At 40.3% G+C, this 144179-nt stretch overlaps 2 protein-coding genes and 1 pseudogene across 2 annotated transcripts; 1 reads left to right on the top strand and 2 right to left on the bottom strand.

Annotated features, from left to right (window-relative positions):
* LOC136678373 (NACHT, LRR and PYD domains-containing protein 12-like) overlaps window positions 1–46703 on the bottom strand; it is a 62502-nt pseudogene extending 15799 nt beyond the window's left edge.
* A 5912-nt stretch (window positions 46704–52615) lies between these two features.
* LOC136678367 (uncharacterized) lies at window positions 52616–57853 on the top strand. Its single transcript, XM_066656408.1, has 16 exons — window positions 52616–52694; window positions 52778–52899; window positions 52991–53050; window positions 53375–53485; window positions 53593–53691; window positions 53806–53850; window positions 53965–54045; window positions 54332–54463; window positions 54553–54599; window positions 54705–54774; window positions 54889–54975; window positions 55068–55166; window positions 55258–55341; window positions 55475–55579; window positions 55708–56796; window positions 56876–57853. The coding sequence occupies exons 1-15, from the start codon at window positions 52616–52618 to the stop codon at window positions 55846–55848; spliced, it is 1362 nt and encodes a 453-aa protein (XP_066512505.1). The 3' UTR covers window positions 55849–56796; window positions 56876–57853.
* A 1833-nt stretch (window positions 57854–59686) lies between these two features.
* Window positions 59687–132001, bottom strand: LOC136687332 (NACHT, LRR and PYD domains-containing protein 3-like). Its single transcript, XM_066661713.1, has 11 exons — window positions 131403–132001; window positions 124728–124841; window positions 123954–124067; window positions 120816–122861; window positions 96559–96732; window positions 88028–88201; window positions 83720–83893; window positions 69448–69621; window positions 62932–63105; window positions 60756–60802; window positions 59687–60264 (listed from the first exon to the last, which is right to left on the bottom strand). The coding sequence occupies exons 1-11, from the start codon at window positions 131453–131455 to the stop codon at window positions 59726–59728; spliced, it is 3783 nt and encodes a 1260-aa protein (XP_066517810.1). The 5' UTR covers window positions 131456–132001; the 3' UTR covers window positions 59687–59725.
* Between the last annotated feature and the right edge of the window lie 12178 nt (window positions 132002–144179).

The raw sequence follows: 144179 nt of genomic DNA, 5'->3' as shown, positions 1-144179 counted from the left end.
TTGGTTATTCACTGCTCTGCCCCCTCGACTTTATTCCTTACGTCTCTCAGGTCTGCAACAATGTCGTTGAGCCTTTTACCCATTTCTCTTCTAAACTCAGACATTTCCTTTGTTATGAGTCCAGTCTGGTCTGTAATTTCTTTTTTAAGAGTCGTCTGAATGTCTTTCAGCTCTGTGAGGATATTAGCTTCCATAGCTTTGTCTACTGTTAGCTTGCTATCCTCCGGGGTCTTTATCAGTGAAACAGCGGTGTCTTTCATGTTTTCTTGTTGGATTCCTCTGGTCTTTCTCTTGCTACCCCCTAACATACTATTATGAATGTTAAGAACAAAGTTTTACTAAGTAAATTGTCGAGGGTTAGCTAGACCGTCTGCAAGCTCAGAACTTATGCTGTCGCTTGCTTCTCCACCATCTGTTCATTTGAATATTGAGAGATGAGGTGGAGCTAACACACAAAACTGAATTTTCTGTTTATAAAATGTTATAAAACATAAACATAAAACATTTGTTCACATTATTTTTCACAACATATATCGTATATCACTATTCAACTAAAATATATCGATACGATTTTAAGTCCATTTCGCCCAGCCTTACTGATGACTGAAGGATGGATTTATTTTTATTTCATTCAGTCTGTTTACATGATTGTTATTTACACAAAGTACTAGACGTACAGGAGCACACACAGGAGGAAGCACTTTGGTGAAGTCTGCTTCACAGGAAACTCACTTTTAAAGAACAAATGAACTTTCTGCTATTGTTGCTCTGTATGTTTTCTGTTTACAGTTTAACAGCACAGCTATGAGTCTTTTGTTATGCAGGAAAATAACATAATTTTATTTAAGGAGCATTATTATTTAATATGTGCCAATAGTTTATTTTTGAGCAATGTCTCATGGACATCTACAGCTGAATGTTAATAAAAGTTCCTGTGTGACATTTGGGACCTGGAGCTTTGACTCAGAAGTGCCTTTTTGTTATTATCTCATGAGAAGAAATATATCGAGATATATATCGTATATCGCCACTCAGCTAAAAAATATAGAGATATTATTTTTGGTCCATATCGCCCAGCTCTATTAAATATATATTATTTAATATAATTCATATTAATATAACATTTATTTAAGTATTTTCAGTGTTTTATTCATATCACCAAGAATATTGTTATTGTCAAAATTAGGGCCATATCCCGCACCCCTAGTTGTGTTAATAATCCCAGTGGGGTGTTTATTATAATCTAGTAACACAGTCTTTTCCTTTATATTTAATACAAGAGCTAAAGAGATAAATGTCTTTTTTTATGTGAAAAGTCATGTTTGTGAAATATAGAAAATGAAGAATAAAATCCCAGAAATCTGACCTGAGTGTCTCCAGTTTACAGAGTGAACTCTTCAGTGCAGCAGAGAGCTTCTCCACTCCTGAATCCTGCAGGTCATTGTTACTGAGGTCCAGTTCTTTCAGGGAGGAGTTCACCAGTAAAACTGAGCCCAGATCTTCACAAGACTTTTCCCCAAGTTTACACACAGTTAGTCTGTAAAGAGAGAGGACATTACTCACTGAATAGTTACAGGAACATTTCATGAACAGGTTCTCCTTCATATATTGACCTGGCTAGGAAAATCACGCTCAGTGACAGAAGGAGAAACGTCACTGTGTTTCCTTTTCTCAAACTGCCTCATTTCTCTAACGTCAATCAGAAAAGTGAGGTCAGAATCAGCTACAGTTTGTGACGGTGTGTGAATGTGGTACAGAACCTGAACGACTCACTAATCTTTACTGAACCTGTGTGAGTTCTGAATGTGTCAGTTCTGAGTTGTGTGCGGTGTTTGATTTCAGTAAAACACTCCCCTGAGAAAAATCAGCTGATGATGTGTAGGTGCAGACATCAACATTTACAGTGCCCCCTCCAGGGTGTGTTTCTGCCTTGTGCCCAGTGATTTCATGTAGGTTCTGGACCCACCATGACCCTGTACTGGATGAGCGCTTGCAGAGAATGAACGAATGAAAGAATGAATAAAACACCAGTCTCTCTCTCTCTCTCTCTCTCTCTCTCTCTCGTTGTCATGGTAATTGAAGTTATCTAATAAAATAATTGTCCGAGTCATTTCTGTGTCGGACAAACTTGCTCCCACCTCCACCCTGTCTCCACCCTTTTCTTTTGTGTGTGTGTGTGTGTGTGTGTGTGTGGGGGGTCCAGTTTCACACCCAGTCATAAGCCACCCTCAACTCCTCCCCAAAGACTTGAGTTTACCTCCTGTTTCAGTCTTTGTGGGCGTGGTCTGGATTAACAAACGTGTACTAAGTGCTACTTTGTGCATGTTTTGAGAATTTGATCAGACTGGAGATTAGACTGAACAGATAAACACCTCCGTCTGGGTCCATGTACCTTCTGTTCATTCTTTTTTATTTTAAATCAGATATTAAAAAATGAAAAAACAGATGGTTATTTGATTTTCATCTCATTCTACAAATCCATAAAATGTAAAAACGAATAACAATTATTTTTTATTTTAAATCAAAACAAATTCTCAAAGAATAATAAACAGAAAAATGGTCAGTCTTTTTATTTTTATCAAACCGTCGTCAAGGCAACTCAAGACATGTAAATACAAAGTGCTCACTCTGATGTTTTTACACTTGCTCTTGTAAGGTCACTGTTGTCAGAGCTGTTAGTTTCAGAGCAGGACGGGTTTAGAACCACACTCTGAAACAATTGTACACACGGAAAGAAGGGGACTATCTTCTACAGCCGTCTCTGAGGCTATTCCTCATTGTTATGGAGGAGAAAAGGGTTTTCCCTGAGGTGATTCACTGGGATCAAGCTATTTGCGCTTTGGAAATTGATGGTAAATCCATCCCCGCTTCAAATCCGAATGCACGTTTAGGCACAACATTGTTTTTATTACGGAGAAATGAAGTAATATATTGGACTAAAATTAACAAGTTATTATGATAATGTTTCATTTCAGATCACTTTAATGAGGCAAAACACACACTGCTTATCTTATATATTTACGTATATTTACAATTATTTATACACATTTTAGCAAAATGATACAGTTAATAGCCAAGGGGTTCTTCTGTTTAATGACAGTGGAATGATTCTGGCATCAAACTCATCAAAGTATTAATTGGGTATTAATTTGTTTATAATTGTACAGTACAATTTCACCTGTATCTCTACATCAGTCTCACCATTCAAAGACAGATAAGTGTTAATAAAATAAATGATTATAGTCAGAAACACACACACACACAGAGTAATACCTTGATTTACCAGTTTAATTCATTCTGTGACCAAAACTCAATTTGCTCGTAAATCAAACTAAAATTCCCCACTGAAATTAATGTAAATGTTATTAATCTGTTCCAGTCCCGCCCAAAACCACAGAACAGTTTTATGTGTTTTTACATAAGAAAATTTACTTTATAAATTAAAAATTGTTAATACATAATAAAAGATAATGTAAAGAAATAAACTGGTTCTATTAAGTGTGTTTACCGTGAAGATTAGATGAAGACGCTGGGAGAGGTGGAGGAGGTTGGGGGAGTTTTTCTTTTTGTGTTCTATCTCTTAATTTGCTCGCTACACCGTTAATGCTACAATGCTATAAAAACAGTGATACGACTGAGATGTTTGCACGACAAGACAGGGCCGTCACTAGAGATGAATGATGAGGGGCTAAGCTTTAACCAGGGGGTCTGGGGTAAGTGCCTCATAGCAGAACATTTCTTTGACGAGGTACAGATTAAGCAAAGCAATAAGGCAGAAGCCTCTCGCTGCAGCCTGTAGGAAGGCGGAGTTGGACATCCAACCCCGCCCACATCCAACCCCGCCCTCTCACCACGTCAGAAGCCACGCCCGTGCCCTAGTGACTTTTCTGTGTCCCAAATGGTGCTCTAGTCACTATATACCACACTATTTTAAGGTAGTGTCCGAAATTGTTCCCTACCCTCGTGAATTCGAACACAGGTCATGCTCGCGCCCTAAAAACTCTCAAACAGAACGTTTTTATGGAAAAAGTAACAGCGCACGTTATGTCGGTGAGTAAAAACATTTAGTTTGTAAGTATAATTACAAAGCTCATTGTTGTCAGTGTTTTTGCTAGATACACGAACACGTTATAAATACGTTATTTCAGTATGTACTAGTAGGGTCATAGATAAATACACGAATATTCAACTGTGGCATGCGTGTTGTATGTGGTTGATTTCGCCAAATAAGTAACAGAGTTACTGATATTTAATTACACACAGAAAAAACTTGCTTATAATATTGCCTCCGTGTAAGTAACAAGACTTTTGACTTAAAGAAAAGCTCACAAATGTAGTTACAATGAACATGAATATCACAGATAAACTGTAATCTCCTTTCATGTTTTATTGTTTTATTTTTTTCAGCATCCAGCCCACGTTCAGGCCACTTTTGACCCTTCAATGTTCAATGTTCTCAGCTGTATCTATGGTATGTTTCAGTATGCACTCTACATGGCCCTTGGTTGGCCTTTTGACTTCAGTCAGGTGATTACTTCAGATTATGACTTTTTTGAGGATACTTTTCCAGTAAGGCTTTAAACTGCATTCTAAACTTTGTCATTTGTCTGTGAGAGTGACATCCCACAGCTCCGTAGGTGGTGGTGCCGGTTAATTTTAGGGAGCATTTCACCTGCAAGGTATATACACCTGTTACTCAAACAAAAATATTTATACACACATGCAGCTTTCTCTTCAGACACATTGTACATTGTACTGTGATGTTTTGCGTTTTGGAGAGACCACTTGTTAAAGTCGTGTTATTTAAATTGGTTTTGTTTGATTGGTTTATTGCAAACAACATAATGTTTGTAAATGTAGCTGATAAACCTAATTTTCAATTAGCTTACATCATTTATATTCCAACTGTATTTTAGAATGGTGAGCTCTAATGTACAAGGAAAGGCCAGTAAGCACAAGAAGGGAAAGACTGAGGAGCTTTCAGGGTCTGATGGTTTATTTGAATTTATAAAGGCACGTCAGTGTGTAACTAGTCTGACTTAAAAGCAGTTATTTATAGCATCTGATAAGCTCAAATTAGACATGGTCCATTGTTAAATAGTATTTATATTAATTTCAATCTGGATTTCACCTTGTTTTTTTCTGTTAACAGTAAAGGAGATAGAATGTTTACCCATTGAGCCCATTGATTCTCCATTGAGCAGGTGTTTATGTGTCTGTTCTTGAAGCTGAACTGAGCATTTCAACTTTCATTTTGCTTAATGTGCAATAGCCTTCACAAATGAGAAAACTGGGGTTTGTTTTAATAAATTAATTGGAATGTAGGTTCTGTGGTAAATTTATATTTAGCATTTTTGTTTCACTAAATTTAAATAAACTGTAAAACAATATCTGCACTCTTCTATAACGTCTTTAACAGATGCCCCTCATGGTCCTGGAGTAGATTCTATTAGAGGTTGTCCTGGAAGAGGGTGACCAAGCTTTTTTAAAGCTCTCGCTGGTGTGTTGCCTCTTCCAAGACACTGTTGGAAGACAGTCATTCTGGGCCCAAGCACATTTTCAGAGGCTTGACAGTGAGTATAAAGTGCATTATTGTATTTCAGTAAACTTAATTTTAAGATGTTTGTATTCCTTATAAGAAGAGGTGGTAATCTGATAATTAATTCTCAAATTCGACACATGCAGCTGTTGTGACTTGGAAACTCTACAGCACAGAATATAAACAACAGTTTCACACAGTGTATGGACTGGAGCGCTGCCTGTGCTGTAGAGGGACATATAAAGACTGTTTACCGGGTTTGTTTACGGCGTATGAAATTTGAGAATTGTTTCTTTTGCCAGTGGTTGCAAAAACGTTGACAAATAAATGTTTTATGATCAGAAGATTTTGTTGGAATCCATCCATCCATCCATTTTCTGTAACCGCTTATCCAATTTAGGGTCGCGGGGGGTCCAGAGCCTACCTGGAATCATCGGGCGCAAGGCGGGAATACACCCTGGAGGGGACGCCAGTCCTTCACAGACACACACACATTCACTCACACACTCACACCTACGGATACTTTCGAGTCGCCAATCCACCTGCAACGTGTGTTTTTGGACTGTGGGAGGAAACTGGAGCATTTTGTTGGAATTTTGCAGTCAAATGCAGTGTTGCTGGCTTTAATAATAATAATAATAATAATATTTTAATACATTTTAATTATACAGCATTTTTCAAGGCCTCAAATCACTGTGCATGCGTTACGATACAGAGTACAAAGAACATCAAAAGACAGACAAGATAAGGAAGTAAAATAAGAGAACTGTTTATTATTTGTTGACCACAGGCTGCTTTGGGCATGGGAGACATGGGGAACTTGTGGGGTATCACAGCGAGGACATGCATCCTGGATTCTGCAGCCCATTCTGCCAACAAGTTTATGAAGATTTGGGCGTGTGAGTGAGCCAATGTTTGTGTGGGGTGTGAGTGTGTGTGTGTGTGTGTGTGTATATAGATATATATATAAAATGTTGTAAAGACTTGAAAATAAAATAATAAAACTACTGTGCCAGTTTTTCCTTGTCTTTAATACAGACTGCACACTTGTGACTTAACCACATTTTAGAGTTCTACATGCCAATGCCAATAAGGATATTCTATTAGACTATATTTCAAGCGACCGCGATGGTAGGGTTGTAAATGGAGTGCTAAGTTGTGTAATGTGTTTCTCTTTCTTCTTATTGAAACCAATCCTGCACAACTGGACATCTGAACATGTGTTATATATTTTACTGGAGCATTTTCTTCACTTGGACATTTGCAATATTGTCATTAGCATCATTATCTCTTTAGTCTTTACTTTGATTTCACAACCTGGCTAATTACCTTTAGAAATCTCTAACCACTCACAGGTAGTAATTATTAGTCATTATGAAATAAGTGGTACCTCTAATATTTGTGAACTTATTTTTCTGAACCTCTAAACACAGACGTTTAAATACATATGAAAATGGGATAAGCTTCTAATTAATTGTATGCAGACAAATAGCATCACCTATGGAAATCTGTATGTTCTTAAAATGAGAAGATGTTCATGACCAGCAGGGATGCTTATATTTTCAAGGCACTGTACACTTAATAGCACTGGATTTTATTATTGTTTTGCAGTCAGCTGTGCACTACATACACTACATAACAATCCATCATGTCATAGTTGGCATAACATTACCACTCGTTGTGGCTGAGAATGACCATTACAAATAATAAAATTAACGATTTTTGGGACAAGATATTAACTGAATGGAGAACAATATTTTAATGAATCCTGAACGATATCCTCCGTTCACCCTACCATTCACAATAATAGTCAACAACAACAACGACAAAAGTTAAATCAAATCAGGTATAAACCAGGTAATCTTTTTAACAGATGCCCTCAGCGGAAAAACAAAAAAGCACCTGAACAGTGTAATAATTAATAAAAGACGTATATGCGTATTTAATGTGCTACTCAGTGTCGCTAAACATGTCTGCGTTCAAGTGCCACACAGTGCTTATTGAACACGTCAGAATTAGAAGGCGTGGCTGGATGTGGGCGGAGTTGGATGTGGGAGGAGTTGGATGTACAACCCCGCCTTCCTACAGGCTGCAGCGAGACATACTTGCAATAAGGAGCTAACATAACACTAGTGTACACGTAGGGGTTCGATAAAGGGTGGTTGGATTACTCTTCATTCAAAAAGAAACCGCCAGAAGCCACACACTCACTCTCTACTCTACTCACTTCCCCGTTTTCCTTACATCACGTGACTTCTTCAACCAATCATAAATCAGGATGAATATTTGTGATAATAAACAAAGAACAATTATTCCCTTAAATATTTGGACTAAACTTCTGCCAGAATAAAATTTTAAAATATAAAAGATAAAACAATTTAAAACTATAACATTTATTCAGTCTATTGAGAGGAACTGCAGACACAGAAGAAGAACCTGAGTAAGTGCATGCTTGTGCATTCTGTATTTATTTACCAACTCAACTGATCTTGTGGACTTCCTGTGCTGTGGCTCCAGTCACCTGACTGCAAGTATCAACTGAAACCCATTCTAAAGGTGTTAAGTATCACTACTGATTCAATTAGGGAAACAATCAGCTCGAGGGAGTTTCCGCTGTGACCACTCCCTCAGGCCTTTTGTTCTCTACCAAACTGTCAGTGGGCGGTCTCAGCTGGGACAATCAATCACCAACACAGGACAGCTGTGTGAGATCTCCATTACAAAAAATGAATGATCCCTCTGAAGCATCAGCGAAGCGTCAGCCTTTCTGGGGTGAAGACATAACGTGTATCCCAATCGTGTCCCCCAAGCGAGGCCACCAAACAAACAAACTAAATCTAATTTTCCTCTTTCCACAATGTGTCCCTACCCCATCTCTCCTCTCTCTGGAACTCGCAGGCGCTTCTACTTCCACAGACGGAAACGAAACCTTGATAACCTTCGCTCTCTATATCACACATCCACACCCATAACCAATTCCTTCTCAATAGGTCTATGGAACTGTCAGTCTGCAGTAAACAAAGCAGACTTCATCTCCGCCTATGCAAACCATCTTTCACTAGACATCCTAGCCCTCACTGAGACTTGGATCAAACCGGAAAACAGCGTTACCCCCACTGCTCTCTCCATCAACTACAGATTCTCCCATACGCCACGGCCTGGTAAACGAGGTGGTGGTACGGGGCTGTTGATTTCCAACACATGGAAATATACCCAGTTCGAATCATCAGTCTCATACAGCTCCTTCGAATTCCATGCCATCCTGATGACTGCACCAGTAAAAATGTATGTGGTCGTTGTATACCGTCCCCCAGGGCAACTGGGTGATTTCCTAGAAGAACTAGACACCCTGCTTTCATCCATCCCTGAACATGACTGTCCCATCTTCATTCTTGGGGACATGAACATCCACCTTGACACTCCGGCTGCTGCTGACTTCTTCTCTCTGACCCACTCCTTTGAGCTACAGCAAGTATGTACCCCCTCAACTCACAAAGCAGGTAATGCACTTGATCTCATTCTCACCAAACACTGCCTAATTAACTCTGTAAATGTTACTCCTCTACATCTCTCTGACCATTACTTTATTCAGCTCAATGCTTGTCTCCCTCAGCAACCCACTGTGTCCGCTCCCCCTGTCCCCTTCCGGCGCAATCTCCGCAACCTATCTCCCACCCACTTCTCTGCCCTTGTGACTTCTGCTCTCCCACCCCCCAGCACCTTCTCATCTCTTGAGGTCAATGACGCCACAGAGTCACTCTGCACAACACTGAGCTCCTGCTTAGATCGCCTGTGCCCTCTGACTACCAGACCCACAAGACCCATGCAGCCCCACCCGTGGCTTACTGACTCCCTTCGATCAATGCGCACTAACCTCAGAGCTGCTGAGAGGAGATGGCGAAAAACAAAAGACCCACCACACCTGACACAACTACAATCCCTGCTCTCAGCCTTCTCAACAAATGTCACCATTGCAAAAAAGAAATTCTACCAAGACAAAATCAACAATGCTACTGACACCCGGAAGCTGTTTTCAACCTTCAAGTCTCTGCTGAACCCTCCACCTCCACCTCCTGCAACCAACCTCACCGCTGACGCATTTGCTGACTTCTTCACCAGCAAAGTTGCTGCAATCAGCAGCCGGTTTTCTGACCCCTCTACACAGCCTTCGGCTCCCCCTTCAAATCCTCCTAAACCTACTGCTTCCTTCCCTTCTTTCACTCCTCTCACAGAAGACGAGGTATCAAATCTTCTTAGAGGTGGCCATCCCACATCCTGTCCACTGGATCCCATTCCTACCACCCTACTGCAAACAATAGCCTCGTCCATTGTGTCCGCAGCCACTCATGTAATCAATTCCTCACTAACCTCTGGAACATTTCCAAACACCTTCAAGCAAGCTCAAGTAAGACCTCTACTCAAAAAACCTGCTCTTGCTCCTTCTATAGTAGAGAACTACCGACCAGTCTCTCTCCTCCCCTTCCTGTCTAAAATCATTGAAAGAGCTGTCTTTAAGCAGGCAACAAAATTCCTCTCCCAACATAACCTTCTTGACTCGAACCAATCCGGCTTCAAAAGCGGCCACTCGACGGAAACTGCACTTCTGTCAGTAATGGAAGCTCTTAAAGATGCAAAAGCAACAGGTCAATCCTCAGTTCTCATTCTGCTCGACCTATCAGCAGAGTTTGATACGGTCAACCACCACATCTTACTAAACAAACTCACTGACATGGGCTTCAAGAACAATGCACTCTCCTGGTTTGAGTCTTATCTCACTGGAAGATCCTTCAGTGTGTCATGGCTTGGACAAACATCAGCGCGACACCACCTCACCACAGGTGTGCCCCAAGGCTCGGTGCTGGGACCCCTCCTCTTTGCCTTGTACACTACCTCTCTAGGCCCAATCATACATTCGCACGGCTTCTCCTATCACTGCTATGCAGATGACACACAGCTCTATTTATCCTTTCCTCCAGGAGACACTTCAGTGGCAACTCGAATCTCTGACTGTCTCTCTGACATATCTACATGGATGAAGGAACATCACCTCCAATTGAATTTATCCAAAACTGAACTACTGGTCCTCCCAGCCAAGCAAGCTATTCTCCACAACATCAGCATCAAGCTAGGGTCCCTATCAGTGGCTCCCACCAAGGTTGTAAGAAACCTAGGTGTCATGGTCGATGACCAGCTGACCTTCGCAGATCATGTTACCGCTGTAGCTCGATCGTGCCGCTTCTCCCTATTCAACATAAGGAAGATTAGGCCATACCTAACTCAACATACAACACAGCTCCTCGTTCAGATGTTAGTAATCTCCCGTCTAGACTATTGCAACGCCCTCCTGACAGGTCTTCCGACCTGTGCTGTGAGACCGCTACAGATGATCCAGAATGCGGCAGCACGCCTGGTCTTCAACCAACCAAAAAGTGCACATGTCACGCCCCTATTAGTTGAGCTGCATTGGCTACCCTTAGCTGCTCGCATCAAATTCAAATCACTAATGATGGCCTTCAGAGTATTCACTGGTTCTGCTCCCATCTACCTCAATAGACTCTTAAAACCATACGTTAGCGCCTGCCCTCTCCGTTCCTCAAAGGAGCGCCTACTAACACGACCAACCCCCCGTACAGGTCAGTCGAGGCTATTCTCATCTCTGGTACCACGCTGGTGGAACGAGCTTCCAAGCACCATCAGAGCAACAGAAACCCTCTCTGCATTCAAGAAATCATTGAAAACCCAGCTCTTCCGAGAGTATCTTTTGCACTGAATGTCTTTCTTTAATGCACTTATTACTTCCTGGCATATTGCACTTAATGTAAGGTATTTTGTATAATTTGTGCTGTAGTTCGAATGTTAGCTCCTCTTTTGTAAGTCGCTTTGGATAAAAGCGTCTGCCAAATGCATAAATGTAAATGTAAATGTATTGGCCCAATTTAACCCTTACACTAGTGACTATGGAGTGAGATCACTGTCTTTTATGCGAGAGCGCAAAAACCACACTAAATCGAGCAAGTCAGACTCAATGAGTGCACAGAATCATGAAAACCAAGCGAAAACAGCGACAGCGATGTAGTTGTTTTCAGTGCGCGCTCCCGTTTTTTCCTCGCTTCAAAAATTTGAGCTGGCTCTCTTCTCAAAAATCTGCTCGCTTCTCGGTTTTAACAGGAAATACGTCACAGATTCAGAACCTGTAACCGATTCCTAGTGATGGCACTCTTGAATCTGAAGCTTGAAGCACGCACACAAAATTCTCTCATGTTAAATATCTTATAAAGCAAGCCCACATGAGCCTCGCCTATGGAAAAAAAAAAGGCAATGGATTATGGAGAGAGATTAGTCTCAAAATACTTTACAAATGCGTAAATGTTAATCCACAAATTAAACACAAGTCACAGATATGTTCCACTGTTCACAAATGAACACATCTCACGGTCTGCAGTTTGTACAAATACAGTTGTATTCTTAAACACATGGGTTTGGTTTTCATAGATATATCATCATTTTATGCGAAAATAAATATATTTGTTTAAATTTACATTGTATATATTTGTAAAGTCGAAGTCTCGAATTTAAAATGTATTTGTAAATTGTAGAATCTGCGTTTGTGAATCGAGTTTTCTGTGACGTGCATTTGTTCATTTCCTCTCGTATATCCTCTTTGTATATATATATACAAAATATTATAATTATATTAAACTGTACTGTTATTTAATAAACCAAATGAAAATATGAATAAATAAAGTTTTACACACAATAATCTATTTTTGGATTTAGCCAAAAATGATAAAATACAGAACTGATACTTTACATGGGCCGTGAATCTATAATTGGAATGAATTTAATCGCACTGGAGAAAATCTTAGCCATTCCCTCGCCATCAACATTTTACTACACACAACACACTAGAAGGAGAGATACACATATAAAGTATTTGTGATTAGGGCTGTTCCATATCGTATTGTTCGTGATAATATCATCAATTTTTAAAACTATAAAAACTCAATTTATCGTGACTTGTTTACGTAACGACGTCATGCTTTACATGAGTCTTTACATGAGTCACTTAGACACAGTGAAGTAAGGTGGAAAGTGGCTCTGAGGCGGAGGAATCTGCTCCAAAAAGGTAGAGTGACTTCAGTCGTGTGGAGGTGGATTGTTACAAAATATCAGATGAACAATAAACCGTGGTGTTATGTAAGAAATGAAAGAAGCCTGTAACAACAGAAGAAGGAAACACAACTAATCTGTTTCACCTCCTCGAGCAGAAGCACCAGGTGGAGGACGAGGAAAGTTCAACAGCCAATGAGCTCTAACCAAAGCAGATAAACTACACTGACTCTGCACAGACACTATTGTGTGTTTTTTATTTATTGTTTTATTATTTACCGTAAAGCTTTAATGCTACTCTTCATATACTTCCTTACGTTTGCTGTTTAAATTCACACACTACACTTTCTGCTACATTATTAATTTCATACAAAATCAGAATCTTGGAAAGTTACTGTTGTTTCCAAAAAGCAAATGTTTACAGATTTTTTGTCGCTTCTTCTGAATGTTGTCACTGTTACATTTGTAGTAAAATAAATCTTTTTAATAAATAAAAGCGTTTAAGATCATTAATATGTAGTAAATATCAGGGCTGGGCGATAGAACAGAGATATGGAGTGAGGCTACATCACTTATATCAATATTTTAAGTTTTTAAAAGTCTAAATATTGTACAGGGCCATTCTGTGCTCTGCTCACAGCCCCACTCCCACCCGGGTTCTCTCTCTCTCACACACACACAAACACACACACACACACAAACAAACACAAACACACACACACAAACAAACACACACAAACCCACACAAACAATGGAGCAGAGTAACAAAGGGTCGCAGTTGCACGAGAAGCACTGCCTTTCAATGTACAATTATAGGGAAGAGTTAATGAAAACTTTTGTCTTAAACACACATGGACATTTGATTTTCATTTGAATATTGAGAGACGAGGTGGAGCTAACACACAAAACTGAATGTTCTGTTTATAAAATGTTCATAAAACATTTGTTCACATTATTTTTCACAACATATATCGTATATCACTATTCAACTAAAATATATCGAGATATGATTTTCTGTCCATTTCGCTCAGCCCTACTGATGACTGAAGGATGGATTTATTTTTATTTCATTCAGTCTGTTTACATGATTTGTTATTTACACAAAGTACTAGACGTACAGGAGCACACACAGGAGGAAGCACTTTGGTGAAGTCTGCTTCACAGGAAACTCACTTTTAAAGAACAAATAAACTTTCTGCTATTGTTGCTCTGTATGTTTTCTGTTTACAGTTTAACAGCACAGCTATGAGTCTTTTGTTGCGCAGGAAAATAACAGTATTTTATTTAAGGAGCATTATTATTTAATATGTGCCAATAGTTTATTTTTGAGCAATGTCTCATGGACATCTACAGCTGAATGTTAATAAAAGTTCCTGTGTGACATTTGGGACCTGTAGCATTGATTCAGAAGTGTTTTTTTGTTATTATCTCATGAGAAGAAAAATATCGAGATATATATCGTATATCGCCACTCAGCTAAAAATATCTTATCTTATGATCGATATGGATCATATAATGGTCCATATCACCCAGCTCTTTTAAATATATATTATTGAATATAATTCATATTAATATAACAATTTTTAAAGTATTTTCAGTGTTTTATTCATATCACCAAGAATATTGTTATTGTCAAAATTAGGGCCATATCCCCCACCCCTAGTTGTGTTAATAATCCCAGTGGAGTGTTTATTATAATCTAGTAACACAGTCTTTTCCTTTATATTGTATACAAGAACTTAGAAAAAAAATGCCTTTTTTAATTTATAAAATCATGTTTGTGAAGAGTAGAAAATGAATAAAATCCCAGAACTCTGACCTGAGTGTCTCCAGTTTACAGAGTGAACTCTTCAGTGCAGCAGAGAGCTTCTCCACTCCTGAATCCTGCAGGTCATTGTTACTGAGGTCCAGTTCTTTCAGGGAGGAGTTCACCAGTAAAACTGAGCCCAGATCTTCACAAGACTTTTCCCCAAGTTTACACACAGTTAGTCTGTAAAGAGAGAGGACATTACTCACTGAATAGATACAGGAACATTTCTGAAAGGATTAAGAAAGACATGTTGATTTCATTTAAAGGAGAAACAAACAAACAACAACAAAAACAAACAAACAAACAAAAAATACCACTGCAACTCAACTTTCCTCCAGTGGGGGGAGAAAATACTTCATTTAAACATTAAAACACACAGTTTAACAGAATAGAACTGAAGCTTCACAGAAACCTCTTAGAGCAGCTAAAGAGAAATGCCTCAAATAACAAGATAACTTTAGGAATAACAGAGTTCAGTCTGATCTTTTACATTACACTGATCAGACTCTGTGTAGAACACATTATAAGATAAAAAACAAGGAGTCAGTGTCTGTATATCACTATAATAATAAACCTCTGCTCTGGTTCATAGCCTGTATGACTGATAATATCACCATGGGGAGAGTCTGCTGTTGACTGTTACTCCAGCAGTGGAAACACTTTACAGAAGTCCTGAAGTGTTCAGAGAGCAGAGATAATGTAGGAGAAGATGATCTGATTTTTGTGAGTAGTGAATTATAATCTAGGAATCCAGCCCCTGACTTCATCTTAATATTTCATATTGTATGTTACGTGCCAGAGAGGCACTGTTTGTTTTGTTTTCTCCCTCTCCTTTCTTTCACTTCCTCTCTCTCTAGTTTATTACCTGTTCAGCCAATGGGGGAGCTGCTGCCCAAGACTGATGTCCTAATCCTCCTATAGGACGAGCTGTTCACCTGGAAGAGGCTGGACCTCTTGGATATAAAGCCCACCAAGTGGAACAATGAGGGAGAGGAGCTTTTTACCTGTGTAATAATTGAATGCTGCTAACTTATGGTTTGAGGCTTGTTGCTGCTAACTTATGTTTACAGATGTTGCTGCTATTTTGTTTGATGATCTTTGCTGCTAGCTCAAATTGAGATTGTTGTTGCTGTCATTAGCTAGAGTTTGAGGTTTAGTTGTGGTGCTGCTAACTTTACTTTAGCCTAGCTTCACTTTAGCCATTTTAAATCTGTGGATTGCTCTTCCCTTGTTAAATCTCTCTACCACCACTACTGGTGTGGACAGGCAAGTACAGGCACCTATACATTCCATGGTAGGACAAACCCTGTATATACACACACTAGGTAAGGGGTGAGTGCCACAGAAGTATTTTTGGGGCAGGTTAGTTTTATTTGTTACAGAACTTTTGTTTATTTCTTTTCTTTGGCACCATCCACAGTCCACCCAGTAGTAGTCGGTTGGTTTTAGCATTTGAGATTTTTCATAGTCTTCTACTTCTCACATCACTGCTACAACTACATTTGCATTGTTGTATTCTTAAACCATTATCACACCACTACTGCTGCTTTATTGTACCTTGTACTTCACTTTAGATAAAAGCTGAAAAGAGCATTCTGTTGTTCCCTCACTTCCACATTACACCACACATTCCATGTTACACCCATCCCTTGATACCTCTAGATACATCTTACAAAAGAGTGTGGGTGCAACATTGTGTCCTCTAAATAAAATGATAAAGATGTATAAATTTATTGTTGGTGAAGCATAAAAAAATCAAGACTGAACTGACAGAACTGACCTGAGTATCTCCAGTGTACAGTGTGAACTCCTCCATCCCTCAGAGTCCAGCTTCACTCCTGAATCCTGCAGGTCAGTGTGACTGAGGTCCAGCTCTTTCAGGGGTGAGTTTGGTGAGTTCAGAGCAGAGCAGAGACTTTCATAGGAATTCAGGGTGAATTTACAGTCTGTGAGTCTGCAAGGTAAAGTAAATACAGGAGAAAGTGAAGTTAAAATAGAGAATGTGAAATTCAGACTCATGTGAATCAGGAATTATGAGATTTTCATACAGCAGTATTTCTCCAATATTAATTATTCAGGGGTGTGTACATTATGAGCTCAATCTGAACATTTGTTCTGAACGTTATTCTGAATATTTTAGTGCTATTTACATTCTATTTCCTCATGGAATTTCACTCCAAACTAAACTTTGTGAGGGTAACTACAGCCAACTGGAGCAGGACACACACATTATCCACATGGACATTCAACTCACAATCACACAACTCTCACCTGAGTGTCTCCAGTTTACAGTGTGAACTCTTTAGTGTCTCAGAGATAAGCTTCACTCCTGAATCCTGCAGGTCAGTGTGACTGAGGTCCAGCTCTTTCAGGGGTGAGTTTGGTGATTTCAGAACAGAGCAGAGACTTTTATAGGAATTCAAGGACCAATTAAAGCGAGACAATCTGTAAGGAGAAGTAAACACAGTGTAGAGTTAAAACAGAGAATGTGAAACTCACCCTCACAGGAATCAAGAATTATGACGTGTGGAAAACACTACTGTTTTAAATTTGGGGTCTGTGTGTTATAAACGTTATTAAGAGACACAAACAATGAGCTCAATCTGAACATTCATTCATTTTCTGTAAGTGCTTCGTCCTGTTCAGGGTCACGTGGGTCTGAATCCTCCCCAGAATCACTGGCTGCAAGAGGAACACTCCCTGGACAGGGCCCCAGTGCATCACAGGTCTTCACTCACTCACCCATTTGACATTTATGAGGTCTTTTATGATTTAGGATTCACACTGACATTTATGATCACACTTAGAGGAATACTATGTAAAAATGGGCTTTTTTGTCTCCCGAGCGCCCCCTACCTGTTGCTGAGTGTAATTCACACGTATAGTACCGTAATCAAAAGAAGTTTTACACACACCTCTCTCTCTCTCTCTCTCTCTCTCTCTCTCACACACACACACACACACACACACACACAACTTCTGAGCTGACGAATATAATACAAGTGGCACGACCCTCTCTCTGTCTCTATCTATAATGTCTGTATCAGGAGAACCGAGATAAATACTACTTGTAGTGAACTAAACACTCGTGAGCCGTAAAGCGTTACTCAATTCTCCACCCCTTGATTTTGAAGCTGCAATTGAATTAAATTGAAGAACAATTTAAAGTCACCTGCTTGTATTAATGACTGTAACTGGTTTGTATGTGTATTAACAATCACTTCAGGGGGCGGGTCAGGACAACAATTATATACGTTCAGGTGAGTTGAGATAAAAGGAGATAATATTCAGGTCCAGGATTTAAACTGAAATTTTCTTTAATTTGTCTTGTCCATTAATATTAATCTGGTACAGGTCTCCACATGTAAGTAGAAGTGGGTGTGGTGTTCTACACAGAGATAATAAACAAATACAATTAGAAACACTGGTCTATGAGTAATCCCCTTATTACAAACACAACTTAAAACGTCCATAATAAATAAACATCATTAAAGGCTTGTCACGAGGCTAAGACCTGACTATAAATGAACTGAAGATGTACAACATAAATGCACATACATTACTTATCACAGCTAAAAGTAATCTACTCAATACAAGGTACACATCACACAAACATTTAATGGATGCATTTAATTAGGAAAAACATAAACTACGGACATGTACTGCATCATGCACAGGCTTACACACCTCCACTAGGTAAAGCTAGTAGCTAGCAGCTGACTTCCCCAAATTACTTACAAACACTCGACAAAACAAAACACAGTGAAAATATATATATTTCGGTCTTATACAACCAAAGATAAAGCACAAATAAGGTTACTCATGTTCAGTGGACGCACACAGATAATAAGACCGATTAAATGAAGACATGCCAATACCTCTCTGAACCACGTGTGTTAGCAGGATTATGCATCGGTGCATTCGGGTAGCCGCCTAGTGGCGGAAATTAGAACTACATACAAAACACTGAACTACAGGCATACTAGACTTGAAGGATGAAAACAGGTAAATGAACAGTCTCTTGTACATGCTGCAGTGAAGGGCAATGAAACTCCGCCACTGAACTGATTTAGTCTGGAGAAATTCTTATGAAAAGACTTTTCAGGCACTAAATTAACTCCCAGATCCATGTGGAAGACCTCAGTAAATTGTGTTGATGAGAACATTCAGTAAAATGCCCCATTTGATAAAAATAATATAAGAACATAGTGAACATGTGCTGTGTGTAAAATATGAAGTGAATCATGAAGCTGAAGCAGCAGAGCCACGCCGTCAAACCTCCACAATCTGATATTTCAAACACTTTCACACATTTCTGTCAGAAATTAAAAGATAAAAAGCGTGTCTTACCTGAGTATCTCCACTTTACTGTTTGAACTCTTCAGTCCGTCAGAGATCAGCTTCACTTCTGATTCCTGCAGCTCAGTGTGACTGAGGTCCAGCTCTTTCAGGGAGGAGTTTGGTGATTTCAGAGCAGAGAAGTGAACTTCACAGGAATTCATGGTGAGTTTATACACATTCCGTCTGCAAAGCAAAGTAAATACAGCACAGTTCAAACAGAATGTGGATTTCAGACTCAGAATCAGTTTAATGAGATTAATGAGTAAAATAATACTTTCCATTATTTACATTATTCAGAGGGGCATTAATAACAGACTCAGTCTGAACATTTTTTCTGAATATTGTTCTGAATATTTTCAGCACTGTTTGCATTCTCTTCTCCACATGAACTTTCACCCCCAAAATTAAACTCTCTTTAAACTCCCTCTCACTTCAGGAGGCAGAAACGGGGGAAGAGAGAGTTACAGTCAGATGAAGACAGTGTTGAGGACTAGTCTCAATGGAAAACAACTACAATCTGCTCTAAATGTCACCAAAATAACCAATAAATTCATTTGTTAAATGTCAGTTACAGCTTCATCCTGATCAGGGTCACGGTCGGATCGGAGTCTTATTAAAAAATCACTAGGAGCAAGGCAGGAATATCACATTCTCTCTCATTCACTTACACACACACATCTTCTTAAACACGTGTCAACACACACACACACACACACACACACACACACACACACTAGTGCACTAGGGGCAGTCATCCTCGGAGCCTGAGGAGCAGTTGGGGGTTGGTGCCTTGCTCAAGGGCCCCTCAGCCGTGGACTGAAGGAGGACAGTGCTTTTCCTTCACTCCCCCCACCCCCAATTATTCCTGCGGGTCGTGGGGATTAAATCAGAGACCTTCCAGCCCCAAACCCTCTTTTCTGACCACTACACCACAGCTGTCCATTTATAACACCTGAAATATTAAAACTAAGACTTTACCTCAAAGATGAACCACCAAATGTTCCTAATAAACACACTGAGGTGACTGGTTTAAAACCTTGTAACGTAAACAATCTCAGAGCCATCCTCTGCACCATTAAATGGAAAACTATGTGAGCTTTGAATGTTGAATATCAGAAACATTTAGATCACTTCTGTCCAAATCACAGACCAACCTTTATTAAATGTTCTGTGTAAAACTAGAGCAAATCTTACTGTTTCTACAAACCTTTTCAATTCAGTAACACACAGAAATCTCACCTGATTATCTCCAGTGTACAGTGTGAACTCCTCCATCCCTCAGAGACCAGCTTCACTCCTGAATCCTGCAGGTCAGTCTGACTGAGGCCCGGCTCTTTCAGGGGTGAGTTTGGTGAGTTCAGAGCAGAGCAGAGACTTTCATAGGAATTCAGGGTGAATTTACAGTCTGTGAGTCTGCAAGGTAAAGTAAATACAGGAGAAAGTGAAGTTAAAATAGAGAATGTGAAATTCAGACTCATGTGAATCAGGAATTATGAGATTTTCATACATCAGTATTTCTCCAATATTAATTATTCAGGGGTGTGTACATTATGAGCTCAATCTGAACATTTGTTCTGAATGTTATTCTGAATATTTTAGTGCTATTTACATTCTATTTCCTCATGGAATTTCACTCCAAACTAAACTTTGTGAGGGTAACTGCAGCCAACTGGAGCAGGACACACACATTATCCACATGGACATTCAACTCACAATCACACAACTCTCACCTGAGTGTCTCCAGTTTACAGTGTGAACTCTTTAGTGTCTCAGAGATAAGCTTCACTCCTGAATCCTGCAGCTCAGTGTGACTGAGGTCCAGCTCTTTCAGGGGTGAGTTTGGTGATTTCAGAACAGAGCAGAGACTTTTATAGGAATTCAAGGACCAATTAAAGCGAGACAATCTGTAAGGAGAAGTAAACACAGTGTAGAGTTAAAACAGAGAATGTGAAACTCACCCTCACAGGAATTAAGAATTATGACGTGTGGAAAACACTACTGTTATAAACTTGGGGTCTGTGTGTTATAAACGTTATTAAGAGACACAAACAATGAGCTCAATCTGAACATTCATTCATTTTCTGTAAGTGCTTCGTCCTGTTCAGGGTCACGTGGGTCTGAATCCTCCCCAGAATCACTGGCTGCAAGAGGAACACTCCCTGGACAGGGCCCCAGTGCATCACAGGTCTTCACTCACTCACCCATTTGACATTTATGAGGTCTTTTATGATTTAGGATTCACTAAATTAAAAACACTCGACAAAACAAAACACAGTGAAAATATATATATTTCGGTCTTATACAACCAAAGATAAAGCACAAATAAGGTTCCTCACGTTCAATGGACGCACACTGTTAATGAGACCGATTCAATGAAGACCGTTTCATGCCAATACCTCTCTGAACCACGTGTGTTAGCAGGATTATGCATCGGTGCATTCGGGTAGTCGCCTAGTGGCGGAAATTAGAACTACATACAAAACACTAAACTACAGGCATACTAGACTTGAAGGATGAAAACAGGTAAATGAACAGTCTTTTGTACATGCTGCAGTGAAGGGCCATGAAACTCCGCCACTGAACTGATTTAGTCTGGAGAAATTCTTATGAAAAGACTTTTCTTTCCTAACATTTACTTCTGTAAAACTTGTTTATCTTCGTGTAATGTTTCAGAAAACAGCTCTGATTTTTTTTGACAGAAATGTACAGCATTTGAAAAACACTGCGTTTCTGAGTTTTCATTATGTTTCTGTAAACAATGGGAGAGCATTTACACAACACTTCATTTATTTACTATTTTCAGGCACTAAATTAACTCCCAGATCCATGTGGAAGACCTCAGTAAATTGTGTTGATGAGAACATTCAGTAAAATGCCCCATTTGATAAAAATAAGAATAAGAACATAGTGAACATGTGCTGTGTGTAAAATATAAAGTGAATCATGAAGCTGAAGCAGCAGAGCCACGCCGTCAGACCTCCACAATCTGATATTTCAAACACTTTCAAACATTTCTGTCAGAAATTAAAAGATAAAAAGCGTGTCTTACCTGAGTATCTCCACTTTACTGTTTGAACTCTTCAGTCCGTCAGAGATCAGCTTCACTTCTGATTCCTGCAGCTCAGTGTGACTGAGGTCCAGCTCTTTCAGGGAGGAGTTTGGTGATTTCAGAGCAGAGAAGTGAACTTCACAGGAATTCATGGTGAGTTTATACACATTCAGTCTGCAAAGCAAAGTAAATACAGCACAGTTCAAACAGAATGTGGATTTCAGACTCAGAATCAGTTTAATGAGATTAATGAGTAAAATAATACTTTCCATTATTTACATTATTCAGAGGGGCATTAATAACAGACTCAGTCTGAACATTTTTTCTGAATATTGTTCTGAATATTTTCAGCACTGTTTGTATTCTCTGTTCCACATGAACTTTCACCCCCAAAATTAAACTCTCTTTAAACTCCCTCTCACTTCAGGAGGCAGAAACGGGTGAAGAGAGAGTTACAGTCAGATGAAGACAGTGTTGAGGACTAGTCTCAATGGAAAACAACTACAATCTGCTCTAAATGTCACCAAAATAACCAATAATTTGTTAAATGTCAGTTACAGCTTCATCCTGATCAGGGTCACGGTCGGATCGGAGTCTTATTAAAAAATCACTAGGAGCAAGGCAGGAACATCACACTCTCTCATTCACTTACACACACACATCTTCTTAAACACATGTCAACACACACACACACACACACACACACACACACACACTAGTGCACTAGGGGCAGTCATCCTCGGAGCCTGAGGAGCAGTTGGGGGTTGGTGCCTTGCTCAAGGGCCCCTCAGCCGTGGACTGAAGGAGGACAGTGCTTTTCCTTCACTCCCCACACCCCCAATTATTCCTGCGGGTCGTGGGGATTGAATCAGAGACCTTCCAGCCCCAAACCCTCTTCTCTGACCACTACACCACAGCTGTCCATTTATAACACCTGAAATATTAAAACTAAGACTTTACCTCAAAGATGAACCACCAAATGTTCCTAATAAACACACTGAGGTGACTGGTTTAAAACCTTGTAACGTAAACAATCTCAGAGCCATCCTCTGCACCATTAAATGGAAAACTATGTGAGCTTTGAATGTTGAATATCAGAAACATTTAGATCACTTCTGTCCAAATCACAGACCAACCTTTATTAAATGTTCTGTGTAAAACTAGAGCAAATCTTACTGTTTCTACAAACCTTTTCTATTCAGGAACACACAGAACTCTCACCTGATTATCTCCAGTGTACAGTGTGAACTCCTCCATCCCTCAGAGACCAGCTTCACTCCTGAATCCTGCAGGTCAGTCTGACTGAGGTCCGGCTCTTTCAGGGGTGAGTTTGGTGAGTTCAGAGCAGAGCAGAGACTTTCATAGGAATTCAGGGTGAATTTACAGTCTGTGAGTCTGCAAGGTAAAGTAAATACAGGAGAAAGTGAAGTTAAAATAGAGAATGTGAAATTCAGACTCATGTGAATCAGGAATTATGAGATTTTCATACATCAGTATTTCTCCAATATTAATTATTCAGGGGTGTGTACATTATGAGCTCAATCTGAACATTTGTTCTGAATGTTATTCTGAATATTTTAGTGCTATTTACGTTCTATTTCCACATGGAATTTCACTCCAAACTAAACACTCTTCACTCTTCTTTCACAAACAGAAACAGAGTGAGAGTAAACTACAGTCGGCTGGAGCAGGAGAATACACACATAAGAGCAGGGGAGTGAGTGACTGGTCTTAGTCTCACTTTAGCCCAGGGTCTAGTCTCTAGTCCTTTCTTGAACTGATCGTCTTCTGTCGTGTCTTATGTAGTCGTAGTAGTCCCTCTGTTCACAACAGCATTAATATCATTACTTTACTAACTCTATTAATGTGTTCAGTACAACATATTAAGTATTATTATTATTATTATTCATTCATTCATTGTCTGTAACCCTTATCCAGTTCAGGGTTGCAGTTGGTCTGGAGCCTTCCCGGAATCACTGGGTGAAAGGCAGGAACACACCCTGGAGGGGGCGCCAGTCCTTCACAGAGTGACACACACTCAAACCAATCCACCTACTAATGTATGTTCTTGGACTGTAGACACAGGGAGAACACACCACACTCCTCACAGACAGTCACTAGGAGCAGGCCTAGAACCCACATCTTCCAGGTCCCTGGAGCTGTGCGACTGCGACACTAACCTGCTGCGGTACAATGCTGTAAATTATTATTATTATTATTATTATTATTATAATTATGATAACTGGTAAAATGCTGTTTCTCTGATTTCTGCTCTGCAGGAATGGTTCTCTGTCTCTGTGCCTGAGAATAATGTTTTCTTTTGGGAATAAATGTCAGTTTACAAATAGAATATAGTACAAACACAAATAGTAAAATCACTGAATGCTTTTTGAGGGCAAACTACAGCCAATCAGAGCAGGAGAATACACTCATTATCCACATGGACATTCATCCAAAATCTCACCTGAGAGTCTCCAGTTTACAGTTTGAACTCTTCAGTGTCTCAGAGATCAGCTTCACTCCTGAATCCTGCAGCTGAGTCTCAATGAACTCCAGCTCTTTCAGGGGTGAGTTTGGTGATTTCAGAACAGAGCAGAGAGTTTCACAGGAATTCATGGTCAGCTTACAGCCAGACAATCTGCAAAACAATGTAAACCCAGTGCATAATACAGTAAAATATGTGAAGGTGAGGAACTGTCTGTTAGTTTGGTTTGTTAGAGCAAATGTGAACGCTTCCTTTTGACACTGGTGCTCACCAAACAAGCAGCAACTCCTTTTTTATTCTGTGCAGTGGAGGAATTTCAGGTGCTGTTTTGACTCCTTTATCCATTTGACCACGTCTTGTTGTGTTTCCAGTTGGAAAAAACACCACCAGGTACACAGCCCCGAGAAGTGCATTAAGCTCAGTGCGGGGCATTGTTCAGACGACAAAACTAATGTCATACATGCGTCGCTTACATACGTCACACATTTATTCATTCATTATCTGTAACCGCTTCAGTTCAGTTCCAGTTCAGGGTCGCTGTGGGTCCAGAGCCTACCTGGAATCATTGGGCGCAAGGCAGGAATACACACTGGAGGGGGCGCCAGTCCTTTACAGGGCATTCGTCATACATCATCGCTTTTTTTTTAAAATACATATTTGGTTCAGGACCAAACCTGGACTAAAATATATCAATGTATGAATTTACATATTTGGTCCAACCCAAGGAAACTGAACTACAATCTGAACACTCCTTGAAATTCAGCCTCACAGGAATCAAAATGATCAGATTTGAGGAAAATACTGCTTTTATAAACTTGGGGGATTTGTGTGAGATACAGTGTGAGTGAGAAAACAAGAGATAGACATCAGTCTTATCCATGTTCATCAAACTCCACCTGTTCTGTAATGTCTCATTCATTTTATTTATCACGTCCTAATTATACACACAGTGAGGAACTTCTACTGTCAGTAAAACAATCTGGAAACATGTCTCAGCCAACAACAACACTGGAATATATGAAAAAAAAAAAACATGTAGAAACAACACTCACACAGCCTTTCTGCAGTTGCTCACAGCTGGGATCAGTCTCCAATAACCCTTCTCAGTGGTGTTGTACTTCCTCAAGTCCAGTTCATCCAGCACCTCGTCTGAGTTCACGAGCATGTAGGCTAACGCTAAACACTCATCAGCAGACAGTCTCTTATCTGAGTGTTTCTCTGATTTGAGATTCTCCTGGATTTTACTGGATAAAGAGGAGTCGTTCATTTCAGTGAGACAGAGGAACAGGTTGATAGATCTGTCAGAAGGAAAATCCTCTGATTGTATTACACGTTTGATGTACTGAACTGTTTCCTTGATGCTCTCAGAGCTGCTCACTGTGTGTGTCAGTAGGTCCTGCAGGAGTTGTTGATTGGACTCCAGTGAGATGCCCAACAGAAAACGAAGAAACAGATCCAGGTGTCCAGTCTTACTCTCTAAAGCTGTACGCACAGCTCCCTTCAGCAGCTCGCCCAGTGAAACTCTATGAGACCACTTCATGCTTTTCAGCTTCAGAAGCTTCAGTTTCTTCCTCTTGTTGTTCACACAGCAGTGAAACACATAGAAAGCAGCCAGGAACTCCTGAAAGCTCAGATGCACAAAGCAGTAAACCTTCCTCTGGTAAAGCACAGACTCCTCTCTAAAGATCTCAGTGCAAATTCCAGAGTACACTGAGGCCTCAGTGACATCAATCCCACACTCTCTCAGGTCGTCTTCATAGAACATCACATTGCCCTTCATCAGCTGTTTGAAAGCCAGTTCAGACAGTTTCAGAAACATGTTCCTGTTGGATCTCAGGAGTTCCTGTAGAGTTCCTCTCTCATCTTCCTCCTCATACTTCTCCTTCCTCATGATTGTCTGAGTGCACAGGAAGTGTGAGTACATTGCAGTCAGAGTTTTAGGGATTTCTGTGCTCCCTTGTTCCATGATTCGCTGAAGCACAGTTGCTGAGATCCAGCAGAAGACTGGAATGTGGCACATGATGTGGAGACTCCTCGTCGTCTTAATGTGGGAGATGACAATGTCGGCTTGGTGTTGGTCACTAATCCTCTTCCTGAAGTACTCCTCCTTCTGTGGATCATTGAAACCCTGAATTTCTGTCACACGGCTGATGTACTGAGAGGGGATCTGATTGACTGCTGCTGGTCTGGAGGTTATCCAGATGTGAGCAGAGGGAAGCAGGTCACCTTTGATGAGGTTTGTCATCAACACGTCCACTGAAGACACCTTGGTCACGTGTGACACTTTCTCACACTCTGAGAACTTCAGTGGAATTCTGCTTTCATCGAGGCCGTCAAATATGAACACAGTTTTACACACGTCATATTCCTTTGTGTCCAGACCTCGGAGCTCAGGATGGAGGTCACACAGAAGTCCATGAAGACTGTACTGTTTGTCTTTAATCAGGTTCAGCTCTCGGAATGGAAGCACAAACATGAACTCTATATCCTGATTGGCTTTTCCTTCAGCCCAGTCCAGAATGAACTTCTGCACAGAGACAGTTTTTCCAATGCCAGCAATGCCTTTAGTCAGAACGCTTTTAAGTTTTTCCACTTGTGGATCTTTATCTTCTTCTCCTTCTTCACGTCTCACATCTTCATCCATCACAGCTCTGGTGTTGTCTTCTTCCATTTCTCCCATCGTACACTGTACAGGGTTAAATATGTCTAAACAGTTTATTGGTGTATCTGGCAGGTTTTGTTTCCAGGGTTTGTTTTCAATCTGTAAAACTTCATGTTCCTCATTCACTCCTTCCCTCTCTCCCTCGATGATGTAGAGCTGAGTGTAAACCCTGTTCAGGAGGATTTTATTCTCTTGTGTTTTGAATCCCTCAAATAAGCTCTCGTACTTGTTCTTCAGGCTGATTTTGTTTCTCTCTGAGACACTGAGCAGGACGTCATCCACTGGTTTGTATTCATCCAGCTCCATGGACTCCTCCGTGTGTGGAAACTGAACAGAGCCTGTTTTAAACCCCCTTCTGCAGCAGGGACAGGTCAAGTCTCCTGAGTGGACAGACTGGTCCCTAAGGCTCCTGATGCACTGTCTACAAAAAGAGTGTCCACAGGTGATAGAGACTGGATCTGTCTGAATCTGCTCACACACTCCACACCTGGAACCATCCTGGAGTCGCACATCCCTGAGAGAGAGAGAGAGAGAGAGAGAGAGAGAGAGAGAGAGAGAGAGAGAATGTAAGAGTGTAAATGAATGTCAGATGAATGTCAGAATCATAAATGAAATCTAACTGCAACAAAAAAAGTGGAAGTATTAGTTTCACTTTTAAACAGACTGATGGTAAATGTCTATTCAAAGTGCCACTTTTGTAATGTTCAGTTCACTAGTACCATTTTTACACTCAAAACCCTGAACATTTATTATTAATTTCAATAACAAATATTTAATTAATAATGCAATGGGCAAATCTATAATCACACACCATACAAATGTCTCATGGATAAACACACTCTGAAAACCTATAATGGGAAAATGTCACTGATACAATGAAGGTGACCTGTATGTATCTGTAGTCCTCCCACCAGTGGGTATCTGGAGAATTTAATTTAATTCCTCATTCATAATGCACATTTAGTTTTTTCAAAATACATTTCTTAGACAAAATATTAGATTTATACTGGTAAAGTAAAAGCATATTTTATAAGTAAATCAACATTTCAGAATTTGAGTGGAACATATCTATTAGAATCTTCTAAACATTCTAAACACTGTCAAGCATTTGATAAAACCATGAGTTCAGGGACTGGGAATTAGTGGAAAAATTACAAAATGAAATTTGACATGTAAATATTGTATATGTAATGAACCAGTCATTCACATGAATGGTAAAAAAAACCCTCTTATATATGATTAATACATCCATCCTATGCAAATGAGCAGTGACTAGGGCAGCAACTACAAATCAGAAATGAGGTAGTTCTTCATTCATATTATTTAAATGGAAAACCAATCACAGTAAAACCTACGATGACTGAGCTGTACAGTGTGGAAAGAGATTAGTCTCAAAATACTTTACAAATGCGTAAATGTTAATCCACAAATTAAACACAAGTCACAGATATGTTTCACTGTTCACAAATGAACACATCACACTCTGTGTCTCACGGTCTGCAGTTTATTTTTATTTTAAAATAGGTATATCATAACTTTATGTGAAAATAAAATAAAGGTGCATCTCAATAAATTAGAATATCATCAGAAAGTTTAATTTCTATTCATTACAAACAGAGTGATATATTTCAAGCATTTATTTCTTTGAATGTTGATGATTATGGCTTACAGCCAATGAAAACCCAAAAGTTATTATCTCAGAAAATTAGAACAATCCACACAAAACACCTGCAAAAGTTTCCTAAGCCTTTAAAACAGTCCCTTAGTCTGGTTCAGTATGGTACACAATCATGGGGAGGACTGACCTGACAGATGTCCAGAACACTGGACATCCTCTGACACCCTCCTGCTGCATCCAAGCATATTAATGGAAAGTTGAGTGGAAGGAACAGGGATGCACAAGTAGCAGGGATAAAAACAAACCTGAAAGGATTTTCAAGGAAAGGCCATTCAAAAATTTGGGGGACAGGAGTGGGCTGCTGCCTGAGTCAGTGCTTCAAGAGCCACCACACACAGACGTATCCAGGACATGGACCACAACTGTCACAGTCCTTGTGTCAAGCCACTCATGACCCTGAGACAAGGCCAGAAGTGTCTCACCTGGGCCAAGGAGAAAAATACTGGACTGTTGCTCAGTGTCAAAAGTCTTGTTTTCAGATGAAAGTAACTTCTGCATTTAATTTGGAAATCAAGGTCCCAGATTCTGGAGGAAGACAGGAGAGGCACAGAATCCAGGTTTCTTCAGGTCCCGTGTAAAGTTTCCACAGTCAGTGATGGTTGGGGTGATGTCATCTGCTGGTGTTGGTCCACTGCGTTTTCTGAGGTCCAAGGTCAAAGCAGCTGTCTACCAGAAAGTTTTAGCACACTTCCTGCTCCTGACTGACTTTATGGAGATGCAGATTTCATTTTCCAACAGGACTTGTCACCTGCACACAGTGCCAAAGCTACCAGTACCTGGTTTAAGGACCATGGTGTCCCTGTTCTTAAATGGCCAGCAAACTCACCTGACCTTAACCCCACTGAAAATCTATGTGGTTCTGTGAAGAGGAAGATGCAATACGCCAGACCCAACAATGCAGAAGAGCTGAAGGCCCCTATCAGAGCAACCTGGGCTCTCATATAACACCTGAGCAGTGTCACAGACTGATCGACGCCACATTTCTGCAGTAATTCAGGCAAAAGTAGCACCAACTAAGTATTGAGTGCTGTACATGCTCATACTTTTCAGTTGGCCAGCGTTTCTAAAAATCCTTTTATTGTATTGGATTCAAGTAATATTCTAATTTTCTGAGTTACTGAATGTGGGGTTTTCATTAGTTGTCAGTTATAATCATCACATTAAAAGAAATAAACACTTGAGATATATCAGTCTGTGTGTAATGAATGAGTACAATATACAAGTTTCACTTTTTGAATGAAATTATTGAAATAAAATTAGAATATCATGAAAAGGTAGATTTATGACCAGCACCGGTATTTGTGACTTGTGTTTAATTTGTGGATTAACATTTACGCATTTGTAAAGTATTTTGAGACTAATCTCTCTCCATAAAAAAGTGTCTATATTTATCAATGAGACATTCATTAATAAAAACAAACATGAGTGGTAAATAAACCCTCTTAACTAGAATGTACACATACATTTCTATGCAAGTCACATGGACTAATTTTACACAATATCTGAGATAACCACATACTGCACCACAGGGTGTCACTGAGTATTGAGTTCCAAACGTGTTCAACACAACATCTAGTCCTTCTCCCAGTCGAACCAAATGTGCTTCTCTCCTTCACTCTACTCTGAACTTTGTAATTCATCTTTTTTTTTTTTTTTAAGGTCCGCATCATTCTGTTTCTTTTGGACTGTCTACACTGCTACTTAAAGGAATACAATGTAAGAAATTGAATTTCCCCTGGGGATCAATAAAGTGTCTATCTATCTATCTATCTATCTATCTATCTAAATGGCTATATGAGTGAGACACATTAAAGAATAAGATCAACACAGTATTTCCACCACATTCCTTTTGAAGCAGCCGCCCACCACTGCAAACTGGCTGCTGTCGCTGCTTCCACAGTTAAATGTCAAGAAATCCCAATAACAAATGTGTGCAGGGGGTTTTTAATTTCAAAACAATGGATACAGAGGAGAAAATGGTAAAGTAGCTCAAGTTAAATTCAAAGGGATTCACACTTGTAAAGTATATTAGCAAAGTAATGTAAAGCCCTTCAAACACAACCTGCGATTCAGAGCTCTGATTGGAGGAATGTTGCTTCATTTCACTATGTACTGGTATATAACTGAAATGACAATAAAGCCTGTTGAACTTGAAAAGTACTTTCTATCAGAATGTGCACACACAAGATTTCAGTTGATTTCCCTGTCTCTACAAATACTACGAATGTGATGACTCTTTTCAATAACAACCACTATATGGAGTTTGTGTTTCATAAAGCATCAGCGCAGACCACAGTCAGAGGTGAAGATGTGCTGCTGGTTTTATGTCTCACCTCACATCAGTACAGTGTCTTTCATTACTGAATCTAGGAGGTTCATGCATTGAGAAGTTGCTCTTCATTGACACACAGCTGGGCTCTGGAGGTTCTGCTCTGAACATCTGCTCTCTGAAATAGAAAGTGGAGAAATGAAGTCCAGTGTGGATATTTATTGAAAGGTACAACTGACATTTGAGGATTTTTCTATGAATCAACATCACTGGTGGATATTAGCAGACACCATTAACAAGCCTGAGATTATACCAAGGTTTGGTGTTTTAGATTTGGGTAAATTAATCTAAGGAGACTGCAGTTCTGAGATCAGTGTTTTTTCTGATGCAATTGTTGAAGATTTTTTGACATCCACAGAGAGATTTCTGTCACACAGCTGTTAAGCCTGATAACACATCTTAGTCACTGATCTTCAGAAAGACTGAGAATGTATAGCAGGTAGTGTCGCTGTCACACAGTTCCAGGGTCCTGGGGTTGTGGGTTCAAGTCTCACCTCAGGTCACTGTGAGGAGTGTGAAGTGTTATCTAAGTGTCTGCGAAGGTTTCCTCCAGTTGCTCCGGTGCTGTATAAAAATGTCTGTGAGTGTGAATGTGCGAGTGTGTGATGCACTATCATGGACAGGCCCTCTGATCAGGGTGTGTTCCTGCTCTGCGCCCAGTGATTCTGGGTAGGCTCCTGACCCACTGCAACCCTGAACTGGATGAAGCCATTACAGAAAATGAAGGAATGAATGAAAGGAAACTTCTTCAGCATAGATTTCCAAACTGATATTACCATTTGTCATGACGTTAACTAGGGGTAACATACAATTAGGAAAAACAAAGGCCCTACCCTAGTGTGTGTGTGTAAATGCCTGTTTCACTGCACAGATTGGGTTAAATGTGGAGAATGAATGATCTGTGTGCATGCACAGTGGCCAATAGAATGAATCTAATTCTAAACCTAAAGCTTGTGGGACATGAAAATAAATGAATAAATAAATAATTTTCTCTGTCAATATGAGTGAGACACATTAAGCAATAAGACCAACACAGTATTTCCACCACATTCATTTGAAGCAGCGGCCCACCACTGCAAATTAGCTGCTGCCACTGCTTCCAAAGTTAAATGCCAAGATATCCCAATTACAAATGTCTGCAGGGGGCTTTTAATTTCAAAACAATGGAAACAGAAGAGAAAATGGTAAAGTAGCTCAAGTTAAATTCAATGGGATTTACATTTGTAAAGTATATTAACAAAGTAATGCTCTGATTGGAGGAATGTTGCTTCATTTCACTATGTACTGGTATATAACTGAAATGACAATAAAGCCTGTTGAACTTGAAAAGTACTTTCTATCAGAATGTGCACACACAAGATTTCAGTTGATTTCCCCGTCCCTAAAAATACTATGAACGTGATGACACTTTTCAGTAACAACCACTGTATGGAGTAAGTTTATGTTTCATAAAGCATCAGCGCAGACCACAGTCAGAGGTGAAGATGTGCTGCTGGTTTTGTGTCTCACCTCACATCAGTACAGTGTCTTTCATTACTGAATCTAGGAGGTTCATGCATTGAGAAGTTGCTCTTCATTGACACACAGCTGGGCTCTGGAGGTTCTGCTCTGAACATGTGCTCTCTGAAATAGAAAGTGGAGAAATGAGAAAGAGTTCAGTGTGGATATTTGGTGAAGTTTGTTTTGTGTTTTAGCTTTAGTAAATTAATCTAAAGGAGCAGTTCTGAGATCAGTATTTTCCTGATAATGTTTTTGATGATTTTGTGACATCCAAAGAGAGATTTCTGACACAAGCCAGATACTGATTATTGATTTTCGGAACAAATAGAAATGTGCAGGTAGTGTCGCAGTCACACAGCTCCAGGGGCCTGGAGGTTGTGGGTTCTATTCCCGCTCCGGGTGACTGTCTGTTAGGAGTGTGGTCTGTTCTCCCTGTGTCTGTGTGGGTTTCCTCTGGGAGCTCCGGTTTCCTCCCACAGTCCAAAAACACACGTTGGTACGTGGATTGGCGACTCAAAAGTGTCCGTAGGTGTGAGTGTGTGAGTGAATGTATGTGTGTGTGTGTGTCTGTATTGCCCTGTGAAGGACTGGCGCCCCCTCCAGGGTGTATTCCCGCCCAATGATTCCAGGAAGGCTCTGGACCCCCGCGACCCTGAACTGGATAAGCGGTTACAGATAATGAATGAATGAATAAATGAAGAAATAGAAATGTATAATGTACATTGTAAATGTTTTTTACTGATGCAGGGACAAAGCCACTGAAAGTCATTAACTGTGTATGAGAGTGAGTGACACTAAGTGGTAAGACAAACATGACGGAGTTTAGCTCAGCTCAACTTCATGTGAATGAGCAGTGACAGTGACTCCAATTCAGAAATGAGGTTCTCACATCACATGGAACACATGCACGGAACTTGGTTCTTAAATATTTGTTCTATTTCATTTACATGATACAGGAGTGAGAACTGATGATAGAGTCTAAGCTGACTGAGCTGTACATAGTCTGTGTTTATATTCTGCTGTTTAAAATACTTTAATATTGGTAGATTAAAGTGATTATATGATGACCATAATGTTATTTTATCCTTGTGAAGTTAGAGCAAAGACCACTGTGTACTTTGTCTAGGTCTATGTCTTTGTAAGACACAAAATATTATATATGTGTAGAATCTTCTCAGGCTGCTGCAGGTCGCTCATTCTAACAGATTGAATAGTGAGTGAAAGTAATCAGTCTGCTAAGTGTTTCAGGTCATAAGCCCTATTTGTATCTGTGCATTTGCTTTAAAAATGTAGTCTATATGATCACACAGGCCAGTCTTACTCACAGTACCTAGTGGTCTGGATATTTTAGAGATCCTATCAGAGATACAGAGATCTATTTTACACATGGCTGTCCCTGTAAGGTGGGATGGCTCTGTGAATAATAACCTGGTTCATCTGGTGACTGCAAAGAAATGTGGTTCTTCACTTCATGTGATTGCCACGTTATAGTAAATGTAAAAGTAATTATAGCTTTTATAGATAAAGTTTGCTACTATTTGTGATAAAATAACTTGACCCTCATTTAAATTATCATTAGATGGTAACTAACTTGGAGTCAGGTGTTCCACCGCTGACGTCTGTTTTACAATGCAGCTCCATCATGAGGTTTTCCCCCTTCACAGACACCGCTGGACCCTGAACACACTGCTTTCTGCTCTATGGGACTATGACTCTGAAACACAAGTTATATTAAACTTGAAGACAACAATAATATCAATCTATAAGGCTTAATACATAAGTAAATACAAAATTGTATTTTTAAAATAATACATAAATAAAAAACAGGGCGGCAGGTAATGTCTCTGTCACAGCTCCAGGGACCTCGAGGTTGTGAGTTCGAGTCCCACTCCGGGTGACTGTCTGTGAGGAGTGTGGTGTGTTCTCCCTGTGTCTGCGTGGGTTTCCTCCGGGTGACTGTCTGTGAGGAGTGTGGTGTGTTCTCCCTGTGTCTGCCTGGGTTTCCTCCGGGTGACTGTCTGTGAGGAGTTTGGTGTGTTCTCCCTTTGTCTGCATGGGTTTCCTCCGGGTGACTGTCTGTGAGGAGTGTGGTGTGTTCTCCCTGTTTCCGCGTGGGTTTCCTCCGGGTGACTGTCTGTGAGGAGTGTGGTGTGTTCTCCCTGTGTCTGTGTGGGTTTCCTCCGGGTGACTGTCTGTGAGGAGTGTGGTGTGTTCTCCCTGTGTCTGCGTGGGTTTCCTCCGGGTGACTGTCTGTGAGGAGTGTGGTGTGTTCTCCCTGTGTCCGCGTGGGTTTCCTCCGGGTGCTCCGGTTTCCTCCCATGGTCCAAAAACACATGTTCGTAGGTGGATTGGTGACTCAAAAGTGTCCATAGGTGTGAGTGTGTGTGTGTGAATGTGTGAGTGTGTGTTGCCCTGTGAAGGACGGGCACCCCCTGCAGGGTGTGTTCCTGCCTTGCGCCCAGTGATTCCGGGTAGGCTTCAGACCCACCGCGACCCTGAATTGGATGAGCGGTTTTAAACAATGAATGAATGAATGAATGAAAATATAAAAAAACAAAAATACAAGTAACACTTAAAAATCTGTAAAAATGTATTTCCCCAGTAAAATCATCATTAATAAATGTTATACACATAATCATAATCAGCATTAATTTTCCATCAAATTCTGCTAATATCCTGAGAAAGGGGTTATGAGTGGTATATTTCCACATGTGGCATGTGAAACATCATTTACTTTCAAGACAGTGGCAGAAAAACGTAACATATGTCAGTCCAGTGAATGCTGCTACTGCTACATAACAATTATAAACAGAGCTAATGAAATCATTTCTCCCAGAGAGACACAGTGGAGGAGGAAGACACAGATGATGATTATAGTGTGTAACGTTATGTGTGTGTAAAGCGAGTGAGACACAAAGAGGGTGTTTATTTATTTGGTATGTTATAAACCGATCAACCATAACATTAAAACCACTCCCAGCTGAGGTAAAAACACTGATTATCATCTTTTAATAATTGCACAAGTAAATCTGATCCACCACATAATGTAACAGTGCTGTAAACGGGTGGGAAAGTGATCAAGGGCCAGAGTCCAGTACAGTTTGTTGAACATGGTTCAGCACACACGGTTAGCACAAAGCGCTACAAAACTAAACAACCCCAGTTACAAAATAAAGGTTGTAGTATGTGGTCAGATATATCTCTGTGCACTACAAATGATTTTGTATGCACTAGATGTATGAATTTCCAATATCTACAAATCTAAATTAAAAATACTGATGTTAAAATCGAGGAGGTTAATGTTAGTTGAATTTTAAATAAATCTCCACAATGAAGTACATTTTTTAAACCTCCATTTTCAGTGATCTATAACACCATGCTCGTGTGGATGGAAGGCCAAAATGCAGACAAATACCTCAGCTTTTAAAAATAACATTATACACACATTTGTTTGGGCAGAAGTCACAGGTGTTGCAGCTGACAGAGATGCAGTGGAGTGCACTGAGAGAAATGTGGTGCAGGAGTACGGCTAGTAAGCCTGAAGAACACTGTTTTTTTTTTTGTTTGTTTGTTTGTTTTGTTTTGTTTTTCTTACTAAATAAAAGTCATCTATATTGAAAGCTAGTGTTACAATATTCACTCTCATGTTTGGGAGTTGTAGGGTGTCTACATTCCTTTGGGGGGGTTGTCTTTCCTTTGGGATAGAGAGATAAATCCTATTTCTGAGTTATGTTAGTGTTTAGGTAAAATATATATTGAACATTATTCAATAAATTACAAGATTTAATCCATTGTCAGCACTTCACAGTTCCTCCTTCTTCACTGAAGATACAAAATAAAATAAATATAATGAACTTGTGTCAGTCAAACTGATTGAAAGTGTAAGCCTTAGGAGCTTGTGTCTGTTAAAAGTTCATTTGAGCATCTATCTACTGCTCTACCATAGTAGGAATATTACACTTGTAACAACTATGTAGTTTAACTGCTCTTTAATCCATCATAATAGAAATTATTATAAGAGGAGGCATTTTTTTTCTTTAGTTTTGAAAGTGTTTGTCTGTGTGTTAGGAGTAATGTTACTGTGTACTTGTGTTTTATATTATTAAAACTAAGTTGTGGTAGTTGTTGATTTAATCCTAGACTCCATTTATTATTTGACTTTGTTCATCTTAAATGCAAAACATGGAGTTAATGAGAGATTTAACAGCAGTTAACCTTTTAAAATCCCAGGTGTATCTATATTCAGGACGAACCTGTTTGTTGCCAGATATTTGGTCGTGTTTAGGTATTTGTAAACAAATGTCAAAATAGCGTCACTCCGGTTTCCTCGCCTGAAGCACAGACAAAAGTAGCGAAATAAAAAACAATAAAAAATATTTAAACAAAACATTTAAATGATTAATATTTTGGTCAAATATCTGGTTGTGTTTTCCAACATTTAAAACCAGAACTTTACTCCACCGTTTCCCTGAGTACGCGCCCTCCCGCTACTGTAATCCAAGGCCATTATGACGTGACTGGGGCCTTGTCCCTGAGTAGAAGTCTGATTTTAGTCCAGGGCTAATACTAAACCGAACAGCTGTTTTATTAGTTTCAGTCAGATATGAGTACTCCAAACAAAACGATAACGTACACGGCTCCTGTTTATAATGCTTTTAAAAAATATATCTTACCTGAAAGACATAATTAAGAGAAGGAATGGCAGATAAACACACATTTCTAATGTAAACAATGAGACAATTTTTCACAGAAAAATTATCTTAACGATTAAATACCTACCGAGTGAAATCTTCCTCTGAAATCTTCTTCAGCTCAGAGTTACTTTCGATTTAGATTGTTTCCTCGTTCTTGTTTTTCACCTGTGGAAACACCTGATCATCACCCAGTGATTAGCGCCATCTAGTGGACAGAAGAGCGTAAAATCCCAAAGTGTTCGGACTCTGTTTTAACTCATTGTGGTAAATCCAGTAAATAAACAGTGGTGGCTCATTAAAGTTCACAGAAAGGTATTCTCTGTGGAGGATGTCTTCACTTTTTGTTTAATAAGGAAATGATCGACACACAATATATTGTGGCGTGCAAGCAGGAGCAAGAGTATCACACAAACCTTGCATTGTTTCTTGAAACATTTATTGCTCTCTTAGTGCAAAAGAATACAAGCATCAGGCTGTTTTTCCGCCCCTTTGATGCTCACAGAACCGCTTGGGTCTATACATCTCCCACACCCCACAAAAACGGTAACACACTCAATAAACACAAGTAACTACATAGAACAAGACCTACCTTACCACTAAACCAGACCCACCAAATGACATGAAATAAAACAGCACACATTAACAAATATTAGCAATTATAGTCAACTATCTATACGCAAGCAGTTCTGGGTATTCCGGGTAATGACGTACCCATACACCCCCCTCACAAACACAGTGGCGGATGCCACAATATGAATGCATTGGACTGTAACATAATCCTGTTACACAGCTCTGGATATACATTGTGAGAGAGAGAGAGACAGAGAGAGAGAGAGTGAGAGAGAGACACTCTTCTATACCTAACCTGTGGGACAGTGCCCAAGTGCATAGTGTAAAGTAGTGTAACTGAGTGTTCTGTCTTTCTCAAACAAACAAACTAAATAATTTAAAGTGCTTTTTATATAGAATCCCCTCATTTATTAATGGTTTATTGCTGAGCTTTGTTACATGTGTGTAATCTCCTGTGTGATTGTGTAGTGGACACACCTCAGGTCATTGTGCTGATGAAAGTGGATGAAGCCTGTGAACTGGTGAAAAACGACTCGAGGAGAATTTACTGCAGCAGAAAGATCAAAGAGAAGGTGATATTATATGCGTTCATAATGTAAATATATATGTGTGGATCACTCTTCCTCTGAGCCAGTGTTCTGCATAAATACCTCATAAAGTGAGTGATATTCTTCAGATTCAACTCGACTGAAAACTGTGGGATTTCTCTGAAAATTAAAAATCAATTGAAGTACTTTACGTAAAATTAATACACAATTAAATATTCAGCGTGTAACAGCTTCTAGATCAAATACATTTCAGAGCAATGTTCATTTAATGCTGCATTGTGTTTAAATAATTACTCGTGTCCTGCTCGTGTTTAACACTCGCCCCGTGATAAAAACCTTGACCATGTGCTAAAATTAGCATTTGTTTATTATTTTAGGAAGAATGATTGTGTCCACACACTTTTGCCCAGGGTCTGTTTCTGGCTCCAACACTGATTTAAACTAAACGTTACTTTAATGATCTCAAGAATTTAGGGATTCTACGTCATCAGAACGACAAGGAACTTTACTCAGTGGAAATTGTTGGGTTTTTTAAATAAGGCTTTGTTCTTCAAGGTGAACCAGGCACAGAGCTTTTTACTCGACAGCCTCTTCCTCCTCAGAAGCGCGATTATTTTTTATGGTTTAATCTCATTTTTTTAACATTCATTCTTGAGAAATATGACAGTAGCAGGTCAACTGTTGAGAATTGTTGAGAATGCAGCTTCAACAATAAAATTTCGTCATATTTTTATTTATTCTAAAAATATTCACTTTATTCTTGAATTATTACAAATTCATTTTGAAAAAATATATGTATTATAAAATGTATTATTTTTTTTAAAAAACATTAACATTATTAAATAATTTTAAATAGACTTTATTCTCGTAATATAACTTTATTATTAATGATTTTATTCTTGAAATATTCTTGAAAACTTAAACTCAAAATATTACAAGTTTATTATTGAGTATTTACTGTGTTCTAGAAATAATAAAAAAGAATTCACAAAAAGTTGACTTTCATTTTGAAAAATCATAACTTCATTATAATTATATTTTCTAAATATTTCAAATTGCCCTGTGAAGGACTGGCGCCCCCTCCAGGGTGTATTCCCACCTTGCGGCCAATGATTCCAGGTAGGCTCTGGACCCACTGCGACCCTGAACTGGATAAGCGGTTACAGATAATGAATGAATGAATGAAAAAATATTTCAAATTAATTACGGAAATGTTGATATTTTTCTCAAAAAATGGCAGATTCATGTTCAAAATATTGACTTGAGATCTTGAAACATTATTGAAATATTACTTTATTCTCAAAATCTTGCAGCGTTATCTCTCATAATTGAGACATTTACACCGCGGTGACGCCGTCTACACTAGGATTTCCTGTGCGCGTCTACATCGCGGTTTACGGTAGAACGTGTGAGAGCGAGAGGGGGGACTCGCAGAAAAGAGCAGATACTGAAAATTCATAAGAAATGGAATTTAAAACATAATTCCACATAATTCACTACAGTTAATATTAAAAACAGACCTGAGTGGCTAAAAGAACGGTTTACAACCCTCAAAAAATCCAGAAAGGTCCATAAAATGGAGGGAATTCAGTTTCCCTGAGATTAAAATTAAAATCAAACTGTTACCAGAAAATCCCACTGTTGTATTGAAAACATGTCCTCAGGTTCACAGGGTGTAATATTTATGTGTATTTACTGTAAGAATTAGGAGTAATAGGCTTGAAAAAACTCAGATATTAAATTCCATAAAATGGTTAAATCAAACTGTTACCAGACCACTCCACTGCAGTCTTGAAGAACATGTTCTCAGGTACTCAGGGTATAATTTACATTCACTTTTACTGTAGGAATGTGGAGTAATATTATTTCAAATCTCATAAAAATGATGTTTAATTTACATATATGGCCAATTATGAGTGCTATTAAAGGGTTAAATCAAACTGTTACCAGACCACTCCACTGCAGCCTTGAAGAACATGTTCTAGAGCACCCAGATTATAATGTTCATACATTTTTACTGTGTGAATGTGGAGTAATAGCATTACAAACGTCATAAGAATAACAACACAATTCCATAAATTGAAGAATGCTGAAGGCCATGAAATGGTTAAATCAAACTGAATAGTAATATTTCAAATTTGCCAAAACATTATGGTTAAAGACAACTGTGGTGTTACCAGGGAGACAAGTGCAGTCTTGTCCCTTTTTTCTCAGGTACAATGTTCATAAGGTTTCATTATGGTGTAGTTGTGGTGTTTGTGGGTAACAGCAGTTAATAATTAACTCCTGTTAGTGATTCACATTTCCTGAAAATGACAGTTATATTAGAACCTTAAACACTGTAAAAAACGTTCAATTCAAAAGACACTAGAGATCATGACTGTAGTCTGGAAAACAGTGTTTAAAGTTTGAAAATGATTGTCTTTGGTTTTCACGCTATGATATTTGAGTCATAGAGCGGCACATTTATGAATAATTCTTTTTGAAAAAAACTAATCAATTTAAAGATATAAAAAAGAATAAATGAACATTAATCAGTTTTGTATTTTTATGTTTTAAATTCAGTAAAATGGTTAAATCAGTTTATTACCAGAAAAAATACTGTAGTTTTTAGACCATATCCTGAGATACAGGGGGTGATTTTGGCTGGTGTCTTTAAGATTGTGTCGCTAAGAAGAACGTGCCATAACCAACATACTTACACAGAAATGTGTTCATCATTTCTCTAAAACATTTACCTACTTAAAAAAGTGAACATGCGGCCTCCATTTCCCTGCATTCACAAGCCTTTACTGTCCAAATCCACCTGAAATTTAGACTAGACAAGGCTGTGTTACTTATCGATTTTCCCTTCCATCATAAATGTCGTTGAGGAAGCAGATCTTATTCACACTTTTCATAGTCAAACATTAGCTATTCCACCTTACAAGTGTCCGTTTATGAGTTTTATTGGCGTTATACGCCAATTCTCTGTTCCACCTTAAGAGCTGAAGCTAGCATTATAGCTTTTGAAACTTTTTGGAGTAACTGTTATCCACTTTATCCATTTAAAACACACAAACCAATTGTATTATACAACCAATTATTCACAATATTCGTGTTCAAGCATTAAGTTCCACCTTATGTGAGTCTTGTTTGTTTTGTTCTCTATCTTATTGAATACTCATTTCCACCTTAAACAGCTATGCGAAGCTAAAGCTAGTGCTATGTTTATAAACAAAACTCATTTTGAAACATTTATTTCCCATTTTATCCATTTAAAACACACAAACACAGGGTTCACATCATGTCACTAAAACATGTAGCGATAGCTACCTACTAGAGAAACACATTTGTTGTGCACTACCAAGCTTGATTTCTCCATTCCACCTTAAATAGGTGAAAATGCGAGGCTTTTCAAGCATAATTTTTACTCAATTTGTTTAAACACACACACATCATGAAGAAACACACATTAATCTGCCTCAAATCCTTTAAAACAATCAATAGTATTTACACGTTTCAATCCTGTTGTTATTCACCTTCGTATAAAACACAAAAAACACCGTCCTGTTTTTAAACCTTTCAAACGTCGCCTTACCTCACTTTCTTTGGATAAAACACAAAAACAGTCTTTACTCTTTTTAATCTTTACAGAGGCGTCTGTACTTCTACATTTTTTCAGAAATGATCTGCTGTTACATGTAAACGCCCTCCACTTTTCAAACACAGGGTCAGTATTTCCTCTCATTTTTCTCTGTCTCTGGTCATGGAGACTTTTAGAAGAGCAGTGGGGCTTTTTGGGTCCGGTAAAATATAACATTAACTCTGTTCACTTGGTCATTTCATGGCTGTGAGACACTGTTTGTAGACCTGGCCACACGGTGGACTGTAAAATGATTGGACAGAGGGCGAGATCATAGGAGCTCTGCTCCGGACTGGGCACTTCTCAAAGAGAATATACTGCAGTGCTGTGAGAGGCAGCAGTGTTTGAGCTTTGACTGTTTCCTTAATCTATGATCACACCCTGGACATTTAATGACTAAATACAGTTAATATCCTACATTGCTCCTTTAAGAGCTCATGTCTGTTAAAGTTAATATGAACATCTATATACTGCACTACCACAGTAGGAATATCAAGCTTGTAACAACTATGTAGTTTTACTGCAGGTTTACTCCATTTTTAAAGAACTTACTGTAAAAGGAGACAAAATTCTCTTTTTATTTAACGGTTTGTCTCTGTGTTAATAATAATGTTAGTTTCTATAAAACACAAATAAATGTTTGTAGTCATTGTTGTTGTTTCTATTTAATTCTATTGTTGTTGTCTGGACTCCATTTATTATTTGACTTTGTTCAACAGCAGTTAACATTTTAAAATCCCAGGTGAATAAACTCTCCATTCCTCTGCAGTAAACCGGATGAACCTGTTTATTGTCACAGACACTTGGCCGTGTTCAGTTTATTCACAGACGTCAAAATTACGTCTTTTTAAACAACACCTTAAATATAACTTAGGCCTGAAAAACATAACTAAGAGAAGGAATGGCAGATAAACACACAGCTGTAAACAATGAGCCAATTTTCCACAGAAAAATAATGTTAACGATTAAACACCTACTGAGTGAAATCCAGACCGTCTTCCTCTGAAATCTTCTTCAGCTCAGAGTCACTTTTGGTTCAGTTTGTTTCCTCATTCTTGTTTTTCACCTGTGGATAGAAACCTACTGATCATCACCCAGTGCTTCATACCCAGCCATTACCGTGTCTTGGGATGTCTTAAGACATGTCTAAAGACACATTATGAAGACATCTTAAGTCATCTTGTGGCATGTCTTAAGATCTGAGTACAATGTCTTTAAGATGTGTCTATAGACATGGATCTTAAGATGTCTTGACTATAATCACAACAGGTTAAATATCTTTAAGGGAATATTAAAACATTATGCATTATTTATAGCAACGACTCTTATATATATATAAGTAAGTATCTTAAGTATCTTTATTTTTTTTATTCTATGTAGGATGAATAACAGTACTATTTACATTCATACATATTTTATAAACATTTAAACATTTAATATATATATATATATATATATATATATATATATATAATAAAAATTATTAATAATAACACCAAGGTAGCTAGGAAGACTGCACAATAGATATAAATCAGTGTAAGTCAATTTTATACAAATTATCAGTAACTTAAGTAAGTTCTTGAAGAAGTAAAATAAAATAAGGTGACAAAAAGATGATTTAAAGATTCATTTTAAATACACAACAGTACCACAAAAAAGTGAAAAAGCTAAGTCACTGCATTGTAACAGAGAGAAGAAGAGGGTTAAGGACAGAGATGGATGAAACAGAGTGGACAAAAAAACATTTTAAAGAATAACGTTACTCTACGTGAGCATGAAGATATCTGTTTTTTATGTAGCACCTGTTGTTGACATTGTGGCGAATCAGGGTCCCTGTGTTTTCACAGTAGCTACCACAGCTACGTGATTTTGTCCCTATCCCAAGATGGTGTTGAGGCTGATAAGTTATCATAACATTCTCTACGGGAAAGTTTAACAGACTGGAAAAAGGTATACTCTGGCCACAATTAATAGTTTATATTTTTGGACTGTAACATAATCCTGTTCCACAGTTCGGGATACACACTGGGAATGAGAGAGAGAGAGAGAGAGAGAGAGAGAGAAAGAGAGAGCAAGAGAGAGAGAGAGCAAGACTTTTTTTTTTACGTTTTAGGGTCCTTTATTAACAACAATTGGACTCAATATTCGTCCGAGTTCTATTTAGAAACATAAAAACTACTTGGAAACAACACTCACACTATAAAACCTGGGTATAAAAAAGTGCATTTAAATGAAAACTGGATTAAAAATTAGTTCTCCATCACATACAGAACACACCCCTCCCCCACAGCACCACACCTCCTCAAACACCTACAGATTCCTCATGCACATATTAAAATCAATAAAAATCCTTGATCTCACCAGTCTGATAAAAACCGTTACAACCTTGCTGTCAGTGTTGTTTTTCCGACCTTGTTTTTCCGACTGGTGTGAACGGCCAGTTTCGCTTGACCAAGGATAAAATTCAACAATTGGCACTTGGCCCGATCCTTCTTTTTGTATTTAAAACCCAGGATAAAAGTGTGATCAGTAAAAATCACATTAAAAGCCATAAAAACGGTTTGTAAAAACTCAAAAAGGGGACCTAGCCTAAAACATTGCATAAAATCATGATAAACAGTTTCCCTCTGAGTGCAAAAAGGACAAATTGGTGCTACCTCAGGGTTTAAAACAGAGATAGAAGTGTTAACAGGTAAAATCCCATGTAAAAACCCTCCACTGGAGGTCAGCAGCTCTTTTAGTTAACAGTGGTTTGTACAAGGCTCTCCACTCAGGCTTCACATCATTGCTAAGAGACAGAACCACCCTCCCATCCAGTCTGTTTTTGTTCAGAGCTTTCACACATGCTCTGTACAGCAGCTTCCCGGAGGCACTGACCAACTTCATGCAGGACTCCCCCTTACACTCCAGCTGGGGTCCCTCGCAGTCCTCCAGGTCAGGTGCCAGGATGAGAGCAGGATAGGGGTTGTCCTATGCAGGTCTAGTCACCCCTGCACTGTAGTCTTTCAACATCCAGAGTTCCTTAGGGGCCAGCGCTGTCCTCCACTTGCAAAGAAATTGAGATACAATGCACAGAGACCTCAGGCCTAACCGTGCAGCCAGGCTCTCTGTACCGGAAAGGTCAGGTCCCGCAATGTCCACCAGTTGACGAAGTGTGATGACCCCCGAAGGAAACAGGACTCTGGTCAGTGCAGGAGTCGACACGTCTGATATGTCCATCCGGGCGCCGTGAAGCAGAGGTTCCTCCAGCAGCCAGTGCAGCAGTGTACTCTCTGGTCCTTTAACCTTAAAAAAACTCCATATTTTAAAAAGGCCACGATAAAATGCAGGTAAACCAGCAGTGTCCAGTGACTTTGGGTTCATTAAAAACAGGGTCCTGTCCATCCCCAGGCCTCCCACTGTGTGCGGGATCTTGTAGGCTACCTCCCTCCAAACCAGTTCCTTGGGGCCAGTAAGCAGTCTTTGTATGAACTGGAGGCGGAAGGCAGCCACCCTGCTGGCTAAATGAATGAGCACCTGCCCTCCCTCATCCTTGGGAAGATGAAGAACCCCCTGAGGAACCCAAAAAAAATCCACCAGCAGAGCTTGGAGATTGGCCAGCAGGCCTGGTGGGGGATCGACACACGCCAGTTTATGCCACAGGGAGGACGCAGCCAGGTTGTTGATGATGAGAACCCTACCTCGGTATGACATTTGAGGGACCAGCCACAACCATCGGTTGAGTCTGTCCTTAACCTTCTTCAGCACACCGTCCCAGTTCCTCTCTCCAATAACACTGTCCCCCAAATGCACACCAAGTTATTTAAACCTGCCCGTCCCCCAGGCCAGTCCGTCTGTGATTCTGGGTTCTTCACCTTCCCAGTCCCCGAGTAAAACCGCTTTGCTCTTGGCCTTTAAAATGTAAGAAATCAACTAAAACATTTACATCATCTTGAGCACTGATAAGTACAACAAGCATCTGCATAAGCTGAGACACGTATTGGGGCAGTACAGTTTGGAACATAAAAACCCACAAGTCCCTCCCTCAGCTTACAGAGCAGGGGCTCAATGGAGAGTGAGTACAACATACCTGATAGTGAACAGCCCTGTCGGATCCCTCTAAAAACTTTAAAAGGAGCACATAAACCACCGTTAACCTTCAGCACACTCTCAATGTCACCGTACAGAAACTTGATCAAGGCAATAAAACCAGGGTTGAACCCAAAGCTCTCCAGTACCTTCCAGAGATACCCGTGTTCAACCCTGTCAAAAGCCTTTTCCTGGTCTAGAAATACGAGACTAGTCTTTAACCCCAATAATCTGGAGACGTCCAAAACATCACAAATTAAAAATACATTGTCAAAGACAGACCTACCAGGCTCACAGCACGACTGGTCAATGTGAACCACCTGCTCCATCACCTTCGCCAGTCTCGAGGCCAATGCTTTCGAGAGCAGTTTACAGTCACCGCACAGCAGAGACACGGGGCGCCAGTTCTTCAGTTCGGACAGGTCCCCCTTTTTCGCCAGCAGTGTCAGCACAGCCCTCCTGCAACTCAATGGAAGCTTTCCTTCCCGTATGATGCACCTGAGGACCTCCAGTACATCGTGGCCAATGACCGACCAGAAATTCTTGTAAAACTCTACTGGTAGGCCATCAATGCTAGGAGTGCGGCCATTCTCCATTCCTTGGAGGGCCTCATGCAGCTCCCCCAAAAAGAGTTCAGCATCCAGCTGCGCAAGTCTGGTCACATTCCTAAGGAACCTGTCCTCCACCTCCTGCATCGCTGTGCGCTCACTCTCATACAGCTTTGAGAAAAAGCTGACTGTTCGCTAGCGAATGTCAGCAGGATCATTAAGGAGATCCCCTGATTCTGATCGCACAACGTGCATGTACCGCTTCTGTCCATTTCTACGCTCGAGACCAAAGAAGAACTTAGAAGGAGCATCCAGTTCATTCATGCACTGAAAGTGTGAGCGGACCAGCGCCCCCTGTGCTGTTATACCCAGTAAATCAGCCAGAGCAGCCTTCTTTTTGTTTAGAGCTCTAATATGCTCTAGATCTCCTGTGGTCTCCACAAGACCCTGGAGCCCCACTATTCCAATCTCCAGAGCTTTAAGTGACCTAGTAATGTCCCTCGTGACATTGAGAGTGTACTGTTGACAGAATAATTTAACATTAGCTTTGGCTACGTCCCACCATTGCTGAACAGAGGTAAAATCATTTCTCTTTGCTCTAAAAACACCCCAGAAAAAGGTAAAAGACTCTTTAAAATTGGCATCTTCTAAAAGTGTGGTATTAAAATGCCAGTACGCACTCCGCGTTTTTTTTTTTTCAACAGTCATGTTTTTTTTTGAGATAGCTCCCTGGACCATAGAGTGGTCAGAGATTCCTACCGGGGGAATAAAACACTGTGTAAAAAGAGATCGTTGGTGTCTAAAACAATAAAAGCGGTCCAGTCTGGCCAGCGAGAGCATGTTATCTTTACTGTGGGCCCATGTGTACTGTCTTTGTTCATCATGGAAACGTCTCCAGACATCACATAACTCATGGGCCTCCAGCATCTCGCAAAGACGCTTCCGTGAAGCCGCGTGAGGTTCGCCATGATTCCGGTCTGTTCTGTGTGCTGTACAGTTAACATCACCACCCAATACTAAAAGCTCTGTGGAATTACAACTTGTTAAAAGAGAGCTCAGTGCGTCTAAAAACATTAACCTCTCAGCTCCTAGTGTTGGAGCATAGACGCAGATAAAAACAAAAGTGTCTTCTTCAAAAACAGCCCTCACTTTTAAAAGTCTCTGTATAAGAGACTGGAATAAAAGACTGTGAGAAAAGGAGTGCCACCCCACCGCTAAGGGATGAGTTGTGGCTGAGAATAGTGAGCCCACTCCACTCCTTCGCCCACTCAGCAGCATTTTCCACATCACTGTGGGTTTCCTGCACAAAGACAACATCGATACGTTTGTGCTTAACCAGCTCATAAAACTTTGCCCTTTTCTCACAGTCCCTTGCCCCATTAATATTTAAGGTGGCGATTTGAAAACCTTCCATTAAAAAAGGTAAAAAAGAGGGGACAAAAACAATCAAAGATAAAAATCCGTTCAGGAGTCGTCTTCACACTGCACTTTGTTCAGTTTGATCAGTAACTTTTTCAGTCTAAACGTCTCCTGCTCCGTAAAAACCCCCTCCCTCGGCAAGTGTTTGACGTCCCGTATGAACTGTACACTGTCTGGGATGTGTTCCTCCACCCTCACACCCTTCTGTCCTTTAGTAACACGTACAAACTTCCTGATCTCATCAACAGTGTACAGTTGAGGCCTGTTCTCCTCCTGGGAGCACACAGACCATCCCGAGTCAGAGAGAGAGCCCTCACTGTCCGAGTCTCTGTCCTCCACTGCCGTCACATCCTGTTTTGCCTGTTTTTTCCCCTTCCCCTGGCCCCTCTTCTTCCTCTTATGAGGAATTTTAAAAACAGACATAAGATTTACCCCTCCAGCCTTCTTTTCTGCTTCTCGGGCTGGAGCCAGTTCAGAACAGCTGTGCTGCACCCCTCCGTCCCTCTCCTCCACGTAAACACCACCAGAGCCTCCCCCCACAAGGCCCTGCTGAAAAGGATCCCACCTCGGCCGACGCGGCCCCAGCAGCCACCCCAACAGTAGGCCCCGCCGAAGAGGGCTCCACTGCGACCGACGCGGCCCCGGCATCTATCCCAACAGCAGGCTTTTCTGAAATGAAGGGCATTAACAGTGGGTTTGTTGATACTTTGCTGCAGTAACAGTCTTCTATGTTCTAGGAAGGCTTTAAACTCTGTGCTGCAACATTGCTCTGAGGGTTTGATTGTATTCAGCGACGTTAGTGAGGGTCGGTGCTGAGATGAATCTCCAGCTCATCACAGAGGTATCATCAGACGGAGCTTCATCACTCCAGAGAGCACAGTTCCACTGATTCACCGCCCAGTGCTGGGAGATTTTACACTCTGCTCGGCACTGGACATGGTGACCTTAGGCTCATGTGTGGGTGCTTTATACCAGTGCTTCTCCAACTGTGCCTTATGCCCCCCACCTGCCCCCGGAGCAGAGGGAGAATCAGGGGGCACATGTTTCTGAGTCAGAAACAGAGACGAAACTGAACACAGTCAGCCACTGCATCAAGAAACGCACCCTGAAACATTTCTGAAAGGAGAGAGCCATATAACATTTCTGTTCATAAACAGCACCAGGTTCTGAGCCCAGATTCATCTCAGATGCTGAAAGACTGAAAGTGCCGTGGTGAAACGAGTCCAGGTTTCAACTGTTTTTCCTGAAAAAAGGTAACATTTGTAAAGTTTTAGATTGAAATTTAAAGTGTTATTTATATAGAATCCCCTCATTTATTAATGATTTATTGCGGAGCTTTGTTACATGTGTGTAATCTCCTGTGTGATTGTGTAGTGGACACACCTCAGGTCATTGTGCTGATGAAAGTGGATGAAGCCTGTGAACTGGTGAAAAACGACTCGAGGAGAATTTACTGCAGCAGAAAGATCAAAGAGAAGGTGATATTATATGCGTTCATAATGTAAATATATATGTGTGAATCACTCTTTCTCTGAGCCAGTGTTCTGCATAAATACCTCATAAAGTGAGTGATATTCTTCAGATTCAACTCGACTGAAAACTGTGGGATTTCTCTGAAAATTAAAAATCAAGTGAAGTACTTTACGTCAAATTAATACACAATTAAATATTCAGCGTGTAACAGCTTCTAGATCAAATACATTTCAGAGCAATGTTCATTTAATGCTGCATTGTGTTTAAATAATTACTCGTGTCCTGCTCGTGTTAAACACTCGCCCCGTGATAAAAACCTTGACCATGTGCTAAAATTAGCATTTGTTTATTATTTTAGGAAGAATGATTGTGTCCACACACTTTTGCCCAGGGTCTGTTTCTGGCTCCAACACTGATTTAAACTAAACGTTACTTTAATGATCTCAAGAATTGAGGGATTCTACGTCATCAGAACGACAAGGAACTTTACTCAGTGGAAATTGTTGGGTTTTTTAAATAAGGCTTTGTTCTTCAAGGTGAACCAGGCACAGAGCTTTTTACTCGACAGCCTCTTCCTCCTCACCCTCTACTTCTGGAGTCATAGCCACTACAGCTGTAGAAACACCCCCTGTGTCACGTTTAGCTTCAGGCTCATGGTTTTAATCCCAACAATAAAAAATATTAATAAAAGTCTGTAATTACAGCAAGAATTAAACTGAAGAATTATTAAACACTGCTGCTGTTAACAGTGAGACACTGATTTCTTTTCTGAGTTTGTGGTAAAACGATTAATATTTATTTACACTGTGGTTTATCAAGTGACTAATTTCATAGATTAAAACAGCATTAAAATCACATGAAGACAAACAATAGAAAAGAATATTCTTCTCTTAAAACACTGTTGGTACATGATTATATAAACTGATTATATAAATAAAGCTCTTAATAGCTGTGGAGTTAGTCATGGGAACATTGGGTCTTTTTCTTTCTTTTTTACCAGAGAAATCACTGAGGATCTTTTGTGTTTACATTCTCTTATAGTCTTTACTCTCATACATTCAGCTTGTTGTTGCAGTGAAACACAACAGAATATTCTTCTTCAGTAACAGGGTGTGACCGCCACATCTGTGGATTAACATTTACGCATTTGTAAAGTATTTTGAGACTAATCTCTCTCCATAAAACTACCAGCAAAATCATTAAAGGAGGGAGAGGAGGTAAAGCGCTGCGGGCTCACACCGCCCCCCTGTGGCCCTCGTTGGAAATACCGCTCTTATTTTAAAACACTCATTCTTACACAGATGCAGTTTTCGGTATTTTCTGAAAATAGACAATATGTACCTCAAAGTGACCAAACGTTTAAAACAGTCTGTCACCAAACATAAAGGTTTTATTTGGTTGTTCTGCGATAAGACAAGTCAATTTAAGTTTATTCTAAAATATGTTCCCAGGCGCTCCCTCTCTCTCCCAGACCCAGAGAGAGTGAGTGATCTCGGCACATCGACTCTCTTTGTCTTCATCTGAGTCCCTGCTATTGGTTCACAGAGGTGTCAATCACTTCTGACCCGCCCCCTCAGAGCTGTGAGCGAATCCCTGTGGAGAGCGGCGTCCAGCAGCGCACCCCTCCCCCGGGGAATAGGACCCCGCTCACAGCCGGCAGCCGCTCATTGGTCCACAGCTGCACTGAATCTAAGAAGGAACGCCCTCAACTTTGAATTCACGAAGACTTTACGTCAAAACTTACCATTGCCTGGGCGCTAGGAGCTCCAGAACAGTGCGTTACCGTTACTCAGGAAATAAAGGCACGTTTACTGTGGCGTGGTGAGTAAGAGATTATCTTTTGGAGCATAAAATTGTGCACTAATGTGACAAATGTTGTCTTCGACAAACGCCTAAATAAAATAAACGATATTTTTTAACGATTCCTAATGAAAACAAGTGTAGTACAATAGGAAACAAACACGTCAGTTTAAGTTTATTCTAAAATATGTTCCCAGTCGCTCCCGAAAGTCTTATGGTGGAAAAATATCGTTTAGAGACTTAATCCGTTCCCTCAGTTTAACAATCATTTTCAGACAGACATGACTCAGGCTGTGCATTAGGACACTAGTCTGATCTCTCCATTCCTTATTTACACACTACACCCACTGTTTACCACTGAAACACTAACAGTTGGTGTCGAGGAGGGAGTGAATCTGGTGGGACTCCATTTCGTTGTGAACTGAGCGAGTTTGTCGCGGCACATTCAGCTGGAGGTGGGACAGTGGGCTCCTGTTGTGCGGCACAGAGCCGCGGCCAAAATCACACCTCATTCTCAAAGTATTCAGTAAAATCCAACTGACCTGCTGTTGTCTTTATTTATCAATTACCACATTAAACAATAAATAAAACCTAACGGGGCTTTTGTGGACAGAATGAAGCCTGAACCGATGAAAATGAGATCAGACAATACCTCATATCGTCCACAAGAGGGCGCCCTAAGGTTTAATTTGACTCCTCATTCAATGTAATGGGGCACTGCGTGATGATGCGACACTGAGGGGATTTGTGACCCCGAGTTTTGTAAAAAGGACACAGTTACACACCTAGTGAGTCCATTAAAGCTGCTCAGAACCTAATGTTGCCCAATTTGTCATCGTCCACAACACAGTCCCTGCTCCTCCAGTGGAAAAAGGACAGTTCCAGCTCCATGTGTCTCCTTCATCTTGTGTCTGTTTATTAAAGTGTTGTACCTTTATTTCGTAGACTACGCTTTTGCTGAAGACAACACAGAATGAAGAAAATAGTTATCAGCAAACACCTCTGCAACAGTCTAAATTAATCAAATAATTACAAATAAGCAGCTTTACAGTGGCACTGACGGTGTAATCCTCTACACAGCGCTCATTCTTTATGGTTTTATTCATTTTTTAACGTTCATTCTTGAGAAATATGACAGTAGCAGGTCGACTGTTGAGAATTGTTGAGAACGCAGCTTCAACAATAAAACTTCCTCATATTTTTATTTATTCTAAAAATGTTCACTTTATTCTTGAACATTAACGTTATTAAATCATTTTAAATAGACTTTATTCTCGTAATATAACTTTATTATAAATATATTATTTTACAGGGGTCTTGTTTTTGTTTAAGTGTTTAAATGTAAACATGTTTACCGTGTGGTCTCCATGGCAACGTTAATGCTGTCGGAAAGCTTCAAAATGGCCGCAGTGAGGGTCTATGGCTGGAGACGCTGGTCATGTTCAGGTCTGGGTCAAAGTGAAAAAGAGAGTGTCCATGTGCTTTAGAGAGGTTCTCAGACTCAGAGGAACTGCTCCAGCTTCAGTGAGGTGTGGAACATGTCTCAGACCTGGAGCAGAGGCTGCGAGATGCTGTCCAGCTGGTGGAGCCCGACGTCTTCTGTCATCTGTACGACGGCTTCATCGGACGGGTCACCGGAGACCAGCCTGAGGTCACTATCCACACACACTACCACTGCTGGGAGTAACTCCACTCAATATAACGAACACACTGATCTCTACCTCACTCTCTGTTTACTGCAGGTCCGCACAGAGGAGGGTGGGACCCTTGTGGTCCCCTCGGGCCCTGTGATCACATACAGTGTGAGTGAAGCTGCTGGGTTCATTGTGAATTATTTATACTTAAGTGAGCCCTGTTCTCATTGGTTTCCTCATTTAACTTCAGTGTGAATGGGCGGGGCTTAACTGCTGTAGGCTGAATAGGTGGATGTATGGTAATGTGTTGGTGTATGACGCCACAAAAAGGAGTGAATACTAACTGTTCATATTTGGACGGTGCGTATCTGGACCACTAGAGGGCGCTAACAGTGGTCACCGATGGAGAGAATGAGACTCATATGAGCTCTTTAACTTCTGAGCCTGTTTGTAGTGGTTCATTCTAATGTGCACCACCCCCCACCCCCACAGTGTTCCAGGCTCTTTCTGGAGCGGCCGGTCGTTCGGCTTCATGGAGGAATGCAGAGGACTTTCTGGACTCAGCGTTTCTCCAGCACAGAGTGGCACCGTGCAGACAAGAAGGTATGCACCTTTATCTGTTCAAGACCTCCTGTCTGGTGTTGTTAATCACATCTGTGACTTTGTAGGGTCTTATTTGCCTGTGTGTGTGTGTTCTGTGTGTCTTCCAGAGGGTCCATGTCAGGCTCCACTACGTTGAGCTCACGCAGGGGGCACTTGCATATCACTGGTGGATTCACACCAAGGGTTTTTTCATTCCATCGGCTAAGGTCCACACCTCCTCCCACTGCACTCATCTCCAGCACCATTCTTTCATTTTCTCTCATTCATTTCACTAGTCGTAGTTTATATCATCCATATGACGACCAGAACTTCTCTTACAGTGCCCCGTTTGGACCGCATCCACCGCGAGGGTCACCCTTGCCCAGGTGAGATCTCTCAGACGTGTCTATGTTCACTTCAGCCTGGTCTTTTGATGGAGCTTGACTCACACTGTGAAGCTGGTGTAAGGAGCTGAGCTGTTGCTGTTGATTCTTTTTTAGCGAGTTGACGGTCTCCTGACGCGAGTGGCATCCTGCGCGTTCACCGAGGAACACAGCTGTAAAACATCTGGAGGTGTTGAGGTGGGTTCAGCGTGTTCTAGTAAACACTAACACACCTGCTCTTGTACAAACCTCACTTCCAAAAGAGTCGGGGACAGTTTAAAAGTTGTAAATAAACCGAGAAAGCAGCTATTCATTCTGTTTGTAACAATATACTCAGTGTTTTATCTTAAGAACTTATTAATAATCAGTGTTTATTTGTTTCATATTAGGGCCCTCTTTCCTGGACCTGATCTTTGTAGAATGCCTTTTGAAAAACCACTGCACTGCGCTGTTCCCAAGTACTGAGTGTGTTGTTGTTGTCCAGGTGACGGAGGTGCTCCGCACGTGTCAGTCCCTCTTCATCGGACAGGAGGCGTGGTCCTTCAGAACCAGCTCGGGCACAGAGGTGACCCGCCCCGACCCAGACCCTCAGCCTCAGCCTGAGCTCACTCCTGAGGTAAAGCAGATGTGCAGCTGTTATTACGGTAATTAGAACTCCCTGAATGATATAAGACTGGAACAGGAGGTGAATGTGTGGTGTTACAGACGTCTGGAGATGCAGAGGCTGTGGCTCGGGAGGTGCCCTCTTTGCAGTGAGTACAGGGGCAGCTTTAACCCTTTTACGTCCCACACTGAATAAAAGTGCTGGCATCTATTAACAGAACTGACCTCATGCAAAACCTGCTCCTTCTCCACAGCATCTACTCAGAGATTAAGAGGATGACCAGCTTCCCTCTTAAACTGCGGGCCCTGCGCCAGGCCTTCACTGTAAGAGAACCACATGAAACCACTGTATTTCTACCTCATCTGAAGGCCGCTGTCTTTAAGCAGTGATGAGTCTCCAGTCCGTTTTCACTGAAACTCCTTCCATTGCTTGTGTAGACCACACTCAGTGAAGCAGGCTGTCGCTACAGTCTCCGTGAAGCTGGCTGTATGATGTTGGAGGACCTGGCCGCCCTCAACGACAGGGTAAGAAAATGATCGCTGCGTCATATTAAATGATGTGATGTAATATAACTGCTTCACTAATGTGATTCTGTGCATCTCTTTACATCCTGCAGGACGTGAGACTCTTCCAGCAGCTCTACCATCGTCTGCTGGTGACGGCCGAGTCTCCCTCCTGTGGTGAAGGGGTTGTAGAGGAGCTGGCGGAGATCGGAGTGAGTCTGAATAACCAGACGTGATGGAAAGCATCGGCACTACTTATGAAACCGGACCGTGTGTGTCACTAACGCTTCCTCTCACTCTCAGATCCAGCTCTTCAACTTCATGGACGTCATCTTTGAGGTTGTGCTGCTGAGAATCCAGGCGGGGGCGGAGCCTCAGATCTGTCCAGTAAGATGTCCTTCTGTTTCTCCAGTGGAGCGTGTGTGTGTGGTGTCCATCACTGCTTCTAGAATGGATGTGACCCCTAGGGGCCTAGAATAACTAAATGGCAGCGCTCATGTCGTTTGAACTTCATTTTCAGAGGCCAGGAGGATTCCTCCACCACCTGATGGCCGTGATCTCCTCGGTCTCTGCAGTCACCAGGCAGAGCAGACCCAGAGCTGACCAGTGCCTGCTCCTTGTCCGGGTAACACTGACCATCCATCGCCACACGACACACCTGTGCAGCAGCAGCTCAGTGTAGAAATGATGTGCTTTTCTTTTGAAGGGGTTTGTTGGCCTCATTTGAGCAGAATCTCTACTTCTGTCTTTCAGAACGCGATGCTGCTCTTTTTGGAGAGCGTCTTTACGCTGGAGGAGTCAGAGTACAGCTCTCCTGGGTCTTTGTTCAGAGCGGTGTGGGAGATCTTCCAGAGCCACGCTGAAGATCTCTTGGACAGGCTCGAGGACATCTGACCATCTACGCCTCCTTCAGCTCCTCACTTTATTCTTCTCATTCATTTTTAATCACTAGTTTTAATAATAATAATAATAATGTAGTGTAATGCGTGTATATTATTAGAGTAGAGTGAGTATTATTTGTGTCTGTATTGATTTAGCTGTGTTTGTACAGTTCAAGGGAAGTCAAGGTCAGTTTCTGTAGATGGTAGGAGTAGGATCTGTAGATATGTGCATGGTTCATTTTAACACTGTCTCTGTTTGCAGTCTCTCTCTTCTCTTGCTGTCTCTATTTGCAGGGTTCCCACTGGATCTGAGGAGTTAGTTTGTGGTGTTAGACGAGCTGTAGATGCGCGTTTATACTTCGTGTCTGTAGATGCTAGAGGAAGTGTGTGTTGTGATTGTGTGTGTGATGTCATTCCTCGCCTTTGTGGACTGTATTTCCAGGGAATGCCAGGTGCCGTGTGATCACAGCCTCTATAAGCAAACACCAGTCAGTCCAGTAGTGCACCATCTCTGCTGGACTGACTGCTCACCACCACAACCCCCTGTAAGTAAACCATCCTGGTGTTTGTCTACTGTCCATTTGTAATGATCCTGTGTAGAGATGAGAAACACAAACACAGTGAATCTGAGCCCATGTTTCTGTCTGTCCTCCCTCTGTCTGAGGGGTGGAGCCTCACCACACAGACATGTACAGACCCAATAGAGCCTGACAGACCACAGGAAACCTCTGTGACTGACTTCAGAGTGAAGAGGGAGCACAATACGACAAGAACAGCACCTCGTTTTTCCTTTTATGGCCTGAATATCTCATTATTCGTTCTTTATAAACTCCATAAGCGAGTCTCCAAACGTCCACAGCACGCGTCTGAATGGAGGCTCTTTACAGGGTTCTTCTCCAGTCTCAGAAACAACCTCAAAAGCAGAAAGAGTGACTCCTCTAACGTCAGCGCTGAAGACAAGGTGAGACAGCCGTCTACAAGACTAGATGTGGTATATTTAACACATGAGCACTGGCACAATCACTGCACTCTTCTCTTAGGGGCGCTGTCGAGGGCGATGTTGAAGCTCTTATTAAAACAGAAGTACCTGCTTGTATCTGGCCAGCTCTGAGTCCTCAGTCTACAGTAGACTGCAGTTCTCATGAATGTCCAGCTGCTGCAAGGGACGTGAAGAGCCAGACGCAGATGTGAAATCCTGCGTTTCATAAGGACTGAGTAGGAGAGGACACTGAGCCTCAGAGACAGCAAACACATTTAAATACATCGCTGCAGATGAGAGTCCCCCCCCTTGCTCTTTAAACAGTGTTTCTGGACGAAGTGTGGGACAGTTTCTGAACGTCCGGACTCAAGACGCTGAAGCAGAAGTCGGAGAACAAAGAATTATGATTATATTAATAGAGTTTACAACATTCATCACCTGTGTTTGAAGCATAAAGCATTTCAATGTGTTCACTACAGATCTCAATCAGCTGCTGCTGAGTAGCACAGTGTTCATATTAATATTCACTCATTCATTCATTGTCTGTAACCCTCATCCAGTTCAGGGTCGCTGTGGGTCCGGAGTCTACCTGGAGTCACTGGGCCCAAGATGGGAACACACCCTGGAGGCGGCGCCAGTCCTTCACAGGGCGACACACACTCACACATTCATTCAAAATATAAACTGGGCTCAACGCTGACAGGGGATTCACTCAGTGGAGAACTGTAGGACGGTGCTGGACCCTGGTGTAACTGTGGGGGACCAAACCAGTCGCATCATTTCCCTTGAGGAAGGGTCTTGTGTTTTTGAACACTGTTTAAAACCGGGCACTCTTCAGATTTAAGAGGCTGGAGGTGAGTGAGGGGTTAAGCCACAGACCGTCTTCAAGCGCAGCCTGAAGTGCTCTCAGTCCATGTTTCTGTAAGATATCGGTGTGGACTGGAATCAGAGGGGTTTCTTTTGAGTGGATCACATTACAGCTGCAGTATGAAGAGGAGCACTGACTCTTGCTTGTGACACTTGGAGTGTGCTTCATTGTTGAGGTGATGATGTGAGCAGTGTGACTTTCTGCATTGCTCCAAGTCGAAGTCTCAGATTTAAAATGTATTTGTAAATTACTGAATGTTCAGATTCAACACTTTACAAATACATTTTAAATTCGAGACAGTGATTTTACAAATATATTCAATGTAAATTTAAACAAATGTATTTATTTTCGCATAAAATGATGATATATCTATGAAAACCAAACACGTGTTTATGAATGTAACTGTATTTGTACAAACTGCAGACCGTGAGACACAGAGTGTGATGTGTTCATTTGTGAACAGTGAAACATATCTGTGACTTGTGTTTAATTTGTGGATTAACATTTACGCATTTGTAAAGTATTTTGAGACTAATCTCTCTCCATAAAACTACCAGCAAAATCATTAAAGAAGGGAGAGGAGGTAAAGCGCTGCGGGCTCACACTGCCCCCCTGTGGCCCTCGTTGGAAATACCGCTCTTGTGTGGCTACCGCTCTCTCCCAGACCCAGAGAGAGTGAGTGATCTCGGCACATCGACTCTCTTTGTCTTCATATGAGTCCCTGCTATTGGTTTACAGAGGTGTCAATCACTTCTGACCCGCCCCCTCAGAGCTGTGAGCGAATCCCTGTGGAGAGCGGCGTCCAGCAGCGCACCCCTCCCCCGGGGAATAGGACCCCGCTCACAGCCGGCAGCCGCTCATTGGTCCACAGCTGCACTGAATCTAAGAAGGAACGCCCTCAACTTTGAATTCACGAAGACTTTACGTCAAAACGTACCATTGCCTGGGCGCTAGGAGCTCCAGAACAGTGCGTTACCGTTACTCAGGAAATAAAGGCACGTTTACTGTGGCGTGGTGAGTAAGGGATTGTCTTTTGGAGCTTTTCACCGGTGCGGCGCCTCTCTCCTGAGACTGTGTTTTTTTAAAGACAGAATCTGAAGAGATTTTACAGTCTGTTATGGTTTAAATGTCCGAGTTTAAATGTCGTCCTGCTCCAGGTGTAAACAGTCAGTACCGAGCAGGGGGCTGAAAGTCAGTGTGTGTGTAGTGGTGTTACTACTGAGACATATGAGGTGGTGTTGAGGGCTTTTTGATCAAATAATTTGACGCTATGAACTAATTAATGTTGATTAACAATAGAGGGCGTTTCTGTACAAAGGGTTTAATGGAAACTTTTACATCTGAACATAAAATTGTGCACTAATGTGACAAATGTTGTCTTCGAAAAAAAACCCTAAATAAAATAAAGAGCAGTTTTTAACGATTCCTAATGAAAACAAGTGCACAAGTGTAGTACAATAGGAAACAGTGCTCAAACAGTGAGTGTGTGGCTGTGTTTGCGCTGCTGCTGCTGCCCTCGTGTGGTGCACATGTGTAAATGCGACCGGCACAAATCTGTGTGGAGACACTGACCGGTCGATCACGATAAAAACCGGCCTTTTCCGGTCACGGACTATCAGTCTGTGCATCTCTACTGTTGGTACATGATTATATAAACTGATTATATAAATAAAGCTCTTAATAGCTGTGGAGTTAGTCATGGGAACATTGGGTCTTTTTCTTTCTTTTTTACCAGAGAAATCACTGAGGATATTTTGTGTTTACATTCTCTTATAGTCTTTACTCTCATACATTCAGCTTGTTGTTGCAGTGAAACACAACAGAATATTCTTCTTCAGTAACAGGGTGTGACCGCCACATTCTCACTGCTTTAAAATGTGAGAAAATGTTGAATTTTATTCAGAATCCGTTACTAGACCCTGAATAGAGGGCTTCAGAGTGTGTGTGTGTGTGTGTGTGTGGAGATGCAGTAGAAAGACAGACTTCTGTTTTTTAAGAGATTTATTACAGATTCAGTTTAAAAAAAATAGATCACACTCAGCACTATTTTATCTGACACAAACTCACTGAGGAGTCTGAATAAAGATAAAACCCAGCACAAATGGGTTCAGTGAATGTGGTGGTGAATGTGTGTAAGTGTGTGAGTGTGTGTGTGTCAGTGGAGACGCTGTAGAAGGACAGAGTGCCTGCCGGACAGTCCACATACACTCCTACTCTGTTAGAGCTGGAGGGAGGAGGAGGGAGATCAGTTCTGTTCTCATTGTGAAGGACATAGTAACTGTTATTAGAGCAGACCAGACTCCAGGACTTCTCATTCATTCCAAACACACTGTCACTGCCTCCTTTTCTCCTGATTGATTTATATGCCACTGAAATTTCAACCCCTCCCCCACTCCACTCAGTTTCCCAGTAACAGCGTCCAGTCAGACTCTCTCTGCACAGAACCTGCCCCCAGTCACTGAATCTCTCTGGATGATCAGGATACGACTGTTTCTCCTTCACAAACTCCACCTTCCTGTTCCCCTCAGACAGAGAGAGGAGTGTATTCACTGTGTTTGGGTCCAGTGTGAGCTCACAGGCATCTGCACACAACAAGATACACAACACACAATCAGACACACAACACACAATCAGACACACAACGCACAACCAGACACACAATGGTACCAAATTAAAATAAGAATACACTAATAAAGGTTTATAAATGGTTTAAAAGCTGAAGGGGTTATTGTCGACTGATGGAGGAAACACAGTGAGGTCAGTATTCGGCAAGATCAGAGGTTTAACTGTAGATGGATGTGTGTTCACTATTTGGCAAACAACAGGTCACTGTTGCCCTTTATATCTGTGTTATAACTGATTATTAATGTGTTAACAACATAACTATTAATAAACAGACTTTAAACCATTTATAAACCTTTATAAGTGAAGTCTTATTCTGAAGTGGTACCTACACAACACAAAATGAGACACAACGAACGTAAAGAGAAAGAGAAGGAGAGAAAAGTAAAAGTGAAAGTGAAACAGAAAAAGAGCATGAAGGAGAGAGAGAGAGAGAGAAAATAGAGCCTACATTTTCTTGGTCCTGGTTTTATCCTGATCTCTCCTCCATGCTCCAACCTACAACACACACACGCACACAGTTGTGAGTTGATGGTTGTGTTTGAGTGGTGTGTGTTCTCATTGTTCTCTCTGAGCCCCACATTCAGCTTCATTACAGCATCATTCATTGATGTCATTTTTGGAAACAGAGGAAAGATCATCATCTGTGGTGTTTCATCCTCTCTGTCAGAGAAATATTCTGTTTCTCTTTCTCTGTGTTTCATTTCCTCCATTTCCCTCTATTCCTCTCAGCCTTCAACACAGAATAATGCAGCAGAGTCGCTCTTCTACAACTGCTCCATTAAACCCTTTCTAGATCCTACACTCAGCTGCTCATTTATTAGGTTCTTCTGCCTTGTACCTGCTCTCACTGACCATTTCATCACAGACCCCTATACTGCCCGACCAACACAACTCACACACTCACAGATATTTCACTGGACCACCTTTAGCTTTAATTATGCTACACATTCACCACAGCTCTGTTTCTACAAACTTCTACAACACTACAACCTTTATTTCCTCCAGAGCTGCCTTAGTTTTTAGTGGAGATCTTGTATTGACGACGGGAGTATCGGACCACTCCGTAAAGTCTTCTCCAGCACGTCCCAAAGACTCTCAGGGGGTTCAGGTCAGGACTCTGGGGTGGTCAGTTCATGTGTGAAAATGATTCCTCACCCTTTCACAATCTGAGCCTGATGAATCTTGGTGTCGTCCTGGAACAATCCACTGCTGGGACGACCTGGTCATTCAGTCCATTCAGGTCCTCAGTGGACTTCATTTTACTGCCACACACCACAGTCTAGACCTGACCCACTGGAGACCCCCAGATCACACCACTGCTGAGTCTAGACCTGACCCACCGAAGACCCCCAGATCACACCACTGCTCAGTCTGACCCACTGAAGACCCCCAGATCACACCACTGCTCAGTCTGACCCACTGAAGACCCCCAGATCAGAACACTGCTGAGTCTAGACCTGACCCACTAAAGACCTCCAGATCATAACACTGCCTCCAGAGGCTTGTACAGGGGGCACTGTGCATGACAGGGGCATCACTTCATCCACTTCCCTTCTGAACCTGACACACCCATCGCTCTGGAATAGGGGCAGTCTGGACTCATCAGATCACATGACCTATCTCCACTGCTCCAGAGTCCAGTCTTTGTGCTCCATAGCGAAGTGAAGCCTTATTTTCTGATTAATCTCTATCACTGAGCAGTGGTTTTCTAAAGACCACACAGCTGTGTAGTCCCACTCCTGTGAGAAATGCTCTTACTTTCACTGTTAAACACAGTAGTGAGTTCTACTGTCCATTTTATACCATTCTACTTCACCAAGTGTTTGTGTGATCTCTGATCAGGATCATTCAGGAAAAACAAAACAGACAGTTGAACAGAACTGATGGTCTGCAGCTTCACAGATAAACACAAAAACTCTTAGAGAATCTAAACTGAAACGCCCCGAATAAAAGAATAACTTTACGAAGAACAAAGACTCGACTAAACTTTTACATTACACTCCCCAGATTCTCTGTAGATGACATTAAAATATTATTAACCAAAGAGTCAATGGCTGTATATCACTATAATAAATAAAGCTCTGCTCTGGTTTGTAGCCTGTATGACTGATAACACCACTCTGGGTATTAAAGTCTGCCCTTCAATCTGTTGACCATTGATCCCGACCCATTTAGACGCCCATAAATTATAGGAATACAGAGTTAATGATGGACTAGTCGACTCAGTTTCAGTATGCAGCAGTAGTGTAGGATCTTTCAGTCTGAATTGTTTCAGCATTGTGGTTGTAGAACTGTTGTACCAGAGTACTCCTGTACTTCTCTAAACACTCATTGTACATTTCTGAAGACTGTTCTAGAAACAGTGTGCAATCCACATAAAGAGACTGTTATATGGGGCTTAGTTTTACTTCAGTGTCTCACAAGCCTTCAGCCACTGACAACAGTTACTCACTGAACAGTGGAGACAGAGCGGTGAAGGGTGATACTCTAGCCATTACATACTACTAGAGCAGAACAGAGGCTAAATGAAGAAGGAACAATGAGCTGTAGAGTTTTATAGAAATACAGTAACAGCAGATGACATCAGTAACTGAATACACACAAATACAGAAAGCTGTCCGTACCCGAGTGTGTCCAGTCTGCAATGTGGATCCTCCAGTTTAACAGAGAGCAGCTTCACTCCTGTGTCTCCTGGGTGATTGTAACTCAGATCCAGTTCTTTCAGGTGTGAGGGGTTTGAGCTCAGAGCTGAAGCCAGAAAAGCACAGCCTTCCTTTGTAACTAAACAACCAGACAATCTACAGAGAGAGAGAGAGTGAAAGTGAGAGATGTGGTATTGACTCAGAGCAAAACAGCTGCTGTTTAGAATCAAACCAAAAAGCACCAAATTCTGTTTAATTTACAAAAACACTTAAAATATCAAAAAGGTTAAAATCTAAAGGTAAAAGTTGTAAAAAATAAAAGTTTAAAAACCTTAACATAATTAATAAAAAAGACCTGGATGTTCGTTTTCATAAATCTATGAAATTTTAGAGTCTGTTCAAAACCTCACACAATAGAAATGAGTGAAGTTAAAATAAATAGAAATCAAATCACAACATTATCACAACACAGTTGTCCCACAGAGTCATAATTACTAGAAGTAAATATACAGACATTAATCCAGTAAAGATTTCTATACTATGACCTTTTTCGTAGGTTATTATCCTAATTTTATTCTTTTATAAAGGTTTTAAAAATGGGAGGGATTTTGACAGTTTGGGGGTGGGGTCAGGTCAGTTTCTCTCAGTCAATGCTATTGGCTGATGTCTCCTGGTTCTGTGACTACCTCATACACTGTATATGTGCCTCCTGCTGGGAGAAGCAGAGCTGCTGTTTTCCCCAGGACAGCACCATGGATAAGGTCATATTCCATTGTCTACAGTGAGTTCAGATCATGGTAATATGTGATAAAAATGTGGAAATTATGTTCACTGCAGGAAAGCGTTAGAAAACTGAGACTGAGTCAACAGTAAGGTTGATACTATGAATAATTTGCCAAGAGTCGATGCTCGAGTCATACTTCCAGATGCTCAAAGAATTGATTTGTTCGTGAGTCAACTCCTGTTCACTAGCTACATTTACTTTGTAATCCATCCACTCTCACTGCACAGAGACACTGTGGGACGGCATTGGAACCATACTCTCAAAATTATTTTGGATACAGAGTAGTCTCCTATTTTACATTTTCCCCGTTTCACAACGAAACACAAATAACCATGGTACACATCCTCCATTTTTGTTTTTCTGTAAAAGGCAGTCACAGAATCAGGAGACATCAGCCAATAGCTTTCACTGAGAAGAACGGCCCTGACCTCGTACCCAAACCTCCCATTTCAAAACATTTAAAATGAAGAGGGTAAAAACCATTTGAGAATTAAAAAACAGACAGTTTGAGAGTCAGATTATGATGTGTGTGTGAGCGCAATTCCTTACTCTCTCTGTGTGTGTGCTCATGGGTTTCACATTGATTAACTAATACAATTTTAAAAAGGTACAGATTTAAATGTTCCACCTGGTGTTACTGCATAATCTATTTTTGACATTGATGTGACGCCATATGTTTCCTTTCACAGACACAGATACACATTAAAAAGTACTTGTGTTGTGTTTTAATCCCAATGGAGTGTAGCCTTGGCTAATGGTTAGAGACCGGGCTTGGTAGGTTGCTCGTTCAATCCACAGGTCCAGCAGGAACATTCACGGCTGAAGTGTCCTTGAGCAAGTGCACTAGAGTGTGTGTGTGTGTGTGTGCCACAGATGGGTTAAATGCAGAGGACACATTTCACTGTACGTTATAAAATGACAAATAATTGTACATCATAAATTATATATTACATTATGTAAATTATAATCTAGTAATCCAGTCTTTCCCTTAAAATTTTATACTAGAAAAAATAATTTTCATTTTTTAATGTCTAATGTCTTTTTCTTAATATATTATACTAGAGTTTTTTTTACATTTTTTTTTACATATACATTTTTTTTAATGTATAAAGTCATGTTGGTAAAGTATAGAAAATGAAGAATAAAATCCCAGAACTCTGACCTGAGTGTCTCCAGTTTACAGAGTGAACTCTTCAGTCCAGCAGAGAGCTTCTCCACTCCTGAATCCTGCAGGTCATTGTTACTGAGATCCAGTTTTTTCAGGGAGGAGTTCACCAGTAAAACTGAGCCCAGATCTTCACAAGACTTTTCCCCAAGTTTACACACAGTTAGACTGTAAAGAGAAAGGTCATTACTCACTGAATAGTTACAGGAACATTTCTGAAAGGATTAAGAAAGACATGTTGATTTCATTTAGAGGAGAAAAAACAAACAACAAAAAAAACAAACAAACAAAAAACTCCCACTGCGACTCATCTTTCCTCCAGTGTGGGGAGGAAATGCTTCATTTAAACATTAAAACACACAGATTAACAGAACAGAACTGAAGCTTCACAGAAACCTCTTAGAGCAGCTAAAGAGAAATGCATCAAATAACAAGATGACTTTAGGGATAACAGAGTTCAGTCTGATCTTTTACATTACACGGATCAGACTCTGTGTAGAACACATTAAAAGATAAAAACCAAAGAGTCAGTGTCTGTATATCACTATAATAATAAACCTCTGCTCTGGTTCATAGCCTGTATGACTGATAATATCACCATGGGGAGAATCTGCTGTTGACTGTTACTCCAGCAGTGGAAACACTTTACAGAAGTCCTGAAGTGTTCAGAGAGCAGAGATAATGTAGGAGAAGGTGATCTGATTTTTGTGAGTAGTGAATTATAATCTAGGAATCCAGCACCTGACTTCATCTTAATATTTCATATTGTATGTTACGTGCCAGAGAGGCACTGTTTGTTTTGTTTTCTCCCTCTACTTTCTTTCACTTCCTCTCTCTCTAGCTTATTACCTCTTCAGCCAATGGGGGAGCTGTTGCCCAAGACTGATGTCCTAATCTTGCTATAGGACGAGCTGTTCACCTGGAAGAGGCAGGACCGCTTGGATATAAAGCCCACCAAGTGGAACAGTGAGGGGGAGGAGCTTTTTACCGGTGTGATACTTGAATGCTGCTAACTTATGGTTTGAGGCTTGTTGCTGCTAGTTTGTGTTTACAGATGTTGCTATTTTGTTTGATGATCTTTGCTGTTAGCTCAAATTGAGATTGTGGTTGCCATCACTTTACTTTAGCCTAACTTCACTTTAGCCATTTTAAATCTGTGGATTGCTCTTCCCTTGTTAAATCTCTCTACCACCACTACTGGTGTGGACAGGCAATTACAGGCACCTAAACATTCCATGGTAGGACAAACCCTGTATATACACACACTAGGTAAGGGGTGAGTGCCACATCTGTATTTTTGGGGCAGGTTAGTTTTATTTGTTAGGGAACTTTTGTTTATTTCTTTTCTTTGGCACCATCCACAGTCCACCCAGTAGTAGTCGGTTGGTATTAGCATTTGAGATTTTTCATTGTCTTCTACTTCTCATATCACTGCTACAACTACATTTGCATTGTTGTATTCTTAAACCATTATCATACCACTACTGCTGCTTTATTGTACCTTGTCCTTTGCTTTAGATAAAGGCTGAAAAGAGCATTCTGTTGTTCCCTCACTTTCACATTACACCACACATTCCATGTTACACCCATCCCTTGATACCTCTAGATGCATCTTACAAAAGAATGTAAAAAAGAGGCGCAACATTGCATCCTCTGAAATGTTAACGATGTATAAATTTAATGTTCAAGTCTGAACTGACAGAACTGACCTGAGTGTCTCCAGTTTACAGTGTGAACTCCTTAGTGCAGCAGAGAGCTTCTTCACTCCTGAATCCTGCAGGTCATTGTTACTGAGGTCCAGTTCTTTCAGGGGTGAATTTGGTGATTTAAGAGCAGAGCAGAGACTTTCATAAGAATTCAAAGACTGATTAAAGTGAGACAATCTGTAAGGAGAAGTAAACACAGTGTAGAGTTAAAACAGAGAATGTGAAACTCACCCTCACAGGAATCAAGATTTATGACCTCTGGAAAACACTACTGTTATAAACTTGGGGTCTGTGTGTTATAAAAGTTATTAAGAGACACAAACCATGAGCTCAATATGAACATTCATTCATTTTCTGTAAGTGCTTCGTCCTGTTCAGGGTCACGTGGGTCTGAATCCTCCCCAGAATCACTGGCTGCAAGAGGAACACTCCCTGGACAGGGCCCCAGTGCATCACAGGTCTTCACTCACTCACCCATTTGACATTTATGAGGTCTTTTATCATTTAGGATTCACACTGACCTTTATGATCACACTTAAAGGAATACTATGCAAGAATGGGCATTTTTTGTCTGCTGAGCTCCCCCTACCTGTTGCTGAGTTTAAATCACGTTTAAACTCAACTGAACTGAACTGAACTGATTTAGTCTGGAGAAATTCTTATGAAAATACTTTTCTTTCCTAACATTTACTTCTGTGAAACTTGTTTATCTTCGTGTAATGTTTCAGAAAACAGCTCTGAATATTTTTTGAAAGAAATGTACAGCATTTGAAAAACACAGTGTTTCTGAGTTTTCATTATGTTTCTGTAAACAATGGGAGAGCATTTACACATCATTTCATTTATTTACTATTTTTAGGCACTAAATTAACTCCCAGATTTATGTGGAAGACCTCAGTAAATTGTGTTGATGAGAACATTCAGTAAAATGCACCATTTGATAAAAATAATATGAGAACATAGTGAACATGTGCTGTGTGTAAAATATAAAGTGAATCATGAAGCTGAAGCAGCAGAGCCACACCGTCAGACCTCCACAATCTGATATTTCAAACACTTTCAAACATTTCTGTCAGAAATTAAAAGATAAAAAGCTTGTCTCACCTGAGTATCTCCACTTTACTGTTTGAACTCTTCAGTCGGTCAGACATCAGCTTCACTCCTGAATCCTGCAGCTCAGTGTGACTGAGGTCCAGCTCTTTCAGGGAGGAGTTTGGTGATTTCAGAGCAGAGAAGTGAACTTCACAGGAATTCATGGTGAGTTTATACACATTCAGTCTGCAAAGCAAAGTAAATACAGCACGGTTCAAACAGAATGTGGATTTCAGACTCAGAATCAGTTTAATGAGATTAATGAGTAAAATAATACTTTCCATTATTTACATTATTCAGAGGGGCATTAATAACAGACTCAGTCTGAACATTTTTTCTGAATATTGTTCTGAATATTTTCAGCACTGTTTGTATTCTCTTCTCCACATGAACTTTCACCCCCAAAATTAAACTCTCTTTGAACTCCCTCTCACTTCAGGAGGCAGAAACGGGGGAAGAGGGAGTTACAGTAAGATGAAGACAGTGTTGAGGACTAGTCTCAATGGAAAATATCTACAGTCTGCTCTAAATGTCACCAAAATAACTAGTGAATAAATGAATAGATTCATTTGTTAAATGTCAGTTACAGCTTCATCCTGATCAGGGTCACGGTGGGACTGGAGTCTTACTAAAAATCACTCGGAGCAAGGCATGAATATCACACTCTCTCTCTCATTCACTTACACACACACACACACATACATCTTCTTAAACACATCCCAACACACACTCACTCTCACACACACACTAGTGCACTAGGGGCAGTTATACTCGGAGCCTGAGGAGCAGTTGGGGGTTGGTGCCTTGCTCAAGGGCCCCTCAGCCGTGGACTGAAGGAGGAGGACAGTGCTTTTCCTTCACTCCCACCACCCCCAACTATTCCTGCCGGTCGTGGGGATTAAATCAGAGACCTTCCAGCCCCCAAACCCTCTTCTCTAACGACTACACCACAGCTGTCCATTTATAACACCTGAAATATTAAAACTAAGACTTTACCTCAAAGAGGAACCACCAAATGTTCCTAATAAACACACTGAGGTGACTGGTTTAAAACCTTGTAACGTAAACAATCTCAGAGCCATCCTCTGCACCATTAAATGGAAAACTATATGAGCTTTTAATGTTGAATATCAAAAACATTTAGATCACTTCTATCCAAATCACAGACCAACCTTTATTAAATGTTCTGTGTAAAACTAGAGCACATCTTACTGTTTCTACAAACCTTTTCTATTCAGGAACACACAGAAATATCACCTGATTATCTCCAGTGTACAGTCTGAACTCCTCCATCCCTCAGAGAACAGCTTCACTCCTGAATCCTGCAGGTCAGTGTGACTGGGGTCCGGCTCTTTCAGGGGTGAGTTTGGTGAGTTCAGAGCAGAGCAGAGACTTTCATATGAATTCAGGGTGAATTTACAGTTTGTGAGTCTGCAAGGTAAAATAAATACAGGAGAAAGTGAAGGTAAAATAGAGAATGTGAAATTCAGACTTATGTGAATCAGGAATTATGAAATTTTCATACATCAGTATTTCTCCAATATTAATTATTCAGGGGTGTGTACATTATGATCTCAATCTGAACATTTTTTCTGAATGTTATTCTGAATATTTTAGTGCTATTTACATTTTATTTCAACATGGAATTTCACTCCAAACTGAACTTTGTGAGGGTAACTACAGCCAACTGGAGCAGGAGAACACACACATTATACACATGGACATTCAACTCACAATAACACAGCTCTCACCTGAGTGTCTCCAGTTTACAGTGTGAACTCTTTAGTGTCTCAGAGATCAGCTTCACTCCTGAATCCTGCAGGTCAGTGTGACTGAGGTCCAGCTCTTTCAGGGGTGAGTTTGGTGAGTTCAGAGCAGAGCAGAGACTTTCATAGGAATTCAAGGACTGATTAAAGTGAGATAATCTGTAAGGAGATGTAAACACAGTGTAGAGTTAAAACAGAGAATGCGAAACTCACCCTCACAGGAATCAAGAATTATGACGTGTGGAAAACACTACTGTTATAAACTTGGGGTCTGTGTGTTATAAACGTTATTAAGAGACTCAAACAATGAGCTCAATCTGAACATTCATTCATTTTCTGTAAGTGCTTCATCCTATTCAGGGTCACGTGTGTCTGAATCCTCCCCAGAATCACTGGCTGCAAGAGGAACACTCCCTGGACAGGGCCCCAGTGCATCACAAGTCTTCACTCACTCACCCATTTGACATTTATGAGGTCTTTTATGATTTAAGACTGACACTGACATTTATGGTCACACTTAGAGGAATACTATGTAGGAATGGGCTTTTTAGTCTCCTGCGCTCCCCCTACCTGTTGCTGAGTGTAATTCACATTTATAGGACCTTAATGAATTTAAGTTTTACACACATCTCTTTCTCTCTCTCTCTCTCTCTCTCTCTCTCTCTCTCACACACACACACACACACCTTCAGAGCTGAAGAATATTCATGTGTCAAGACCATCTCTCTGTCTCTCTCTAACAGACAAACACACATCTCACTCTTTCTCTCTCTCTCTCTCTCTCTCTCTCTCATGTCTGTATGAGGAAAACCGAGCTAGATTCTACTTGTAGTGAACTAAACACTCGTGAGCTGTAAAGTGTTACTCAGCTCTCACCAGAGTTCTCCGTCCCTTGGTTCTGAAGTTGCATATCCAGGTTTTAGGGGACCAGCCCAGCACAGCAGTGAGAGAGGCGCTATTCCCCCTCTTACATGTCGGAGGAGCGTCACAAACATTTTGAAACTGTAATTTTAAGGTAGCGGCACAGTGGTGCAGCAGGTAGGGTCTCAGTTACACAGCTCTAGGGACCTGGAGGTTGTGGGTTCGATTCCCGCTCCGGGTGACTGTCTGTGAGGAGTGTGGTGTGTTCTCCCTGTGTTTGCATGGGTTTCCTCAGGGTGACTGTCTGTGAGGAGTGTGGTGTGTTCTCCCCATGTCTGCATGGGTTTCCTCTGGTGAATGTCTGAGTGTGGTGTGTTTTCCCTGTGTCTGTGTAGGTTTCCTCTGAGTGACTGTCTGTGAGGAGTGTGGTGTGTTCTCCCCGTGTCTGCGTGGGTCTCCTCCAGGTGACTGTGTGTGAGGAGTGTGGTGTGTTCTCCCTGTGTCTGCATGGGTTCCGCCGGGTGACTGTGAGGAGTGTGGTGTGTTCTCCCCGTGTTTGCATGGGTTTCCTCCGGTGACTCTCGGAGTGTGGTGTGTTCTCCCTGTGTCTGTGTGGGTTTCCTCTGAGTGACTGTCTGTGAGGAGTGTGGTGTGTTCTCCCCGTGTCTGCGTGGGTTTCCTCCAGTGACTGTCTGTGAGGAGTGTGGTGTGTTCTCCCCATGTCTGCGTGGGTTTCCTCCGGGTGACTGTCTGTGAGGAGTGTGGTGTGTTCTCCCTGTGTCTGCATGGGTTTCCTCCGGTGACTGTCTGAGTGTGGTGTGTTCTCCCTGTGTCTGCGTGGATTTCCTCCAGGTGACTGTCTCTGAGGAGTGTGGTGTGTTCTCTCCGTGTCCGCATGGGTTTCCTCCAGGTGCTCCGGTTTCCTCCCACGGTCCAAAAACACACGCTGGTAGGTGTATTGGCGACTCAAAAGTGTCAGTAAGTGTGAGTGTGTGAGTGAATGAGTGAGTGTGTGTGTTGCCCTGTGAAGGACTGGCGCCCCCTCCAGGGTGTATACCTGCCTTGGGCCCAATGATTCCAGGTAGGCTCTGGATCCACAGCGACCCTGAACTGGATAAGCGCTTACAGATAATGAATGAATTTTAAGGTAAAAATACTACATAGAGTTGCTTTAATGATGAGACTTTTTTAACTTATAAGAAACAAAGAAGCAAAAAAAAAACTTTATTCACACTTATTGTCTAGAAGATCAATCACCTGCTTGTATTAATGACTGTAACTGGTTTGTATGTGTATTAACAATCACTTCAGGGGGCGGGTCAGGACAACAATTATATACGTTCAGGTGAGTTGAGATAAAAGGAGATAATATGCAGGTCCAGGATTTAAATTGAAATTGTCTTTAATTTGTCTTGTCCATTAATATTAATCTGGTACAGGTCTCCACATGTAAGTAGAAGTGGGTGTGGTGTTCTACACAGAGATAATAAACAAATACAATTAGAAATACTGGCCTATGAGCAATCCCCTTATTACAAATACAACTTAAAATGTCCATAATAAATAAACATCATTAAAGGCTTGTCACGAGGCTAAGACCTGACTATAAACGAACTGAAGATGTACGACATAAATGCACATACATTACTTATCACAGCTAAAAGTAATCTACTCAACACAAGGTATACATCACACAAACATTTTATAGATGCATTTAATTAGGAAAAACATAAACAACGGACATGTACTGCGTCACACACAGGCTTACACACCTCAATAAGGTAAAGCTAGTAGCTAGCAGCTGACTTCCCCAAATTACTTAAAAACACTCGACAAAACAAAACACAGTTAATATATATATATATATATATTTCGGTCTTTTACAACCAAAGATAAAGCACAAATAAGGTTCCTCACGTTCAATGGACGCACACTGTTAATGAGAACGATTAAATGAAGACCGTTTCATGCCAATACCTCTCTGAACCACGTGTGTTAGCAGGACTATGCATCGTGCATTCGGGTAGTCGCCTAGTGGCGGAAATTATAACTACATACAAAACACTAAACTACAGGCATACTAGACTTGAAGGATGAAAACAGGTAAATGAACAGTCTTTTGTACATGCTGCAGTGAAGGGCCATGAAACTCCGCCACTGAACCGATTTAGTCTGGAGAAATTCTTATGAAAATACTTTTCATTCCTAACATTTACTTCTGTAAAACTTGTTTATCTTCGTGTAATGTTTCAGAAAACAGCTCTGAATTTTTTTGACAGAAATGTACAGCATTTGAAAAACACTGTGTTTCTGAGTTTTCATTATGTTTCTGTAAACAATGGGAGAGCATTTACACAACACTTAATTTAGTGCCTGAAAATAGTAAATAAATGAACTCCCAGATCCATGTGGAAGACCTCAGTAAATTGTGTTGATGAGAACATTCAGTAAAATGCCCCATTTGATGTAAATAATATAAGAACATAGTGAACGTGTGCTGTGTGTAAAATATAAAGTGAATCATGAAGCTGAAGCAGCAGAGCCATGTCGTCAGACCTCCACAATCTGATATTTCAAACACTTCCACACATTTCTGTCAGAAATTAAAAGATAAAAAGCATGTCTTACCTGAGTATCTCCACTTTACTGTTTGAACTCTTCAGTCCGTCAGAGATCAGCTTCACTTCTGATTCCTGCAGCTCAGTGTGACTGAGGTCCAGCTCTTTCAGGGAGGAGTTTAGTGATTTCAGAGCAGAGAAGTGAACTTCACAGGAATTCATGGTGAGTTTATACACATTCAGTCTGCAAAGCAAAGTAAATACAGCACAGTTCAAACAGAATGTGGATTTCAGACTCAGAATCAGTTTAATGAGATTAATGAGTAAAATAATACTTTCCATTATTTACATTATTCAGAGGGGCATTAATAACAGACTCAGTCTGAACATTTTTTCTGAATATTGTTCTGAATATTTTCAGCACTGTTTGTATTCTCTTCTCCACATGAACTTTCACCCCCAAAATTAAACTCTCTTTAAACTCCCTCTCACTTCAGGAGGCAGAAACGGGGGAAGAGAGAGTTACAGTCAGATGAAGACAGTGTTGAGGACTAGTCTCAATGGAAAATAGATACAGTCTGCTCTAAATGTCACCAAAATAACCAGTGAATGAATGAATAAATTAATTTGTTAAATGTCAGTTACAGCTTCATCCTGATCAGAGTCACGGTGGGACCGGAGTATTACTAATAATCACTCTGAGCCAAGCGGGAACATCACACACACACACACACACACACACCAACATGTGTGTCTGGACTGTGCGATGAAACCCGAGTCACTGGAGGAAACCCACACAGAAACCGAGAGAACACACCACACTCCTCACAGTCAGTGACCCCAGGTGTGGACTGACTCTAGGACCCAGAGACGCTGGAGCTATGTGGCAGCAACGCTAAATGTGTCTCACCACTGCTGAAGTAGTGCTTTCACTTTGTAGATCAGTGCTCTAGAAAGATCCTCAGGTCTAAAATAATTTCAATGTACAATGAAACGTGTCTTCATTCAACACACGTGGCAGTAAACACACACACTCACACTAGAGCACTAGTTCACACTGGCCCCTCAACCGTGGACTGAAGAGGAAGACTGTTTTTCCTTCACTCCCACCACCCCCAATTATTCCTGTAGGTCATGGGGATTGAATCAGAGACCTTCCAGCCCCAAACCCTCTTCTCTAACCACTACACCACAGCTGTCCATTTATAACACCTGAAATATTAAAACTAAGACTTTATCTCAAAGATGAACCACCAAATGTTCCTAATAAACACACTGAGGTGACTGGTTTAAAACCTTGTAACGTAAACAATCTCAGAGACATCCTCTGCACCATTAAATGGAAAACTATGCGAGCTTTGAATGTTGAATATCAGAAACATTTAGATCACTTCTGTCCAAATCACAGACCAACCTTTATTAAATGTCCTGTGTAAAACTAGAGCACATCTTAATGTTTCTACAAACCTTTTCTATTCAGGAACACACAGAACACTCACCTGATTATCTCCAGTGTACAGTATGAACACTTCCATCCCTCAGAGACCAGCTTCACTCCTGAATCCTGCAGGTCAGTCTGACTGAGGTCCGGCTCTTTTAGGGGTGAATTTGGTGAGTTCAGAGCAGAGCAGAGACTTTCATAGGAATTCAGGGTGAATTTACAGTCTGTGAGTCTACAAGGTAAAGTAAATACAGGAGAAAGTGAAGGTAAAATAGAGAATGTGAAATTCAGACTCAGGAATTATGAGATTTTCATACATCAGTATTTCTCCAATATTAATTATTCAGGGGTCTGTACATTATGAGCTCAATCTGAACACTTGTTTTGAATGTTACTATGAATATTTTATTGCTATTAACATTCTATTTCCACATGGAATTTCACTCTAAATTAAACTTTGTGAGGGTAACTACAGCCAACTGGAGCAGGAGAACACACACATTATCCACATGGACATTCAACTCACAATCACACAACTCTCACCTGAGTGTCTCCAGTTTACAGTGTGAACTCTTTAGTGCCTCAGAGATCAGCTTCACTCCTGAATCATGCAGGCCAGTGTGACTGAGGTCCAGCTCTTTCAGGGGTGAGTTTGGTGATTTCAGAGCAGAGCAGAGACTTTCATAGGGATTCAAGGACTGATTAAAGTGAGACAATCTGTAAGGAGAAGTAAACACAGTGTAGAGTTTAAACAGAGAATGTGAAACTCACCCTCACAGGAATCAAGAATTATGACATGTGGAAAACACTACTGTTATAAACTTGGGGTCTGTGTGTTAAAAACTTTATTAAGAGACACAAACAATGAGCTCAATCTGAACATTCATTCATTTTCTGTAAGTGCTTCGTCCTGTTCAGGGTCACGTGGGCCTGAATCCTCTCCAGAATCACTGGCTGCAAGAGGAACACTCCCTGGACAGGGCCCCAGTGCATCACAGGTCTTCACTCACTCACCCATTTGACATTTATGAGGTCTTTTATGATTTAGGATTGACACTGACATTTATGATCACACTTAATTATGACTTTCTTAAATGGACGAGAAAAACAAAGCATAAACCTTTATTCCAACTTATTGTAGAGAAGAACAAACTATAGACACCTGCTGCTGTGAAGAGCAGAGAAACTCCACTGAACTGATTTAATCTGGAGAAATTCTTCAGGAAATACATCAGTTATTTACTAACATTTATATTTGTATTTGTAAAACCTGTTTATTCTCAAGTGAAATGATTCAGAAAACAGCTCCATATCATTTTGAAAGAAATGTTTATCATTTAAAAAACACACTCTTTCTAAAGGTTTGTTTTTGTAAACAGTGGGAGAACATTTACACAACACCTCATTCATTTATTCTTTTCAGGCACTAAATGAGCTCCTGTTATTGTAGTGGAAATAGTTATGCACACGTTGCGGTGGCATTAGCACTACATAGCGGAGTCAATGATAATTAATTATTAATCTCCATGTTTGAGAGCCATAATAAATAATATGTAGTGTCTTTACCTGTCTATCTTAGACAAGAAGGCCATCTTCACATATTATACAGCAGAATTAGCTAGAATTAACTATTATTAATGAATTATGCTCATTGACCCGCCATGGGTTCTTGACTCTGAAATTTAATCTGAGCTAGAAATTATAATTCCATACAAGAAAGGTGCACACACAGAAACAAATAACCAATGATTGGTTTCATCACAACTTTGTTTTATTAATTGTAAAATAGAATAATGAATATTGATTATACATTCATATAATGAAATGGATTACAGTGATACATGAGGCAACAGGGAGATTAATATATGAGGGAATTTTTCTATGATAATTACCCTAGATTCTAGAAAAGGCTATGTTTATCCCAGCAAGCTTTCAGTACCAACCCTGAGCCATGAGAGACATGAGACCATGTGGCCTTAAGTATCCGGAGATGGACAGGGATTATGTCGCTGACGGTGCTTTCCAGCACGAATTCCTGGAGATTTGCAGATGTGGGCCTTGTAGGTTGCAGCTGCGGGCGAACCTTTTCTCTCCCTGTTCAGACACTGCGATGGACTGGATAGCTGGGAGCATGTCGCTTATGTATGGTGCTTTTCCAGCGTGGGCATTGTAGTGTTGAAGACGCGGACGTTCCTTTTCTCTCGAGACTTTCAGACACAGCGGCTGGTGGCGTTTTGAATGTCTCGGTGAGGATTCTCCATCATCGCTGATCTGCCGCCTTGTAAGAGAGAGACACGCCCATGCAGGTCTCTACTGGGCCTTTGCTCAGAAGGTCACTGGTAAGGAAGTTTTGGTCACCATTTTGGGTGTCAGAGGTCTGGTCTCCTCCAATGCTCTGGGTGTGGCATTGAATTTTTTTGCTGGATTTAAACTATAGCTCTTCTTAATCTATAGTTTCTATCTGGACCACGCTTTAGGGGCCCAAGACTGTTTAAGAAAGCCAAGAGTCTGACGCCTGCAGAGTCATTGCAAACCCAGAGTCATTTTACTCTTTAGCCTTGAAAAAGGCTAAAAGAGAAAACGTCCCAAGTGTCTGGAGCCTTGAAGTGAAGAGTCGAGCCGCGGAATGGTCAGAGAAAGGGAGAAGAAGGGGAGAGCATTTGGAGCCACATTTTAACCAGAGTTTAGAAGACCCGCCTTTTATACCGACTGGATAAGATTGGAGCCTCTCTTGCTCCTGATTGGCTGCTTCCTGTACCTTGGTAGTGACATCACATACAATTTATGACCCTTGACAAGACAAAAGCTTGAAGACCATCTCCTTTGAATGAATCTCCAAGATTTTGAATCATAATTTTGCAATATAAAAGTTTAGATGTTAACGCAAAGTAATATCATTAAGAAAGCCATGTTCTATATAATTATTAACCAAATAACACACAGTATGTGGCTACCTTGGTTCTACATAAATTCATATAAACAAAAATGACTTTAAACACATGTAAATTAATCCCACCCATTTTGATTGTCCAAATGGAATTAATTTCAAACAGTGGTGCACATTTGTAACTTCAAATTATTTTAAACCAATGAGAATTAAGGTTTGTGATTAATTTCTTTCAAAATGTGTGAGAAGACATGGTGTGAGTTTCAATCAAGATTGAGTCTGTGTGTCTTTCTGCATTCTTTTCTTGCCCCGTGGGTCCTTAAGTCATAAAAAAGGGTTCTTGGAGAGGGGTTTATGAGCCTGCTCTCTGTTAGCTGAAACTCCATCTGGCTTGTGTGGAGATGTCTCTGAAACGAGCTAAAGTTTGGGTATTTAAAAAAATAAAACTCTCAGAAAGTCACAGTTTCTTATTAGGAATTAATACACATTCATCATATCCTACTACATTATAATCTGTGACTGTTCTCCTGTGTTTATGTACTTTGTCATGTTTTGATCACGTGTTCAGTTCTGTTTTTCTTGCCATGTGTCTTTTCCACTCGTTTCCTAGCCACACCCTGCACCTGTGAGTCCTGAGCGTTCACAGGTGTTTCCTATCGTGTTTTCCTTCATAAGCTCCTCTCTGTGTCCCTGGTTTGTCTTTCATTTTGTGTCCGTATCATTTGTGCTCCCTTTGTTTATTTCTTGTTCCTGTTAATAAAAATATGAAATAAGCAGAAGAAGGTATCGATCCATGATGGCAGCACGTGCACACGCAGTGGCTTCTCTCTCTCCCGAGTATACAATTTACAGCGTTTAAAATGTGCTTGTCTTGTAAGTTGCAGTGTTTTTGTACGTCTCCATCATGCGTTCACTTCCCGGAACACTCATACAGCTGTGAATCCCTGCTTGATCTCGGCAGAAGCTCGCATTTGGAACGTAACCCCGAACTCCGCGAGAAGCTGCTAATCCGCAGCTTGCTCAGGATACCGGCTCAATCACCGACCCCCAACGCTGCGCTTCGCCCACAATGAAAGCGCCACAAGTGGAGCGAGAGGCTGCAGAAAAGGGGGAAATGCGGAGGTATCAGAGCGGGGCTAGCGGCTAGCCCACACAAGCCAGCCATCCCCACCATGATACTGGACAATGTACGTTCGCTGGATAATAAACTGGACTATATCCGCTTACTTCAGTCAACTCAGAAGACCGTGAGAGACTGTTGTGTTTAAGTGTTCACAGAAACTTGGCTCAACAACAGCATCCTGGACCAAGCCGTTCAGCTCGAGCGGCTAACTTGCTACCGGGCAGACCGAGTTCTGAGGTAAAACACGTGGCGGTGGGCTCTCCACAGATATTCAGGAGTACACAGAAACTGTCTCTGCTTACATCACCAAGTGGGTTGATGATGTAACTGTCCTCAAGACCATCACCATTCGTGCCAATCAGAAACCATGGCTGACAGGTGAGGTCCAAAAGCTGCTGAAGGTTAGAAATGCTGCCTTCAATGCTGGAGACCAGGCAGGCCTGAAGACAGCTAGGGCCAACCTGTCCCCTGGCATCAGAAAGGCTAAAAGGCAGCACTCCAAGAGGATAGGGACACTTTAGGGACAGCAGAGACACTTGGAGCTTGTGCCAGGTAATTCAGTCCATTACGGATTACAAACCCCCGCCACAGACATATGACAGCACCTCCTCTCTGCTGACAGACCTGAATGGGTTCTTTGCTCGGTTTGAGGCACTAAACCACACCCCGGCACATAAATCCACCCCCTCCTGGAGACCAGGTGCTCACACTGTCCTCAGACAAGGTGAGGATTGTATTCAGCAGGATCAACGCTCGGAAAGCTCCTGGACCTGACAACATACCTGGCTACTGTGCTGGCAAACTTGCAGAGGTGTATTTTGACATCTTCAACACCTCACTGAGTCAGGCTGTGGTCCCTGTATGCTTCAAAGCCACCACTATAATCCCTGTCCCAAAGAAGTCATCACCCTCCTGTTTAAGCGACTACCGCCCGGTTGCACTTACCTCCATCCTCATGAAGTGCTTCGAGCAGCTAGTCAAGCAAAACATCAGGTCCCCCCCCCCCCTTGGACCCCTACCAGTTTGCATATTGATCAAATCGTTCGACTGATGATGCTGTCTCCACTGCTCTCCATTCAGCCCTGACCTATCTGGACAAAAAAGGCACCTATGTCAGAATGCTTTTTATTGATTTCAGTTCTGCATTCAACACAATCATCCCCCAACAACTCATTCAGAAACTGGACAGAATGGGACTGAACACATCACTGTGCAACTGGATGCTTGACTTCCTGACTGGAAGACCACAGGCAGTAACTCGTCTTGCGCCATCACTCTGAACACGGGGGGTTCCCCAAGAATGTGTGCTGAGCCCCCTTCTGTTCACTCTGCTAACCCACGAGTGCTCTCCATCACACACCTCCAACCTCTTCATCAAGTTTGCGGATGACATGACTGTGTTAGGCCACATCAGCAACAATGATGAGTCACACTACAGGAGCAAGGTGAGTCAGCTGGCCTCTTTGGTGCAAACACAACAATCTCTCTCTGAACACTGAGAAGACCAAGGAGATTGTTGTGGACTTAAAGAGAACTCGCAAACAACATGCCCCTCTATCCATCAACAGGGCTGCAGTGGAGAGGGTGAGCAGCACAAAGTTCCTGGGTGTGCACGTCACAGAGGACCTCTCCTAGACCATCAACACAGCATCACTGGCCAAGAAGGCTCAACAACGGCTCTACTTTCTCCACAAGCTAAGAAGAGCAAGAGCTCCCACCCCCATCATGAACACCTTCTACAAGGAGGCCATCGAGAGTATTCTGACTAGCTGTTTTACTGCGTGGTATGGGACCTGCACAGCATCCTGCCGCAGAACCCTCCAGCGCATTGTGAGAACTGCTGAGAAGATCATTGGTACCTCTCTCCCCTGCCTTCAGGACTTATACAGCTCCCGCCTCCTACGAAAAGCCCTCTGCTTGGAAGGTGATCCCACCCACCCGCTACACAGCTTCTTCAGCCAGCTGCCATCAGGGCGGAGACTGCTTGGTCTCAGGGCTAGGACCAGCAGACTAAGGGATAGCTCCATCCATCAGGCTGTGAGAATGCTGAACTCTCTCCCTGCTCTGCCCCCCCTCCCACTTCAGTCCCCCTCACACACTACTCAGCAACCTCAGCAATTACCACCAATACCCAGCTGTGACTTTGAAAATCAGGCAGCCACTCAACCACTTTAATCAGCCTCCAGGCTTCAAATCCCTGTATTTGCACTACTGTTGACACCGGTTCTCTTTATATTGGTATTGTCACCTTAAGCTCCTCATCAGACCTAACTGTGACTTTTTCAATAGAACCGGTATGCACTTGTTCACTTTATTCAGTTGTTATACTATTATCTCGCACTATTGTCTACTCTGCCTTGTACATCCAATATCCTACCTCCTCCTATTACGATCATCTTGCACTACTGTTTACTCTGCACTGTACATCCAGTATCCTACCTCCTTCTATTACAATTATTTTGCATTATTTTTTACACTGCCTTTTACATCCATTATCCTACCTCCAAATCAGGTTATTGTCTTCAGTCAGTGTCCCATTGTCTCATGTCTCTATCAATGAGCTGCTGGTATTGTATGTCCTGCACTTGTCTTCTGTTTGTTCACTTTCATATATTTATATACTTAGCATAGTTGAATTTAGTCTATTTTTTGTTACAAATCTGATTCCAAAAAAGTTGGGACACTAAACAAATTGTGAATAAAAACTGAATGCAATGATGTTGAGATGGCAAATGTCAATATTATATTCGTAATAGAACATAGATGACAGATCAAAAGTTTAATCTGAGTAAATATAACATTTTAAAGGAAAAATAAGCTGATTCAAAATTTCACAGTGTCAACAAATCCCCAAAAATTTGGGACAAGTAGCAATAAGTGGCTGAAAAAAGCAAATTGAGCATATAATGAACATCTGGAAGACCAATTAACATTAATTAGGTCAATTGACAACATGAGTGGGTATAAAAAGAGCTTCTCAGAGTGTCTCTCTGAAGCCAAGATGGTAAGTGGATCACCAATTCCACCATTGTGGCGCTGAAAGATGCAGCAATACCAGAATGGTGTTACCCAGCGTAAAATAGCAAAGGCTTTTAAGTTATCATCATCAACCGAGCATAACATCATCAAAAGATTCAGAGAATCTGGAACAATTGCTGTGCGTAAGGGTCAAGGCCGTAAAACTCTACTGGATGCTCGTGATCTCTGGGCCCTTAAACGTCACTGCACCTCAAACAGGAATGCCACTCTCAAGGAAATAACAGAATGTGCTCAGGAATACTTCCAGAAAGCATTGTCAGTGAACACAATCCACCGTGCCATCTGCCGTTGCCAGCTGAAACTCTACAGTGCAAAAGGAAGCCATTTCTAAGCAAACTCCACAAGCTCAGATGTTTGCTCAGACATTGCTACGTAGGAGAAGGATCCGGGTACTGAAATGGCCAGCCTGCAGTCCAGATCTTTCACCTATAGGGAACATTTGGCGTATCATAAAGAGGAAGGTGCGACAAAGAAGGCCCAAGACGATTGAACAGTTAGAGGCCTGTATTAGACATGAATGGGAGAGCATTCCTATTTCTAAACTTGAGAAACTGGTCTCCTCTGTCCCCAGACATTTGTTGAGTGTTGTACGAAGAAGGGGGGATGCCACACAGTGGTAAAAAATGGCCTTGTCCCAACTTTTTTTGGGATGCCATTAAATTTTTAAACGACATATTTTTTCCTTAAAATGATACATTCTCTCAGTTTAAACTTTTGATCTGTAATTTGTTTTCTATTCTGAATATAATATTAGATGTTGGCACCTCCACATCATTGCATTCAATTTTTATTCACAATTTGTCAATTCCCAACTTTTTAGGAATCCGGTTTGTAAATTTTACTGCATCTTGGAGAGGAGAGTAACGTGATTTCAATCCTTTGTATGTCCTGTACATATGCAGAATTGACAATAAAACCTCTCTTACCTGAGTATCTCCACTTTACTGTTTGAACTCTTCAGTCCGTCAGAGATCAGCTTCACTTCTGATTCCTGCAGCTCAGTGTGACTGAGGTCCAGCTCTTTCAGGGAGGAGTTTGGTGATTTCAGAGCAGAGAAGTGAACTTCACAGGAATTCATGGTGAGTTTATACACATTCAGTCTGCAAAGCAAAGTAAATACAGCAAAGTTCAAACAGAATGTGGATTTCAGAAAATAATACTTTCCATTATTTACATTATTCAGAGGGGCATTAAAAACAGACTCAGTCTGAACATTGTTTCTGAGTATTGTTCTGAATATTTTCAGCACTGTTTGTATTCTCTTCTCCACATGAACTTTCACCCCCAAAATTAAACTCTCTTTAAACTCCCTCTCACTTCAGGAGGCAGAAACGGGGGAAGAGAGAGTTACAGTCAGATGAAGACAGTGTTGAGGACTAGTCTCAATGGAAAATAGATACAGTCTGCTCTAAATGTCACCAAAATAACCAGTGAATGAAGGAATAAATTAATTTGTTAAATGTCAGTTACAGCTTCATCCTGATCAGGGTCTCAGTGGGGCTAGTGTCTTACTAAAAATCACTGGGAGCAAAGCAGGAACATCACACACACACACACACCCCCCAACATGTGTGTCTTTTCCTTCACTCCCACCACCCCCAATTATTCCTGCAGGTCATGGGGATTAAATCAGAGACCTTCCAGCCCCCAAACCCTCTTCTCTGATCACTACACCACAGCTGTCCATTTATAACACCTGAAATATTAAAATTAAGACTTTACCTCAAAGATGAACCACCAAATGTTCCTAATAAACACACTGAGGTGACTGGGTTAAAACCTTGTAACGTAAACAATCTCAGAGCCATCCTCTGCACCATTAAATGGAAAACTATATGAGCTTTTAATGTTGAATATCAAAAACATTTAGATCACTTCTGTCCAAATCACAGACCAACCTTTATTACAAGTTCTGTGTAAAACTAGAGCAAATCTTACTGTTTCTACAAATCTTTTATATTCAGGAACACACAGAAATCTCACCTGATTATCTCCAGTGTACAGTGTGAACTCCTCCATCCCTCAGAGACCAGCTTCACTTCTGAATCCTGCAGGTCAGTCTGACTGAGGACTGGCTCTTTCAGGGGTGAGTTTGGTGAGTTCAGAGCAGAGCAGAGACTTTCATAGGACTTCAGGGTGAATTTACAGTCTGTGAGTCTGCAAGGTAAAGTAAATACGGGATAAAATGAGATTTACTTACATCAGTATTTCTCCAATATTAATTATTCAGGGGTGTGTACATTATGAGCTCACTCTGAACATTTGTGAGTGTAACTACAGCCAACTGGAGCATGAGAACACACACATTATCCACATGGACATTCAACTCACAATCACACAACTCTCACCTGAGCGTCTCCAGTTTACAGTGTGAACTCTTTAGTGTCTCAGAGATCAGCTTCACTCCTGAATCCTGCAGGTCAATGTTACTGAGGTCCAGCTCTTTCAGGGGTGAGTTTGGTGAGTTCAGAGCCATGTTGATAACTTTACAGTAATTCATGGACAGGTCACAGCCAGAGAATCTGCAGGATGAGGTCAACACAGAGCAGAGTGCAGTTAAAGCAGAGAATGTGAAATTGGGGATTTGTGTTATATTAGGTGATGCAGACCTGATGAGCTCAGTCCGTTCATTCATTCATTCATTCATTCTTTCTCTGTTACTGCTTCATCCTGTTCAGAGTTGTGGTGGGCTTCACACACTCACACACTGTCAGAAAAACCGTCACTATGGTGGTACCCTCAGAGTTACATATTCAGTACCTTTAAGTAGAGAGCTTGACTGTACTTTATTCTATTATATTATAGATTTTAAAACCGGGTTCATTTCATGCACCGAGTTTCATTTCCAGGACAGGATATTACAAGAGAATGTAATATACCTTTAAGAAACAAAACTGGACTTTAAAACCACTGTTGTACCTTTCAAAGATACATTTACACTCATTGTACCTTTAGTGATCATAATGTACTTCTTACTGTACCCTTTGTTAACACGAGAAAAGATGAACTTTTAAAAGACAAAAAACTTCCTTTTATTTCTCTCCTTCTACCTCTCCACTCCTGTCCTTCACAATGAAAGTCTTTCTTTTGTACTGCAGTTCAAGTATATACACAGTCTTAACTAATTATGTAACTAAACACATATGAACATTATCAAACTCCCTTATTTCTTTAAAAAAATGATTACCGTTAACATCAGAATATACTGAACATAACTAAACATAAAGAGAGGCACGGTGGCGCAGCAGGTAGTGTCCCAGTCACACAGCTCCACGGAGCTCCAAAAACACATGTTGGTAGGTAGATTGGCGACTCAAAAAAAAAAAAAGCGTCCGTAGTGAGTGCGTGAGTGAATGTGTGTGTGTGTCTGTGTTGCCCTGTGAAGGACTGGCGCCCCCTCCAGGGTGTATTCCCACCTTGCGCCCAATGATTGCAGGTAGGCTCTGGACCCACCGTGACCCTGAACTGGATAAGGGTTACAGACAATGAATGAATGAACTAAACATAACCTGGTATGTCTTAATAGCACTCTGATATTAAGTTCTTTTAATCAATTAAGCACAGAGTGTCAAGTAACTTGTAATATGGTGCCCCCGTTTTTGTAAGACAGTCTTCAAGTTGTTCACTTGTGCTGTATCTTAGCAGCCGCTCAACCTTCTTTGTTTGTAAAAGTTTTTTAATGCTGCTTATTTCCAGACCCAAATCTGATGTGAAAAAGTCAATGTGATTTGTCTTGTTCACAAAGCCACATGAACAACACGTCTGTGTCACGTCTGTGTCACTGGGCCTCTTTAGCTGCTGCGTGAACATAGCCTTAGTATTCCTTGCCCAGAATATGCCAAGCCAGTAAACAACGGATGTTTAAGACATAGTACATTTGTTTTGCTTATTTTGAGAATTTGTAAATATTGTTTTCAAACATAAAATTTTAATTAAAAACAGGACAAGGGGCAAATATCTTTACATATATTTATGAATAAACTGTTCAATAAACTGACGTTCTTTACCATAATAGAGTGTGTATATTATTATGTTATCATTAAGCATACAGGCCTATTAAAATACTGGGGGTGTAAAAAACAAACAAACAGACAATTAAATCTTACATTTTAAAATAAAGTAATTAAATCGCAATTACTTGTATGACAAATAATCGTCAGTTAAAATTTCATGATCGTGACAGCCCTACAAATGATAAATCATTTGTTGCCCATACATCCCCACGGATTTCTTTAGTGTTGATATCAGTAACAATAGGTTCTCTCTGAAGGTCCACTAAATTGGATATGACAAGTGAATATGTAGTGCCCGCAACATTGGTGGGCTCTAAGAACTGCAAGTTGTACCCGTTTCTGTATTTCCCCATAGCTTTGCTGCTAAAATCCCACTGGTTCTATCTCTGTATTTCAGAACATGTCCTGTTTTTAGCCGGACTTCAGTTCTCTGCTTTGTACTACCACGTGTCTTTATGTTGTCATTTGTGTGCTGTGCTGCTTCATTCTGTACTATTTGCTCCTGTGTCCAATTTGCATCACACTCTGCTGCATCTCTGTTACAGTTTCTGTTTTGTCTATGTTATTGTCAGTACTGTTTGTCATCTCCTGTCTGTGCACAATTTGTGTCCTTTTCTGCATATGACATGTTGATCCTCGTACTTCATATTTGCTTTTCATAGTCTGAGGTGATGTACCCTACTACAGGTACCTCCGTGTCTAACAAACAGCAATGCACCATCCTGACCAATGACAACTCATTGGTCCATTTAAAGATTTAAAAACAAATAAGAGAATTTTAAAATGTACTTTAAAATGCACAGACAACCAAAGGAGAGAGGCCAGAATGGGAGTTATATGCTCCCTCTTACGAGTCCCTTTAAGAGTCGGGCAGCAGCATTTTGAACTAATTGGAGACATCTGAGGGAGGATTGGCTGACTACAAAATAGAGTGCATTGCAGTAATCCAGCCGGGACGTGATTATTATTCATGGATTACTGTTTGAAAGTGCTCATGTGCAAGAATTGGCTTCACCTTTGCCAGCTGCCTTAGGTGGAAAAAGCTGGACTTAACTACTGTACCAATTTGGCGGTCAAAATTAAAATCACTGTCCATCTTAAAACCCAAATTTAAGATTGTTGGCTTCACGTACAAAATCAAGGGGCCCAAATCAACTGGAGGGGCTTCACAGGGACCACTGGGACCAAACACCATCACTTCTGTTTTGTTTTCATTAAAATGTAAAAAAAAAAAAAAATAAAGCCATCCAGTCTTTAATGTCATTGAGACATAACAAAAGTGGTTTAATCGAGAAGGCATCTTTCTTCTTCAAAGGGACATATATCTGGCTGTCGTCAGCATAACATTGGAATGCAATGCCATGTTTTCTAAAGATAGAGCCCAATAGGAGAAGATAAAGTGAGAAAAGGAAGCTGAGGAGGATTCTGAGCCAGCAAAACTCAGACACAAAGTTGTGTCCGTCAGATAGGACCTAAACTATTTCAAAGCGCTACCACAAATGCCAACTAGATGCTGCAAGCGGGAAACTAAAATATTGTGATCCACTGTGTATTCTCTTCTCCACATGAACTTTCACCCCCAAAATTAAACTCTCTTTAAACTCCCTCTCACTTCAGGAGGCAGAAACGGGGGAAGAGAGAGTTACAGTCAGATGAAGACAGTGTTGAGGACTAGTCTCAATGGAAAATAGATACAGTCTGCTCTAAATGTCACCAAAATAACCAGTGAATGAAGGAATAAATTAATTTGTTAAATGTCAGTTACAGCTTCATCCTGATCAGGGTCTCAGTGGGGCTAGTGTCTTACTAAAAATCACTGGGAGCAAAGCAGGAACATCACACACACACACACACCCCCCAACATGTGTGTCTTTTCCTTCACTCCCACCACCCCCAATTATTCCTGCAGGTCATGGGGATTAAATCAGAGACCTTCCAGCCCCCAAACCCTCTTCTCTGATCACTACACCACAGCTGTCCATTTATAACACCTGAAATATTAAAATTAAGACTTTACCTCAAAGATGAACCACCAAATGTTCCTAATAAACACACTGAGGTGACTGGGTTAAAACCTTGTAACGTAAACAATCTCAGAGCCATCCTCTGCACCATTAAATGGAAAACTATATGAGCTTTTAATGTTGAATATCAAAAACATTTAGATCACTTCTGTCCAAATCACAGACCAACCTTTATTACAAGTTCTGTGTAAAACTAGAGCAAATCTTACTGTTTCTACAAATCTTTTATATTCAGGAACACACAGAAATCTCACCTGATTATCTCCAGTGTACAGTGTGAACTCCTCCATCCCTCAGAGACCAGCTTCACTTCTGAATCCTGCAGGTCAGTCTGACTGAGGACTGGCTCTTTCAGGGGTGAGTTTGGTGAGTTCAGAGCAGAGCAGAGACTTTCATAGGACTTCAGGGTGAATTTACAGTCTGTGAGTCTGCAAGGTAAAGTAAATACGGGATAAAATGAGATTTACTTACATCAGTATTTCTCCAATATTAATTATTCAGGGGTGTGTACATTATGAGCTCACTCTGAACATTTGTGAGTGTAACTACAGCCAACTGGAGCATGAGAACACACACATTATCCACATGGACATTCAACTCACAATCACACAACTCTCACCTGAGCGTCTCCAGTTTACAGTGTGAACTCTTTAGTGTCTCAGAGATCAGCTTCACTCCTGAATCCTGCAGGTCAATGTTACTGAGGTCCAGCTCTTTCAGGGGTGAGTTTGGTGAGTTCAGAGCCATGTTGATAACTTTACAGTAATTCATGGACAGGTCACAGCCAGAGAATCTGCAGGATGAGGTCAACACAGAGCAGAGTGCAGTTAAAGCAGAGAATGTGAAATTGGGGATTTGTGTTATATTAGGTGATGCAGACCTGATGAGCTCAGTCCGTTCATTCATTCATTCATTCATTCTTTCTCTGTTACTGCTTCATCCTGTTCAGAGTTGTGGTGGGCTTCACACACTCACACACTGTCAGAAAAACCGTCACTATGGTGGTACCCTCAGAGTTACATATTCAGTACCTTTAAGTAGAGAGCTTGACTGTACTTTATTCTATTATATTATAGATTTTAAAACCGGGTTCATTTCATGCACCGAGTTTCATTTCCAGGACAGGATATTACAAGAGAATGTAATATACCTTTAAGAAACAAAACTGGACTTTAAAACCACTGTTGTACCTTTCAAAGATACATTTACACTCATTGTACCTTTAGTGATCATAATGTACTTCTTACTGTACCCTTTGTTAACACGAGAAAAGATGAACTTTTAAAAGACAAAAAACTTCCTTTTATTTCTCTCCTTCTACCTCTCCACTCCTGTCCTTCACAATGAAAGTCTTTCTTTTGTACTGCAGTTCAAGTATATACACAGTCTTAACTAATTATGTAACTAAACACATATGAACATTATCAAACTCCCTTATTTCTTTAAAAAAATGATTACCGTTAACATCAGAATATACTGAACATAACTAAACATAAAGAGAGGCACGGTGGCGCAGCAGGTAGTGTCCCAGTCACACAGCTCCACGGAGCTCCAAAAACACATGTTGGTAGGTAGATTGGCGACTCAAAAAAAAAAAAAGCGTCCGTAGTGAGTGCGTGAGTGAATGTGTGTGTGTGTCTGTGTTGCCCTGTGAAGGACTGGCGCCCCCTCCAGGGTGTATTCCCACCTTGCGCCCAATGATTGCAGGTAGGCTCTGGACCCACCGTGACCCTGAACTGGATAAGGGTTACAGACAATGAATGAATGAACTAAACATAACCTGGTATGTCTTAATAGCACTCTGATATTAAGTTCTTTTAATCAATTAAGCACAGAGTGTCAAGTAACTTGTAATATGGTGCCCCCGTTTTTGTAAGACAGTCTTCAAGTTGTTCACTTGTGCTGTATCTTAGCAGCCGCTCAACCTTCTTTGTTTGTAAAAGTTTTTTAATGCTGCTTATTTCCAGACCCAAATCTGATGTGAAAAAGTCAATGTGATTTGTCTTGTTCACAAAGCCACATGAACAACACGTCTGTGTCACGTCTGTGTCACTGGGCCTCTTTAGCTGCTGCGTGAACATAGCCTTAGTATTCCTTGCCCAGAATATGCCAAGCCAGTAAACAACGGATGTTTAAGACATAGTACATTTGTTTTGCTTATTTTGAGAATTTGTAAATATTGTTTTCAAACATAAAATTTTAATTAAAAACAGGACAAGGGGCAAATATCTTTACATATATTTATGAATAAACTGTTCAATAAACTGACGTTCTTTACCATAATAGAGTGTGTATATTATTATGTTATCATTAAGCATACAGGCCTATTAAAATACTGGGGGTGTAAAAAACAAACAAACAGACAATTAAATCTTACATTTTAAAATAAAGTAATTAAATCGCAATTACTTGTATGACAAATAATCGTCAGTTAAAATTTCATGATCGTGACAGCCCTACAAATGATAAATCATTTGTTGCCCATACATCCCCACGGATTTCTTTAGTGTTGATATCAGTAACAATAGGTTCTCTCTGAAGGTCCACTAAATTGGATATGACAAGTGAATATGTAGTGCCCGCAACATTGGTGGGCTCTAAGAACTGCAAGTTGTACCCGTTTCTGTATTTCCCCATAGCTTTGCTGCTAAAATCCCACTGGTTCTATCTCTGTATTTCAGAACATGTCCTGTTTTTAGCCGGACTTCAGTTCTCTGCTTTGTACTACCACGTGTCTTTATGTTGTCATTTGTGTGCTGTGCTGCTTCATTCTGTACTATTTGCTCCTGTGTCCAATTTGCATCACACTCTGCTGCATCTCTGTTACAGTTTCTGTTTTGTCTATGTTATTGTCAGTACTGTTTGTCATCTCCTGTCTGTGCACAATTTGTGTCCTTTTCTGCATATGACATGTTGATCCTCGTACTTCATATTTGCTTTTCATAGTCTGAGGTGATGTACCCTACTACAGGTACCTCCGTGTCTAACAAACAGCAATGCACCATCCTGACCAATGACAACTCATTGGTCCATTTAAAGATTTAAAAACAAATAAGAGAATTTTAAAATGTACTTTAAAATGCACAGACAACCAAAGGAGAGAGGCCAGAATGGGAGTTATATGCTCCCTCTTACGCGATCCCTTTAAGAGTCGGGCAGCAGCATTTTGAACTAATTGGAGACATCTGAGGGAGGATTGGCTGACTACAAAATAGAGTGCATTGCAGTAATCCAGCCGGGACGTGATTATTATTCATGGATTACTGTTTGAAAGTGCTCATGTGCAAGAATTGGCTTCACCTTTGCCAGCTGCCTTAGGTGGAAAAAGCTGGACTTAACTACTGTACCAATTTGGCGGTCAAAATTAAAATCACTGTCCATCTTAAAACCCAAATTTAAGATTGTTGGCTTCACGTACAAAATCAAGGGGCCCAAATCAACTGGAGGGGCTTCACAGGGACCACTGGGACCAAACACCATCACTTCTGTTTTGTTTTCATTAAAATGTAAAAAAAAAAAAAAATAAAGCCATCCAGTCTTTAATGTCATTGAGACATAACAAAAGTGGTTTAATCGAGAAGGCATCTTTCTTCTTCAAAGGGACATATATCTGGCTGTCGTCAGCATAACATTGGAATGCAATGCCATGTTTTCTAAAGATAGAGCCCAATAGGAGAAGATAAAGTGAGAAAAGGAAGCTGAGGAGGATTCTGAGCCAGCAAAACTCAGACACAAAGTTGTGTCCGTCAGATAGGACCTAAACTATTTCAAAGCGCTACCACAAATGCCAACTAGATGCTGCAAGCGGGAAACTAAAATATTGTGATCCACTGTGTCAAATGCCGCAGTTAGATCCAGCAGGACAAGAATTACATGGTCCCCAGAATCATTGGCCAGGAGTATGTCATTGAAAACCCTGAGCAACGCTGACTCCAGAAAAATCTCCAGGATATTATGCTCATCCAAAAATAATTTCAGTTGAGCATAAACAACTTTCTCCAAGATAAAAGGCAGCTTGGAAATAGGCCTATAATTAGCCAATACCGTATGGTCGAGGCCAGGTTTCTTGAGGAGGGTTTGTACTACAGCATGTTTAAAACTCACAGGAACAACACTAGAAGACAGACTGCTATTAATAATGGCCAGAACCTGCTGCCCAATACTATGAAAAATCTCTTTTAGAAAGTGAGGAGGCAAAATATCACAAGGAGAACCTGAGGGCTTTAAATGGCCCACCACATCCTCCAAGTGCGAAAGAGTCACCGGCTCAAACCTATCAAACACAGCCAAGCAAGGGGCAGAGTCAGAGGGGTCAACAGCAGGAGCTGTGATAAGAGCTCTTGCAGTAACAATCTTATCAATAAAAAAGTGCAGATGATGCAAATGCTTCAAAACAGACAGGTTTTAAATAACACACGTGGCTTATGACAATTTGCCATAATAATATTTGACAAGTGTTCTCTCTTAACCTCTTTGATAGTGCTCTGGTAAGAACGCAAGCAGTCTTTTAACATTTGAAATGAAACCTGCAGCTTATCATTTTTCCATCTGCGTTCAGCTCTGCGATACTTCTGCTTTGCTGCATGCGCTCGGTCATTGAACCAGGGCTCAGGTTTTACTTTGGGCTGTATAGTTCTTAATGGAGCAACTGAGTCTAGTATGGTTTGACAGGAGGAGTGAAACCAGGAGCTGAGCTCCTCCGTATTAACAGAGGCTGAGTCAGGAAGAGAACAAAGCTAGTCGAAAGCGCAGGTGAACTGACTGGCAGTGAAAGAGTTAAAACTCCGACCAAGCCGAGCAGGAGCCCAAGATATAACAGCAGCACAGGATAAAGCAACATCAAATAAATCAGGTGTGTGATCAGAAAACCCACTATCATGGATCTCTAAATTTAACACAGACAACCCATAAGAAAGAACAAGGTCTAAGGTATGTCCATGTTCATGTGTACAGAACAGAAGAAGTCCCCCAGGATAAAAGTTTTATTTGCCAGTGATCTGGCGTCCACAAGGCCGATCCTGGCAGGAGCTGAGGCCTGTGCTTCAGCAAATTTAGGCGCACAAAGCGCCTAACCTTAGGTTGCAGGTATTCACCCCACACTGGCAGAGCCAGGATAAGCAGGGACGGCAGTGCCAGAATCCCTCATCCAGGACGATGACAGGTACCAGAGAGATGCCGATGGGCCCCAGAAAACGCCAGGACACAACAAATTGAAAGAATAATCCATGTCCTGTCCGGGAAATGGATGAAGAATGTGCCAGGAAGACCTTTAGTTTCACTAACCGACCACCACGTTTACCGTCTGCCGAAGAGTGAGTCGGGATACCCGATAGGTGCGGGGGCAAAGGATTCTGTCCACTGTGATTAAACACATCTACATCACAGACATTGTATCTAAGATCAAGGAGAAATTGGCGATCATACACCAGTGGAGACTTACTATGTGAAGTGCCAAAGCTTAGCAACACTAACGACACAAGCCAAAGTGAGAGTAACAGACGGCCAGCCACACACACCGGTGCCATCTTCACTGGCAACTCCTGGTCCTTTCCACTCTGGAAAATTCACTCTTTTGTAGTACACTTTATCACCCATTTCATACTTCTCAGCTGTTTGACATAGTTGTTTCTGCAGTGCTCTCCTTATTCTTTCTGAACATTCCGTTTCTGTAAAAGCCTTTGGTGATGCATGTAAAGCAGAAATGTGTTTTGCCACCCATTCACTTTTTGTAGTGCCCTCTAAAGCTGGGGTCTTGTCTGTTAGTACAGAAGGCAGGTTAGGATTTTAATGATCTTCTTATTTACAGAGAGAGCACTATGGTGTTGTGGAGGGTGAGGAGCTGGATTCTGCCGTGAACACAATCATTTATCAAACTGGGTCTTTTCTGTAATTTCTAGTTCATCTGGAATTGTTATTCTCAGATTTATCAAATTTAACTCTCACTGATTAAACACTGAGGTCGTTACATTAGAACTTCCTTTTGCTCAAATCAGCCACGTTTACATACGGCCTGATAATCCACTAATAATCAGACTAACAGCTCAGTCTGAACAGAACAGGTCCATGTATAAACCTCAATCAGAACAGAGTAGTCCAGCTGAGGTCAGTCAGATTACAGTTTCTATACGATTAAAGGAGCTGAGTAATCCTTTAAATAACTGTAGAAGGTAACAGCAGCACACATTATCACTGGAACAGGGTCTAACAGTGTGTTCTGTGAGGAAGAGAGAATCTTTCATCCACTCACAGAAAATCATGAATAACTGATGTGTCGTACAGAAATGTATCTTCCGCTCAGAGTCTGAGAATTCCTTCAGTCCGACTCTCTCCAAGAGAGACCATTCTCTCTCTCGCTAATAGGACTCACATAAAACAAACACAGACAGAAAACTCTACTAATGCTTCTGCTCCTCTCACTCAGACTGGACTCCTGCACAGGGTTGTTGTCATGGAAACGTGGACTAAGTGCTACTCTGTGTATATTATGAGAATTTTATCAGACTGGAGATTAGCCTGAACAATTAAACATCTGAACGGTCCGTGTAATATTAATCAGTTCAGTTTTCTGACTGTTTGATGTTAAAAAACAAAATAGAAAATTGGTTGTAAAACTTTAATTATTAACTAAAACAATTTATTCTATCTCATTTTAGAAAATAACAAACTACAGACACCTGCTGTTGGTTTATGATTGTATTTGTAAACTTTGTTGTTTTTGTTCAAGTTTGATGTTTTAGAAAATACTTACATAATTTTCTGAAGGGAATGTACAGCATTGGAGAAACACACACGGTGTCTAATGGTTCATTTTGTATTTGTAAACAATGGAAGAGGATCTACACCATCTATTTATTTCTTTGCTATTTCAGTCACTAACTTTGCTCCATACACCAATATCTGTGTGGAGCAGGATGAAGTCTGAATGTTTAAGAAAAGCCTATTATCATTTTGTTGCTGTCCCATTGCTGCTGTATCTCTTCAAAGGAATCAATCAATAAATCAATCAGTCAATCCAACCATTCATGAAAACTCTCAGTAAATAATGTTGGAGAGTGTGGTTTGACACACACATTCATTAAAAATGCCCCAGAAAAAATAACATAAAAACTAAAACATAGTAAATATGTGTTGTGAGTAAAATATAAGGTGAATCATGAAGCTAAAGCAGCAGACCTTCAGAGTCAGAAATTAAAAGATAAAAAGCTTGTCTTACCTGAGTATCTCCACTTTACTGTTTGAACTCTTCAGTCCGTCAGAGATCAGCTTCACTTCTGATTCCTGCAGCTCAGTGTGACTGAGGTCCAGCTCTTTCAGGGAGGGGTTTAGTGATTTCAGAGCAGAGAAGTGAACTTCACAGGAATTCATGGTGAATTTATATCCATTCCGTCTGCAAAGCAAAGTAAATACAGCACAGTTCAAACAGAATGTGGATTTCAGACTCAGAATCAGTTTAATGAGATTAATGAGTAAAATAACACTTTCCATTATTTACATTATTCAGAGGGGCATTAATAACAGACTCAGTCTGAACGTTTTTTCTGAATATTGTTCTGAATATTTTCAGCACTGTTTGTATTCTCTTCTCCGCATGAACTTTCACCCCCAAAATTAAACTCTCTTTAAACTCCCTCTCAATTCAGGAGGCAGAAACGGGGGAAGAGGGAGTTACAGTCAGATGAAGACCGTGTTGAGAACTAGTCTCAATGGATCATAGCTACAGTGTACTCTAAAGGTCACCAAAATAACCAATGAATGGATAAAACTATAAATTGTGTGTTACAGCTTCATCCTGATCAGGGTCATGGTGGGACCAGTGTCTTACTAAAAATCACTGGGAGCAAAGCAGGAACATCACACAGACACACACACCCCAACATGTGTGTCTGGACTGTACGATGAAGCCAGAGCCACCGGACGAAACCCACACAGACACAGAGAGAACACACAACTCCCTTCACAGTCAGTGACTCAAGGTGTAGACTGACTCTAGGACCCAGAAATACTAAAGCTATGTGGCAGCAACGCTAACTGTGTCTCACCACCGCTGAGATAGTGCTTTCACTTTGTAGATCAGTGTTCTGTTCTTCTTCCTCTAGAAAGATCCTCAGGTTTAAGGGAATTTCAATGTACAATGAAACGTCTCTTTATTCAACACGTGGCAGTAAACATACACACACACACACACACACTAGAGCACTAGGGGTAGTACACACTGGCCCCTCAGCTGTGGACTGAAGAGGAGGACAGTGCTTTTCCTTCACTCCCACCACCCCCAATTATTCCTGCGGGTCGTGGGGATCGAATCAGGGACCTTCCAGCCCCAAACCCTCTTCTCTGACCACTACACCACAGCTGTCCATTTATAACACCTGAAATATTAAAACTAAGACTTTACCTCAAAGATGAACTACCAAATGTTCCTAATAAACACACTGAGGTGACTGGTTTAAAACCTTGTAACGTAAACAATCTCAGAGCCATCCTCTGCACCATTAAATGGAAATCTATGTGAGCTTTGAATGTTGAATATCAGAAACATTTAGATCACTTCTGTCCAAATCACAGACAAACCTTTATTAAATGTTCTGTGTAAAACTAGAGCAAATCTTACTATTTTTACAAACCTTTTCAATTCAGGAACACACAGAAATCTCACCTGATTATCTCCAGTGTACAGTCTGAACTCCTCCATCCCTCAGAGACCAGCTTCACTCCTGAATCCTGCAGGTCAGTCTGACTGAGGTCCAGCTCTTTCAGGGGTGAGTTTGGGGAGTTCAGAGCAGAGCAGAGACTTTCATAGGAATTCAGGGTGAATTTACAGTCTGTGAGTCTGCAAGGTAAAGTAAATACAGGAGAAAGTGAAGTTAAAATAGAGAATGTGAAATTCAGACTCATGTGAATCAGGAATTATGAGATTTTCATACATCAGTATTTCTCCAATATTAATTATTCAGGGGTGTGTACATTATGAGCTCAACCTGAACATTTGTTATGAATGTTATTCTGAATATTTTAGTGCTATTTTCATTCTATTTCCACATGGAATTTCACTCCAAACTAAACTTTGTGAGGGTAACTACAGCCAACTGCAGCAGGAGAACACACACATTATCCACATGGACATTCAACTCACAATCACACAACTCTCACCTGAGCGTCTCCAGTTTACAGTGTGAACTCTTTAGTGCCTCAGAGATCAGCTTCACTCCTGAATCCTGCAGGTCAGTGTGACTGAGGTCCAGCTCTTTCAGGGGTGAGTTTGGTGAGTTCAGAGCCAAGTTGATAACTTTACAGTAATTCATGGACAGGTCACAGCCAGAGAATCTGCAGGATGAGGTCAACACAGAGCAGAGTGCAGTTAAAACAAAGAATGTGAAATTGGGGATTTGTGTTATACAGGATTTGTGTTATATTAAGTGATGCAGACCTGATGAGCTCAGTCCGTTCATTCATTCATTCATTCATTCATTCATTCTTTCTCTGTTACTGCTTCATCCTGTTCAGAGTTGTGGTGGGCTTCACACACTGTCAGAAAAACTGTTACTGTGGTGGTACCCTCAGAGTTACATATTCAGTACCTTTAAGTAGAGAGCTTGACTGTACTTTATTCTATTATATTATAGATTTTAAAACCGGGTTCATTTCATGCACCGAGTTTCATTTCCAGGACTTATAAATAGTTCCGTTATTTTACACAGTTCTATAATTAGTTTACAAATATTCACCTCTTCTTCTGGAGAAGAGAATGTAATATACCTTTAAGAAACAAAACTGGACTTTAAAACCACTGTTGTACCTTTCAAAGATACATTTACACTCATTGTACCTTTAGTGATCATAATGTACTTCTACTGTACCCTTTGTTAACATGAGAAAGACGAAGTTTTGAAAGAGAAAAAACTTCCTATTATTCCTCTCCTTCTCCCTCTCCACTCCTGTCCTCCACAATGAGAGTCTTTCTTTTGTACTGCAGTTCAAGTATATACACAGTCTTAACTAATTATGTAACTAAACACATATGAACATTATCAAACTCCCTTATTTCTTAAAAAAAAAATTATTACACTTAACATCAGAATATACCAAACATAACTAAACATAAAGAGAGGCACGGCGGTGCAGCAAGTAGTGTCGCAGTCACACAGCTCCAGGGAACTGGAGGTTGTGGGTTTGAGTCCCGCTCCAGGTGACTCCAGTTTGGTGTGTTCTCCCCATGTCCGCGTGTGTTTCCTCCAGGGTTCTCCGGTTTCCTCCCATGGTCCAAAAACCACACATTGGTAGGTGGATTGGTGACTCAAAATAAAAGCGTCCGTAGTGAGTGTGTGAGTGAATGTGTGTGTTGCCCTGTGAAGGACTGGTGCCCCCTCCAGTGTGTATTCCCACCTTCCGCCCAATGATTGCAGGTAGGCTCTGGACCCACTGCAACCCTGAACTGGATAAGGGTTACAGATAATGAATAAATGAACTAAACATAACCTGGTATGTCTTAATAGCATCCTGATATTAAGTTATTTTAGTCAATTAAGCACCAGATGGCGTCTTTTCTCAGAGACTGATTTTGTGGACTTTAGTGCATCAGCAAGTGGATGATTATCTGTGACTCAAATTACTGGTGGAGCATGTTCAGCATCACCAGTAGTTAGTTCTGAGTATAGTGTTGCCAGAAAAATAGCATTATCAATTCCTTCAGACATTGCGAATGTTTCACCAGGAAGTGTGCTCCGTACAATCCTCTTAACTCTCTATGACTGCCAGGAAAGGGGTGGGAACCTTCCATTTTCTCCCATTAGAACAATCAAGTGCCCTCCTTTAGTGCCACCATCTGAAAGATTTTCAAACGAGGCATCGCTGAGCACAAACATTTTGAGAGCACTGTCTCTACCTAAGTGTTGAAAGTTCAGAACTACCCTCTTTGACTTAAATTTTCATGCTATTCTGTTTGCTTCATGGAGTGTTTGGATAGTTGCTGTTTTGAAGCTTGATACTAGGCTGCTGGCATCAAACAACATCTGGCCTGCTGTCTTGCAATCCAGAGAATCTGGCCTGCTGTCTTGCAATCCAGAGAATCTGGCCTGCTGTCTTGCAATCCAGAGAATCTGGCCTGCTGTCTTGCAATCCAGAGAATCTGGCCTATCTTGGATCTAAGCAGGTCATTTTCCTCCTCACAGAGTGGTGAATCATGTTGCACAGCTCATGAGGGGTCTGGGTTGCATGTGTTGAATGTAGTTTTCCTGGTGCCCTCGTACCATTTCATTAACAGTTTCAAAGTCTATACCCACAAAACAGAAGTTTTCATGGGCTTCACACCCAACTTGAAAAATAGATCTGAGATGGGGTATTATAGCTGTAGTGAAACTTTGTGTACCCCCCCCCCATAACAAATAAAGTCATCCACATGACAGGCAAGTAACCCGGTTACAGTGTAGTCATGATCTAACCTATGGAAAACAGCTGGATCAACCTTGGACAATTTTCTTCCTGTTCCCAGCACCATTTCCTTATTTGCCAGACCATACACAAACATTTTGAGCTTCCATATTCTTTCACAATCAACCCCAGGGTTGTCCCTGCAGAAATGCAGCTTTTATATCCATAGAATTAAGTGTCCACCTTTTTTGACAAATAACTGCCAAAAATAGCCAAAGTGCCTCTGAAGCACATGTAGGTGAATCCTTTTGCAGCTCTGATACTTTTAACTCCTCAAAACCTCTGGCTACTAATCGTGCTTTTGGATTTAATTCATTTTGTGTCTCTTTGTACACACCCATCAGGTAGAAGATGCACTTTTGCCCTTCATCCCTAATCTCCTCAAACACATTGTTATCTCTCCAGTTCTTTATTTCTTTTTGCTTGGCAATGTCAAATGATTAGACCTGTCGCGATTATCACATAATTGCATGATCACTATTATTTGAGCTAAGCGTGAGGTTTTGAGCTGACTGCGATCATATTATATTTTATTTCAATCCCAACAACAGAATATCAATTATGTGTATTTCTAAACAAATGGTGCTATTAAACGGTGGCTGTAAAAAGTGCCAATAAAACAAACCTGAGAAATCATCTACGGATCCACCACCGCAGTTCGCTGAACTTGGGAAGACAACGGCATCAATAGATTCTTCCCGGCAGTTGGCCCTCGGGCGAGTATCTTAGGCTTCGTTCACACAACAGGTAAAAGTGACTAAATCTGATTTCGTGACTGAATCTGATTTTTTAAACTGAGCCACACGCACAAAGAATGATGCTTCAGGTGCTGACCAGAAGGAAATATCCGTCTGTTTCATACAAAGCACTTTCGTTTTTTAAATGAAGGAATGGGACCAGACTTGTGTTGTACTGCACAGAATCACAGAATCTCCCTTTTCCTTACTCCAAATGAGTTCTATGTTAAAAATAGATTATTAATTAAAGACTCTATTGAATATTAAAACGTGAACTGATTTTACTTTCACTCTAAGCTCAAATTTCCCGGGTCTCTCACGAACACGAGTCTCAAAAGAGAAGAAGATGAGCACAGACATAATGAGTTTAATATTTCCAGGAGCCACATTTATACAGCTTCATACCGACATGAACAATATCAAACTGATATAGAACTACTGAAATAGGTCTTCTCTTGTTGGTTTTATTAAAAAAAAACCCACCTTTATACAAATTTCCAAGTGTTTTATTTTCTCATAAACGAGAGATAGGAATCTGGTTTCAGGAGTTTCACAGGTTTTTCGTTTCCCAGTATTTTTTACAAAACGGAAATCCTTTAACCCGGCCATTTCAACTTCCTAAACACCTCAATTAAAAACAAAAATGCTTTGGACCGTAGTCCGGAGATTATTCTGAGAAGCCGGAGTGACGTAAATGTCACATGAATTCCGACCTGGCCTTTCAGACGGTCAAATTTCCACAGATGGACATGGATCATATGAAAGTGGCCCAACTCTGATGTGAAAAAGTCAGATTCAATTTGATTTGTGTTGTCTGGAAGCCATTCGCTTATTCTTATCGGGCTAGTGGTCTCGTCACTCTGTCGTCACTTCCGGCTGACAGTTCGCGTGCTTAGTTTGTTTGTTTGCTTGCTGCTGTTTAATACTGTTCCTAAGCTTTTTACTTAAAGTCTTTACTGTTAATACTTTACTAATTTATACTTGTTAGTTGTACTTAGTGTTTTTCTAAATTCACTGTTAATACCACTACCACTTTTACTGTTTTTCATATTAATAACTACTTCTCTACTCTCCTGACTATGGGGACCTCGAGGAACAATCACTCTCCAGGCTCAGTGTAACAGAGTTATAAAAAGAATACAAAATAAAATACTCATATGTGTGAATCCTCTCAAAATTATGGTCTACTAAACATGTGTAGGTTTTATTTTTCTTTATAAGAGCTGATATATATATATATATATAATCCTATTTATTTTATTTATTTATTTTTTTTCACGTTAATGTAATAATGTAATAATTCCATGTTGAGATTGAACTACAATTTCCTGTAGTACACACACGCAACTGCAAAAGCTTCAGTTTTCTCCCTTTTTGTCCTTACATGCTTCCCTTACCCCCAGTAGCGGTTGTGCATTGCTGGAGGTAAGATGTGTTAGAGAAGCTCTGCGTAAAGTCTCATATTTTAACTAACTATATGTACTAATTGAGTGGATTGTTGCAAGCATGATGTATAATATCAGTTATAGTATTTACTTACTGTGTTTTTATGAGTATTAACGCATTTTGTATCGAAATATTTACTTTAATTCCCCTACGGAGCTGTAAGTGGGCGGCGGCATTTTTTAATTTTGGCGCCAATTGCTCTCTGCTGAACAATGAGTTAGGAATTAAAGTTTAAATACTTTTCATTTCTCCTATTTTTGTAAAGCTTATGTGCAGTTGCAGAAAACATAACCTGAGAAAAAGATTGTGTATGTGTGTATACAGGCACAATAAAGTCACACAGAGAGGGAGAAACATCTTGAACCTTCTTCATTCCGTCCACCACAAGAAAGCAGTGACCCGTCACATCAGCACGGAGATCAAGCAACTGGGCTGCCGAATTCAGCGTCTCCTGGAGAAGCAGACGGAGCTCCACCGGGAGAAGACGAGGCTCGAGGACGCCTGCGATGCCTCCTACGCGGCCGTTGGCACACCAGCTCCTTCATCACGGTGGCTCTCCGGGATGGCCATCTTTACTCCAGCTCCGAGCTGGGAGCGTCAGCATGGGCGTGGGAAGCCAAGGTCTTCTCCCCCTCTACCGCAGCCAGTCTTCACCTCTACCACCCCAAATTGAGGTGCTCAGCTCCTGGCCCTCACCTGCACCGAGAACTAAACAGGACGTGTTTTTATTATTGGCGACTCTATAGTCAGACATTTAAGAGTCTCAGGCACTAAAAGTAACGCTACTATGTCCTGTCTCCCAGGTGCTCGTGTCCTGGATGTTGCCAGGCGACTTCCCTCAGCGCTGTGGCAGCGTGAGGACTTCGGCACCGTCGTTCTCCACGTGGGGATGAATGACACTTCCGCCCGCCGCAGCCGCACTACCGTTCGCTTCCGGATACCGATCGGAAGAAGATGGACGCCAGGATCGTCATCTCCGGCCCCCTACCCACCTACAGACGAGGATGTGAGGCATACAGCAGGCTCTTCACACTCCACTCCTGGCTCCGGGTTTGGTGTGGCACTGTTGGCGTGGACTATGTTGAACACTGGGAGTGTTTTTAGGGAACGTCCTGCCCTCTACCACTGGGATGGGCTTCACCCTAGTCATCTAGGTTCTGCAGTTCTCTCTGGGAACATCAAGGACATTCTATGCCAGGCTTGACTTATCCCACTCACCAGGCAAGTAGATTACACACATTTACAAAATAATTACAAAAAAAAATTACAAATTAATTTACAAAAATAATTTAACTATTAACCAAAAACATGGTTACAACTTTACTTCTTTTGAAATTATGTACATTAACATAATTAACCCCGCCACAAATAAGAACACAATCTCCTTATTAAACATTTATAGATCACCAGGGCCCTATTCAGAATTTATAAAAGAATTTGGTGAATTAGCTACTAATTTTGCAGTGTCCTGTGATGAAGTAATAATTGTAGGAGACTTTAACATTCATTTTGAGAAAAGTGATGATCCCCTAAAAAGGCATTCACATCAATCATAGATTCTTTTGGTTTCACACAAAATGTATCAGGCCCTACGCATTATTGTAATCATACACTAGACTTGGTTTTGACCTTGGGCACTAACATAAAATACCTAAATATTCTCCCTCAGTCTTCCACAGTCTCAGACCACTACCTAATTTCATACAAAGTGAGTTTAGATATTAAAAATTGTACATGCCCACATTACTATCTAAAGCACTCACTAACCCCATCTACAGCCCCTAAATTTATTGAAAACATCACCTATTTATTGACCTCAGTCAGTAGTCCAGCAGACCCACTGGAGCTAGACAGACTGACTACTTAGATAACACACTTTAATCAACTCTATAAAGTGTAGCACCACTTAAGCATAAAAAGCTATGACAGAAAAAACTCAGTATACCCTGGTATAATGAAGAAACACTCACCTTAAAACAAACCACAAGAAAATTAGAACGGAAATGGCGGTCAACTAAACTGGAAGTATTTCACTGTACCTGGAAAGACTTAATAACCTTAAAAACCTTATAGAATATAGAAGGGCATTCGTCAATGCATGTTCAGCACATCTGTCCTCACTGATTGAAAATAATAAAGGGGGGGGCGCTAGTGAGTGTCGTATGGAGTAGACGTGTTTTACGGAGCTCCTCCGCACAAAATTTCTTTTTTTACAATTTTTCTTAACGCCGTCTGTTAATCATTTTTTCAGTGCTTGTATAACATAAGCTGAATTTGAACTTTCCCCGTTTACACTTTCTGGCCCTCGGAATGCCACCAAAAGCCCTAAAACAATCGAAAGAGCCTCAGCGTGCGACGGTAAGCATGGAGGATGATACTAGCCGGGGTGCTAGCCAAGGAAGCGACGAGGACCTGCCTCAGATCTGGGAAAAAGTTGCTAATAAGATCTAGAAGTCAATAAATGAGAGGTTTGATAAGTTTGAACTGTCTTTTCAAATTTTACAAACTGCGCTGCACTTTGTCACGGAGAAAATGGATGTGGCGGAGGAACAAATCCGGGATCATGAGTCGCGCATTAGCTTACTTGAAGCATCTTTGACCGAGACCCAGAAGAAAAATGAAGCTCTCAAAATTAAACTCGATGACCTGGAGGGTCGATCACGCCGCAACAACATTAAAATAGTCGGGGTGCCAGAGGGAGAGGAAAAGGGAAAACCAACAGTTTGTTGTCGGCCTACTTCCCAGGCTACTTGGAGCTACACACTTCACTGAACCACTCATTATCGACCGGGCCCATCGTGTGCTTCAATCCAAACCTCCAGAAGGAGCAAGACCTCGCACAATTGTCGCCCGGGTTCATTTCTACACCAAGAAGGAGCGGATTTTGAGGCTTCAAGCCGGGCGCAACCTCGACTACAATGGCCACAAAGTGTTCATTTTTCCGGACTACACGGCTGAGGTTCTAAATCAGAGAAGGAGTTTTAAGGATGCCATGCAGGCGCTGCGTGCGCTAAAGGTGTCACACATGCTCCGCTTTCCCGCAAAACTCTGTGTTCGTCATGAAGGTCAGCTCAGGAGCTTCACATCCCCTTCTGAAGCAGCGAAATTTGTGGAATCCGAGCTTAAACAAGTTTGAATGAGTGTTGTTGATACTTTATAGCTTCTGGTGTGTTTCAGCAGCTAGGTTCTTTAACAATTGGTTTTTGTTTTCCTTGTTCATTGGAGATGGTATTACATTGTGTACATATTCAAACAAAGTGCGGAGATGCTCATTAGGTGGTGTAATTTAGTAGTAGTATATACCACAGATACATTGTTATCTCTGTGCGCTTAGTGTTCCTGTCTATAAGGATAAATACAGTGCTTCTCTCTTGTAGATGCTTACTGAGTTTGGGTGGGATGACTTATATGTGGTTAGTGGAATATTTTTTTTCCTCTCTCTCCAGGCTGTCACTATACTTTTTTTTCCCCTCTATCTTCAAACTTAGATGTCTGTAGTTCATAATGATGGAGCGGGGGTCACCTTTGTGTCTTGGAATGTTAAGGGGATGGGTCACCCTGTTAAAAGAGGTAGGGTTTTCTCACATCTAAAGTCTCTCAAGGCTGATAAAATTTTGGCTGGGTATCCCAGGTTTACCAAGCTCCATTTACTTCTAAGGCCAGAGGCGTTGCTATTCTTTTTCGTAAAAATATACCATTTCACTTAGAAACTATGGTGGCGGACCCACAGGGCAGATATATTATAGTCTCTGGCCATATTAACTCTTTTCCCTTAGCTTTGGTTAAGGTATATGGCCCTAATTTTGATGCTCCTGATTTTTTTCATAAATTGTTTGATGCTTTCCCAGTAGATAATTTTAGGAACATCATAATGGGAGGCGATTTCAACTGTTACCTGGACTCCTATATGGACAGACTTTCTCAGAGTGCACCATCTTCACTAATGTCTGTCAATGTTTTGAACCAGTTGATTAAGTCTAGAAATATGGTAGATATTTGGAGGCTGCAGCATCCCACTCACAAAGATTTTTCATTTTACTCTCATGTACACAAATAATTTACTAGGATTGATTATTTCTTGGTAAATTCTGAACTTATTGGTAACATCGAAGACACCAAGTACCATAATATTTTGATTTTAGATCACTGTCCAGTCACTCTTCAACTCCAATGTAATATGGCCAAAGAAAAATATAGATGGCGCTTTAACCCTCTTTTGCTTAAAGATCCACTATTTAATGAATATATTAATGCAAAGCTCAATGAATTCTTGGAGATAAATGATAATGGTGAGGTTTCAGACTGTACTATTTGGGAGACTCTGAAGGTAGTCATGAGAGGTCATATTATATCATTTGAAGCACAAAAAAAGAAATTCAACAACATTAGATTATTGGAAATTCAAACGGAACTTACAGCACTTCTCTTGCACAATCAATTTATAATCAAATTTTAAAATTAAAATATGAATACAATTTAATTCTCAGCCAGCGTGTGGAAATCTATTTGCTTAAACTAAAATATATATATATTTTGAATTGGGGGATAAACCTGAAAGATTATTGTCCAGACAGTTAAAAGGGATACAATCCAAGCAAGCCATTCACAAAATTATTTCAAGTTCTGGTGAATTAATTACAGATCCAAAAGAAATAAACAGTTGCTTTAGGGAGTTCTACTCTGACCTATATTCTTCTTCTTTTTTTGTCAATGAGGCAGATTTTAACCAGATTTTGATAATCTGACAATACCACAATTGCCTGAGTCTTGCAAAGAAGAATTAGATGCTCCGATATCAGAAACCGATCTTTTAGAGGCTATCAAGGCTTTCCCATCAGGCAAAAGTCCTGGTCCAGACGGATTTGGGTGCGAATTCTACAAAGTTTTTAGTAGAAAACTCATCCCCTATATGCTGTGGATGACTCTATTAGGAATGCTAAGTTCCCTAAATCTCTGTATGAAGCAAACATTATTTCATTATTAAAAAAAGGAAAGGTGGAGTCTGACCCTGCCTCTTATAGGCCAATAGCTCTCTTGAATTTCGATCAAAAAGTGTTGACCAAGGTATTATCGATTAGAAAGCATATCTCCAAAATAATTCATACAGATCAGACTGGTTTTATACCAGGATTCTCATTTGCCAATACACGCCTACTTCTTAACATTTTATACTCAAATAAACTAAAAGATAAAGAGGCCGCCATTATATCTTTGGATGCTCAGAAAGCTTTTGATCAATTAGAATGGCCATATATGTTTGAGGTGCTCAGAAGATTTGGATTCTGTGACTTTTTTACTACATTGGTTAAGATGCTTTATCTTTGTCCAACATCAGTAGTGTTCACTAACGGAGAGTGTTCTAGTCCATTTGACCTATGTCGAGGGGTTCGTTAGGGGGATCCGTTGTCTCCCCTTCTTTTTGTTTTAGCACTTGAACCATTGGCAATAGAGATTAGGAATCATCCACATATACATGGTATTAAATCTGGTGATGTTGAGAGCCTCTTGAATCTGTATGCAGATGATTTGTCTGATTTGTTTGATTATTTATATCCGATCCGGTGCTGCCTGTGCCTAATTTATTAAATTATATAGATGCTTTTAGTAAACTTTCGGGTTACTCAATTAACTGGACCAAAAGTGAATTCATAAATATTACCAATAACCTTAGTCCTACTTTTTTTAATTCTTTGCTATTTAAAATAGTTGAGGATTATTTCACATATTTAGGTCTTAAAATTCCAAAAAATCCAAAACATCTTTTTAAATTGAATTTTCTGCATATGATTGACAAATTAAAAGCAAATATTGAGAGCTGGAAGTTGCTTCCCCTTTCGATGATTGGACGTATCAATGCTATTAAAATGGTGATTTTACCACATTTTCTATATTTATTCCAAAACATACCTATTTGCCTCCCCTCAGCCTTTTTTAAACAACTAGACTCAATTATCTGTGCTTTTGTTTGGGCCTATAAACCTCCCCGTATAGCAAGAAGACATTTACAACGTCATACAGCACTTAGAGGGTTAGGTCTACCGGTGTTTAAACAGTATTATTGGGCAGCCAATGCAAGGGTTCTCACTTACTGGCAGAAGGGAGCTATAGACAATTCAATTTCTGAGAAGACTCCACTGTGGCTAAGAATAGAGACCCAGTCTCTAACAAAAACTTCATTACCGGTCTTACTATTCTCTATGACAAGTCCTTCCATCAAAACATTTGGCAATAATTTTATCATCAGAAACTCTTTGAAGATTTGGAATCAAATGAAAAGGTTTCTCTCCTTGCCTCCAGTTTCTACACATACTCCTTCTACACATACTCAGTCAGATAAGGTGTTTGCTACCTGGAGAGATAAAGGTTTATTGTGCATTAAAGATGTTTATATAGACAACAGTTTTGTTTCTTTTGCCCAGCTTAAATCAAGATTTAATCTTCCTTCTTCCCACTTTTTTGATATTTGCAGCTTAGGCACTAGGCACTATGTTAAAAAAAACAACATTTTTTTTAACTGAACCAAAAGAACATTATTTATGACTTGCTCACGTCCCCTCCTGACACCAGACATTTGGTGTCTAGTTCCGTTTCTGTATTATCATCATCATGTAATACCAATTCCTTAAAGGATAGTTGGGCTAAAGAGTTGGAGGCTGCAGTCACGGATGATATGTGGGAGAAGAGCTTATCCAGTATTCATCGTTGCTCAATTAATTCCAGGTATAGACTCATTCAGTTTAAAATATTACATAGGTTTTATTTTTCTAAAACTAAGCTGAACAAAATCTATGCCTCTGTTTCCCCTATGTGTGATAGATGCCATATTTCAGAAGGATCTCACTTAATATGGTCCTGCCGTATGTTACATTATTATTGGTCTAGCATCTTCAACTGTTTCTCAGAGGCATTTGAAGTGGGTATTCCTCCAGATTATAAACTGGCTATTTTTGGCTATTTCGATAGTTCTATCTGCACAGCAGCAAGCCTTATTGGCGGGTATGGTTGCAGCCAAAAAAGTTATACTATTATCATGGAAATCACCAGTTGAGCCATGCTTTAAGAGATGGTTAAATGAGATGTTATTTATAATACAAATGGATCAGATATATTGCAAAGAATCTATAAAAGCACCAAAAACGCTTTTGTAGCGTGTGGGGACAGGTTCTGAACTATTTGGAGCGGGCCCAGCCAACATCAGCCCTGCCTTGAATTATACACTATTACTTGTTAACTTATCTATAACTCCTTAGACAGCCTAAACATTTTATTTTTATTTTCTTTTTTATTTTTTTTTCTTAAATTAATTTTTCTATTTAGTTTATTATGGTGACGTACAGGTGTGTACATGTTCTAATTTAGTTAGGTCTGTGTTTGTAAATTTTTTCAAGTGTGTATCTGTCTTTAATTTCTGTGTTTTGTTTTATGTGATTTCGAAAATAAAATATTTAAAAAAAAAAGAAAAGAAAATAAGAAAGACAATCCTAGAGCATTAATCTCTAAACAAATCAGGCAGCTACTGATCCACAGATCCCAGCCATTCACTCCAGCAATACTTTTATGGACTTTTTTAACAACAAAATTGAAAATATTAGACAAACAATAAATGTCTGTCATCTGGTGTGGATGATATAGAACAAAACATAGAAGAAAGACTAGAGGACTTTGACCCAGTACCACAGCTAGAATTGGAGAAAATCATCTACTCGTCAAATTGTACGACCCTGCATACTTGATGCAATACCAACAAAACTATTTAAAGTAGTATTACCAGTCATAATCAATCCCCTTTTAACAGTCATAAATTCATCCCTTAGACTGGGTCACATACCCAAAGCATTTAAACTAGCAGTTATTAAACCCCTGATCAAAAAACAGAATCTTGATCCTAGTGTACTATCCAATTACAGACCTATCTCTAACCTTCCCTTCATAATCTTAGAAAAAGTTGTGGCCCAACAACTAATGCTTGCATAAGAATAACATATATGAAAACTTTCAATCTGGTTTTAGGTCCACACCATAGCACCGACATGGCTTTAGTTAAGATAACAAATGACCTTCTTTTCGCCTCTGATCGAGGCTGCGTATTCATGCTAGTTCTACTCAACCTCAGTGCAGCTTTTGATACAATTGATCATACTATTCTGCTAGAAAGACTAAAAAACATGGTTGGAGTAACAGGAGCGGCCCTCTCATGCTTTAAGTTTTACCTCGCACATCGCTACCAGTTTGTAAAAGTAAATAATGTTTCTTCTATTCATACAAAAATGAGAATTCCCCAAGGCTCCATTTTAGGACATTTATTATTCATATTATACATGCTGCCACTGGGCAGAGTTATTAGCAGGCATGGCATTACCTTCCACAGTTACACAGATGACACACAGTTATACATATCAGCCAAACCAGAAGATAAACCAACACTAAAGAAAATGGAGGACTGTGTTAAAGAAGTGAAGCATTGGATGTCATGCAATTTCCTTCTGCTAAACAGTGACAAAACCGAGGTTCTCCTTCTAAGTCCAAAACCTGCTATAAATATGGTATCAGACTTAATACATAATTTTGACTTCCCTAGTCTCCCTAGCTCATCAGCTAATAATTTGGGTGTTATAATTGATTCAGATCTATCATTTGATCAGCATATACAAAAACAGCTTTCCTACATCTTCGGAACATCGCTAAGTTAAGAAATTCCTTATCAGGAATCAGAGGAGGATGGATCCCCTTTGTGAGTCTTGGTTCCTCCCAAGTTTTCTTCATCCAGCCTCGAGGGAGCTTTTCCTTGCCACTGTCACCTTCGGCTTACTCACATTTGGGCTTTGATTTAAATGTTCTGTTCTGATACTATGTGAAGCTGCTTTGTGACAACGTCAGTAGTAAAAGGCAGATGCTTAAGCCTTAGTACATTAGATTTGTTTTGCTTATTTTGAGAATTTGCAAATATTGTTTTCAAACATACTATTTTAATTAAAAACAGGACAAGGGGCAAATATCTTTACATATATTTATGAATAAACTGTTCAATAAACTGACGTTCTTTACCATAATAGTGTGTGTACATTATGTTATCATTAAGCATACAGGCCTATTAAAATACTGGGGGTGTAAAAAAAAAAAAAAAACCAAGCAGACAATTAAATAGTTAATTTTAAAATAAAGTAATTAAATCGCAATTACTTGTATGACAAATAATCGTCACTTAAAATTTCATGATCGTGACAAATCATTTGTTGCTCATACATCCCCACGGATTTCTTTAGTGTTGATATCAGTAACAATAGGTTCTCTCTGAAGGTCCACTAAATTGGATATGACAAGTGAATCTGTAGTGCCCGCAACATTGGTGGGCTCTAAGAACTGCAAGTTGTACCCGTTTCTGTATTTCCCCATAGCTTTGCTGCACGTCCTAGGACTTTTGCTGTGTGTAAAATCCCACTGGTTCTATCTCTGTATTTCAGAACATGTCCTGTTTTTAGCCGGACTTCAGTTCTCTGCTTTGTACTACCATGTGTCTCTATGTTGTCATTTGTGTGCTGTGCTGCTTCATTCTGTACTATTTGCTCCAGTGTGTCCAATTTGCATCACACTCTGCTGCATCTCTATTACAGTTTCTGATTTGTCTATGTTATTGTCAGTATTGTCTGTCATCTCCTGTCTGTGCACAATGTTTGTGTCCTTTTCTGCATATGACATGTTGATCCTTGCATTCCATATTTGCTTTCCTTAGTCTGAGGTGATGTACCCTACTACATTTCTAACAAACACCACTGCAACATCTTGACCAATGACAACTCCTGGTCCTTTCCACTCTGGAAAATCCACTCATTTGTAGTACACTTTATCATCCATTTCATACTTCTCATCTGTTTGACATAGTTGTTTCCGCAGTGCTCTCCTTATTCTTTCTGAACATTCCATTTCTGTAAAAGCTTTTGGTGATGCATGTAAAGCAGAAATGTGTTTTGCCACCCATTCACTTTTTGTAGTGCCCTCTAAAGCTGGGGTCTTGTCTGTTAGTACAGAAGGCAGGTTAGGATTCTGGACAAACACTAACTAGTAAGGACTGTAGCCATGGACATTTTGTAACGTGTCCTTTGCCATAAGAGCCCAGTCTAATGCTGTGTCCTAGTCACAATTGTTATTTGACTTCACTTTCATTATGATCTCAGTAAGTGTTTGGTTGTGCCTTTCATTACCCCATGGACTGTACACAGCTGTTGTCTTTATTTCTATGTTGAAGTTTTCTGCCATATCTCTCCTCATCATTGTTGAATTCTCCTCCATTGTCACTAAACAGTTTCTGAGGTGGACCATGCACACTTATCCAGACATGGGTAAAGTGTTTCACTATTTCAGAGGATTTCTTTGTGATCAGGATGCTGCCCGCACTAAATCATGTGAACTGGTCAATAATGTGAAGATACCACACACCTGGTACAAGTTCATGCAGATCTACTGCCATAGTTTCATTGAACTGAGATGCCAGAGGTAGTCCAACTGCAGGCTTGGGTTTAGTCTTACTATATCTCTGACACATTTCACATTTGCTATTTTCTGCAAAACCATGCTACATTCTGCATCTTTATTGCCTGAGCTAGTCAGAAGCCTCTGCACTCCGTCAGCAGAAGCATGACCAAACTGTCTATGAAGCTTCACCAAGACTTTGTGTTTTGCTGCTGAGATTCAGTATTTCTTCATCACACTTGCTTTCTAGTTCATTATTTTGTTCCTTTGAAGTGATATTTTCAGCCGTTATCAATACATGGTCATCACTCTGAATATTTTTCTCTCCACTGTCCATAATGTTCACACAGTAATGGCCAGAGCTTGTAAAGTCAAGCTTTTCAGGTTGATTGTAAATCATTGCATTGTTATTTTCCATATCCAGCACTTTGGCTTCCTTTTTTCGTGGACGTTTTACTCAAAGATCGTGCAATCTTTACTGTGACAACTTCAGTTTCTATATGACACTTTGTCCAATTCTTGCAGGAATTTTTAACCTTCTGGTGGAGTACACCACTTTTCTATCCCCAAATCTAAAGGGTCTGTGACTGAGTGTTTCTGTCTTCCTCAGATTCCTTTTCTCATTTTGGCTTAGTTCAGTGGTGTAGCCATCTAGCCATTCCTGTCCACAAACGGTTCTTGTGCATGCTGTCTATTATTGCAGAACCAAAGCATTCCGTCATAAAAATTTCTGCTTCTGTGGGTATCTCTTTTGTATACAGAGCGATGTTGCACTCCTCTTACATCATTACTTTTGTAATCTTCAGTCTGTTTGACTTGTTCACCTCTGTGTGGACTGTCCTTAGCCCAATGGAATGTTCTTTGACAAATGGCACATTTTGATCTGCGACCATACCTATCCAGGGGATTAGTGCCAGGCAGTGGTGTCTTCTGCTGATCATTTTGGGATCATGGTTTACTCCTCTTTCACCTTTGTTCTGTTACATATGCAGATTCGTGTTACATATGCAGAAGATTTTCCTCCAAATATCCTTGAGTGCTGATTTCATTGATGCATAAGTCAAATCTTCACATGTTGTCAAAACTAACTCAGTTTTTCACATCCAAGCACGCTGTGTCTAGCAGCTTCAATGCTATTACTGCATCGGGAAGCTCCATTTCGTATTTATGCATCCGTGAGTATCGCTGTTCTAAATCAATTAAATTGTTTGTCATGTAGACACTGCGGTCTCTCATAATCCGGTTAAAGCTTAAATAAGCTTCGTATATTCTGTCATTTTCTTCTTTGATAAATAACTCATTAAGTTTCACAAGTAAAGTGCCCATGCCCTTTTCAAATCTTCTAGCGATATTTCCATCACAGTTTCTCTTGCTCTTCCCAACAGCGCCACAGCCACGACAAGCACTTGTTTACTTTTTTCAAGTTTCGTAACTCTGGTGCAAATAGCGACTTCATTCTTCCAACTTTCATATGGTTTTCCTTCTTCAAATGACAGTGGGACTCTAATTGCTAATCATCCTCTGCTACCAATGTTAACACGAGAAAAAATAAAATTTTAAAATTGGAAAAAACTTCCTTTTATTCCTTTCCTTTTCTCTCTCCACAATAAAAATCTTTTTTTGGGACTGCAGATCAAGTATGCATACAGAATTAATTAATTATACAACTAAACACATATGAACATTATCACCCTTTTCTTTGACAGAGTAAGAGAGTGTGGTTTGATGAGAACATTCAGTAAATTGCCCTACAGAATGTGATATAAATAATACAAGAACATAACGAACATGTGCTGTGTGTAAAATATAAAGTGAATCATGAAGCTGAAGCAGCAGAGCCACACCATCAGACCTCCACAATCTGATATTTCAAACACTTTCAAACATTTCTGTCAGAAATTAAAAGATAAGCTTAAAGCTTGTCTTACCTGAGTATCTCCACTTTACTGTTTGAACTCTTCAGTCGGTCAGAGATCAGCTTCTCTTCTGATTCCTGCAGCTCAGTGCGACTGAGGTCCAGCTCTTTCAGGGAGGAGTTTGGTGATTTCAGAGCAGAGAAGTGAATTTCACAGGAATTCATGGTGAGTTTATACACATTCAGTCTGCAAAGCAAAGTAAATACAGCACAGTTCAAACAGAATGTGGATTTCAGACTCAGAATCAGTTTAATGAGATTAATGAGTAAAATAATACTTTCCATTATTTACATTATTCAGAGGGGCATTAATAACAGACTCAGTCTGAACATTTTTTCTGAATATTGTTCTGAATATTTTCAGCACTGTTTGTATTCTCTTTTCCACATGAACTTTCACCCCCAAAATTAAACTCTCTTTAAACTCCCTCTCACTTCAGGAGGCAGAAACGGGGGAAGAGAGAGTTACAGTCAGATGAAGACAGTGTTGAGGACTAGTCTCAATGGAAAATAACTACAACTCGGTTGAAAACTCATTGAAATAGCCAATGAATGTATGACTAAATTAATTAATTCATCCTCTAACCAATTCATCCCAAGCCAGCTCACAGTGGGGACTGAAGCCTAACTGGAATCATTGGGTGAAAGGCAAGAACACACCTTGGACCCAGTATCACACACTCACCCAGTCACTCACACACACACAAACCTGTGGACACAGTCAGAGTCACAGTCAGACTGTGTCACACAGTCAATCCACCAACGTGTGTTTTGGACTGTGAGAGGAACCCGGAACACCCCACACAGACACAGAGAGATCACGCCCCTCACAGACACAGAGAGATCACGCCCCACACAGACACAGAGAGATCACGCCCCACACAGACACAGAGAGATCACGCCCCACACAGACACAGAGAGATACGCCCCACACAGACACAAAGAGATCACGCCCACACTCACGCCTGGGCTCTAATAAACAAAGCCAGTGCAGCACATTGTTACTGTGGTAAATGGTATCACTGGTTTCTCAATGGCTTTAGACCAACTGTCACATGATTATTATTGTTTTAAAAACAGCTTGTGAACATCTCCTTACCACTCCTCACTTGTTCAGGAGACTGCAGTTTATAACTAGTTCAGTACATTTATGTAAATGTTATTAAAGTACCATTGTCCACAGTTACAACACTTAACAGATTCTATGTCCTATAAATACGACTGATATTATGTTGTTGTGATATCTGTAAATGGATAAATGGCCTGTTATGGGAATTCATTAATGAATGGAGTGTTCATCACACCTCACATCGACCAATCACACGTCCTGTCAGGTTTGGGGACAGGAGCTACTCCTGAGTGTGGACACTGTCAAAGACATTAACAAAGCTTCACTGAAATAATCACTAGTTTCTGAACCTGGACACAACAAGGAACCGAAAACTCTCACTTCACCAAAGAGGAGGAGGAGTAAGAATGGGTGGTGGATTAGTGAGGGGGTAACAGAGGAACAGAGGAGGAGGAGGAGTAAGAATGGGTGGTGCAGTAGTGAGAGGGTAACCGGAAGACAGAGAGCAGCACCAATACATAGAAATGTTCCAAATGAAATACAGGACTGAGGATAGATGAGGCAAGTTATTACCCAAAGCAACTGAGAGAAAGTGTGACATTGTTTTCCTGTTTCCTTGTCTCTGTGTGTTTCTAGAGTGTGGGACAGAGACCACTGTCCTTTCGCTGTTCTGAAACTGGGAGGTCGAATCCCCAGTGGGTCACCAACAAAAAGGGAGGGGACATGAGATGATTCTCTGAATGTGTCAAATGGGTTTTTAAATAAATTTAACATTTAAATCTATAGCTTTTTTGCAAATTTTTCCAAAATAAAGACATTTTTAACAGTATTAGATGCTCTAAGGGCTCCAGTAGGAGCTGTAGCCGAGATGTTACTGTGCTGTCCCCTTTTTGTCTCGTCACACTAATACTGGAAGTACAAACTGGATTCCAAAAAAGTTGGGACACTGAACAAATTGTGAATAAAAACTGAATGCAATGATGTGGAGATGGCAAATGTCAATATGTTATTCGTAATAGAACATAGATGACAGATCAAAAGTTTAATTTGAGTAAGTGTAACATTTTAAAGGAAAAATGTGTTTCAAAATTTCATGGCATCAACAAATCCCAAAAATGGGACAAGGCCATTTTTTACCCCTGTGTGGCATCTGCCCTTCTTCTTACAACACTCAATAGATGTCTGGGGACAGAGGAGACCAGTTTCTCAAGTTTAGAAATAGGAACGCTCTCCCATTCATGTCTAATACAGGCCTCTAACTGTTCAATCGTCTTGGGCCTTCTTTGTCGCACCTTCCTCTTTATGATGCGCCAAGTGTTCTCTATAGGTGAAAGATCTGGACTGCAGGCTGCCATTTCAGTACCCGGAACCCTCTCCTACGTAGCCATGATGTTGTGATTGCTGCAGAATGTGGTCTGGCATTATCTTGTTGAGAAATGCAGGGTCTTCCCTGAAAGAGATGACGTCTAGATGAGAGCATATGTTGTTCTAGAACCTGAACATAGTTCTCTGCATTAATGGTGCCTTTCCAGACATGCAAGCTGCCCATGCCACAAGCACTCATGCAGCCCCATACCATCAGTGATGCAGGCTTCTGAATGGAGCGTGGATAACAACTTGGGTTATCCTTGTCCTCTCTGGTCCGGATGACATGGAGTCCCAGTGTTCCATAAAGAACTCCAAATCGTGACTCATCTGACCACAGAACTGTCTTCCATTTTGCTACACTCCATTTTAAAAGCCCCGTCCCAGTGCAAACGTCTGAGCTTGTGGAGCTTGCGTAGAAATGACTTACTCTTTGCACTGTAGAGGTTCAGCTGGCAACGGCGGATGGCACGGTGGATTGTGTTCACTGACAATGCTTTCTGGAAGTATTCCTGAGCCCATCCTGTTATTTCCTTGACAGTGGCATTCCTGTTTGAGGTGCAGTGATGTTTAAGAGTCCAGAGATCATGAGCATCCAGTAGAGTTTTACGGCCTTGACCCTTACGCACAGCAATTGTTCCAGATTTTCTGAATCTTTTGATGATGTTATGCACGGTTGATGATGATAACTTAAAAGTCTTTGCTATTTCATGCTGGGTAACACCATTCTGGTATTGCTGCACTATCTTTCTGCACAACAATGGTGGAATTGGTGATCCTCTTAACATCTTGGCTTCAGAGAGACACTGAAACTCTGAGAAGCTCTTTTTATACCCAATCATGTTGTCAATTGACTGAATTAGTGTTAATTGGTCTTCCAGATGTTCGTTATATGCTCAATTTCCTTTTTCCAGTTTGTCCCAACTTTTTTGGGATTTGTTGACACTGTGAAATTTTGAATCAACATTTTTCTTTTAAAATGTTACATTTACTCAGATTAAACTTTTGAGCTGTCATCTATGTTCTATTATGAATAAAATATCGACATTTGCCATCTCCACATCATTGCATTCAGTTTTTATTCACAATTTGTTTAGTGTCCCAACTTTTTTGGAATCCGGTTTGTATGTCACATTGATTCCTGTGCCGGTACACACTGCAGAACATCGGCTAAATTAGAAAATGCACTTTTTTATGACTACAGGAAAATAAAGTGTTAAATATTAGATATTTTGGACCATAGATGATTTTCGTGGTAATTGGTTACGCCATGTACAATAAAAATCACAACACTTTAACACACAAACACATCCTATATTTAATTAAGGTAAAACCTGCTGTTCTGCTGTGTGTACCGGCACAGTAGATGCTGTTCTGCTGGGTGTACCGGCACAGTAACCGCTGTTTACTGGGTGTACCGGCACAGTAACCGCTGTTTACTGGGTGTACCGGCACAGTAACCGCTGTTTACTGGGTGTACCGGCACAGGATACGCTGTTCTACTGTGTGTACCGGCACAATAGCCGCTGTTCTGCTGGGTGTACCGGCACAGTGGCCGCTGTGATATACTTCCAGTATTATTGTGACGGGACACATGGGGACAGGACAGTAACATCTCGGCTACAGCTGACTCTCAAGGGCGGCACAGTGGCACAGCAGGTAGTGTTGCATTCCCACAGCTTCAGGCACTTGGAGGATGTGGGTTCGAGTCCTGCTACGGGTGACTGTGAGGAGTGTGGTGTGTTCTTACTCAAAAGTGTCCGTAGGCGTGAGTGTGTGTGTTGCCCTGTAAAGGACTGGCACCTCCTCCAGGGTGTGTTCCTGCTTTGCGCCCAATGATTCCAGGTAGGCTCTGGACCCACCATGACCCTGAACTGGATAAGCGCTTACAGACAATGAAGGATTAGATGCTGTTTTCACAACCTGTGCTTTGCTGTGATGTTCTGGATAATGACTGTTATTTAAAACAAGTCAAAATAAAGAAGCATCCTGAAAGGAGACCTGAATCACGAGCAAGTATTTTGTGTGTGTATGTTTGTGTGTGTGTGTGTGTGTGTGTACTCCGCTCTTTCCATTTCTATTTCAACACAGATTGGCTGCTCTGACGTGTCTATGGCTCATGTAAGGTCTGAACGTCTGACAGATACCATTTATTTACTTATATATTGAATTGTGCTTGTTATAAATAAAGTTTAAAAAGTGTTGCATTGTAGCCTCTGATTTTTCTCCTCTGTCATGGTTAATGCTTGAGGGAGTTTAGTTGATATGAGATATTCTTTTATCTGAGCCAAAACAATATAAACAGAGCTCTTTAGAAAGAAAAACATTTAAAACACCTTAATAAAACTAAAGTTTGACATCAGAAAGGAATATCACAGAACATTAAAAATGCTATATCTACATAAACATTATTAATATATACACTCAGCTGTTAATGTAAAACCTTCTAATTCATAAACAGTTTAGTAGCCATTCCCTGCCCCATGAATATAAATCATTCTGAATATCAAACACTTTTAGTTAATTTCTGTCCAAATCAAAGACACGTCTTTATTAAAAGGTCTCTTTATAAACAAAGCATAGTTTACTGTTTCTTCAAAGCTGAATCGTTCAGGAATGAAATCACAGAAATCTCACCTGATTATCTCCAGTGTACAGTGTGAACTCCATCCGTCAGAGACCAGCTTCACTCCTGAATCCTGCAGGTCAGTCTGACTGAGGTCCGGCTCTTTCAGGGGTGAGTTTGGTGAGTTCAGAGCAGAGCAGAGACTTTCATAGGAATTCAGGGTGAATTTACAGTCTGTGAGTCTGCAAGGTAAAGTAAATACAGGAGAAAGTGAAGGTAAAATAGAGAATGTGAAATTCACTCGTGAATCAGGAATTATGAGATTTTCATACATCAGTATTTCTCCAATATTAATTATTCAGGGGTGTGTACATTATGAGCTCAATCTGAACATTTGTTCTGAATATTTTAGTGCTATTTACGTTCTATTTCCACATTCACTCCAAACTAAACTCTTCACTCTTCTTTCAGAAACAGAGCGAGAGTAAACTACAGTCGGCTGGAGCAGGAGAATACACACATAAGAGCAGGGGAGTGAGTGACTGGTCTTAGTCTCACTTTAGCCCAGGGTCTAGTCTCTAGTTCTTCCTTGAACTGATCGTCTTCTGTCGTGTCTTATGTAGTCGTAGTAGTCCCTCTGTTCACAACAGCATTAATATCATTACTTTACTAACTCTGTTAACGTCTTCAGTGGGTTGTAGCACATTTCCATTTTCCTTTCACAGATAAACTATGGTGTTGTGCTCTATCACAGCTTTTTAGAGAACTGCAAATGGAGCACTGACCGTGTTAGGCCTGTGAAGAAATGTGTCAAAAACTGGATACGCAGTTACAGATAATGAATGAATGAATGAATAATCAAGGAAAACCTTGTCTCCCTTTTTCCTTTTCTCAATGCATTTAAGGGATGTAGAACACGTCACATGTTTATCACCATCATAGATTTTCTGAAATGCAGCAAGTATTATTTTTATTATTATTCATTCATTCATTGTCTTTAACCCTTATCCAGTTCAGGGTGGCAGTTGTTCTGGAACCTACCCGGAATCACTGGGTGCAAGGCAGGAACACACCCTGGAGGGGGCACCAGTCCATCACAGGGAGACACACACTCACACACTCGCATCTACAGTCACCAATCCACCTACTAACGTGTGTTTTTGGACCGTGGACACAGGGAGAACACACCACACTCCTCACAGACAGTCACTAGGAGCGGGACTTGGACCCACAACCTCCAGGTCCCTGGAGCTGTGTGACTGCGACACCAACCTGCTGCGCTACAATGCTGTAAATTGTTATTATTATCATCACTAGTAAAATGCTGTTACTGTGATTTCTGCTCTGCAGGAATGGTTCTTTGTCTCTGCGTGAGAATAATGTTTTATTTTGGGAATAGATGTCAGTTTACAAATCGAATATAGTACAAACACAAACAGTAAAATCACTGAATGCTTTTTGAGGGCAAACTACAGCCAATCAGAGCAGGAGAATACACTCATTATCCACATGGACCAAAATCTCACCTGAGAGTCTCCAGTTTACAGTTTGAACTCTTCAGTGCCTCAGAGATCAGCTTCACTCCCGAATCCTGCAGCTCAGTCTTACAGAATTCCAGCTCTTTCAGGGGTGAGTTTGGTGATTTCAGAACAGAGCAGAGAGTTTCACAGGAATTCATGGTCGGCTTACAGCCAGACAATCTGCAACACAATGTAAACCCAGTGCATAATACAGTAAAAAACGTGAAGGTGAGGAACTGTCTGTTAGTTTGGTTTGTTAGAGCAAATGTGAACGCTTATTTTGACACTGGTGCTCACCAAACAAACAGCAACTCTTTTTTTATTCTGTGCAGTGGAGGAATTTCAGGTGCTGTTTTTGACTCCTTTATCCATTTGACCACGTCTTGTTGTGTTTCCAGTTGAAAAAAATACCACCAGGTACACAGCCCCGAGAAGTGCATTAAGCTCAGTGTGGGGCATTGTTCAGACGACAAAACTAATGTCATACATGCGTCGCTTGCATACGTCTTACATCATCGCTTTTTCTTAAATACATATTTGGTTCAGGACCAAACCAGGACTAAAATATAGTATGAATTTACATATTTGGCCCAACCCAAGGAAACTGAACTACAAGTCTGAACACTCTTTGGAATTCAGCCTCACAGGAATAAAAAAATCAGATTTGCTGCTTTTATAAACTTGGGGGATTTGTGTGAGATACAGTGAGAGTGAGAGAAAACAAGAGAAAGACATCAGTCTTATCCATGTTCATCAAACTCCACCTGTTCTGTTATTTCTCATTCACTTTATTTATCACATCCTAATTATACACACAGTGAGGAACTTCTACTGACCGTAAAACTCAACAACACTAAAAAATATAAAAAAAAAAAAACATAGAAACAACACTCACACTGCCTTTCTGCAGTTGCTCACAGCTGGGATCAGACTCCAAAAACCCTGCTTAGTGGTTTTGTACTTCCTCAAGTCCAGTTCATCCAGCACCTCGTCTGAGTTCACGAGCATGTAGGCTAACGCTAAACACTCATCAGCAGACAGCCTCTTATTTGACTGATTCTTGGATTTGAGATACTCCTGGATTTTACTGGATAAAGAGGAGTGATTCATTTCAGTGAGACAGAGGAACAGGTTGATAGATCTGTCAGAAGGAAGATCCTCTGTTTGTATTATGCGTTTGATGTACTGAACTGTTTTCTTGATGCTCTCAGAGCTGCTCACTGTGTGTGTCAGTAGGTCCTGCAGGAGTTGTTGATTGGACTCCAGAGACATGCCCAACAGAAAACGGAGAAACAGATCCAGGTGTCCAGTCTTACTCTCTAAAGCTGTACGCACAGCTCCCTTCAGCAGCTCGTCCAATGAAACCCTCTGAAACCACTTCCTGGTTTTCAGGTTCAGAAACTTCAGTTTCTTCTTCTTGTTGTTCACACAGCAGTGAAACACATAGAAAGCAGCCAGGAACTCCTGAAAGCTCAGATGCACAAAGCAGTAAACCTTCCTCTGGTAAAGCACAGACTCCTCCCTAAAGATCTCAGTGCAAATCCCAGAGTACACTGAGGCCTCAGTGACATCAATCCCACACTCTCTCAGGTCGTCTTCATAGAACATCACATTGCCCTTCATCAGCTGTTTGAAAGCCAGTTTAGACAGTTTCAGAAACATGTTCCTGTTGGACCTCAGGAGTTCCTGTAGAGTTCCTCTCTCATCTTCCTCCTCATACTTCTTCTTCCTCATGATTGTCTGAGTGCACAGGAATTGTGAGTACATTGCTGTCAGAGTTTTAGGGATTTCTGTGGTCCCTTGTTTCATGATTCGCTGAAGCACAGTTGCGGAGATCCAGCAGAAGACTGGAATGTGGCACATGATGTGGAGACTCCTCGTCGTCTTAATGTGGGAGATGACACTGTCGGCTTGGTGTTGGTCACTAATCCTCTTCCTGAAGTACTCCTCCTTCTGTGGATCATTGAATCCCTGAATTTCTGTCACACGGCTGATGTACTGAGAGGGGATCTGATTGGCTGCTGCTGGTCTGGAGGTTATCCAGATGTGAGCAGAGGGAAGCAGGTCTCCTTTGATGAGGTTTGTCATCAACACGTCCACTGAAGACATCTTGGTCACGTCTGACACTTTCTCACACTCTGAGAACTTCAGTGGAATTCTGCTTTCATCGAGGCCATCAAATATGAACACAGTTTTACACACGTCATATTCCTTTGTGTCCAGACCTCGGAGCTCAGGATGGAGGGCGCACAGAAGTCCATGAAGACTGTACTGTTTGTCTTTAATCAGGTTCAGCTCTCGGAATGGAAGCACAAACATGAACTCTATATCCTGATTGGCTTTTCCTTCAGCCCAATCCAGAATGAACTTCTGCACAGATACAGTTTTTCCAATGCCAGCAATGCCTTTAGTCAGAACGCTTCTGAGGTTTTTGGCTTTTCTGTCTCTTTCATTTTCATCAAGCACAAAAATGTCATTGCAGCTAATTGGAATGTCATCTTGAGGCTTCCTAGGTTTTTCCATTTGTAAAATTTCATGTTCCTCATTCACTCCTTCCCTCTCTCCCTCGATGATGTAGAGCTGAGTGTAAACCCTGTTCAGGAGGATTTTATTCTCTTGTGTTTTGAATCCCTCAAATAAGCTCTCGTACTTGTTCTTCAGGCTGATTTTGTTTCTCTCTGAGACACTGAGCAGGACGTCATCCACTGGTTTGTATTCATCCAGCTCCATGGACTCGTCCGTGTGTGGAAACTGAACAGAGCCTGTTTTAAACCTCCTTCTGCAGCAGGGACAGGTCAAGTCTCCTGAGTGGACAGACTGGTCCCTAAGGCTCCTGATGCACTGTCTACAAAAAGTGTGTCCACAGGTGATAGAGACAGGATCTGTCTGAATCTGCTCACACACTCCACACCTGGAACCATCCTGGAGTAGCACATCCCTCCTAGAGAACACAGTAATGCATCAGTATCACAGACATAAACTGTATCTCATTTATATTCAATACACACAGTCATTTATTTTCTTGTCAATGTTAGTTATGTCTCCACTCAGATCAGTTTAGCTAATTATCCTGGGATCATGCTGTCTGTAATTAAATAAATGTCTAAGTTAATGAAAGAAAGTGCCTTTCAGAACAAGATGCAGTCTTTAAACTGTTAAACATTTACCATTCACTCTGTCACATTTAAAACATATTTATTCAGGAATGTTCTTGGAAGCACTTTTTTATGCCATAGCATGATATGCACCTCCCCACAAATGTAATTATGTGTCATGTCAATGCAGACCGCAATGACTGCGATTGGTCAATAACTGGACAGATATTTTTAATGTTGAACCGAAGAAACATGACCTACCCACTAAATAGTGCACTTTAAAGATTTAAAAAAGTAATTCTACTAGACCCCACTACATTGTGTAATACATAGTAAAATGTGATCTGGAGACACACGAAAGAATTGAATGTAAGCCTCAGAAACATCATCAGCTAATGAACAAATTCAGATACTTTAAGGTGCACACTTTATTGACAGATACTAAACACAGTTTGTGTAAAATCCAAAAGCACTAGTCAATAAGAGTGAATGTGTTCACACAGTGAGACATGAACAGATGGTCATCATGCCCAATACCAAGCACTGAACTGCATTCTCTGGACTGATAGAACACCATTCAACACCTCAGGAGTGAGTCAGAGTGGTGTCTGTGATTCAGAACTGATCATTCATCATCAGTACCTCACATTACTAATGGATTTGTTCTTGAGCGCAGTCAAAGTCACATGGCAGTGTTGTTCCAAAGTCAAAAGCAAAGTCTTCCTCAAAAGAATAGAAGCAGATACTGCAGCAAAGTGGGAACTACTCCCTGTCAATACCATTTATTTCAGAGGAAAGAGTCTACAACCTCCTGGTCATATATTAGATCCCTGTATAATGTGGAATATTGTAAAGATGTTAAAGTAAAAGGACGCTTCCTGAGGAACTTCCTGCTGTAAATCACCTCCATGTTGCATGATGCTGTGTCAGTGTCTCACCTCTGGTCTGTACCAATTCTTTCATTACTCAAAGTAGGAGGGTGATGCATGGAATTGTTGCTCTTCAGAGACACACAGCTGGGCTCTGGAGCTTCTGCCCTCAATGTCTGCTCTCTGAAATGTGAAGTAGAGACAAAACAATGAAGCTAAAGTACTTGTCAGAAATTTTATCTAAAAATGGCAAAATGTTCATTAAGCGCCATCCCCAAATTATTGTTAAATCTGTAAATATCACAGTTCATAATTAACTCATACAATAACTGAACACCTGACTTGTCAGATAATGGGGATTTGTAAGTTATGGAACAGTGTAAACCGTGAGATAATGACCTATACCTTCAGAACAAGGAGGAATAAGGTAGGAATATCCACTTTATTTTGAAACAAAGAAAGTAAGAAAGGGCTCTTCATTATTTTTCTATGTGAGATTTCCTCTTCTCTGCATTAGTTGTGGGCCAGAGTTACAAAACAGTAGGATAGTTCTCCAAACACCATACAGACCATAATACTGAGTCTTAACCACATCCTCAGCTTTTTCATTGAGAGGGAGGAGAACACAAAGTGACTGGACGTAACAAACAAAACCAGTTTTAAAAGAAAAGTGGAAATATGGAAAGGAAAATCTTTCACTAAATTCTCTTAAATGCGCCGTGTCCCTCAGAGCAGTGAAAATAAGGTGGATACAGTAAAATGTATGACACTGAACCATTACTGAATCTATACAAGTGTAATGTGTAATATTACAGCGATGATGCATACGCCCGAGTGTCTCACCTCAGGTCAGAAGTAGTCATTTCACTGCTGTGAAAAGAAGAATCAATCATAGAGTTGTAGCTCCTCATAGACAGAGTTCTGGGCTCTGGAGAACAGCCTTTGGATCCCTTCCATCTGGAAAAGTAAAGAAGAGACACATGAACAGATCTCACAGCTGATAATATAAAAGGAAAGGAAAGGAAATGTGTCGTATTCTGTTATAACACAGGGGCAGCTATGGCCTAATGGTTTGTGTGTGTGTGTGTGTTTGTGTTAGGATTTATTTTCAGTGTGTATTTAATGTGATTACAGAACATTATGGGACTGTATTTGTTTTGTACTCAGCACAGTATTGGATTATAATCAGTTTAAATGTGTAAACCCTTAAGTAACACCCTTGAAAATGGCCCACTATTGAAATGAATATTTATAGCAGCTCCTCTCCATTAATGGACAATGGTAGAAATGGTGCTAATAACTTACAAACAGTCGTAATATTCAGCAAACCTCCCATGAGCACTCAGTCACAGTGGGTGAATATGACAGTGTAGTCAGTGCATGTAGCTACAAGTGAGGTGAACTTAGTGAAGTGGAAACTCACTGTAATGTAGTGATGGTTTAATGAATTCTGAGACAGTGGTGCACCCTTTTCAGGTAAATGTGGCTCAACTTAAACTAAGAATATAAACAGACGTTCAGAGAAGTGCACTGTACTTCATCTAGTTTCTCTGCATGGTTTTAAATGACTCTTTAAGGAAGTGTGTCCTTGTTGTGAAGAGTGTTTATTATGTTTTACTCTGTGTTCAGATGAACACACTGCCCCCTAAATTAGTTTGTAAATATAATTTAATTATAGGTGTGTCCTATTTAGTGAATGTAATGAAGATATCAGGACATGTCGCTTCAATAAAGGATCTTTAAATTATCGTGTTCCTGTCATTTTTATTCTAAATTTTATTAAAGGAAATCCTCCAGTTTGCTCCAAATAAAAACCCTCGAGAGGAAATAAACAAATAAACGCAGTGACTTCCACAAACGCAGATTCAACACTTTACAAATACATTTTAAACTCGAGACAGTGACTTTACAAATATATTCAATGTAAATTTAAACAAATGTATTTATTTTCACATAAAATGATGATATATCTATGAAAACCAAACACGTGTTTATGAATGTAACTGTATTTGTACAAACTGCAGACCGTGAGACACAGAGTGTGATGTGTTCATTTGTGAACAGTGAAACATATCTGTGACTTGTGTTTAATTTGTGGATTAACATTTACGCATTTGTAAAGTATTTTGAGACTAATCTCTCTCCATAAAACTACCAGCAAAATCATTAAAGGAGGGAGAGGAGGTAAAGCGCTGCGGGCTCACACTGCCCCCCTGTGGCCCTCGTTGGAAATACCGCTCTTATTTTAAAACACTCATTCTTACACAGATGCAGTTTTCGGCTCATTTTAGAGCGATTCCGCTTTAACACAGATATTTTAAGTTCTACAAAAAGTAGGATGATCATTAAAGGCTTAAACTGATGTAGACACTTGGGCCAAGGCATTTATTAACCTTCAGACTATTGATTAAGAAAAAAAAAGCGCCTGTTATTTTAGGGTTAAACAGTGTGTTACTGGGTGCTGAGGAGAACAGACCAGACATTTTCTGATTCACTAGGGTCTTAAAAAACAACTTACAAAAAATGAATTAAAAACAGTCGAGGATTATGGAGTTATACAGCATTTTTTTTCTGAAAGTAGACCGTCTGTACCTCAAAGTAACCAAACTATAGTAATAGTTCGTCTGTCATCAAACATAAAGGTTTTATTTGGTTGTTCTGTGATAAAACAAGTCAATTTAAGTTTATTCTAAAATATGTTCCCAGGCGCTGCCTCTCTCTCCCAGACCCAGAGAGAGTGAGTGATCTCGGCACATCGACTCTCTTTGTCTTTATCTGGATTCTGATTGGATGGCTTGACCGCCAAGTGGGAAGGACATACAGGCCGGAGACCAGTAAATAGGCGGACACCGGTGAGGGGGAGGTTATGATTAGGGGGAAATCTGACAATGCCCTCTGAACGGCAACAGACCAGTGCACCACAGACAGTCATTTTATTTTATATTCATTGGATTGGCATCACTGTAGAGTTTTTATCTGTTGTTTTTATCCTTGTATTTACCTTGATTAACTGAGTCAGCAGCGTAGCTGATGTGCTAAAAACAACGCTTGACTGCCGCCTACTGATACATTTTGTGTCAACAGAACGTTGGTATATCAATCATATTGACAACAGCAGTGTCTCTTTACTCGGGTATGTCACTTAAAATTGGGGTACCATGGTGATAGCATATGGGTTTACACGCATGAACGTGTGGATTTATTGATATGGTGACGTACTGACACTGTTGGATATGTTTGTGATTGTGTATTTTAATATACTGAATGATGTTTTGTTATTTCTTTTATAGAGTGGGGCTGCAGCCAGAAGTGCTGCAGGCCACTGTTTTTTTCTCTCCCCTGTGTATTGTTTTTTTACATATGTGGACATTGTTTTAACTGAGCCACTTGTTACTATTTTACACATTAAAAGGTTTTATTAATACTGTTTTGGGGTTTAGGCTTTAATGCTGCTAGCTGTAACGTTTTGTGATAGCATATCACCGTTTTTATGTAGTTGCACCCAGGAAGGTGCTTCTTGTTGTTTTTAGTTTTCTTTCTTTGTTTTGTGGTCAAGGGGTGGGTCACCCCAGGTGCTCTGGTTGTGCTCTTTTTGGAGGTGGTTTACTGTGGTGCTGTCATCTTGCTTTTAGTGACCGTGGTATGATATTGGTTTTGTGTGGTGGTGTTATTGACTGCATGACTAGTGTGCAATTCAAAGGGCTCTGTGGCTTGGGCACTTCCTTGGCCACATCTTATTGGTCTGTGATATGTTACTTGTTGTCTATATGTATATCAGCTTAAACCCCATACAGCCTTTTAAGAGTACCTACAGTATTAAGTGTTTTTCCTCTTAGTGTATTAATTTTATTTAACTGAAATAAAATTTGTATTGAGACTTGGCATCCTGAGTGATACACGTGTGTTATTGTCTGGCCCTCACACTCATTCGGTTGAGTGGCCTAGCAAGGGGTCCCCTTTCCCATAATATAGGGGTGGCGTAGTCGATGTATTGATACCGTGGTCGTGCACAGTGTTAGCCTTGGGCGTCTGGGGCGTGGTACACCACCCACCATAACGTAACATCACCGCCCAGAACAGAGCTGACCCTGGCACAAATGTACATGCCCAGTAAACATTTAGCCGTTGATTCAACGTTGAAATAACGTAATGACTGCCGTCTAATCAACGTTCTATTAAGGTTGAAAATGAAAGTTGAAAAGACGTCCAAACACAGACATTGAAAAGACGACTATTAGACATATTTTGGACGTTCATTGACGTTATTAATTGGTCCCGAAATAAATTAATTGTATAAAACGCATTTTGGACATCCACTGACGTTATCGATTGGTCACCACTTAACTAACTTATTAAGATGGATTTTGGAGGTCCATTGACGTTTAAAATATGTCCTTGACGGACAGACTACTTTTAGACCTATTTTGAACGTCCAGGGACGTTCCTTGTTTACTGGGTGGTGTAAATTAGTGCTAGCAACAACGGTAAATGGTACTGCAACTACTGTAGAAATTACTTTATTACTAATAGTCAGTACTGTAAATGCTATCTAGATAGGTAGTTATCAACATACAGGGCTAGCTGATTGTGTAATTCTTAGATCTAAATCCCTTTCTAAAGGAAGCTTAATACTGCAATAAAGTTAGCTTGCGGTAAGCTATTCAGAACTCTGTAGACTATAACTCTGTAATGTAGTAACGTACACCTGCATATATTAGTGTGTATTTGATTTAACTATGCTTCACAATTTAGGTACAACAAAAGAGTAATTCAGGTTTTTTGGTCTTTTTCTGATAAACTCAATAGAGCTTTCCAGGGTTAAAACCTATTTGTTCAGTGTTTTTTTTTGTGTGTGTGTGTGTGTGTGTAAAACTCAGGAGGGTTGCTCAGGTGGGTTGATTTAAACCTGCCTTCCTCTCTCTACATGAACAGTTTTTGGACTGCAGTATTAAGCTTCCTTTAGAAAGTTATTTACTGGTCTCCGGCCTGTATGTCCTTCCCACTTGACGGTCAAGTCATCCAATCAGAAATTACCTTTGTCATTTGACGTTTCTGATTGGCTGAAACTGAGGCACATTGTAATGGCTGTAAGTGTGGAGCGAGAGCGTAGGACAGGAGAGCAAGATGTGTAGGTTGTAGTGTGCATTCAAGAAACCTTGCTCGCTCAAAAATAACGCATAGGTGTCCAGCAGCGCACCCCTCCTCCGGGGAATAGGACCCCGCTCACAGCCGGCAACCGCTCATTGGTCCACAGCTGCACTGAATCTAAGAAGGAACGCCCTCAACTTTGAATTCACGAAGACTTTACGTCAAAACTGACCATTGCCTGGGCGCTAGGAGCTCCAGAACAGTGCGTTACCGTTACTCAGGAAATAAAGGCACGTTTACTGTGGCGTGGTGAGTAAGGGATTGTCTTTTGGAGCTTTTCACCGGTGCGGCGCCTCTCTCCTGAGACTGTGTTTTTTTAAAGACAGAATCTGAAGAGATTTTACAGTCTGTTATGGTTTAAATGTCCGAGTTTAAATGTCGTCCTGCTCCAGGTGTAAACAGTCAGTACCGAGCAGGGGGCTGAAAGTCAGTGTGTGTGTAGTGGTGTTACTACTGAGACATATGAGGTGGTGTTGAGGGCTTTTTGATCAAATAATTTGACGCTATGAACTAATTAATGTTGATTAACAATAGAGGGCGTTTCTGTACAAAGGGTTTAATGGAAACTTTTACATCTGAACATAAAATTGTGCACTAATGTGACAAATGTTGTCTTCGAAAAAAAAAAACCTAAATAAAATAAAGAGAAACGATTCCAAAAAACCACTAACCCTCCCAGCACTGTCCCCACTCCATTCAGTGACACACACCCCTCCCCTCCCCCAACACACACTCCTTAAATGACCGTGGTCTGGAAGAAGAGCCAGAATTAAAGGATGACGTCACAGATTCAGTTCAGTGGAAAAGTTTGGACGCCCCCCAGTCACCTACAAGTTTATTGTTTCTCTAAATTCATTTATTTATTCTTAACTGAAAAAACTAATAATAGCTCAGAAATTCAGCAGTAAATCCACAGATTGTTTTTTAAAACAAAATGTTGGGGAAATAAAACAAAACTACAATTTTAATTCAGAAATAAAAAGAAACTGCATTAAAAAGTGCAGAAGTGAATGTGTTCATCTCCTTCACCTCAGAGACTCAACCATGTACTCAGGTGTACCCAAACTTGTGATGAACTGCACTGAAGCTGCTGATAGAAAGGAGGCGTGTCACGGCTGTTGGTGAAAGTTTTAATTGTTTTCATTTTAATTTGTTTGGTGAAAGTTTTAATATTCATGTATTTATTTTTCCTTATCACCAGAAACACAAGAAAAAACTGTCAGCTGCTGAATTTTCTTACAGGTCAAGCAAAATCTGCCATTTATTTTAGCAGAAAGAAGATGGTGGACTCTGGGGATTATTGTGATGTTTTCCAGGTTTTTAAAAGGTTGGTCCAACCACGTATTAAAGTGGAGTTTCTGTTTTATAAACAGATGTATAATGTTGATGGGTTAGAGGAGGTATGGGGCTGTGCTGGGGCTCTCTGCTCCACAGAAAGTGGGATTCTAACACTTTGAGCTTTTAAAGTATACATTGTCCATGTCTGAATGACTGTTAATAAAGGCTTATTCAAATTTCAATTTCCACTTGGAAGATCAGAGCACAATCTGGTTCACCTTATGCCTGTGTACAAACCCCTTGTACATAGGGAACTAGCCAGATCATTTCAGTATAGACTAAAGAAATGGTGGTGTATTTCCACAGGAGCAGACATAACTCCCCCCCCCCCCATGCAGTACCTGAGTTTTCACCTCAACATTAGTCTGGACTGGTAAGATAACACTAGAGCACTTTACAAGAAAATCACAGAGCACACTACACTTGCTCAGAATCATTTTTTAAACACAGCTGTAGCATCAGCCATCTTTTATGGAGTGGTCTGATGGGGCAGCAGCATATCAGCTGCAGATAGGAGACGACAGAACACATTTATTAAGAAGGCCAGCTCTCTCCTGGTTAGTTATATAGACCTAGTGTTGGGGCAAAGTAGGATGTTACCCTTCTGCACAATTCTATATGTCACTGTTCTGTGTGTAGTTTCACAATTGTTCCACAATTCTTGGAATTCCTGTATGTCAAAGTAAACCAGAGGTAATAAGCCTCAACCACAAACGAGGGCAGAATCTATACCAGGTGCAGACTCAGAATCTAGACCAGGCGCAAACTCAATTTCATCCGTGTTTCTTCATCAAGTTATAAAACAGACGTTATACTGACACCTAGTGGACCGGATGTTTGAGGTTCTGTACCAAAATCTCATTTAAAATGGGCCTCTATGGGAAACTTGCTCTATGGGAAATAATCTGGTCCATTTGGAGTTTACAAAGCTATTTGTTTCTTCACGATATGTGAGTTTCACTATATAAGAAATGTTAAACCAATCATAAATAACTTCCAGCTTATTTAAATTATTAACAGATGATAACTCACTTTGTGTGACAGGTTCCACTGCTGACGTCTGTTGTGTTTTGAGGCTCCATCATGAAGTTATCACAGACACAACTGGAGGCTGGACATGCTGCTTTCTGCTCCGTTGGAAGAGGCTTTGATTTGAAGTAAGACTAGGATCCTGAAATATCTGAAATAAACATAAAGAAAATACATTTAACCCTCAACAAGTTAAAACTCATTGCTTCAACAAAATCTTCTCCTTAGATTTCATTAGATTCGTTAGATAACATTACTAATCAACACATGCTCACACCGTCTCGTGTGTGAGGAAAGACTGAGAGAACGTTTAAAGGCTTTTGCAGGTGTGTTGAGTTAATTCGCTGATTAGAGCGTGCCACCAGGTGTCTTCAGTATTGAAACTTTTCACAATATTCTAATTTTCTGAGACACTGAATTTGGGGTTTTATTAGTTGTCAGTTATAATCATCAAATTAAAAGAAATAAACACTTGAAATATATCAGTCTGTGTGTAATGAGTGAGTATAATATACATGTTTCACTTTTTGAGTTGAATCACTGAAATAAATCAACTTTTTCATGATATTCTAATTTTATGACCAGCGCCTGTACAGAGGTTTAATAATATAGAGGTTTCCAGTCTTTTTTGTGGTACTGTGATATGAGTTTTGTTTCTAAAAGGTAGGTTAACAGTGCACTGTTTTAGTAATAGTAAATGAGATTTGAATATAAAACACTAGTTAATAGTTGTTGCTTACTGTAAAATAAGTAATAAAAATGTGTTATAACTTCATCATTTAATAAAGATGATTCTGAGAAATCACGTTTACTATTTTATTCTTGAACTCCACCAAGCATTCCGACAATACAACCAGCTCTCACATGTGCACTCTGATCTCTCTGGCTGTTCTTCTCCTGAATTTCCTTTCTCAATATGTGGCTCCACAGTACGTCCTACTGGAGCAAAGTGGTATTGCACTCACTAGGAGACTTGGAGAATTAGGATACCACAAAATGCATTCAGATTGTAGGGTTTTATAATAATTTAAAATATTATACACCCTTCTAAATAAGTTTGTACTTGATAAAAAAAAACAGGCAGTGTATTTGAATTGTCTTAATTTGGTAACTGACTATAAAGCTAATATTCAGCGGTGGGTGTTCTGAGGTAATGACAAGCCCTTTTGTGATCACAGCAGTAAGTTACAGCTTAATATTTGAATTCACAGATGAACTTATTCAGCTCGTCTCAGGTCCCCAGTCCTTAGAGCACGTCTACCTCTCTGTCTCAGGGCTCAAATCTTCACTAAAACCAACAGGACTGCAAGTATGACGGACATCTTGATACTGAATACAAAAGTGGAGATTATTGAATAAATGGAGCTTGATCCAAAACATTGCCAAACTATCTCGTGTCTCAGTCTATATAGTGATCAGTGAACAAGTGGATCATTTCAAACACAGCCCAAGTTTTTTTATTTTTTATTTGGTCCAGGCCGCTGTGTGGATAATAACCACCCCCCTTTACTGCGGTTAAGCCAGCCGACGTTTGAGAAAACACGGTTAAACTAGCCGCACGTCAAATTTTAGTGCGCGTATACTAGTGACAAACCGGTAATACTCAATGAGCGTGAAGACCTGAGCTTATACCCTTCATTTTAAAGCAAAAGTAACGGCATTTAAGCGGTTTATATATTGGTCATTTCTAGTAAGCAGTCCATACAATCAACAGATATCAGTTCAGGGTTTTCTACACTATCTATCTATGAAATATGAGATGGTTTTACTATATAGTTTTTATGTAAATGACATTCAAAATCCCTATAATTGTCCATTGTTTTTTAACATGAGTCAAGTTCACTGCTTTATAATATGGTCATTTCTAATAAGTAGTCCACACAACCAATAGATATCAGTTCGGTGTGTACCACACTATGTACCTATTAAACATGAAGTGATTTTACTGTATACTTTTTGAGTAAATGATATTCAAACTCCCCATAGCTGTCCATTGTTTTTTAACCTGAGTCAAGTTCACTGCTTTATAAAATGATCATTTCTAATAAGTAGTCCACACAACCAACATATATCAGTTCTGTGTCTGCCATACTATGTACCTATAAAATATGAAGTGATTTTACTGTATAGTTTTTGAGCAGATGACATTCAAAATACCCATAATTTTCCATTGTTTTTAATGATGACTCAAGTGTACTGCTTTATAATATGGTAATTTCTAATAAGTAGTCCATACAACCAACAGATATCAGTTTAGTGTGTACCACACTATGTACCTATCAAATATGAAGTGATTTTACTGTATAGCTTTTATGTAAATGACATTCAAATTTCCAATAATTGTCCATTGTTTTTGAACATGATTCAAGTTCAATGCTTTATAATATGGTCATTTCTAATAAGTAGTCCATAAATCCAACAGATATCAGTTCAGGATTTACTATACTATGTATCTATGAAATATGAAGTTGATTTTACTGTATAGTTTTTTATGTAAATGACATTCAAATTCCCCATAATTGTCCTTTGTTTTTTAACATGAGTCAAGTTCACTGCTTTATAATATGGTCATTTCTAATAAGTAGTCCACACAACCAACAGATATTAGTTCTGTGTTTGCCACACTATGTACCTATAAAATATGAAGTGATTTCACTGTATACGTTTTGAGTAAATGACATTCAAAATCACAATAATTCTCCATTGTTTTTAATGATGACTCAAGTTTGATGGTATATAAAATGGTAATTTTGAATAAGTAGTCCACACAACCAACAGATATTAGTTCTGTGTTTGCCACACTATGTACCTATAAAATATGAAGTGATTTCACTGTATACTTTTTGAGTAAATGACATTCAAAATCACAATAATTCTCCATTGTTTTTAATGATGACTCAAGTTTGATGGTATATAAAATGGTAATTTTGAATAAGTAGTCCACACACCCAACATATATCAGTTCTGTGTTTGCCATACTATGTACCTATAAAATGTGAAGTGATTTTACTGTATAGTTTTTGAGTAAATGACATTCAAAATCCCAATAATTTTCCAATTATTGGAAATTTGAATGTCATTTACCTAAAAACTATACAGTAAAATCACTTCATATTTCATAGATACATAGTATAGTAAATCCTGAACTGATATCTGTTGGTTGTATGGACTACTTCTTAGAAATGACCATATTATAAAGCAGTGAACTTGACTCATGTTCAAAAATATTGGACAATTATTGTGATTTTGAATGTCATTTACTCAAAAAGTATACAGTACAATCACTTCATATTTTATAGGTACATAGGGTGGTACACACTGAACTGATATCTGTTGTTTGTGTGGACTACTTATTAGAAATGACCATATTATAAAGCAGTGAACTTGACTCATGTTCAAAAATATTGGACAATTATTGTGATTTTGAATGTCATTTACTCAAAAACTATACTGTAAAATCACTTTATATTTCATAGACACATAGTATAGTAAACACAGAACTGATATCTGTTGGTTGTGTGGACTACTTATTCAAAATTACCGTATTATAAAGCAGTGAACTTGACTCATGTTAAAAAACAATGGACAATTACAGGGATTTTGAATGTCATTTACATAAAAACTATATAGTAAAACCATCTCATATTTCATAGATAGATAGTGTAGTAAACCCTGAACTGATATCTGTTGATTGTATGGACTGCTTACTAGAAATGACCAATATATAAACCGCTTAAATGCCGTTACTTTTACTTTAAAATGAAGGGTATAAGCTCAGGTCTTCACACTCATTGAGTATTACCGGTTTGTCACTAGTATACGCGCACTAAAATTTGACGTGCGGCTAGTTTAACCGTGTTTTCTCAAACGTCGGCTGGCTTAACCGCAGCACCCCCTTCTATGTAAAGACATAGAACTATATAAATCATGATAAATAACGATTATAAAGTACATTAAACTATTATACAGTTACACACTCGGCTGTGGTCTTTGCCATTAAAATGCCATTTTGTGACTGGTCAAATAGTAAACGCGACTAAAGCTGAAAGAAGACCGAGAACAACAGCTACAAACACACGGGATTCTCTCTTTAACCCGCTGGATAATCCTCAAACACTCCGTTTTTAATGTTGTAAAGGCTTACCGTCTCAAACACCGTCTCCTCTCACTCTGACCTCGTCTCCTTTCAGTTTCAGGATGTGGGCGTTGTTCCGAAGACTGACCTCCCAACGTCGCGCAGCGGTATGAACACTACAGATAACACTCACAATTTATTTATGTTTATAAGAAAGTGTTAAACTTAATTTGCTGCACATCGCAATACTTGTAATGGTTTTAAATATATTTGGACTCATATATATCCGTATTATTAACGCGTTTTAAAAATAAGACACACCACTCAACCATGACTAGGGCACAAACGCTAAGAGCATCTCCTCATTGTTGGACATTGTGAGGGGTGCTCACCGACCTGGGTGACTGTAATCTGAGCAGTAATAAACACTGCACTGCAAAAGACAGAGGCTGGATAAAGAAAGTATAAATCATTGTTAGGAACAATGTTTAAGCTTTAATTATTCAAATGTTATTCACATTAAACCCTCTAATGCCTTGTTTAAAAAATCAGTATAAAACAACATGAATTCTGGGGTATGTTTATTTCTGGTGTTTAAATGTACTCCAAGACAGATCTTTCTCACTCAGGATGCTAGAAAACTGCAGATTTGAGCATCATCTTTCTTTTAATCTTTTTAGTCTTAATAGTAACTCTCCATGCAAATGTTTTCTGAAATGTTATATCTCATCAACACTCTCATGTTCTTAGGTATAATATTTAATCATGTATACGTTTCCCTTTATTTAATCAGATTTTGATGTTTTCATTTCTTTTCTCCCACATTCTTCATTTTTGTAATTGTAAACCACTTTGAATGAACACAATGTATGAAAGGTGCTCTATAAAAAAGTGGCCTTGCTGTGGGACTGACCAGAAAACCAGGGTTAATTTAACTGTAGACAGGGTGTGTTTGAGGAGGGTTGAGGGGTTGGTAAAGCCCCACAAATATCATGGTGTGTTTGAAACCTGCCAAAATTATTCTCCTTGCTTATCTCTGAAGGGTAAAGTCTGATAATGCATTTTATTGTAGTATTTATGGGGAGGGTTTGGTTAGGTGAAAATCATTTTGGAAAAGCTATTTTTGACACCTGCTGAAACATCACTTCCCTTTACTCTGGGTTGAGGCCTGATACACATCAGATAGTTTTAGTTACATGACTTGCTCTGTAGATACAATTCTCAAATGTACCTCATTTTAACAGGGAATAATATAATGGGGAGGACATTTTTTGTCAATTTATGCCTTTTAATACATTAAATTAAACTCTGTAAATTCAACAGGACAGAATAATGTTTACTGAAGAGGAGATGTAATTTATTTAAAATCAAGCCATAGGCAAAATATTTATTGAAAAGCAATCAGACATAATATATATTTATATATGTATATGTATATATGATATGATATAATAAGTTATTGACACAGATGAGATTAATAGGTTAACAGGCAAAAACTATGGAGAGAGATTAGTCTCAAAATACTTTACAAATGCGTAAATGTTAATCCACAAATTAAAGACAAGTCACAGATATGTTTCACTGTTCACAAATGAACACATCACACTCTGTGTCTCACGGTCTGCAGTTTGTACAAATACAGTTACATTCATAAACACGTGTTTGGTTTTCATAGATATATCATCATTTTATGCGAAAATAAATACATTTGTTTACATTTACATTGAATATATTTGTAAAATCACTGTCTCGAATTTAAAATGTATTTGTAAAGTGTTGAATCTGCGTTTGTGAATCGAGTCACTCACAAGTTTTCCGTGACTTGCATTTGTACATTTCCTCTCACGGGTTTTTGGATTTTAAAACTTTCCTTTCGTATTTCACCCGATCCAAATACAAATGCAGCCTGATCCACAAATGTGACCAGCAGGAGAACAAGACACTGCTAACAAGCCACTTATTTACAAGTTTAAATAATAGTATGATTAACTGGTGCCTGCCAGCTCCACTACGACACTCCATGAACAGAAAAGGAGTAATGCAGGTCTGTGAGAAGGGGACAAGTCTCACAGGTGGTCTCAGACCAGCCAAGGCTGTCAATCATTTCATAGGTAACTGTAACCCTGCCTTCTTATATACAGCAACGTAGTTTCTTAAAATGTGATCTCAAGGAAAAAATAAAAATATGCCAATATCAGCACATGGAAAACTAACTGGATTTACACACTAGAGATGGAAACACTGTTTAGAGGAGAACATTCAGTTTCTATATGAAGCATAGTGAAGTGTTTTAAATGAGCCCTCAGGGGGTGAGGGAGCGGGTCAACACTGATGTCCACTTCAGAAGCAGACCTTTCCCAGAATGCATTGCAGTGTGAAACAAAATCTATAGCAATGGTGAAATCATTTGGTCAAAACGGTTTAAACGTAAGACAAAATACAAATCTTCACAATGCTTTAAAAAAACAAACAAACAAAAAAAATACTATGTTCATCTCGAGGGCTGTTGTGATCACTCTGAATCTTCACCTTTTCATTGATGACGGTGTACAGACGAAGTCCATAGAACATTTAATGTGTAAATCACAAAAGAAATTAGTGCAGCAGGTCTCATGTCCTTGTCTGACTGAAAATCCCACTCCTCCTTGGCCCATCCTCCCCTCGTGCTGAGAGTGGACACTTGGTTTGATGTAGATGCTATGCACTTGGTCAGTGAAAGTGTGTGAGTGCAACTGAAAATCACAGTTGAAACGTAGCTTTAGATGTGCTTCCGGCCATAATTACTGTGACTAAAGAATATCAGGCCATTTGTTCTTTACTTGTGTTCTCAGTCAGACTTTTTGGAGAAACTTATGGAGTGGTTACCACTTACAATTCCAGATCTGTCCATGTTCACTGATGAAGACATTACTTATGGGTTCATCTTCAAAAGGCAGGAATACTGAACTCCTGATCAACAACTTCATTCTTTAAGGTAAATTCTCTATTCATATTTCTGAAAACTCCCCATCCTTTCACAGATTCTTGCAGCCTTAGTGCAAAAGGATACAACCTTAATTCAGGTTTTAGAAGATACAGAATGATGTTCCCTTACTGTGTGCATTTTACTTTCTTGCTCGTGTTTTTTTTTTTATTGGCCTAACAAGGTCAGTTATATAACTATAATACACTGGGGGAAGGGGTTTGCAGTCACTGTCTGTTGAATAACATGGTCACACAGGAAGGGGAGTGGAACACTGGAACTTCCTGAATTAAAGGCATGCCCTGTCCCTCTGGTGAAGTTTCTGTTTGGCCTCCACTCACCACACAGAGTGAACAAAGAGAAAATCCATCTTAATACAAGGATTTTATTCCAACATCAGTTCTGCAGTGAATCCAGGTTTAAAGTGTTCATCTACAGTCACAGCAGCTTATTCTCACAAATACTTCAGCCCAGAGTCAGTACACACCAGCATTTAGGAAGCAAACAATACAATTTTTCAAAATTATTACATTTCTCCCTAAATATTAGTCATGAGAAATCCACTCTTTCATTATTCGCCCCAGTCACACAGAACACTAAATACTTTTTATGTGGGTCACTTGACACCACCCCTGCCTCGTCCCTGTGCTCCAAAGCTCTCTTACAGACTCAGACTGCACTCTCTTCCTGCTTTTGTGACTGGAGCAGCTGCGATAATCTCCCATTTTTGACCCTAGCAACATCAGTTCATGACCTACTTTAGCACATTTAAATTCTTCAGCTTGTTAACAGCAGTTCTACCATCCCCCCCTTCACTCTCAAACAAGTAAAAATAATTCAGAAATAAGTTGAACAAAATTACACTGAATCTCTAATGTTCTCTGTTCAGTAAAAAAAAAATAATCAGAGTGTAATGAAGCTGAGGCAGACAAGTTGATCCACATGCAGGATTTAATAACACAAATCCAAAAAGCAGAGCCAAGGGCAGAGCAAAGACTTCAAAAAGCAGGAACAGGAATCAGAGAAAACAAGGCAAACAGTTCCAAGGCAAAGTCCAAACTCTAGAGTCAAAAAGGCAGGCTTTGATCAAAACACAAGCGCACAAATAACTATGAACACTTGGCTTTGCAGAAAATACTGGCAATGGTTCACAGTGAATCTCTGTGTGAGGGGAGTATAAGGGGTTAATGAGGTATTGGAAACAGATGAGTATAATGAATCCGTTGCTAAGGGCAACAGCTAATATTCTGGTGATGAGGACCTCTGGTGACCGGGTTGGGTATTGCACATGACACAGAGGTGGGAATGTCCTCTGTTTATTTAAACATTACTAGTTTTTTTATTTACTTTTAAATATTGTCATTACTTTATTTAATAGGGTAAAGATACATTTAAAAATTCAATAATAAATAAATATATATTATATATTGTACAGTGTCTTGAAAGGTGCTTTTTATATAAATTATTATTATTATTATTATTATTATTAAATATTAATGTAGTGAAGTTATTTTAAAATGTGGAAATAGTTGATATTTCCAACACATTCTTAAAATGAAGGTGCTACAAAAGGGTTTTTGAGCACTGCCACAGAAGAACCACTCTTGTTTCCATAAGAACCATGTTTGTTTAAGAGAAGAGTGAGTGTGAAGAACCTTTTAAAGAACCTTCACTTGATGCAAAGGTTCTTTACTAGTTTTAAAGGTATTAGTCTAAATTACAGACTGTAGTCCATATGTTGCTCTACAACTTTTCTTTCCCCTTCCACTCTCTTCTTCAGTGGTCAGGACCCCCATAGAGCGGGTCTGATTGGGTGGTGGATCTTACTCTGTGCTGCAGTGACACTGATGTGGTGGTGATGTGTTAGTGTGTGTTGCGCTGATAAGAGTGGATCAGACACAGCAGTGTTTTTAAACTCCTGGGGGCAGCTGTGGCCTTGAAAAGGCTCCAAACCCCACACTATAGTCCCCAGACGCTGAGGTGGTTGGCAGCTGCTACTCAGGCTGTGTGTAAACAGTAAACTATTCATTCATTCATTCATTCGTTATCTGTAACCCTTATCCAATCCAGGGTCGCGGTGGGTCCAGAGCCTACCTGGAATCATTGGGCGCAAGGCGGGAATACACCCTGGAGGGGGCGCCAGTCCTTCACAGGGCAACACAGACACACACACCTTCACTCACACACACACACCTACGGACACTTTTGAGTTGCCAATCCACCTGCAGCGTGCGTTTTTGGACTGTCGGAGGAAACCGGAGCACCCGGAGGAAACCCACACGGACACAGGGAGAACATACCACACTCCTCACAGACAGTCACCCGGAGGAAACCCACACGGACACTGAGAGAACACACCACACTCCTCACAGACAGTCACCCGGAGGAAACCCACACGGACACAGGGAGAACATACCACACTCCTCACAGACAGTCACCCGGAGCGGGAATCGAACCCACAACCTCCAGGTCCCTGGAGCTGTGTGACTGCGACACCTACATGCTGCACCACCGAAACAGTGAACTAAATACTTGATTTAATCAAAAAGAAATTGTCTCATTTTTAAATCCATGCTTTTATTTGCATGACTTAAATATTAACACTTAAATTTAAATAAAAATGTACAAAACACACGCTGGTAGGTGGATTAGTGACTCAAAAGTGTCCATAGGTGTGAGTGAGTGTGTGAGTGAATGTGTGAGTGTGTGTTGTCCTGTGAAGGACCGGTAAGTATAAATTACATAGTTGTGTTGGTGAACTGATCCTAAGGGTGACCTGTGTTCCTGAGATTTGATTAGTTAGGTCTGAATGATTTTCTGTGTTAATTATTAGGACATTTTAACTTAAAGATTGATTTTGAAATGTATTTGCAGTGGCTCCAGTCAAAACGAGTGAACTGTGACTGTGTGGGTCGCACGTTTAAAGAAAAAAAAATAACTGTAAACACAGAGGAGGTTTATGTATCAGATTTAAATGTGACTTTCACAATTTTAAGCAAAAACTGTTTATAAAATGCAGATGTTTCCTCACCACTTGCTGCTCTTTAGTCTGTTTTCAAGCTGGAACCCATTGTAAGTAAAAGATTAAAAAAGTGTCTCAGTCAGACATGCTAGATTTCCTCTCTCTCTGCTCATGGCAGAGAAACGGCAAAGAGCCTCCAAACACTGAAAATCAGGAAAAGAGATGGAGATGTTGCTATATTCCTGCTCCAGAGGTGAGTAATATTTACTTATTTATGCTGTATCAGATTGTTTAGGTAGGAACACACTCTAAATTCAGGAGACTGCTAACGGCATGAAAGTAAAGACTGACAGTGCTACAAAACTAAACAACTCCAGTTACAAATGAGTTTCTGTGGTAATTCAGTGAATAAAACAGTACAGACAGGTTAAACTCCAGCCTCGTACAAACAGCAGTAGTTTTTCTTCTCAAACACACGTGTACCTTCCTCATCCACCTCCGTCTCTCCGGGGCAAATCATGAGTTTCTTTGGAAACATATAATATGTTAATTAAATAATATACATTTTATTCTTACCAGAACAGACAAAAAGAAGTGTCTGAGAACTACCTTTTTGAACAGCGTCTGGAGTAAAATCAACGGTTTAAAATTCGACAGTGTTTTGAAAAGCTGTGACTCTTTGTGAACAACTGATCTCCGACTCATTTTACCCCTCAGCTGTGGCCGTGTATGGTTTAGAGGTCAGAGAACCTGCCGCCTTGGTTTCAAGTGAAGTATTTGAGAAGTTCACTATTAAATGTTAAAAAATAAATAAATTAAGTAGTAATAAAAAAGGAATTTTGCAGTGTGTGTGTGTGTACGACTGCTTTACTGACACACAAATAGATACAATACTACTTCTTTTACACACTGTTGATGTACAGCCATCTTAGATTCTGAACTTGGGCCTGGGGAGGCTGCCCCAACTTTTTGAATATGAAATCTGACTTGTGGGGGGCATTCCAGTTGAAATATCCTACAGAGAACTACAGAAAGCCGACATCCTTGTTCAGCTGGAACGCAGCATGAGACCTGCCCCCTCCCCAAACATGCACTGCTTCCTTTTCTGTTCAGGAGTGGCGTAGCTGTAATGGAGCTGTCAGGCACCAGTTAATCATACAATTATTTATCATTTCTTATCACTTTTAAATGTATATGTGTGGACCATCATGTCCATGAAAGAGGGCTAACAAAGTACACAGAGAAACAGATTAGAGTTTCTAATGGTAGAACTACAGAGTGCTCCTGTATGGAGAGTGGAGCTGATAAAATGGACATTGTGTGTAGAAACAGAGGTGGTGTTCCTAATCCAGTGATCATTCAGAGTAAACCTATGGCGGAGTGAGTAGTCACACATTGCAGGCTCTGATGTAAATAGTTTCTTTCTCTTAGTCCTTGAATATAAATGTACATGAAAATCTTAATGAAAGCTGGTGAATTTTTGTGACAAAATACGAGCTTCACAACCCTTTTAGTTAACGTTACCAAACACGGGAGATAATTATAATGATTGATCACGACTGTGGCCTGGCCGCTCTCCCTGCAGCGAATGACGATGGAGATAGTGAAGTTGCAGACATTGAAATTGATGAGCAGATGTCCAAGGAGGAAAAAAAAAAATCAACCAGACACACTCCAACTAAACCTCCCCATCCTAAGAAGTGTAAAAAAAGGCAACAAAAACCCTCACGGTGACGATATCAGTGGCGAGACCATTCTGCTGGTGGTGAATGCTCTGACGAAAAAGATGGATACGCAGACTGAGCTTCTGCTGAAGTTTGAAAAAAGGATTGAGGAGAACACTGCTGCTACTTTTGAAAACAAGAAGAATATTGAGAGGTTGCAGGAAAAAAATAATGAGCTTCAAGAGGAAAACAAACGGGCTTAAGAATCTGTAACAGAACAAGCTCGATACAGAAGGTGTAATCTGAGGTTAAACGGTCGGGCTGAAAAAGAGAGGGAGAACACGAGAGGTTGTTATCAGCATCTTGACAAGAGTGGTGCCCGTTTCAGTGGAGCGGCTTCGTGAAATGATTGACATTGTGCATCGCTTGGGTAAGAAGAGTGATCCCGCCATTTCAAACAACGTTCCACAGTCAATAATCATCCAGTTCCCTTCGAGGACGCTCCGAGACGATGTTTGGAAGAGGTCCAGGGATTCGAGGGTCTGTTGGGAGATGCATACCCAGATCAAGGAAGATTTCTCTACAGAAGATAGGGGAGCTCGTAAGAAGCTGTGGCCGTTAGTACGGGACGCCACACTGAGAGGGCAGAGAGCTTCTCTAAAGGAAGGATATGCACTGATTAACAATAAAAGAGTTGACCCTACAGAGTCAGAGCTCTTCGTTTAAAACGTCTGCTGTACTGATTCACCAGTCATGCTCCGGAGGTTAAATGTACCGGAGGTTAAATGTTAAATAAAGCCAATTGCGTTTTTCTGCAAGAAACTCATTCTGTTGAAGATGATGTGAATCTATGGAAGTTACAGTGGGGTGATTCAGTCTTGGTCAGTCATGGGACATCAACATCAGCTGGTGTTATGGCTCTGTTTAACAGATTTCCTGGTAGAATTATACGTCACACTAGTGATACCAGTGGGCATGGGTTGATTGTGATAACAGAAATTAATGATGAAGACTGTATCTTAGTGGGTGTTTATGGCTACAATGAAAGAGGCACAAACAGGACTGTGATTTCAGACTTATGTAAACACTTCACACAATACGCATTCCTTTTCCACTG

This window comes from Hoplias malabaricus, chromosome 2, assembly GCF_029633855.1.
Source record: "Hoplias malabaricus isolate fHopMal1 chromosome 2, fHopMal1.hap1, whole genome shotgun sequence".
Taxonomy (NCBI): Eukaryota; Metazoa; Chordata; class Actinopteri; order Characiformes; family Erythrinidae; genus Hoplias; species Hoplias malabaricus.
The sequence above is the reverse complement of the archived record's forward strand: the minus strand, read 5'-3'. Positions and strand labels throughout refer to the sequence as shown.

Bases quoted from the DNA above. Each gene is read 5' to 3' on its own strand.
- LOC136687332 (XM_066661713.1), bottom strand. From the start codon at position 131,455: ATGATGGAGCCTCAAAACACAACAGACGTCAGCAGTGGAACCTGTCAC. The intron at 83,894-88,027 runs GTGAGAGTTGTG...CTCATCCTGCAG, and splicing joins TGTAAACTGGAGACGCTCAG to ATTCTCTGGCTGTGACCTGT. The intron at 63,106-69,447 runs GTGAGAGCTGTG...CTCTCTCTGTAG, and splicing joins TGTAAACTGGAGACACTCAG to ATTGTCTGGTTGTTTAGTTA.
- LOC136678367 (XM_066656408.1), top strand. From the start codon at position 52,616: ATGGCAACGTTAATGCTGTCGGAAAGCTTCAAAATGGCCGCAGTGAGG. The intron at 54,976-55,067 runs GTAAGAAAATGA...TACATCCTGCAG, and splicing joins TGGCCGCCCTCAACGACAGG to GACGTGAGACTCTTCCAGCA. The intron at 55,167-55,257 runs GTGAGTCTGAAT...TCTCACTCTCAG, and splicing joins AGGAGCTGGCGGAGATCGGA to ATCCAGCTCTTCAACTTCAT.